Source organism: Danio rerio, chromosome 19, assembly GCF_052040795.2.
Source record: "Danio rerio strain M-AB ecotype USA chromosome 19, GRCz13ab, whole genome shotgun sequence".
In the NCBI taxonomy this organism is placed as follows: Eukaryota; Metazoa; Chordata; class Actinopteri; order Cypriniformes; family Danionidae; genus Danio; species Danio rerio.
In genome coordinates this window covers 7175893-7320071 of record NC_141039.2, presented here as the reverse complement: position 1 = coordinate 7320071, position 144179 = coordinate 7175893, and the positions used below count along the sequence as shown (strand labels likewise).

General features: G+C 34.9%; 2 protein-coding genes and 1 long non-coding RNA gene across 15 annotated transcripts in view; 2 read left to right on the top strand and 1 right to left on the bottom strand.

The window, feature by feature from the left end:
* Positions 1-15680, top strand: part of atp1a3a (ATPase Na+/K+ transporting subunit alpha 3a) — a 57415-nt gene extending 41735 nt beyond the window's left edge. Inside the window, 9 exon segments of one of the 2 annotated variants that reach the window (NM_131684.2) lie at positions 1606-1756; positions 1836-2004; positions 4780-4934; positions 5613-5736; positions 8503-8648; positions 10414-10544; positions 10944-11045; positions 11133-11224; positions 13667-15680. In NM_131684.2, the coding sequence (NP_571759.2) occupies positions 1606-1756; positions 1836-2004; positions 4780-4934; positions 5613-5736; positions 8503-8648; positions 10414-10544; positions 10944-11045; positions 11133-11224; positions 13667-13695 (1099 nt within the window). In that variant the 3' untranslated portion in view covers positions 13696-15680. 2 annotated transcript variants of the gene reach the window in all.
* Positions 15681-23764: 8084 nt separating this feature from the next.
* pou2f2a (POU class 2 homeobox 2a) lies at positions 23765-127939 on the top strand. Of its 12 annotated transcripts, none has more exons than XM_087295329.1 (17): positions 23765-23867; positions 27871-28104; positions 101134-101202; positions 101787-101821; positions 104879-104935; positions 106516-106629; positions 108567-108803; positions 110379-110490; positions 111879-111970; positions 113205-113372; positions 116685-116826; positions 116919-117067; positions 118946-119137; positions 120066-120114; positions 121648-121795; positions 124504-124577; positions 126393-127939. In XM_087295329.1, the coding sequence occupies exons 2-17, from the start codon at positions 27900-27902 to the stop codon at positions 126680-126682; spliced, it is 2133 nt and encodes a 710-aa protein (XP_087151455.1). In that variant the 5' UTR covers positions 23765-23867; positions 27871-27899; the 3' UTR covers positions 126683-127939. The 12 variants fall into 12 exon arrangements, with proteins under 12 accessions (XP_087151455.1, XP_087151454.1, XP_087151459.1 ...); XM_087295328.1 differs by having other exon boundaries at positions 113172-113372; XM_087295333.1 differs by lacking the exon at positions 124504-124577.
* LOC147832450 (uncharacterized) lies at positions 81455-83256 on the bottom strand. Its single transcript, XR_015516438.1, has 2 exons — positions 81708-83256; positions 81455-81585 (listed from the first exon to the last, which is right to left on the bottom strand). It is a non-coding gene; the product is annotated as an uncharacterized LOC147832450 (long non-coding RNA).
* Positions 127940-144179: the final 16240 nt, after the last annotated feature.

Sequence of the window (144179 nt, the reverse complement as noted above, 5' to 3'; positions counted from 1 at the left end):
AGATGCCTGAGCTCGACATTTGTGATATTCCCAAGGTCGTTTTCCTGGATTTACATGCTTTTTAGTCCTGAAACAACAACCCGATAAGCTGTCAGGATTATAGGTTTGGGATTATGCTTTAGCTACATCAGTTTCCACCAATCATTCGTTTTTGATGCAGGATAGGGTTGGGATTTTATCTATTATTGCTTGATAGGATTGTTGTTTCTAGAAATGACAAAGGTTGTTGATCCACGAACATGTCCTCTGACTCAATCGCTTTGGATGGATGGATGGATGGATGGATGGATGGATGGATGGATGGATGGATGGATGGATGGATGGATGGATAGATAGATAGATAGATAGATAGATAGATAGATAGATAGATAGATAGATAGATAGATAGATAGATAGATAGATAGATAGATAGATAGATAGATAGATAGATAGATAGATAGATAGATAGATAGATAGATAGATAGATGGATGGATGGATGGATGGATGGATGGATGGATGCAGTAGATAGATAGATAGACAGATAGACAGAGACAGACAGATGGATAGATAGATAGATAGATAGATAGATAGATAGATAGATAGATAGATAGATAGATAGATAGATAGATAGATAGATAGATAGATAGATGGATGGATGGATGGATGGATGGATGGATGGATGGATGGATGGATGGATGGATGGATGGATGGATGGATGGATGGATGGATGGATGGATGGATGGATGGATGGATGGATGGATGGAATAGATAGATAGATAGATAGATAGATAGATAGATAGATAGATAGATAGATAGATAGATAGATAGATAGATAGATAGATAGATAGATAGATAGATAGATAGATAGATAGATAGACAGATAGAAAGAGACAGACAGATGGATAGATAGATAGATAGTTAGATAGATAGATAGATAGATAGATAGATAGATAGATAGATAGATAGATAGATAGATAGATAGATAGATAGATAGATAGATAGATAGATAGATAGATAGATAGATGGATGGATGGATGGATGGATGGATGGATGGATGGATGGATGGATGGATGGATGCAGTAGATAGATAGATAGATAGATAGATAGATAGATAGATAGATAGATAGATAGATAGATAGATAGATAGATAGATAGATAGATAGATAGATAGATAGATAGATCGATGGATCGATGGATCGATACAATAGACAGATGAATGGGTGGATAGATATGTACAATAGATGGATGGATGTATGGATGGATGGATACAGTAGATAGGTAGACAGACAATCCAAAAGACAGATGATAGATAGATACACACACACATATAAATATAGACTTATATAATAATAATAATACCTTACTTAAGCTTTACATCTCTACTTTTTTATCCACAAAATTATAATAATAATATTTATTATTAATTTATTTTAGATTAATGAATAAATATTAATACAAAGAACCTGTGAAAGCTCTATTGTAATAAGATGTTAAAGTTATTCTGATTTGTCTGGTAATTCTTGCTCTGTTTCTCGTTCGCTCTCAGCAGCTGCACATTCAGTCTGATGATGATGCCGCTGGAGAGTGAGTGTGTTCATCAGTATTCTGGATGTGTGTGTTATCAGGGATGCTAAAGCCTGCGTGATCCACGGCACAGATCTGAAGGATCTCTCGCAGGACCAGATGGATGAAGTGCTGAAGAATCACACAGAGATCGTGTTCGCCAGGACGTCCCCCCAGCAGAAGCTCATCATCGTGGAGGGCTGCCAGAGACAGGTAACACTCGGCACGATTCAGCTCTTCATTAATAATCATTATGAGTTATGTTTTACACTCTCCCTGATTCTGTCTGTAGGGCGCTATCGTGGCCGTGACTGGTGATGGAGTGAATGATTCTCCCGCTCTGAAGAAAGCAGATATCGGCGTGGCCATGGGGATTTCTGGATCAGACGTCTCCAAACAGGCAGCAGACATGATCCTGCTGGATGACAACTTTGCATCCATTGTTACTGGAGTGGAGGAAGGTGAGAGAAAGAGAGAGAAAGGATTTGAGAAACAAACAAATGAGAGTGGTTCTGCTCCTATATTTTGCACTTTATTTTTAATAACTGATTCTGTACTTTATTAATTGGATGATTAGTGGATTCTACAAAGAAATTGCTAATGGCCGGTTGTTTGCTACGGTTCGATACGGTACGGGTCACCTTTATCAGGGTTGCGTTTCCACTGCCAAAAGGGTACCAATGGTCATGGTGTATGACAGAAGGTTTCAGTCGACATCATTCTCGCTCCAGGCGCACGTTATTATTATCAGCCTAAGAAGTTTGTTATTTCAAATATAGACGTGCACACAAACAATAGCAAGCTCTCCATAGAAAGTGAAACCGCTTGCGCTTTAGATGGCCTCGTAAAATAAGGCTTGTTTGTGCTCGGGTCGACCATGGCTCGTTATTATATGTATATATTATTACTGTGTAATGTCTCTGCTGTGTATTTAAAAATGGTGCTTCTTTTGTTTTCATTCTCCTGGCTCGTGCACGAGCCTAGCGACGTATCTCTGTAAACCAATAGCGTTCAGCTGTGCATCTGGCTCTGCCTTTTGGTACCCTTTTGTTGTGCTAGGTACCCTTCCGAAAGTGAAAATGTGGGACCGTACGGTTCTCTTTTTGGTACCTTTCGACAGTCGAAACGGTCATTAAAAGCATACAGAACCGAACCGTACCACTCCACAAGCGATCATTCAGAATGTAAAATAGGACAAATATGTTTGTTAAAAATTATAGCAAATCTCAATTGTTTAAAAAATTGCAGTCAACAAAAATATAAATAAATACTATAGCATTTCTAATAAATTGTACTTTACTATATTAGCATAATAAAGTTGATGTATATTATGAAAATGTATATTTAAAAACATGAAATTTTTATATTTAATAGACCAAATAATATAGACAACTGAGAATGTGTGTATGTAGTAACTAGCATAGTTTAAATTTATTTAAATGTATTAAAATTAAGCACTAAATATTAATGAAAAATAATTTTTTCTGTGTGTGTGTGTGTGTGTGTGTGTGTGCGTGTGTGTGTGTATATATATATATATATATATATATATATATATATATATATATATATATATATATATGTGTGTGTGTGTGTGTATGTGTATATATGTATATAGTTGAAGTCAGAATTATTAGCCCTCCTATGATTTTTCTTCTTTTTTATTTCCCTAATAATGTTCAACAGAGCAAAGACATTTTCACATTTTCACAGTATGTCTGATCATATTTTTTTCTTCTGGAGAAAGTCTGATTTGTTTTATTTTGGCTAGAATAAAAGCAGTTTTAAATTTATTATGAACCATTTTAGGGTCAAAATTGTTAGCCCCTTTAAGTTAACTTTGTTTTTTCGACTGTCTACAGAACAAACCATCATCATACAATAACTTGCCTAATTACCCTAACCTAGTTAACCTAATTAATCTAGTGAAGCCTTTAAATGTCACTTTAGGATGTATAGAAATGTCTTGAAAAATATCTAGTCAAATATTATTTACTGTCATCTTGGCAAAGATAAAATAAATCAGTTATTAGAGATGAGTTATTAAAACTATTATGTTTAGAAATGTGTAGAAAAAATCTGCTTTCCGTTAAAAGGAAATTGGGGAAAAAAATAAACAGTGGGTGGAATTTTTCAGAGGGGCTAATAATTCTGACTTTTTATTAACTATATATGGTCACCTTGGAATTATAAGGTTCTATCTGACATATTTGTCAAAATTAAGTTATTCACATATTCTTATTAAATGACAACTTATATACATTATGGCATATTTTTTATGACTTTTTATATAAAAAAAAAATTACACACACACTGTTTGTTGTGTTATTTTAAGTGTGATTTCAAGATTTAAAATATATGCGAAATATGGGAAAACATCTTTGTGAGATAAAGCAAAACATCTTAGCAAGGCAACGCAAAAAAACAAAAAACGACTTAAAACTCAACTGTTTAGTCTCCACTTACCTTACTAATCTGCAATTCCCTCTCTGACCCCTCCACTAACTACATTAATTATAAAATAAATAAATAAATAAAAATTACTACTGTTTTGCTTCTTACACTTTCTTTGCATCTTACACTTTCGTATTGCATACGAATAAGTGCCTATAGCACTTATTCATTGTTGCTCTTATAGTTGTGTAAACTGCTTCCTTGTCCTCATTTGTAAGTCGCTTTGGATAAAAGCGTCTGCTAATTGACTAAATATAAATGTAATGTAAATGCAAAAACTTAAAAATATATATATTTTCCTATCACTCAGTTTTTTTTTTCTCCCACCCAGTTTTTTCCCGACCATCACGTCCCTTCCGGGTCTTCATAAATTACAAATCTATAAAATCAACAAAATTGAATTAGACCCATTGAATAATGGAGCTACAGAATAAAACGTACAAAATTTATTGTAATGCAAGTGTGTATGGATGTTTCCCAGAACTGAGTTGCAGCTGGAAGGGCATCGGCTGTGTAAAACATTTGCTGGATAAGTTAGCGGTTCATTTCGCTGTGGCGCCTATGATGAATAAAGGGACTAAGCCTAAGAAAATGAATGAATGAATAAATGAATATTGTAAGGCTTACAAAAAGAAAAACACTGTAAACAAACGTTGTTCATATTTATACCAAACATTAAGCATAAATTAGAGATTCTCTAAAGCCAAACTGTCTCAGCTAATGTTGGAAGCACTTGTTGCCAGAACTGAAGTTTGCGCTTGTGTTTTTATTTTCTCTCCCAGGTCGCTTGATCTTTGATAACCTGAAGAAGTCCATCGCCTACACGCTGACCAGCAACATCCCTGAGATCACTCCATTCCTGTTCTTCATCCTGGTCAACATTCCTCTTCCTCTGGGCACCATCACCATCCTCTGCATTGACCTGGGCACTGACATGGTGAGACACAAACACACGTCTAATGGTTTTTGTTTACAATCATCCACTGCTATAATTAGGGATGCACAAGGTTGAAGCTAATGGGCGTCACAAGGTCACTGGTTCGAGTTCCAACTGGGCCAGTTGCCATTTCTGTGTGGAGTTTGCATGTTCTCCCCGTGTTCGTGTGGGTTTCCTCCGGGTGCTCCAGTTTTTCCCAAGGACATGCGCTATGAGTGAATTGAACTCACTAAATTGGTCGTAGTGTATGAATGTGAGAGAGTATGGGTGTTTTCCAGTACTAGGTTTATGGCTGAAAGGACATCCGCTATGTAAAAAACATATGCTAGAATAGTTGATGGTTCATTCCGCTGTGGCGACCCCAGATAAATAAAGAACTACGCTGAAGGAATGAATGAAATATACTCATGTACATGTGGACATGGCCTCAGACTGCTGTCCTGATCTTACCGATAGCACTCCTCCTGGTGGACAATAAAGTTATTGCAGATGCATAATCAACACATTAATCAGCAATTTACAACAGCATTATTATCCATTTCCAATTGTTTACATTTCAAGCCATCATCTACCGACTTACGAAGTGTTCCGATAAAATTTCCCATCCCTAGTTACAATTGCAGTGTCCCCACACTCACCTGTTTCCTCACATTAACCAATCAATGGCTGTCGTTGCAGGTCCCTGCGATCTCATTGGCTTATGAAGCAGCAGAGAGTGACATCATGAAGCGTCAGCCCCGTAACCCTCTCCGGGACAAGCTGGTGAACGAGCGTCTCATCAGCATTGCTTACGGACAGATCGGTCAGTGAGCTGATGCATTAGATACAAACACTAACACATAGCATTAACTAACGCTACTAGCATAATAAACTAATAATTAGCTGCTCATTAATAACTAGTAAGGTAAGTTGGGTTTGATAAGGGATGCAGAAAGAGATATACTTTATAACTAGATATACTTATATAGATAATATAGATATACTTTATAACTACTCATGAACAGTTAATATACTTATTGGGAATGTAATGGATCACGGTTGATTCGTACGGATCACAACCCACGGTTCGTAACACACGTGGCCCGCGGACTAATACATTTTTTTTTACTTGTAGATTAATCCTAAATTCGTAACGATCGCAGAAAGATCGCTTCCTGCATGATTCAAATCACATGTATGAAAGCATTTAGGCTTTCCTGTAAAATATAATGATGACGGAAGTAGTTGTGGTGGGTTTCTTAGTTTTTTTTTTTTTTTTAAGATTTATTTTTGGCCTTTTTGCCTTTATTATTAGATAGGACAGTATTGAGACAGGAAGCGAAGAGGGAGAGAGAGAGAGAGGGTAGGGTAATGTCGTCGAGCCGGGATTCGAACTCGCAACGTGCTATTGCATCATATGTCGTCGCGCTAACCACTAGGCTATTGCGCCGACAGGGTTTCATAGTTTATTACAGGTGTTTTCTGTCACTACTTGTTTAGCCTGCATTATTGCATTCAGTGTAAGCTGCACAATTTATCATTAAAAGTTTGGGATCTCAACACTTACACAACATGAATGATAAATGATGGGGATTTCAAGAAAGAGATTCAGTCTTGAGTCTTTTGAGTTGGTTATGAAGTTACAAACAGCCAAATAACACAGCAGCACTGGGAAACAGGTTATAGTTTAGATAAAACCACTGATGTTTATAGCAAAGATTAAAATCATCGTCATATGCATTTAATGATGCTTAAAACCAGGGCCGGAGTGGGACTCCTTTTCAGCCCTGGAGTTTCAAGCCTCAGACCGGCCCACCTCAGTTCACGACTGACTATATTGAAATAAGGTCATTTTCAATTCATTTTCTATTTAAACTATCATGTCTTTTTTGAGAAAACAGCTGCTTTAGAACTTCAAATGTTCAACAACCCTAACAGTATTTTATGTCTTAACAATAAAAATGAAAAAAAAAAACAATTACTCTGACGAGGATCAAAACCGGGTCGGTGGTGTCAAAACCTAACATGCTAACCACTCGACCACAACAGTTACATGATAATCACCCTGCAGGCTGCATGTTGATCACGAGGCTGCGAGAAAATAGCTAAAAAAGAGCAGAGCTGCGGTAAAATATTGAATAAGAAGACTGTGGTCAAGTAAATAAATGAATTAATTTAAAGTGACTACTGTAAGCCACAGATTCTGGAGCTAGGGACACCGGCCCTTGTGGCCAAAAAACGGACCGGCCCACCGTGAATTCTCCCGGTCCTCCTGATTAGCCAATCCGGGCCTGCTTAAAACTGAAAGTTGTAGGCAGCAATTACATTATTTAACTAATAGGAGGCAACCAGCCATCAGAAATATGCCACTGAATAATTCTTCAAAAAGTATCATCTAGCAATGAAACATGAAGCTTTATGAGTAATTAACTCAATCATTTATTAAAATTGAGACTAAAAATAAAAGTTGTACAAGTTATGTTAGTTTTCTACATTTAGCATTATCAGCAACGCTAACGTAGTAATAGTGAACTTTTCACAGTACTGAATATTTTACAATTTATTTTTATTCAATTGATTATTTCTTAATTTTTATATTTTAATAAAATGACAGGCTCTAAGTTCTGTTTGTTTAAACCAAAAGTGTCTCTATTACGCCCTAAGTCTAGGGGAAAACAACATGGGCATAATAAACGGAAAAAACTATTGTGTTGGGGCGGTGGATTTCCCAAACAAAAAAAAAACTTAATCCAAAAGATCCCCTTCAGTTGACAACTAAACTCGGAAACTCAGTTAAGAGTAATTTATTAGATCTATCTAGAAAAGTAGTCATTTTAAATGAGCATCTCTTCAGGTGGCCACAGGCCAAAATAACAAACAGAAGAATCTAAAAAATAAATTAACTAAATTACCTATAAATATTTAAAGAAAAATACAGGAAGCTTACCTTTCTCCCTAAACATAAACATAGTCAAAAGTAATCAAATAAATAGGCAGGCCACCCCTACAAGCTCAAACTCTCCAAAAGAAGTTGAACTTATGAACAATGGTAACAAGACTGAATGTTGGTCATCGGCCGGAGGGGTAAGGGAAATCCAGGAGCTCCACTCCTAGCAACTGTCACAGCACAAATGAGCTCCCCGAACCCTGTCAGAAGCTCCTTTTTATACAGGCCTCCCAGACCAGCAGCCAATCAGAGCATGGATCACGCCGAAATGGAAAGCTATGGGATAACAAAAAACAACAAGAAGGCAAGACACAGAAAAAGACGCATGCAATACGCAATAAAAAGTTAATAAATAAACTTTAGTCGGAACAGTCTCGCAGTACTGTTTTTGTAAAAAATGACCAAATGACATTTGTCTCCTTCCCTTTTTGGCTGATCTGAAAAATGGTTCAATCCGTGTCTATAAAAAGCATAATGTAATCCGAACCGTCAGATTTGTGATCCGTCACACCACTAATACTTATAATTGGCAGGTAATAAGTTAAACTAAAGTGTTAGCAAACAAACTGATGATGTAAAAGAAAAGCTGGTTTGTTGAGCTGAAATGAAGCCAATAAATGTGACTTTCCATTAAATATGCAGGTATGATTCAGGCGCTGGGAGGATTCTTCAGTTATTTCGTGATTCTGGCTGAGAATGGTTTTCTGCCCAGTGTGCTGGTGGGCATTCGGCTGAACTGGGACGATCGCTCCAACAATGACCTGGAGGACAGTTACGGACAGCAATGGGTAAACATTACATCACATTTCATCTTTGATAGACAAGGATATGCATTTGGCGTTGGTTTTTCAATAGCAGATCGCATTGCATTTAGTTTATATTTAAATGCATTCATTTAGCAGGTGCTTTTATTTAAAGTGACTTCGCTAACTGTGTACTGTGATATGAGCCAACAGTTTCATTTAATTTTCATTCGGCACAGGCACTAATGTTGGGTTACTTTGGAGAAAAACATTTAATTGGGATAATTTTTTATTTATTATTATTAGTATAGTAGATGTTATTAATTAATAATTAAGTAGTTTTATGTTTTTCCAGGATTTTGTGAGTTATGGAGATGTTAAAGGAAATATTGTATAAGATTTTTTTACTATAATATGAGCCAACAACATTTTCATTTAATTTTCATTTGAAACGCGCTAATGTTTGGTAACTTTGGAGAAACATTTCATTCTCTTATTTTTAATTATTATTATTATTAGTAGGAGTAGTGGTAGTAGTAGTAGTAATTATTAAATACTGAATTAGTAATTAAGTAGTTATTCGGCTTTTCCAGGATTTTGCTAGTTATTGAGATGAAAAAACACATATTGTACAATACAAGAGATAATGTTTGGTTACTTTGAAGAAACACATTTAATTGTCATTATTATTGATAATAATAATAATTATTATTATTAGTAGTAGTATTAATGTTATTATTATTATTAGTAGTAGTAGTTGTGATTATTTAATACTGAATTTGTAAATAGCTAGTTATTCAGTTTTTCCAGGATTTTGCGAGTTATTCGGATAAAAACAGAAATATTTTAGTTTTAATTTTATTTATTTTTTCTTATTTAAGATTTTTGTTTATTTTCACAACAATTGAAGCAAATCATTTCAGAAGTTTTTAGAGAACCTGTCACAAAATCATTTTAGGCCACAAATATAAAATAATGTCCCTGCAAAATCCTTTTTTTTATTATTTTTTAAATAATAATAATAATTATTATTATTATTATATAAATAATACAAATTAGGAAGTCACTGTAAAGCTAATGTACTGAAAATTGTAGTAATACAATTTATTATTATTATTATTATTATATAAATAAATAATACAAACTAGTTCATCACTGTAATGCTAATGAACTGGAAACTGTAATAATATCATTTTTTATTATCAATTATTTTTAATTACATTTTAAACACAAAATCAGTCATTTTAGACCGCATTTATAAAATATGCCTGCAAAATCCTGGAAAGACTGGTTGGTATTATTATTATTATTATATTGATAAGAAGAATTACTGTAATGCTAATAAACTGGAAACTGTAATAATATTATCTTTAAATTATACTTTATTTTTAATTACAATAATATTAAAAATGTCCCTGCAAAATCCTGGAGGAACTGGTTATTATTATTTTTATTATTATCATATTTTTTTAAATAATACAATTTTTAAAAATCGCTTTGAAGGTAACGGGATAGTAAATATAAACACATTATAAACACATAAATACAAACTAAATAATAGGCATGTTATTACGCATTTTACCGATTATAAAAAAAAATCCACATTTGGCAATTGGAGAGTGTAATTCTCTTGTGAATTTCCTCACAAATAAAACTGTAGAACAGAGCACATTTGAATATTTTACACAGTCAAAGCACAACTGCTCTTATAAATGCTTCTGCATTCGTTCAAAATGTACATTAGTTTACTAGTTTACACTGCTCAATGTGAATGTGCAGCATGTAGTAATCTACAATGTGTTTCTCTCAGACGTACGAGCAGAGGAAGATCGTGGAGTTCACCTGTCACACAGCTTTCTTCGTCAGTATTGTGGTCGTACAGTGGGCCGACGTCATCATCTGCAAGACTCGCCGCAACTCTGTGTTCCAGCAGGGCATGAAGTGAGTATCGCTCATCAAATCCCAATTAAACTAGTGCTGTCAATACATAAAAAGAATTATTCGATTATACACACATTTCGGTGAAATAAATCATGATTAATTGCAATTAACACCACCTAACATTAAAGTCTGCATGAAGTCAAAATTCACAAAGTTCATTTTGCTAGTGCACATTGTTAGTCTTAGGGGAACCTAGTTGTAAACATCTCAACTTTTCAGAATCCCGCCAGCGCACCCCAAGTCATGTGACTAGAACTAACCAATCAGCGTCATAGTTTGTATTGAATGTACACATTTCAGTAATAACAGTAGACTAATCACTTCAGACATATGCAGAGCACCCAAACACTCCAAACCACTGTAGCTGAGCTGATGATTGTTTCTGCTTGCTCTTGACAGGAATAAGATCCTGATCTTCGGGCTGTTTGAGGAGACGGCTCTAGCTGCATTCCTCTCCTACTGTCCCGGGATGGACGTGGCGCTCAGGATGTACCCTCTCAAGTGAGTGTGATGTACAAAAAGAAAATGACATCATCAAAAATGAACTGAATTAATACAAATTTTTCTTTTTTTTCTTTCTTTTCTCAGGCCCAGTTGGTGGTTCTGCGCGTTCCCTTACAGCTTCTTAATTTTTGTTTATGATGAGATCCGAAAACTTATCCTGCGCCGAAACCCAGGAGGTACAGAACCTGAATTACTCTCATACTGAGAGATAGAACTGAGTAATATTGATAGAAAAAAAAAAAAAAATATATATATATATATATATATATATATATATATATATATATATATATATATATATATATATATATAGTTGAAGTCAGAATTATTAACCCCCCTGAATTATTAGCCCCTTTGTTTATTTATTTATTTTTTCTGTTTATTGGAGAGCAGATTTGTTCAACACATTTCTTAACATAATAATTTTAATAGCTCATCTCTGATAACTGATTTATTTTATCTTTGCCATGATGATAGTAAATAATATTTGATTAGATATTTTTCAAGACACTTCTATACAGCTTAAAGTGACATTTAAAGGCTTAACTAGGTTAATCAGGTTAACTAGGCAGGTTAGGGTGTTAAGGCAAGTTATTGTATAACAATGGTTTGTTTTGTAGACTATCGAAAAAATATAGCTTAAAGGGGCTAATAATTTTGACCTTAAAATGGTTTTAAAAATATTTAAAACTGATTTGTTCCTGTCAAAATAAAACAAATAAGGCTTTCTCTAGAGGAAAAAATATTATCGGACATACTTTGAAAATTTCCTTGCTCTGTTGAACATTATTTAGGAAATACTTAAAAGGGGGTTTAAAAATTCTGATTTTAACTGTATATATATATATAAATAGGCTTTTGATAAAATGTTATATATATATATATTTCAGTATTTACAGTATGACATCATTTTGACCACATTAAAATACAGGAAAACATTAACATTATTTTAAAAATTGTATAAGCAAATGAATCAATGTATCTGAGATTTGAATCAATTCTTTAAAGCTGACAATTTCAACTAATTATAGAAATCAAATTCATATCAATCATATACACTTGAAGACACAATTATTATGTTAATTATAATATAAATAAATTGTATATTATTTTTATTCTAGCCAAAATGAAAGATAACAGATTTCTAAAGAAGATAAAATATAATAGGAAACACTGTGAAAAATTTCCACATCACTTAGTAAATGTTTGAAAAATAATTACAATTTTACATGAGGGCTAATAAATTCGTCTTCAACTGTAAGGCCCTGTTCACACTAATACATTTTAGCTTTAAAACGCATAAGTTCTGCTACGATTACGCCCACACTACTCCAGAGTTTTTGAGCCCTAAAACGGAGGATTTTGAAAACACTGTAGAGGCCGTTTTCATTTTCTGTCGATTGGGGAAAACAGAGACATCTTAAAACAGAGGCTTGGCTGCCGACATTTGTGCAGACTGATTGGGGCTTTTTCTCATTATCAAGTAGGCAACACAAAGTTCAGACTTACATCCTTTCCTTGTAAGATCGGACTTCGCAAGTCAAAAACGAACTCCCTTGGATGTGAGGACACGTCGGGTAAATCTTCAAAAGTAACTGCAGTGAAGTTTTATAATGTCATTTACATCACCCTGGCTACATTCACTTAACAATAAAATGAATACAAGACTTAAAGCAATGTCTTTTTTAATTTTCATATTAAATATACTTAAATTAAAAATAAACTAATAATAGACACCAAAAATGTTAAGGCATCATGTTCATATTTAAATGACCGTCATGTTCACTCTGCAAATTTATAACAAAATAATAACTGCCTCCTTGAAACATTAGACTCGCTGTGTGGTTTGGGCTTGTTGTCAGGCGATATGCACACTATAAAGATATAGAATAGCAAAACTTTTGCTGAATATAATAATCAGTAAACTATAATGTTAATAATCAATACTAATTATAAAAGAAAAAAGTACAATATTTTTATAATACAAGAAATAAAGGCAAACAATCGGTCAGATGTTGCGAAATCAGTGTACGTGGTAATATTAATAGGTATATTAACTTATCTTTCCGCTCAGCCAAAACATGTTACCTGAGATTAAGTAGGCTAATAGATTCAAAAGACTGACTCTTAAATATAGGTCTACCACACAAGATGAATTAAACATCGCATTTAACAACTACAGAAACATGAGGTCCAGCAGCAGATTCGGGATGGACTGGCCGATGTTGGGCTGTTATCAGTCGAGCAGGTGTGCTCAGAGCTCCTACTGACTGCCTTGAGCTTAGACGCAAGAATATGTTGAAGCAGCTTTTAGCGCATGCCAGAGTGCATGTATGGTCACGTGATGTATGTTTTCAGCAGTGTAGTGTGGACAGAGAGCTTTTCCCAAACGCTAGGTGAAACGCCAGTGTGCATGTAGATCGTTTTCTTTCTAAAACGCCATTTTATAACTAAAAGGTATTGGCCTAAGTGGTGCAAACAATAATATTCAAAATGCCGCTTATATGATTATTCTGTTAATATTTAATCCCCTTACAACAATCAAATGTTAATATTTACGTTGTTTTGCTATATTGTAATGATTTCCTCTCTTTGTCTTTCTCTCTGTTTCACCTCAGGTTGGGTTGAAAAGGAGACGTACTACTGAATTGTCAAATACTTCACTCATCGATTCTCCCTCACTCTCTCTTTCTCTCTCTCTTCTCTCTTTCTTATTCACGTTCTCCCCATTCCTACCGAAAACCAATACAGAAACAACCATGTTACAAATCCACCTCCTTCCTTCCCTCCCTTTACCCAATTAAAAAATAACGCAGACCAACAACAACAGACCAACACAACAAACCTCCTGTTATTGTTTTTTTTTTTTTTTTGTACGTGTGTGTATGTGTGTGTTTTTCTCCAGCTGAATCTGCCAGAAACACATCGGTAAGGTTTACCGATACTCTCAAAACACACTGTTAGGTTGTGCGAACGCACAGCTTTTGCTAATGGATGTCACGCATCGCGCAGAGACTCCTAAACAAACACTGCCACGCCAGATTACTGTTACACATCGCTCTCCAGACACAAAATACTAATCGTATAGAGGAAACAAACAGTGTTGTATTTATTAATCATTCATAATGATGTTCTTTTATGTTCGAAGTGTGTCTGAGAGCTGCTTGATTTCGTTTTTTGCTCAGACTTGACAAAAGCACACTGCCACCCTCTCTCGCTCGCTCGCTGTTATAAATGAAGTTGCTGCCTTACATTTTTAAGTTCCGTCAGTTAGTTTAACTTAACGCTACATTAAACTGACTTAAAACAGAAAGTTGAAGTCTGCATGAACCGAAAGTTCCACGGACTTTTATTTCAGTATGATTATGTGCTTCTTACTGAAACGGAATATTGAGTAGGGGGCGGAGCTTTAGCTTTGCGCATCATTCCATTGGGCAAACTAACAATAAGAGGCGTGTGGTCAAACTGACATCATCAGAGAAGAACTGCCATTCATAACACGGAAGCAAATGCTCAGAATTCGATTGAAGATTACCAAAACAAACTTCATGTGAATTAACATAAATAGAATAATTTTTCTTCTAAATGAATAAACAATAGGAGGGGCGTGGCCAAACTGACATCATCAGAGAAGAACCGCTATTCCAAACACGGAAGCAAATGCTTAGAATTTGATTGAAGATTACTAAAAACAAACTTTCTACTTCAAAAAATGAACATACGCAGATTAATTGCTCTCTTAAAGAATAACAATGTGTGCTGGGCGAATAAACAGTCAAATTTGATTTCATGCACACTTTAAATCTTAAAAAAATCAAGTTGAAGCAAATTTAACTGATTTTATTAAGTTCAAATGAGTATTTCAAAAGTTCTGGAGACTTTTATTATTGTATGTTGATGCAGTTCTAACTGAAACTGAATATTGAGTAGGGGCGAAGCTTTCATTTTGCGCATCATTCCTTCGTACATACAAACAATGAGAGGGGCGTGGACAAACTGACATCATCAGAAAAAAAACGCCACTCCAAACACAGAAGCAAATGCTCAGAATTTGATTGAAGATTACCAAAGCAAACTTTTTATTTCAATAAATGAACATACACGGATTAAGTATTGCGATGTGTTGTGGACAAATTAACAGTAAAATTTGATTTCACTCAGACTTTAAATCTTTAAAAAATTAAGTTGGCGCATATTGAACTCATTTTATTAAGTATTTGTAACATAATGATTGCTAAAGCTGATTTGATTCAACTTAAATTTTTCAGGCAGCAACTCATTTCTTACAGAGCTCTTCCTTACTCTTTCTCCTTCTATCTTTGTCTTCTATCTCTCGCTCTCCGTCCCCTTTTATCCTGCACTTCCCTCCTCTTTCTTCTGTCCGTCCGTCTGTCCGTCCCCGTCTGTTTGTCTGTTTGTGAACGATGTGAAGACACTCCTCCTCCCTCTTCTATCCGGACCCCGTTTCCCCTGTTACAACTACAAAAAAAGAAAAAAGAAAAGAAATTACAATCTTTCTGTGTCCTAGGAAAAAGAGATTTCACTCTGATTTCATTGTTTAAATAAGTGCAGAGAAAATCAAAACATGGAGTAAAAGCAATGTACCAATACGTGAAACAAACAGCAAAAAAATTCAATAAAAAAAGAAGGATCTCTCTTTTCTCAGCTTGGCGTCACTTTGTTTTTGTGTCTGCTTACTGCTTTGAAATCTGATAAAGTGTTATATTCATTTGAAGACACTTAAACTTTCATCAGGCTGGAAAATGAACACTTTTAATAATTTTATATTAATATATATATATATATATATATATATATATATATATATATATATATATATATATTTATGTATTCAACTGCTTGTTAACGCAAATTTCTAATCAGCCAATCACATAACAGCAACTCAAAGCATTTAGGCAAGTAAGGTGATTTAAGTGACTTTAAACATGACATGGTTGTCGGTGCCAGACGACCTGGTCTGAGTATTTCAGAAACTGCTGATCTACTGGGATTTTCACGCACAACCATCTCTAGGATTTACAGAGAATGGTCCGAAAAAGAAAAAAAATATCCAGTGAGTGGCAGTTCTGTGGGTGCAAATGCCTTGTTGATGCCAGAAGACAGAGGAGAATGGTCAGAATGGTTCCAGCTGATAGAAAGACAACAGTAACTCAAATAACCACTCACTACAACCGAGGTCTGCAGAAGAACAACTCTGAATGCACAACACGTCCAACCTTGAGGCGGATGGGCTACAGCAGCAGAAGATCACACCGGGTGCTACTCCTGTCAGCTAATAACAGGAAACTGAGGCAACAATTCACACAGGCTCACTAAAATTGGTCAATAGAAGATTGAAAAAACGTTGCCTGGTCTGATGAGTCTCGATTTCTCCTGTGACATTCAGATGGTCGGTTCAGAATTTGGCATCAACAACATGAAAGCATGGATACATCCTGCCTTGTATCAACGGTTCAGGCTGCTGGTGGTGGTGTAATGGTGTGGGGGATATTTTCTTGGCACACTTTGTGCCCATTAGTACCAATTGAGCATTGTGTCAATGCCACAGCCTACCTGAGTATTGTTGCTGACCATGTCCATCCCTTTATGACCACAGTCTACCATCTTATGATTTTTTTTTAACATGACAATGAGTTCACTGTACTTAAGTGGCCTCCACAGTCACCAGATCTCAATCCAATAGAGCACCTTCGTGATGTGGAACGTGAGATTTGCGTCATAGATGTGCAGCCGACAAATCTGCAGCAACTGTGTGATGCTAATATATCAATAAGGAGCAAAATCTGTGATGAATATTTCCAGTATCTTGTTAAATCTATGCCACAAAGGATTAAGGCAAAAGGGAGTTCAACCCGATACTAGTAAGGTGTACCTAATGAAGTGGCCGGTGAGTGTATATTATTACAGTGGAGTTGCATATCTTTCATAATGCATCCAATTGTCTTTTCAGTTCATAAATCAAATTATTTTTTACAATTTAAAAAAATGAAAACTATCAAGATTTACATAACTGTGGTCATGATATTTGTTAAAAATACCACAAATTTATATTTTTATGCAATATGCTAAGGTAAAATTATCAACAGCACGAAAATATTTATTTTGTTTCAATTTGATCCCAATTAAAAATTGAAAATTTGGCATGTTATTAACAGGCTTTGTGAACATGGGGCATGAAGTATTTTTATTCATTTTGACAATTACTATTGTTATAAAAGTTATTATATTATATTATTCTTGATGTTTTAACTATGTTTTATATTATTTTATTGGGTAAACATTTTAAACAAAAACAAATTTTTTCTGCTCAGTCGCTTTATTAATCTGAGGTCACCGCAGTGGAATGAACCACCAAATTATCCAGCATATGTTTTACACAGCGGATGCCCTTCCATCTGCAACCCATCACTGGGAAACTCCCATACACTCTCATTCACACACATACAGAGACATTTAGCTTACTCAATTCACCTGTACCACATGTATGTGGACAGTAAGTGAAAACAGAGCACCTGAGGAAACCCACGGCAACACTGGGAGAACACGCAAACTCCACACAGAAATGTCAACTGGCCCAGCCGAGGTTCAAACCAGCAACCTTTATGCCTTGATGGACAGTGCTACCTACTGCGCAATATATTGCATTTTTATAGTCCTGACGTGTTTTAACTACATTTTAGATTATTTTATAGGGTAAACATTTGACCCCAGGTTTTATTTTATTTTATTTTATTTTATTTTATTTTATTTTATTTTATTTTATTTTATTTTATTTTATTTTGATCCCAGGCATCTTCTTGACAGCCTTTCTGAATATATGGAGATGAAAAATTTGAATTTATTTGACACCAGATTTTATTTTATTTTATTTTATTTTATTTTATTTTATTTTATTTTATTTTATTTTATTTTATTTTATTTTGATCCCAGGCATCTTCTTGACAGCCTTTCTGAATATATGGAGATGAAAAATTTGAATTTATTTGACACCAGATTTTATTTTTATCTTATTTTCAATATAATTTTTAAAATTTTTATTATTATTATTTTTTTTTAGTTTTTTATTGTTTGAAAATTTGATGTCTTTGACAGACTTTGTGAATAAATGTAGATGAAAAAATATGAAATCATTTTGACAATTAATATTGCCATAAAGGGCGATGCAGTGGTGCAGCAGGTAGTGCTGTTGCCTCACAGCAAGAAGGTTGCTGGTTCAAGCCTCGGCTGGGTCAGTTGGTGTTTCTGTGTGGAGTTTGCATGTTCTCCCTGCGTTCGCGTGGGTTTCCTTCATGTTTCCCCCACAGTCCAAAGACATGCGGTATAGGTAAATTGGGTAGGCTAAATTGTCCGTAGTGTACGAGTGTGTGTGGATATTTTCCAGAGATGGGTTGCAGCTGGAAGGGCATCCGCTACGTAAAACATGTGTTGGATAAGTTGGTGGTTCATTCTGCTGTGGCGACCCCAGATTAATAAAGGGACTAAGCCGAAAAGAAAATGAGTGAATGAATGATGTTATATATTTTCTATTATTTTATGGGGTAAACATTTGACCCAGGTTTGATCTTGACAGTCTTGACAGTTAATTGTTGTCAGATCATAAAAACATCACAAGTGTCCACTGGATTACCATGAGCAGCGGAAGAACTTTTACCTCTGTAATGGTTTTTTCTCTGAACTCCGCCAGTCTGTTAATGGCTTCACTGTCATTAATTCACACTCGCAGCTTTATAACCTTCTTTCTCGCTGCTTTTACGAGTCCACCGCTCTGACATTTATAGAGGTGACATTCTCCCAAAATAATATCAGCAAGCATAATCATATGAAACATCCCACCTGAAATCACTCGCTAATATTTTAGCAGCATTCGTCATTCTGAGGAAGCCGTTTTTCAATATCGCTTCGAAACTGAAGCTGCTCGTAAATTACATTTGAGGGGGAAAGAACTAACTAAATAAATAAATAAAATAAAATTGCTTTTTTTTGCCAGATGTATTACCTAGAGGTGTGGGTCACCCCGATTAAAGAGTGTCTGCACACACAGATACAGAACAAGGGCCTTTATATTTATGCTATAAAAATTTTTTTGACGAGACCAAATATTGGATTTTTTTGATCAGATATGTGTTTGAGTAAAATCTAAAATGTTATTGTTTGCTTTATGTTAGTTAAACTCTGTTTTAATTGATAATTATTAGTAATAACTAGATGTTCAAATTTGAATTACATGCTAATTTATGTTAGAATTATGCTAACAACATGCTTTGAAGCATACTAGCAAAATGCTAATTCATGCTAGAATCATGATAATTTCGAGCTAATTCCTACTAGAATCATGCTAACAGGGTGGCGCGATGGCCTCACAGCAAAATGGTTGCTGGTTTGAGTCTCAACTAAGTTGCATTTCTGTGAGGAGTTTGCATGTTCTCCTCGTGTTGGCGTGGGATTCCTCCAGGTGCTCCCGTTTCCCCCACAAGTCCAAAGACATGCGCTATAGGTGAATTGGGTAAGCTAATTTGGCCAAAGTGTATGTGTGTGAATGAGAGTGTGTGGGTGTTTCCCAGTGATTGGTTGCAGCTGGAGGGGCATCCGCTGTGTAAAACATATGCTGGATAAGTTGGCGGTTTTTTGATGACCCCTGATAAATAAAGAGACTAAGCTTAAGGGAAATTAATGAATGAAAGTTCCCAAATATTTAGACATGCTAACACAACACAATACAAACATTTTACACTTTTACATACAGTAGAAGTCAGAATTATTAGCCCGCTTTGATTTATTTTTACTTTTTTAAATATTTCTCAAATGATGTTTAACAGAGCAAAGACATTTTCACAGTATGTCTGATAATATTTTTTCTTCTGGAGAAAGTCTTATTTGTTTAATTTCGGTTGGAATAAAAGCAGTTTTTATTTTTTTATAAACCATTTTAAGGTCAAATTTATTAACCCCTTTAAGCAAATTTATTTCTGATTGTCTGCAGAACAAACTATCGTTATGCAAATACTTGGCTAATTACCCTAACCGGCCTACCTAATTAACCTAGTTAAGTCTTTAAATGTCACTTTAAGCTGTATAGAAGTGTCCTGAAAAATATCTAGTACAATATTATTAACTATCATCATGGCAAAGATAAAAATAAATCAGTTATTAGGAATGAGTTATTAAAAATTATTCAGAGATAATTCCTTGGATTTACTAAAAATTTTCACGTGAAATGGCTGTAAACAATTTATTTGGGCTGAATTTAAACAAACAGATCAAGTTTAATTTTATTCAATTTTATTTGTTTGTTTAAATTCAACACAAATTATTTGTTTGCAACAGTTTCGCAGACATCATTTTTTTTTCAGTGTATTATGTACAGAAATTTGTTGAAAATAATCTTCTCTCTATTAAACAGAAATTGGGGGGGAAATAAACAGGGGGGCTAATAATTCTGACTTCAACTGCATGATAATATAACCCTGATTTCCAATCACAACAAATGAGACACTCTTTTAATCGATCAAATCTACCATTTTACTGAAACCCACTCCTAACAAATTCAGTGCAAACCGAGAATTGTCAAGCGCTCTCTTATTTTTTTCCATAGCTCTATCTATCTATCTATCTATCTATCTATCTATCTATCTATCTATCTATCTATCTATCTATCTATCTATCTATCTATCTATCTATCTATCTATCTATCTATATATATATATATATTAAAGTCAGAATCATTAGCCCCCCTTTGAATTTTTATTTCTTTTTTTAAATATTTCCAAAATGATGTTTAACAGAGCAAGGAAATTTCTAGTAAAATATTATTTTCTGTCATCATGGCAAAGATAAAATAAATCAGTTATTAGAAACATTAAACAGAAAATGGGAAACAAAAAATTAAAAGGGGAGCTAATATTTCAGGGGGCTAATAATTCTGACTTCAACTATATATATATATATATATATATATATATATATATATATATATATATATATATATACACACACACACACACACATACAGTTTTGGTTTTATATATGAAAGAGAAAGGAGGAGACGGGCTGCAGTAAAGTCTTTGATGAATTCCCTGGTTACATTCAGCCGCTGTTTCATTTTGATGATGAAGAGGCCTCACAAACACACACACGCGCATACACACACACTAAACCACACCTCTAAAAACAGAATTACAAACATGCCTTGAAGCCAACTCTCCAAAATAACAGAAATATGTCTGCTCATTATGAAACACACACACACACACACATACACACACACACACACACACATTGTCAGCTGTCCTGCCTGCTTTAATCTTTGTGCTCAATGCGGAGCTCGGTCTCTCTCTCTCCCTCTCTCTCTCTCGCTCCACTGTTCTGTGTGATAGAGTATCGATCGCCCGCCTCGTCTCGGCTGAAGGGGGAAGGGAGGGGGCAATGGTCAGATGTGCGCCAAGGTTGTCTCCTTGGCAACTGGCGGAGAGGTCGCAGGGGTCAGCGGGAGGAGGAGGGGTCAGTGGAGGAGGGGGAGGGGTCAGCGGCTGACCAGTGCTAATGTTTGGGTGATGAGTAATTGTGTGTTTGGGAGGGGGGGCGGGGGTTCTGCGGGTGCAGGTGTGGATGATGTGTTTGGGAGTCTGGATGTAGTGTTTGGTTGGGTAAAGATGTTTTGGGTGGTTTTTATTTAGTTATAGAGGTGACTTATGATTATGTATTTCATAAGATGGATTAGTTGGAATAGTTTAGTCTATATGAGGGGATCAAGTTGAAAATGTGAGTTTAAAGGTGAGAATGCAGCTGAGAGAATGTTGAGTGAGAATGGTGAGAATGTTTTTTTTTTCATGGATCTATACATTTTGAGATTTTTTTTGTCTATAAAGTTTTTTGAAGTATAATTAAAAGGAACAATACTTAAAAATACACTCTTAATTGTTTATTTATTAATTTAGGTATTAATTAAGCCGCTTTGTTCAGATTAGTTGTATTTCTCCTATGCTGAGACATAAATCTACACCTTAGCAGCATTTACTTACAACAAACTGCAGAGTTTTGTCCATATCTACATTTTAAAGGTTTTTATAGATGGATATGTTCATATCGTACAGTTTTCCTGTCTTTTCTGTACATTTTTATCCACAAATTTTCTAAATTGCAGTATAGAGTCATAAAAAGAGACTCTCAAATCCCCTTCTATAAAAGGTTCGACTCTAATATATCATAAGAATTAAACAAGGGTTTTGAAAGCAACTTCATCTGATGTTCTGATTTAGAAATGTGTGCAAATTAGCACATATATATTAAATAATTCAGTTTTAAAAAAATATTTTAACAAAACTTCTAATGCAAAAATAGCTTGTGATTCTAGATGTAATCCATCAACTGGGGGAGTATGATGGTTACTATTAGAACTTTTTTTTTTTTTTTACCCTTTTTTAGTGGCATCATCTTGTCTTAAAGCAAAAAATATAAAAATAAAATGATATCTAATAATGATGAAGACACGGAAATGTTTAAATCAGCTTTTGTTCTTCAAAGCTACAACATATTCAGTGTATACATAGAGACCATTTTGAGGGATGTAAACAAAAACAATGTTCCTAAAATATTTGCTGTTTTACATTTTTTATTTCTATAGCTTCTGAGAATCCAAAAAGAGCCACATATTGATAAATAAAGTTATAATAGCTGTTTTAACATTAAGTTATGATTGAATTACCTCTTGTTACAGTTATGAAATAGTTTGATAACAAGCAGGAAATGTTCATGGGCCAACGACATCCCCACATTAAAATTGTAATAGCAGTTTATATGTACTAAAGCAGTTAAATATAGTCGTTTTTAAGTTGTACTTTTAATGTAAGAATGTAAGTACTTTTTAATGCATATTTTGTATAGGGTTATGAACACTTTCAGAAGTTTACTAGCTTAAAAATGAGTTAAAAGCTCGTCCAAATACAATAAAGTGACCCAATACACAGTGCTCTTGCAACAATTGGGTACTATTCAGGTAAGACTAACAGGTGTTTAATAAACAAAACATGTTCGAAAATTATTACTGAATGCTGAGATAAGCTTCTGGTGTTTGTAAAATGTAGAGGATGAAGCTAAACATGTCCAAAACACATGTTTAGCTTCTACAACTTATATCTCTTCTACCATATTAGAGGTTAAACTCTTTATTCAAAAGTTTAGGTTTAAGCTAATGTTCTTTATAACCGCTTCAGAGAAGATAAATCAGGAATTAAGAACTAAACATGGCTAACGTTAAATAATGAAGTTATCGTGTACATTTTAACATTTTAAAGGTATACTTGTGCTTTTGGGAGCTTTTTAATTAGTACACACTCTATAACAAGTGACTCTGGTATGTATCATTAAAGCTTATATAGGTATAAACACTTATAAGCATACTTATATTTAAAAGTTCAACAATGACAGGGATACTCACGGAAAGATTTAGAGCCAGCGGCGAGCTGTTGCTATGGTGACTTCCTGAGGTGAACTGGACTTCCTATTCATGAACGTCTTGAAAGTTAACTTTGACGAAATTAATCAAAGTTTTGTAGCTATAACATACTTAAATACATTTAATATAAAAACCCATCGACCTTTTCTGCTTGAGTGAGTTTAAACGTTAATAACAAGCAACAATGGGTGAAACTGTTCATAAAATTCATCAATGTAAAGTGCAATTCACACCGCTAGATGGCGACCAAACTCGCCAAATCATGTGCTTTCTTGTTGAGTATCTGGACGCCGATTGACTTGACATTCAAGATTTGATTCTTCAGATTGAAGTTTATCTTCACTCAGGTGATGCAAACTACACATATTTAAGTACACTTACTACACAAGCGGGGTTATGAAATATTAAATCTTAATTCGAAATTATAAGTTTCTTGTTATCACATCAAAAGCGCATTACACAAGGTATTGTTTTGTTGATCGAAAATAAATTAATTTATTAGTTTCACTAACCGATTGTGTCTTGCCCTAATGGCGCTCTAGAAAAAATGCAGTTATGTCCATATTTACATTATAATTTGCGATTCATAAACCGTTTGTACATCATAATGTTAGCATACGTTTTCTCTTCAAAATGATTTGAGCTTAATTCAAGTCTCCAGTGCGAATAAATGTTTTGGCGGACAAAAAACAAGGCGATGATGTCTTATTTTAGAAGACGATCGCTACTTTTATGCAGGGGGTGGCTATTTACGAAAATTAACCATGATTTCATTACATTAAACGGTTACCATATAACCGACAGCCACAATTTTACAAATTTATCCAGCTAGCTGATTCCTGGTAGTTAAAATGTACATTAGATAAGCTCTAAATTCGCTGCCACGTTCAAAACAAGTCACCGTCTTGATAACGTTACTTTCCAGTTTAAGGCCTAAAGATTCAATAATAATTTACATTTGTAATTATGTTGTTTAGACTTATCTAATTCCAGTTCAGATACATTTTAAAGGAACAGTTGAGGAATAATTTCGCTTTTTTTTGCCATAGGGCCTATATTAAATCACTCATGTCTTCTTGTTGAGGTATCCCTGCTGAAAAATCCAGCCTAAGCTGGTTAGCTGGTCGACCAGCCTCGTTTTTAGATTTTGGCCATTTCCAGCCTGGTCTTTGCTGGTTGGGTTGGAAGATGACCTGCTAAAACCAGGCTGGGAGTCCAGCCAGCTATGTCCAGCTTAATCCAGGCTGATCAGCTGGTTTTAGTTGGTCATTTTTCAGCCTGACCAGCTAATACCAGGCTGTAAATAGCTGGAAACCAGCCTGGAAATGGCTAAAACCCCTCTAAAAACAGGCTGGTCGACCAGCTAAAACCAGCCAACCGGCCTTTAAGCAGTTTTTTTTTTCTGCAGAGATGACAAGGTATTTATCCACACATTTAAATAAATAGGGCTATATTATATAATAGTCTGCTTGATATTTGGAGTTTGTCAAAAAGTAGGAACCCAGGAAGTAGATGAAGAGGAAATTCTGGACTTGGAGGTGTAGGAACTTTTTGAGTTGAGGGGATTTGAGTGACCAGAAGTGGCTGTTAACACTGACCAGACTGAGGTGTACAAGTTTGATGAAGGATTTTAGGTAATGGTTCTACGGGCCATTGGCAGCTCTGCAGGCTAAGAACAGTGTCTTGGTTTTATTTCTTGCAGTCAGTGTAGAGAGCTGAGCACAGGCGGAAAATAAGAGAATTTCCAGAGGTTAAATACAAGTCGAGCGGCAGCATTTTGGATGCGCTCGAAGAACCGTGTAGGAGATACAGGAGGACCAAAGAGGGCTTGAGCTTCTGTGATTAAGAGCATGATTATAGTTGTTTGAGATATTCAGTTGCTTCACTGGGTTTCTAAACACTAAAAAATGTTAGCTTAACTGGCAGTGTATCTATAAAACCTGCTGTATCACATTTGATACACAAATATTTAAGGCCTCTAAACTTCTAAATATAAAGAGGCCTGGAAAAAACTAAAAGGGCTTTTAAAGGGATAGTTCACTCAAAAACTTGTCAACTTGTCATCAGTTGCTCATCCTTGTTTTAAGAGTTTCTTTGCTCTGTTGAACACAAAAGAAGATATTTTAAAGCTGGGAACGTGTAACCACTGAATTCAATTGTATTTGTTTTACCTACTCTGCAAGTCAAAGTTTAAAGGTTTTCAGCTTTTTATCAAAATATCATATTGTGTTCAACAGAAAGAAGAAAGAAACTCATGAAGGTTTTTAACTACTTGAGGCTAAATTAATTAGTGAGTAAATTTTTATTTGGGGTCAACTATTCCTTTAAAATAAATGTTTTTTTCCAAGAACCAATGTTTCGTAGAGGGAAGAATAATTTGATAATCCTTTTTTTTCAATTATTTTTTTTAAACTCTAAAACATTTTGTGGAATGAGAAGATGTATGTTAAAGGTTCTTCATGCAACAATAAATGCCAATAAAAAAATCTTTAAGTAAGTATGTGATCAAAACTTTGCTTTATAAAAGGTTTGATATATGACATGTCATCTGATTAAGAGTTTAAAATGTTTGTTTGTTTGTTTATAAACCAAAAGGGTTTTTTCTCTCTTTGAGAGGTTTCAGGTTGTGGTACATTCGACTTCTTTGTGCTGCTGAAGGTATATAAGATATAACTAACTCCTTAACTTAATATCCTGCTCTGTTAAAATAGTTGGGTTAAAAATACCCCAACATATAACCCAACTATAGGTTGTTATAGCACCTGCAGCAGGCTTCACTCAGTGTCCACTATTTACAATACATTTTAACCACATCCAAATGCTTCTAAAAGATGGTCCTGGAAGGTGAAACGGATATAAAAAACACAACACGGAGAGGTAATTTGATTTAAAAAATAGCAACAATAATATTGCGTTATAGCTTAAATAAACTTTGTAACGCAAAGACAACATTAAACACGCATAATACAGCTGTTTTGTGTCAGTTAAATCAGTTGACTTGTTAAATAAATAATCCAGTGAAGGTTAAAAATAACCAAATAAAGCACCAAACATTTACCTCAACTGGTTGAGTTATTAATAAATAACCTAACAAAGGTTAAAAATAACCCAACAAAGCACCAAATATGTTTAACTCAGCCATTGGGGTAAATAAATAACTCAACTTTTTTTAGAGTGTGTATATTTGACAACATCTAAAAATTATCACAGTACCTTCAAGATGCTAATTAAGCAAGAATTTTTAATAATTTTAAATATAATAAAATGTACTATAATCACTTTTTATTTTATATTTCTTTTAAGAAGTAATTCATTTGTTTAATTTTATATTAATAGATCTGTAACACTATATAAAAATAAAACACGATTTCTCTCATATTTTAATGCTTTTTTTCAAGTTATTTAAAACATCAAAATCAGAATGAGTTTTATTAGTCAAATAAAACACACAAGGAATCTTTTGTGGTTTTTCAGGTGCTCAGGATAAATAAATATATTCATATCAACACAAGAACACAGAAGTATGTTTTAAAAAAGTAGAAAATTAAGTAATTAATAAAAAATGTTGAAGTTATAAATATAGATATAGATGTTTTATGTGTAATATGCACATTGTTGGCTTAAAATAAATATTTAGTTGCATTAAGTATACTCTGTGGGCATCACGGTGGCGCAGTGGGTAGCACAATCGCTCCCGTAATCGTGGGGGTTTTCTAACAGTGCTCCTGTTTCCCCCACAGTCCAAAGACATGTGATATAGGTCAGTATTTCTCAGCCACGTTCCTGGAGGACCACCAGCTCTGCACATTTTCCATGTCTCCTTAACCAAACACCTGATTCAGATCATCAGCTAATTAGCAGAGACTTAAAGACCTGTAATGGGTTTGACAGACAAAGGAGACATCCAAAACATGCAGTGCTGGTGGTCCTCCAGGAACGTGGTTGAGAAACACTGGTGTAGGTGAATTGGGTAAGATAAAATTGTCTGTAGTGTATGTGTGTAAATGAGTGTGTACGGATGTTTCCAAGTGATGGGTTGCAGGTGGAGGGGCATCTGCTGCTGAATAAGTTGGCGGTTCATTGCATTGTGGCAGCCCCAGATTAATAAAGGGACTAAGCCGAAAAGAAATATGCTCTGTATAAATAATCACTTTTGTTTATTTCATTTGATGAGGACAAATTGTACAACGTTTTAAAGAAATACTTCATATTCAGCAGAGTGCAAGTTAAAGTTCATTAGCACAGACTTCATTATGAATGCATATTAATTGTAAAGACAGACATATTGATTAACATTGTGCAAGTTTCATCTGAGTAACCCTGCACTTTCATTTTTGTTTATGCATGCAGAATTATGAGCCTCATCAATTAAGTCACATATGATGGATCAAATGTGCCAATGTCCATCAAGTGGAGTCCCACCCCTCAACAACTCAGGCTCCCTCACAAATGTGGCCCTCTTCCCCATCAGTATCTACTCGGTCGTCATGGAAACAGCCAAGATGCTGGGCACAACAAGGGAAAGTGAGAGAAGGAGAGATGGAGGGGGGAAAAAAGTGTCTGAAGGTCGCGCACAGATTAAAGGTCGGTGATGACAACAGCACACATGCCTCATGGGTTCAAGTTTGAGTCCTCATTATATCATTTAATGCTAGTATTTTTACATAGTCCCACACAGACCCCCAAATATCTCGCACTTCCTCGGTTTCTCGCCATGTCACGCCCATTGATCTTCCACTTTCTCCTGATCTCTCTCTTTCTTTCGGGCTCACTCTTTCTCCCTGAAAGAGCCAGATGGGGTGAGCGTTTTTTATTCTCAGAGGCCCTCCTGCACGTGCCTCCTATTCAGAGCCTTAAAGCGTTTAATTCATGAGGGGTTTGATTCTACAGAGAAGGGGCCTCCGCATCCCTCCCTCCGCCCGCGTTCTTTCGGCCCTCTCTCTTTCTCTGATCCACTCTTACACCATCTTATTTCTTCTCACTTTTTTCCTCCCTCCCAGCTTCTTCATTCACTCACCTTCTCTTTTTGACTCATTCCTTCCTCTGTACTGTTAATATTGATTAAAGAAAGATATAAATCTGGAAAAAAAATGCTAAATTGGAAGGTGCAATAGTATTATTAGTTTGTGGTTGCATTTGATGAGATTTAATAAAGCTAAATTCAGCAAACGCACATGCAGTGTTTCTTTTTCCGTTTTATACAGATGCGCAAAGTACGTGCAAGATTGACCCTCCCGCTCTCTGATAATTACACATTGAGTTAGTGACCATTATCCTGTCAGGTGCCTGTTTGATAAAGCAGTGATAAACCTCTCTCCTGTCCTTGCTTTGCTCTCACACTGCCTTTCTCTGTTCCTGAATTTCCAGACCTGGTTGTCTCCGATAGCTTAAGATTCTGAGCTTCTTTTTTTTTTCCTTTGTAAAAAGAAAATTGAGAAATTTGGACCTCTTGAAATGCTCCCGCTGTTCACTTCGCTATGGCTAACCTACAACACTAGTCACAAGTGTAATATTTTTGATTAGCTCCAATAAGAATTTGGTTTATTTTTTAGACACAAACCTTTTATAAATTCAAAAGGTGCCTAATGTTGATGTCCACAAAAATGAAAGACATATCTCTGACATTAAGAGGACAGTGCTTCACACAGGTTAACAGATTATTATATTTTATATAACCTACTACATTTTCTGCTTATTCAAATTCATCTTCTTATTCTTAATATATTTAACAGCATCAATAACACATTTTAATAGGACATAATTGTTATTCTTTTTCTCAAAATGTTTAACATGGAGATATCTATGCATATTCATGTTTCCATATTCAAATATATTTGTGTGTACTTTATTAATAAAGGTATCTATTAAATGGAAAACAGATGAAGCATTACTTCAAGTAAGATACGTGTAGCTCAGCCCAGCTTTAAAAAATACACACTTTCCCTCCATTTTGACGACCTCTCCACCTGTCGAGGGGACCCCGGTGGCAAGAAACAGTGGGATTATTTAGTGCCGTTGGGCTTTAATTGATATTGAATGTGGTCAATATTTATTCGGCTTCAGTTAACGCGAAAATAATAAGGCCTCATGTTCGCGACCGGCGTGTTCCCGGATAAAGAGGCCGATGCGCCGTCGAGTGGAAATCGATGAACACACTGAGTTAATTATGAGAAATCAATTAAAAGGATGGAATTGTGACTTTTATAAAGAGCGAACTGCCATCGGGATATCGACAGGTCGAGAGGGGAGCGAGAGACACTTCTTCCCGGCGCGCGCGCGTTTGATGTGTCGAGCGCGGCTGGTATCTCTCTATCTAGAGAGACTGAGAGAGACAGACAGACAGAGGACGTACTGACACCAACTACAAAGATTCAGTGAACATCTTCCAGGTTTAAACTCCCTCTGTCTGTCTTCTGGAAGCTGTAATGGCCGCGTAAATGGCTTCACTTGGATGTCTTTAACTTATTTTATATATCTAAAAACGACGTAGTGCTGAAGGCCAAGGTATTAAAAAACATTGGAAACGTACGCATTTAATGTTTACATATTTAGTATTCTTTATTTGTCGAAAAATAGAGCATTTTATCTGATGTTACCCCATGTAAGCGTTCTCAAGACGAGCTGTGCCATTTAACTCACCTGACTCACCTTTTAGTCTCAATCAATTACTTTTAGGATATAATCTTAAACATAATCTAAATACTTAGTTTGAATTCTACAAATACGGTTTTTAGACTGTCTTGGCATTTTATTTTTGATAATCTGGCTTTTGGTTTGCCTTTTTATTGAATATGAAATTTAGCAACAAGGCGTTTATATTCCTATAAAACACGCTTGTATGCATATGTGTTTGTGTAGCTATATATTTTATGCGATAGATATGTTTGTATGCGTATATTTTTGTGGTTTATAATTTTGAAGCTTTATCGTTATTCAGCAATTGCAAGATGCAAACTTTTCTACTGTCCGCCAGCCTGTTTCAGAGCAGAATAAAAAGTAATCGCTTGTATATTTCTGTCACATAATAAACGCTCTTTGACTTTTCCTGTTTGCTTTATGTCTATTTTATTAATTCATCCTTGTTTGAACCACATTTACCGTTTCTTGGATTTAGTTAAGTCTTTCCGATTTGTGAACTGAATCATCGAATTTACAATTGATATTTAGTTTGCATTTAAAAAGTTAGTTTGCATTGGTCAGTATTCAGTATATACTGCTCTTAAATTTGTGGTGTATATTATAAACTATATATTTAGATGATTGTTAAATTGATTAAATTAATATGGAAGCATTTGCATGTAATGTTTAATTATGCATTAGTATTTTTGCATGTTTGCATATTTAAAATGCAAGCATAGGACTTTAATCCAACGAACATATTAAAATTTTGTATTTATTATTAACGCAAATTTATGTAAAATATTGAAAATTTTATTGTTATGCTTTCGACTTCAGTCGTCAAATTAAGATTAGCAACTTAAAGAATGATTGCTCTAGCTTGTTTTATTAACGAACTAAAAACGGTTATGTGTATTTGATTTTTTAAAATGCAAATATGTATTCATCAATTAGTTAAATCAAACATGCGTTAGCGAGTAAGAGTTTTATTAATGCATATACATGCAGTAATAATTTTATGAATATTTTTGTTCAATTTGCCTAATAATTATTTAGATTTATGATAATTATTTTAATGTAAATTCTGGCAGAATAGCTAAAGTGAAATCTTTTTTGACTCCTGCATTTTACAGGTGTTTGCAAAGACTCGAAACGGCAGATCAAAAATTCAGGGCAACGCAATAGTCAAGCATTTGATTTCTTCACACTCCCCTTTTCTTCCTGGTATTAGAACTGCAATATGATTTATATAATTAATTATTATGCAAGCATATACAAAACAAAATATTTTCATATTAATTATAATAATGAATTATTTTAAATGATTTAAAATCACTGACAAAAATTGCATAATAAAGCAGTAATATTTAGTTAGAGTAATATTCATGTTTCACTATATTTAGCGCATTAATCTGCGCATATATCTGTCGCATTTCAGGAGTAAACCAGGAGATAGATCGGTTTGACTTTCAATGCTTTTTTTGTCTTGAATAATTCGACACGTTCGTAATGTTTTCTGATATTCTTGAACATTTCGCGCACATCAGCAAAAAGCTGCAAAATAATATCAATCCTTCAACTTCAACAACGATCTCAACTCTAACTTGTAGTGCAAAAGGCTTTGTACGATTAAAATAAAAGAGAGAGAGGAAGAAACAACAACCCTGACGTTAACGTTAAAAAATACAATTTGTCCACACAATGTGCAAAGCTGTGCAAAGCCCATCAGCTCACGACCTCAATGTCAAAGGGCAGCTGGTCAGTCTCCAGACGCGCTGGCCGCGAGAGCGCGCATCCTTTTCTGGCGTTATTGCGCTATATATTTCATTAGTGAAAAAGCATATGTCCAGCATGCACGTCAAAACAAAATATATTAGAAGTCCAGTCATATAGATTTGATATTGTGCAGATATCAGTTGTCTGCATATTTATACTCAAAAAATAAATGTAGAAATTGTATCACTATACATAGGATACATGCAAATATTTGATATGTTCTTATGTGATTGTATATTAAATATAAATACCAGAAAGTATATTAAATGAAAGTAAATAACATGATAAATGCTCTGAATAATAAATAAAAATTCATTTTGCTGGATTGAAAACAGTGTGTTCTGCGCAGTGGATGTCATGTTTGGTCAGTGTTTAATCAATAGCTTTGATTCTCTTGAGCTGATCATCGACTTTTTGATGAGCCATCATAAGGAGAGTCAGTGAGGTATTGACCTCCAACACCGATGCTTTGCTTTGGCTTTCGCCGTCTTCATTGTGTGTGCTTATATTAGGGAGCAAATCAAGTGCGTGCATGCATGTAAGGCTTTGCTTTATTCCCGATGGATATATCTAAACAAATAGTATCCGAAAGGTTAATTTATGGACATGTTATTGTCACTGGCCATATATATTTAGCTTTGTAAAACATTTATGTAGACAATGAATAAAGTGATTTGATTGTTTTGTGACAAACACACATACACATGCACACACACGCACACTTCGTGAGCTCTGTGCTGGTTGGTTGTCCAGGTGGTTAAAATGCGGGCAAGCGATCAAGTTGAGGGGTCGAAGGGCAATTTCATCCCAGACGAATGACCTCATTCGCTGGAGGCTGACCCCGCTGGTCAAACTGGTAAGCGGAGGAAAGAGAGATAAATAGAGAGAAAGAAACCATTGGCGTTGAGGTTGGTCATCTTACAGTCATAGTGCCGTCGTCGTCGTGAGTTTTGGTGTGGTCAGATTCTGCTGTCTCTATAAATTAAGTAGATTTTCACTCTTTGTCTCTGTGTCGTTCCCTCTCAGTCACTTTCATGAATTAACACCCGACCTTGACCAGTGACACTGAACCTAACCTTCAGGAGTGCCTAAACCTCAACCCCCACGGCCACACACACACATTAAAGCAGAGAAACACACACAGATGTCCAGCTAGAAGCATGTGTGGGTAAATGTCACACCATGAATCTACGCTACTCTCCTCTCCTGAAATAAAAACAGAGATGCCAATGACAGATGATGTTTTTTTTTTTTCAGATTTAATATTTTGATGTATTTTTAGATGCATTAATAGTTCTAAATATATATATATATATATATATATATATATATATATATATATATATATATATATATATATATATATATATATATATATATATATATATATATATTGAAAAAAAGGTCTGCGATGCATTCTATCAGGAGCTGGAAGTGGTACATTTTTCACAACAACATTATATATTTACTCAGAGCAACAACTCTGTGCACACGTACACACATCATACTAACATTGGATTCAATATGGGCAAACCCAGCAGTTGGATTGCAAAATTTAAAATCTTTAAAGTCCTTTTAAAAATAAGCAAATGGTTGATTTTGTCTATATTTGACCCAAATCTGAGAACAAATGGTATATATTTAACATTTGTGTGTGTGTTTGTACATACAACAGTACACAAACACATACATATGTTGTTTCATTGCTGGCAGTGCTGTAAAGAAAGCGAAAAGTAGAGATATAATATAAATAAATAAGAAAGTATATAGAAACGACTGAATCCAATACTCTCAAAAAAAAAAAAAAAAAACGCTAACCATAGAGTTCTCCGGACTAAGTATTTACTGCCCTATAGGTTTTGTTACTTCTCCTCCCCCAAACACCCCTCTCTTTTTCTTTCTTTCTCTGTCTTCCTGCTTAATCCCTGCCTACTTCACCACATGTTTTCTAATCCCAAATATCAGAGGTATCCCCCCCTCGCCTTTGAGCCCCTAATGCTGTAACCTCCTTTGATACAACCTTCTTTGCTTCCTCTTCCCCTCTTCTCTCTCTCGTCTTATCACTCACTCACACTCTCTGTGCTTGTCCTCTTGTTCCTTGCACATTGTTTCCTTCGGTGCTTTCTGTTTATTTCCCCTTTTTATTTGTAAAGCTCATTTTAATTTAATTATTAACATTTTTGAACTACTAATGAATTCATTTAGATTCAAAGTCTTCATAGCAAATCTCGTTAAAATGACCTTAAAACAATGTCACGTAGTTTCTCGGTTACTCTGTTTCGAAGTTGTGGAGTGCGAGAAGATGAATCCACATGTGCATGTTTGTGCATGTTGCCAAGTGTGATATCAATAGGTTAATAGGCGTGGTGTCACATTCAGTAAGTCGCTGATTAGTTGGCACTTCACCAATCCATACACTAGTCAGGAGTCATAGACCCTTGCGCATTGATTTCCCCCTTGCCTTAAGAATGAGGTAGAGGTCGGCATGGGGTGCAGCTATTGATCGACCCCAAATCACAACCCACCCGCTCCGCGTCAACCTGTGCCACCATAGCAATCCTGCGCTTTGCTATGCTGCACCCGATTGGCTGGTGCCACTCGGTCAAGGTGCGTCTTTGGTAATTGGCCCTTGTTTTGATTGACAGCTAAATTTACATGCTCACCCATGGATGAGTGCTTTTGTGTTTGACCATCTGATGGGACCGTTGAACCAACTGCTCTGTTGGCGGATGAAAACATGGCTGTGGATATGCGCACTAACCTTTGACTCCCTAATTTGCTTAGTCACCATTTAAAGTTGTGTGATGGTCCATTTAGGTTGGCCGTCGTCCATAATTGAGTCCTTTCGCCTGCACTCGTTCATTATTTGTGTCAAATAATTCCTCCCATCCCCTCTCCCGTTGGATTTCTGTCTTTCCTTCTCTGCCGGATAATTGCGCGTCTGTTTTCATCCTCAATTTTTCTTCATCTCCACCCGTTTCATTGAGTCCATACATCCCCTTTTCCTCGCCCACTTCCTTCTATCAATGTTGAGCTTTTCAGCTCCTTTTCTCTGCACTTCCTGATTCCCCGCTGTAATCTCATCGCCGTTGCTCCCCTCGTTCTCCTTTTTCCCTCTCTCTCTTTCTCGTCTTCACTGTGTAAGCAAGAGAGTAGAGGTTGTTAAACATTTTTCTTCTCTCTTAATTGTTTTGACTTGTGCCATCGGCATCCCGATTAGGGCCCATTGATTTCCTAGTGCTAAGTGCATTGATTTCTACATTTCTTATTGATCTTGGTTCTAAATCTACCCACACACACAGTCTCAATGCACAAAGCGAGACGGAGAGAGAGAAAGAGAGAGGAGAGGAATCTGTTAAGTGTGTCATATTGTACGCCAAAAAAAGCAGTTCAATGGTTTTTACTATTATGATATCCTCAGTTGAGAAATGCTGAATTTGCATATCTTCGAATAGTGGAATCAACTAAATTAACATGCAACTTTTTAAAAGTTATATATTCAATAACATATTTTTACAGCATAGTCCCTTTATTAATCAGGGGTCTCCACAGTGGATAGTTATTATGCAGCAAATGCTCTTCCAGCCACAACCCAGGACTGGGAAGCATCTATATACTCTTGCATTCACACACATACACTATAGCCAATTTACTTAATTCAATTAACCTATAGCACTTGTCTTTGGACTGTGGGGGAAACACACTGTAAAAAAAAATCCAGGTTGCCTTAATTTTTTAAGTTGAATCAAATTAATTTATGAGTCCATTAAACTTATATTAAACTGACTTAAAACAGCTTGCATAACTTAAAAAATAAAGTTAGAGCATGATTAACTTAGTTTAATAAGTTACAATGACCTAAAAACATGTTGTCAGGACTAATTGATCATATAATTTCTTACAATACTGGAGCATCTGGAGGAAACCCACACCAGCACAGGGAGAACATGCAAATATTCATTTATATTTAAAAATATATTCATTATTATTATTATTATTATTATTATTATCATTATTATTATTATTATTATTATTATTATTATTATTATTATTAAATGCAATATGGTTAGTTGTATCTATTAAAAATATTATATTTAAATATTTGTTATAATTTATGTGTGATTAATATAGTGAAAGTAGTAGTTGATATTTTATAAAGATATTTTAAGGGCATTTTAGAGCACTAAACAATGTATTTATGCAATAATGATATGTAACCTTCTAGAAATTATGTATGAAATAAAAATGTTTTATTATTAATTAAAGATGAAACATTATAGTGCAAAAAAATCATATTATATCCAGTGCTCACCCCTCACAAATCTATCTTTAGATTCATATTTTTTAATAGTAAGCTATACAATATTATATTTGTGCATATACATTAGATCAGTCAGTACTGAAGCCAAATGTGGAGCTTATCTAATAAAATAACTTACAATAATGGTCCAAAAATTACCACATCTAAATTTATGTTATGGGAAAATATTAAATACACATTTTTTTTTAAAAAAAAGAGGAAAATTCAAGAGAAGCAAAAATATTGAAAAACTTTTGATAAATTTTTTTGCAGGTTTTAATTTTATTTTGCAGTATTTTGCTTGAATTTAATTGTATTATCTTTGAATTTCTGAATATGTTTGGTGAGTGAAATATTACTTTAATAATTACATCTGTTTATTAAATCTGTTTTGTTTAAATGCACCAAAATATGTTGCCTATATTCAATGAGAAATTAATAAAAATATTAATTTTCAAAATGGGGTGTACTCAATTACGCTGTACATATTTTTATAATTTAAACATATTTGAATGCATCATTTTCAATGCACATCTCACTTGACACCTAGAATATCACACACTTATTCCCCACTCCACACACACACACACACACACACACACACACACACTCACTCAGAATAACCTGCTTTACCTTTCGCCTCCACCACACACACACACACACACACACACACACACACTTGGCACCCCATAAAGATCACAGACGGGGTATTGGGGCTTTATCCTCTTCCGCTGTAACGGTGGATCACATATTCAGCAGGCCTCTGACAGGGCAAAATCAGCTCCCCCTCTCAAGCTAGTCTGTGCGCTACTGATAGCCCCTTCCATGTCATAGCATTAGGCCGCTGCAGGCCGCTGCGGGCGAGACACATCGCCAGCACTTTGGGGGTCGATGTCTTTTACCAGCACTGACTGCTGGATCTTCAGCCGCTGTCTCCCAAGTCTTTGATCGCGTTAAAACTAGCATAGCGTGGAATGATGGTAGAATCTGTATGAAATGGAAAATACTTATTGTGGCAGCTGCTGTAAAGAAAAAAAGAAGAAATAATAATAAAAAAAAAAAATCTTGTTTGTGAATTTTAGCCCCCTTAAGCAAATGTGTGAAATCGAAATATTGTAAGAGCGTTTGGCCGGCTATGCAAGAAAAGCTCAAACAGATGTAAGCAGCCGACTGCATACGAGATTACAACAGCCATTTGATGCAGTTATATAAAATTAACTGAATATACTTGAGTACATCCTAAAGGTGCGAAACAAATTCAATTCACCAATGATGTGTTGAACGAGAAAACTACAAATGCCAATATTGTATTGATGAGCCGACAGACTGTCAAGATCCGATGTCTATTGGTGATTAAAGGGAAGACAACATTAGCACCGTGCAATTATTGCCCACCTGCGTGTGTGTTAAAAGAGAGCTACGGCGCAGAGGATGGATTTGTATTAGAGGTATTGGCAGGCTTGAGCTGAGTATTGACAATATGTCAGCACTGATCATTAGATCAGCTGAAGAGAGAAAGTGTGCAAGTCCCTGCTCGAATCACTTCTACCTCCATCATTCAAGAATTGAACTGACAATGGCTGAAGTCAAGCAAAGGTTGCATGTTTTTTAGATTTTTGCTCGGTTTTTAAACTTGCATATGCTAAATTTAGATACAGTTGAAGTAGGAATTATTAGTCCCCTTTGATTTTTTTTTTCTTTTTTAAATATTTTTTAATATTTTCCAGAGCAAGGAAATTTTCACAGTATGTCTGATAATATTTTTTCTTCTAGAGAATTCTTATTTGTTTTATTTCGGCTAGAATAAAAGCAGTTTTTAATTTTTTAAAAACCATTTTAGGGTGAAAATTATTAGCTCTTATAAGCTAATTTTGTTTTTCGGTTGTCTACAGAACAGGCCATCGTTATAAAATAACTTGCCTAATTACCCTAACCTGCCTTAACCTAATTTACCTAGTTAAGCCTTTAAATGTCACTTTAAGCTGTATAGAAGTGTCTTAAAAATATATAGCAACATATTATTTACTGTCATCATGGCAAAGATAAAATAAATCATCTATTAGAAATGAGTTATTAAAACTATTATGTTTAGAAATGTGTTGAAAAAAATCTGCTCTCCGATAAACAGAAATTGGGGAAAAAATTAAACAGGGAGGCTCATTATTCTGACTTCAACGCTATATATATATATATAGATTAATGTTTTTTTATCTGAGCAAGAATGGTATTGTGTGGCGTTGCGTGTTACACCACAGTGGGAATGTGTCCTAGCCATGGTATTAGCTGCTTGTTACAGCAAGAGGGGGTGTTGATATAATTGTAAGCTGGTATTGATTGGGGCGCCTTGTTATTGATGAGAGAGAATTTAATTCAACCAACGCATTTGTCAACATGACATTGCCATTTAACGATGAACTCTTTCACTATCGCTGTCTGGTTCTCCCACCCAGACACACACAGGAGGAAGTTTCCTTTTATGTGTGCACTGGGTAATGATTATTTCTATTGATCGCCTAGTTGTTTATGTTTTTATCACAACAGAAGGAGCATAAATAATGATAATGATTCTAGAAATGTTATTAATTTCTGATTAAAGAAAATTAGGTGGACTTTATGTTTTTATGCCTGGTGCTTATAGTATTAACGAAGTTGAGTATGAAGAGTTTATTTATTTATTTTATTTATTATTATTCTTCTTTTTTTTTTAGAGCAGGCCAATCGCTATTGGTGCTCAGGTATATACTGTGAGCTGACCATTGAATGTAACCAAATGGAAATGTCATATTTGGAAACTGTGTTTCAGTCTGCACACCTTTCTTCCTTCTCTGTGCTATAGACGCGCAAAACACACTATATTCTACAAGAAATAATTGCTTTTGTCTGGAAGGAGTTTGGATGGGGGGGTTCGCAACGCGTGCCCTTTCAGGCGAGGGGGATTCGTGAAGGACAACTTGTCGCTTCTTTTTTTTTTCTTCCGTTCCCCCCCACTCTTGCTCGTTGGACACACGGATGTCATCTGTCAAATGGAGGGGGTGCTTGGGGACAATAAAGCTCAAGGAAGCATTGTAAGTCTGTTGTGTTGCAGGAAAATACGGTTTAAAAGAAATAATAAAGTAAAAGAAATATATAGATATGTGTGTGATTGAAATCAGTTAAGTAAATTTAGTTGTAGGATAAGTGTTATATTCTTGTGATACCCTGATCAATAACTGATCTATATCAAATCTCGCACTTCGGATAGAACAGATAGACAGAGAGAGAGAGAGAGGATTGGGGCGAATGTGAGTTTGGGGGTGGTGGGGGGGATCAAGCACCGCGCTTTCGATTTTTCCCGTATTGACTGCGATGTTTAGCGTATAGATTTTTCTATTTAAAAAAATCCATGTCGGCAATAATCTGGAGTGTAAGTGCGCGGCATGGATTGTAGCTTTATTACTGACAGCATTCAGTGTGTCGGAAAGAGGGAATGAAAGGTAGAATTGGAGAAAGAGAGACACCCTAGACTAGCAATAGAGCAAATGAAACTTTTGCGAGGTAGCCGTAATCCGTTTGTTAGTATAATCCCCCTCACGTTAAATAATCATAACGCATCAGTGTCTTCAGCTCCTTATATCGACGTCCGTTTTTCCTATATACCTGGATGTAGATGAGGAAATAATCACCTGCTGTAAGCCACTCGGCGAATGTGTGTAAGCTTATCGATCAGCGGCCCACCGCGATCATCAGAGTCATCATAATGAAGAGTAATCAAGCGATCAATACGCAGGATAGCTTGCCTTATATGGGATTAGTAAAAAAAGGGAAGGGGAGAGGGGGAGGTCTGGATGGAGGGAGAGAAAGGGGGGCGGGGGGAGTATAGCGGCTGCTCCTCTCGCTTCAGTGTTGCTTTCGTACCGGGAGGCGGACAGAGCTCGCAAGCTACCGGGGTTCCCAGATAACGGGACTATCGTAACGGACACACACGCACACACAGACGGATGGTGGTGGGACAGAGCCAAAGAGCTGAATTCCGCTCAACGGGTACCGTGTTGTTTTCTTTACGTTCAGTTCTAACATTTCGTGCCCGAGTAGTGTTGCTTATTAATTTATTTATCGATTGATTGCGTTTTAATTACCGGCTCGCGAGTGGAAAGGAAAGGGGGAGCGTTCAGAGTCGCTGCGTAGCCACAGTACGCGCTTATTTAAATGTATTATCTAATCGATTCTTTTATATTTTAAACAAAACAATTATATGCTGCTTGAAATGCATGCAATGTGCCAGAGGTAAACCACACAGCAGAAGAGCTACAAACCAAATAACCCTTGCAAACCGTTATAAAGCCAGCAAACCGCGACTTGATTGTAATGAACCAAATAGTTTTTGTACTCACGTCAACAAGATTTTGACAAGATTTGTATAAGAAGCGAAACCAAAGTGGAAGCAGATCGCGGCGCGCGCAAGGCCATTGTGACGTTTACCGGCCGCACACCTGGTCTCGCGCGGGATACGCAAAACCCAGGAAACGTTATGAGTTACGACAACAAGTGAGTTTGAATTTTAAAAAGGCACCGTTTGTTCCAACGGTTCGACATTCGCTAACGTCTTGCTTTTTCTCATTTGTAAGTTGATTAACGGATTTTCGGCCAAGCAGTTGTTAAACCGAGACACAAAACAAGCATCAAGTGATTAGTTTTCATGCATATTTAAAAGATATTGCTTGGAAGATCCCGACTATCCGTCTGTGTGTCAGTCCGAGATAGAGCATCCCTGAGGAAGCAGTAATGACTGAGAGGCACAATACCAAAAATGTAAAGCTAGCTTGAGCAATTTATTTACGTTATAGCTACATTTTAAACCAAATAATATTACCAAAAAGAAACAACCTCACAAAAACAGTCTACTTGACAAACAGCAACCAAAGAAACTCAAGACAAGCGCCAAAAACAAGAGACCATAGAAGCAAAGCCCAGACGACGACGGATCATGTTTGTTCCCTTGCCGGTGCCGTTGGTGTTTCAGAGAACCGCTCCTGATTTCAGCGCCTGGCGACTCAAGTCTCCGCTGCCTCTGCGCTCCGGTAACTCCGGTAAGAAATGCCTTTGCTTCCCTCTGGGTAACAGCTTTTCTTTCTTTTCTTCTTTCTTCTTTCTTTCCCCCTCATGACTAAAAAAAAAACTAAATGTAGAGCCAAAACACCTGTTCTGCCCTGACAACCATCTGAATCAAATATCCACTACCTATTCTTGTATTTCCTATAAAATCTGCTTTTAGTTCCGTTTGTGTTTGCATATACTATATATATACTAAATGTGCCACGACGAGTGTGTATTAATGAATGCTGGCTCAGTTGAAAAGAGGTCTGCACATAATTGCCCCCTGTTTGAATGGTTCGTCTCGGCCTCTTTTGGCTTCTTTCATCCTTCTGTCCTCCCCGTATCTGCTTCTCCATCTGCCGTCTGACTCTCTTCTCAGGACCGGTTCAGGGAATATTCATGGTAATTTATCGATTCCGCCGAGATCGATACACGCAGACAGCGGGGAAAAAAGGACGAAGCGAGTGTGTGCGAATTTAACGACAAGTTTGAGAATGATGAGAGAGAACGTCAAATTATTTGTTGATGTTTTTGTCGATTCCAAGTGCTTTCACTTTAGGGTTAAATTGCGTAATTAGTAGTTTAATTCAGTTATTTATTACACTCAAACTCCTGACTGTAATTTTATGAATAATATATTAAACTAAGGGTTTAGAATAGAATAAAAACTTTTAATTGTTAGTTAACACTTAACTGACTTTGCATTGTTGTATGCTATATAAGTTGTAGCAGCTTTACACGAGTAAGCCTTGAAGTAAAAAGGCTAGTAATTTTCTGATGTGTATAATTTAATGTCTAATTGAAATTTAAAATTAAACGATTAAAGGTAATATACAATGTTATGTTTTGATGAATCATGTTACATTACTCTGAAATATGAGGTAGGCCTAAGAATGCTTTTTGCAGTTTTTAGTAAAAAGGAAATTATATATTTTTAGGCTACTTGTATAAGGAGTGTTGGTTCTAAGTGCTGCATTAGTGAGGGGGCGGGGGCGCGCAATGTGTGCGCGCAACGTCTGGCATTCAACGAAGCGGAAATTTTCCAACCAGCAGATGGATTAAACGTATGCGCCACTTATAGATCACGTGACACCTAAACACGTCACACAGCAACACACAATGGCTAAAATGTTAATAGGAATATTAAAAACTCAGTTTCCTGTTAGCAAAACTCAGTTTTGAAGGAGCTTAATAGGCTAACTGACAGTAGTTACAATATATAGTGTGAGAGTGGACACCGAATTTTAGGCTAATCATGTTTCTTTTTTCTCAAAAATGTGTGCATACAGATACACACATATTTTTATAAACTCTCCTGTAAAAGTGTGTTTTTATTATTGTTCATTTTAAAGAAAATTTCATTGCAGAGGAAAATTAATTACAACCAATTAAACAGACTGTCTGGTTGCCAGCCACATATTCATCCACCAAAAGTAAAAATGGCGTCTGCCTGGAATAAGGTTTATACCTTAAGAATTGAGAGTGAGTGTCTTTAATTACTTACTGGCGCCTTGATGAGCAGAGAGCCAGACGTTAAGCTTTCTTCAGCTGCACCACATAATGGGCCCACATGGTGATGGGCTTTTTGAAATGCAGGTAGTGTTAAAATTGGATTGGCCCACTTGTTTGAGTCTGTTGGTTGGGATTTGTCCTCTAGGTCAGAAGTCTGGTGAACTGGAGAAGGCTGAGAGAGGATAAAATAAAGTTTTTGGCAAGAAAGAAAGATTCTTGAAATGCTGGAGACATTTATTTTTATGTACAGAAAAAAATATGGTGGAAAATTATAGTTAGTACATCAATTCTGTAATGAGTTACTTTGGACATGTTTTTTTTCATGCTTTTGCTGGTATCAGTGTACTTGAGTTCGATGTAATGTGGCTATTATGGTTATTCACGTTTCAAAGCAAGGAAACGGCATTATAGCTTGGTACGTCACATTTTATATAATCTGTTACTGACGGTTTTCCATGAAATTAAAAATAAGTGAGCTGAATGTATTTGGTGTTTTGTTGCCACTTGGTTTTAAGACTTTAACCTTTTTCAGCTTTTAAAATTATGCCAAAGGTTAAACCTTTCACTTTTTTTTTTGATAATATAAGACTCAAAATGGACACCAGGCGCCACAGCTGACATTAAATCCCGCAGAGGTCAAAATGACAAGCAGAGCAGCCAGTACAGATCTTTATGTTGGGTGAAGCAAAGTACATTTATGTTCATCCTTACTTACAGATGATAGACACTATCAAGGGCATTAGTTCAATGCTTTTTTTTCTAGGTTTTTTCTAAGGTGATGAGATATCTAACTTTTTTTTTTTACCCAGAGTGTTTACTGTAAAATCTTGGCGTCAGGGAGATTGGTATAGTCTGTACACTATATTTATAATGTCCTGTGAGTGCTTAGGCTGTTGGGAAGTGTCTATTTTCTATCTGACTTTACACGGGTACTGAGGCATCAGCATTTATTTGAGTAAATAGCAAAGAGGTTAAATTGCAAACATTATCTTTAAACTTCTAATTTAACAATCTGTAATTTTACTATTGATAGCTTTTCACACAGACCGCCAAAACATTGGTTCTATGAATATGATGTGTTAGGTGTAAGTAGCAGAACCAAAATCTTTACTAGGGTCTATTATCTGTATGTAGGGTTGTAATTAAATGTATTTTACATTAACTTAAAATTGTCTTTAATGACTGATCTACTTGTTGACACAATAAAAATGTGTGTTTTGTTTCAAACATATAAAATGACAAGTTTTAGAATTTCTGAAAGAAAAACACAAAGAAAATAATTATTTTTTTGCTATTTTTTTAAAAATAATAAATCAAAAATTTTGCCTATATTGGCTGAAGCTGGTGGAGGTAATGCAATCTGATACACTCTTTCTTTTAAATATGAGCTCTAATAACAATCATTAATTTAAAAATGTTGGCACTAGTGGTCAAAGACTTTTAGACACTTCAGGCCAGTAGCCAGCCGGGTGAAAGGATTTGTTTTTTTTCCCAAAAAGTGCCCCGTTTTGCAGTTAGTCACTTCATTTTCTATTTCATTATGAGCTTTAAATTCGGCATTTAAAGTGACATTTTAAGCACTATTTTGTTTGGTGGATTGTCTTGTCGAATGGTCATCTTAACCTCACTTTTTGATGTACCAAAAACATTGGCTGAATATTTGGAATATGAAAAAAAACAAAACTTAATTTTATATAAAAAATTTCTAATAAAATAAGTCATTAGAATATATATATATTCTAATGATTTATTTTATATATATATTTTTTAATTATTTATTTTATATATATATTATTTTTTTACTAGAAATCTCTTAAAGTTACAAACAAACTGGCCAGCACCTCAGTCACTTTCCTCAGCAGAATTTAGCCATTTTAATAATAAACAATTAGAACATGTATGTTGTATGTTTTCTTGCACAGCTGGATGTTGGTCTCATGAAAATTGTTTGCATTGGCCAAAACTGATTAGTCACGCCAAAGCGAAGGCCAATAGAGGATTCCGCTTAATCTTGAAGACCTCTTCGATGGGTTATTTTCATAATGGTGTAGTATTGGCTCATGTATGGGACCAATTCTGGACCTTTTTTCAGTGGGGGGTGGGTCTTTCCAACCATCTGAACCCCCCTGCCTAAGGGCCTGCACTTGTATGATCAGCTTGGAGTGAACGGTCAATAATGTTCATGAGAAGGTTTATCAGACCCACCACCATTTTTTAGGCCTTGACGTTGTTACACTGATACTGTATTGATACTGTAGTATTGTTACACTGATACTGTTATTATTTGTGTTGTTGCACATTTCTTAATAAAATAACTATTATTATACAGCTGGTGGAGGTAATGCAATCTGATACACAATTTTTTTATACATATACGCTCTAATAACAATCTTTAATTTAAAAAATTGCTGGCACCAGTGGTCACAGACTTGTATGATCAACTTGGATCAACGGTCAATAATGTTCAGTAGAAGGTTTATCAGAGCCACCACCATTTTTTAGGCCTTGACATCGTTACACTGATACTTTATTGACACTACAGTATTTTTACACTGATACTGTGATTAATCATGTTGTTGCACATTTCTTAATATAAAAAAAACACAATTTATTATGAGACATTAATAGTTTTCATGATACTTATATTTCCGCATCTCTTCACTTTGGCAAAGCTAGGAAATTGCTGTGTAAATGCAGAAAGAGCAACATAAGTAGCTGCTGTTTAGGAAAATTTAGGGGTCTGCTTGAGGTTAAAGGTCAAATTCGATCGGGTCACTCGATGGCTTTGCGTGTCTGTCTGCACAGGAGAGCTGTGTTTACACTGATACAAATTTACAGTTTGATGCGCCGCAAAGTGTTTTAACCTCAAACAGGTATTGATTAAGGAAGATCAGCCCTGCCGTCCGCAGCCAGAGCGCGCGAATGTGTGTGCGTGTGTGTATAGATCGGATTTGAGCGGGAACGTCGGCGAGTCCCAGTGCTAACGTGATTGCGAATGACAAAATGTCCACCCGGGTTTGTTAGGGACATAATGGGGAATCAATAGACACAACAGAGATGTCAATACAACATGCTTTATTGCATTAAACCACCTCTCTCTTCCCCATCCCGACACCTAGGCTCACCCTCCACGCCTCACACACACCACATCTACCAGTTTGCGTCTTTTTCCTCTCTCTTTTTTCCTGTTTTGATGTTGCACTTACAGTAAACTGAAATCATTTGAAGTACTGCACTCATTGCACTAAGTATCCCCGGACACATACACACACATGCATTAAGACAAACACACTCGCACACACGCGCCAGAGTTCCCTGCTGAGAGCCTACCTTTCCGATCGGAGCCATCTCTGTCCCTCCATCCATCTCTCTCTCCCTCTTGAGTATCCATGGAGACATTCATAGGCCATTAAGCAGATGGTAATAAAGGGATGTAGGTAAACACTCTCTCCCCAGCGCCGGCCCTCACCTCTGCGATGGAGACCACCATCAAGACCACTGCCGACTAAATGGACCTCATTCGGACTCCAATACCCCATATCTGACAGGGCCAAGTGCTTTTTTTTTCGTGCTCTAGTGTGTGTTTGCTTTACCTGGTGTGTAGGTGAGGACGTATGCGTAATGATTGCTGGAGGGACAGTGTGTTGGCCGATTTCTGATGGCTCTTAACACACTGAGCGCTATTATGGTCAGAGCGTCTGAAATGGAATCCGCTGGTCATATTGTGCAAGACATCACAATCTCTCTGTTTCTCGATTGACTTTTATCAGACTCATAAACCAAATTACACGCCACAGCCATGTTAATACAGCCTCGCTGGTCAACTGTGACCTGTATCTCTCATGTGGGAAAAGCAGTTTAGTTAGTTATTCTCGTTTGCCATTCCAACCTGTAACTTTATTTCTTGTACATAACACAAAAGGAAAAGATTTGAAAAGCATTCGGGCTGTTTATCGTGTACAATGAAAGTGGGATGGTGACCAAAGAATGCACAGCTCTAAACTGGGAAAAAAACAACGACAACATAAAAGCATCTTAGAAGCATTTGTTAGAAGCATAAAAGCATCTTAGAGTCCATGGGATTCATTTATGTTTCTGAATTCACATGATACGACCATGTGAGCAACAGAATCTTGCTTGAAAGTCATTGAGTATGTTTACATGGACACCAATAATCTGATTTTAATGTGATTAGGAATGATTAAGAGTCGGCCATGTAAACAACGATTTTTGACAACCCAGGCTCATTCTGAAAATGTAGTCCCGTGAACGTTTATTGAGGCCGCGAAATACGTTTCGCGAGGTACGTATTTGTGCAGTTTTTGTTTTCGCGAATTGGCGAGAGGCCGCTGTGTATGCGTTTTCGCATCTTGAACGTCTCTCGCGCACTTGTGAACCTACCAGAGGCCGCTGTCGAGTGACCGTCTGTCTGACTGACCGACCCACCCTCCTCCTCCTTCCCTAAACCCAACCGGTTTTACCGATTGACCCGCCAGCCCGCTTGCCTCCCTAAACCCAAGCAACAAAAGCCATCCAGAAAAAGAAAAGCTCTTGTCTGAATTTGACCACGTTTTCGGATTTCACCACATTCTCGTCCTGTTATGAACTCGTTCACTTTATTTTTTGGATTCTGTTTTTGTCCTGATTTCTGGAACCGCTCTTCCCCTGACTTGAACCCGGTCATCACCGTCATCAACGTCAGCTCCTCTCCGCGTCTCCACTCCGCCGCCGTAACTGGACAAACTGGTTGTGGCGGGAAAGCCCTCCTCACGGAGGTAAGCTGTCAGCCGGCGAGCGCGGAGAGGAACGGCATGACACCGCCCAGTATCGTTCGCTTAAAAAAAATGAAATGCAGCCATACGTACTAAATCATGAATTGTAAGATTAGTAACTTGAATTGCATCGAATCGTGAGTCAGGTTAATCGTTACATCCTTATTGTCAACACATTGCTTTAGTTGTCTTGTCCTCACTCTGAATTTTTACACGATTTCACAGTTTTATAAAATTCACTTGTTGTAATTTGCATAGAGACGATGTCTGTATCATTTTTAGAAACTTTAAATTAGATTTTCACCGATTTTCAAAAGTTGTCATTTTCAGACCTGTAAAATTAATGTCCCGAACCCATAAAAACCTTTTTATTTTGTGTAAATACTCCAAAGATAACGTGCTAAGAAAAATAAAATGGTTCTTTTTAGAATTGGTTATCAAAGTAAAGAAGGATTTATTTCTGTGGAAAAATGACTACCCTTTTTTTTGCAACTCTTTTTCATCCTAACCAGGCTCCACATGCTTTTAATGGATTGGTCATACATTTGATTCCGTAATTGTACTTAGTTTAAGTGATTTAAAGTGGTTTGTTGCTGGTCTGGGGTTGTCTACAAGCTCAAATAAGCAAGGCAGTTTACCCAGTTAAAAACCAGCCCTAGCTGGAATAAATAACTAGCTTGAACTGGTTATAAACTTCAAACCCTTCATATCTCACATGAGCCATTCTCTTTTATAAAGAAGATTGTTTGTACATTATGTACACAAAGATCTCACTCCTTTGACTTATTTACACACTGCAAATATCTGCCTTTGTCTTTCACTGGAAGCGGCATGTGAATAGCCGTAGGGCTCGCATTAAGGTCAGGGTCTCACTGCCTCTTAATTAAGCTCAAGAATTAGATTACACTTACACCAACACTTATCCATTTAAACCAGCGCACGATTCTTATTGTGGACGCCACAATGCAAGACATCTTGCTTTATTTCTCCGCCTTACTGCAATTCTCACTTTTTAAGCCCTAAAGAAAGGAAATTCCGCTCTTTTCAAGGAAAAGGGTCAGGGTTCACAATTTTATTTATTTGTATTTTTTGAAGAGAGAAAGAACCCGTGCGCCATTTAGAGCAAAAACTGAATGCGAGATGAAGATCAAGGGCCGATGGAGTGTAAAAACAATCAAATACACATTCGTATTGATTTTTAATTTTACCTTGCTTGAATTAATATTCGCTTTTAAACTTTTATCGACTGATCCGGCGCATGTTTCAGCAGAGTGTGTCTTTCACAAGTATCTCCATTCAACCAGCCGCACGCCACGTGCCCATTTAAGTAATAACCTGGGGTCTAACAACCAGATCTGCTTTGATTGAATTTGTTCCCCACCCCTGCATTTCATATCAGCTCCTGGACCAAGACTGTCCCCTTTTTTTTAGGGTGAGCTTTTCATCAGCCGGTTTAATTTGATGGACAAGCTGTATGAAAATGAGCACGTGCATGTATCCATGTGTGTGTGTTTGGACCTCGGGGACGTGCTGCCCTTCCCCATGGCTGTGTAGTAGTTACAGTCAGGTTCGAAGGGAGAAATTTAATATCCCTCCACAATGTATACACAATGAAGGGGGTATTGCAACAATGGTGCGGAATAAACGAGAGAGAGAGAGAGGCAGGCGTGAGCGGCAGCTTTTAATAAATCTGAGTGCTTTTGCGCTTCAATCTTCTCAAAGTAACCGCATCTTTACCCTACACCCCCCCTCCTTCGAGCACACACATTCACACACAATGCGAACATGCACTCGTTCACACTTTTGCCAGTGGATGTAGGCAATTTGTGAAGACATTCAAGTTTGCATATTCTTAGAAAGATCAACAACAAACTTTCAGAGATCTGTCGAAATACCTTTACTGACCAAATCTGTGTTTTTTTGCTTAAAGTGATTGAAAATTGATAATAGGCTCGCATCTTAAGGAATGTCAATACACACACACATTGTTAAGTCAAGGTACTCGTTTATGTTTTTGCACAAGGACAAGTGTCCGAGTTTAATGCTTTATTTTCTTGTTTTTGTGTCGGGCGTCCACTTAACATTCTTTTTTTTTTCCTTTTTTTTGCTGTTCCTTTCATTCCTTTTGATTCTGAAATGAAATCAGTCAACTGTCCACAACCTCCTTTTCTTCTGTTTGTCTTCCTTTAACTCTATTTAATTTGTTATTCTGCTTTTCTGTTATTGCTTTCCCTTTATTTGCTGAATTAAGGTCTTGCCGCTTCATATTGGGTGTGAATGTTTCTGTCAACCCTATACACACTCTAAAAAATGCCTGCTTATTTCAACTCAATTTGGGGTGTAATAGGGACTAACCCAACTGCTGGGTTAATTTTCATTCATTCATTCATTCATTCTTTTTCCTTTGGAACGAACCACCAACTTATCCAGCATGTTTTACGCAACGGATGCCCTTCTGTACTAGAAAACCTTAATACACACTCATTCTCACTCATACACTATGGCCAATTTTCATTCATTCATTCATTCATTCATTTTCTTTTCGGTTTAGTCCCTTTATTAATCTGGGGTCGCCACAGCGGAATGAACCCCCAACTTATCCAGCATGTGTTTTTTTTTTTTTTTTTGTCATGGAATTTTTATTCTTGCAAATAGCATTTTACATTTTATAACAATCCACAAAACAATCCCCAATTAAAACAATCAACATTTACAAATGAATAAATAAATAAATAAAATAATAATAAATAATAATAAATAAAATAAAATACAAATACAGAAAAATAAAATTATATAAAAAAAAAAAAAAATACAATTACAAGGCATATACATACATACACATGTACCTTCACTCAATCCAAATCTAAGGTTTTTAAGTGATTAAAGAATACAATAAATTGTTGCCATTTTTCAAAAAAATGTTCTCCCCTACCTCTGATATTGTATTTAATTTTCTCAAGTTTTAAAAAGAAGACCAAATCTTTGAGCCATAATGAAATAGAGGGGGGTTGTGGGGAGGTCCAAGACAAAAGTATTCTGCGCCTAGCGAGAAGAGATGATCCAGCATGTGTTTTACGCTGCAACCCATCACTGGAAAACATCCATGCACACTCATTCACACACCTACACATTGGACAATTTAGCCTACTCAGTTCACCTATTCCACATGTCTTTGGACTTGTGGGGGAAACCAGAGCACCCGGAGGATACCCACGCCAACAACATGCAAACTCCACACATAAACGCCAACTGACCGAGGCTCAAACCAGCGACCTTCTTCCTTTTTTTTTTATTTTTAAGATTTATTTTTAGCCTTTTTTCCTTTATTAGATAGGACAGTATTTAGATAGGAAGCGAAGTTGGAGAGAGAGAGGGGGTAGGGCAGGGAAATGTCCTCAAGCCGGGATTCGAACACGGGACGCCCTGACATGCCACTGCACCATATGTCGGCACGCTAACCATTAGGCTATTGCGCCGACAAACCAGTGACCTTCTTGCTGTGAAGCGAACGTGCTACCCACTGCGCTACAGTGCAGACCACTTTAGCCAATTTAGTTTATTCAATTCATCTATAGCGCATGTCTTGGACTGTGGGTCAAACCCACGCAAACATGCAAACTCCTCACAGAAAAGCCAACTGACCCAGTCGGGACTCACTGTCGTGAGGCGACAGTGCTAACCACTTAGCCACCATGCCGCCCTGGGTTAATGTTTTTTTTAATTCAATTAATCTGACCAAATGTAACCAAATGTTTGGGTTTGTCCATATTCTACCCATTTTGTGTTTAAATAACCCAGCATTTCTTAGAGTACATGCATAAACACTAGAAGCTGTGCATTCAGTATATAAAAGCTACTTTACTCTAATGCATACAAATACACAAAAATACTGGTAAACATTCTTGACAAGCTTAAAATCATTGTATGATGGTTTTTTAAAGGAATTGAGTTTCATGCACAAAATCAACACACACACACACACTCACAGATACAGATCAAACACATTCTCCCTCATTTCCAGATGCGCTAAGCTGACTTAACTAAAGGTTAGTCTGAAAACAGAAAACACAACGCCCATTCAGTTATCCAGTCAGTGTTATTTTAGGTTCACGCTTGAATATTTTTGGAAAGTGCGGGCATCACGGTGGCGCAGTGGGTAGCATGATTGCCTCACAGCAAGAAGGTCACTTGTTCGAGTCTCGGCTGGGTCAGTTTGCATTTCTGTGTGGAGTTTGCATGTTTTCGTGTGGGTTTCCTCCAGCTTATTCCCCCACAAGTCCAAAGACATACGGTACAGGTAAATTGGGTAAGCTAAATTGTCCGTAGTGTATGTGTATGCATGAAGGGTGTGTGGGTGTTTCTCAGTGATGGGTTGCAGCTGGAAGGACATCCGCTGTGTAAAACATATGCTGGATAAGTTGGCGGTTCATTCCGCTGTGGTGACCCCTGATAAATAAAGAGACTGAATTTTTGATATAGCAAAAAGTCCATCAGTTAAAAAAACATGCTTTTTGTCTAGTTTTTCTTGCTTATTATGCTTAATTATATTAATATGGGATTTTTTTATGATTTTACCTTGGGGTTTATACAGATATCTAATGAATCTGCATGTATAAACTAGCATTTCGAAATCTGGGCTTGATCATTTTTAGATTTTAAAGAATTATCTAATGGAGGTCTGCATTCATTTAAACACAATAATAAAAACAGCGATGCTAATCTAGAAATAAAATAGTTTATCCCTGTAACGGCAAAGCTGAATTGACACTAACTATTACCACATTATAGTTATTTGGTGCTCACGAAATAGTTCTCAGTATTATCTTATTTTTATATAATTATTTTTTAGGGTTTTTTCACCTTTTATATGATAGGATGGTAGAGATTTCAGAAAGGAAAGCATTAGGCGCAGAGAAATCCCTTAACCTTAAGGTAAGACCTTTAAGCCGAGAATAGAACTTGGGTCGCCGTGAGCACGCCGGTGCTATATGTCAGCACACAGTACCACTTAACTATTGCTGCCGACAGTTCTTATTATTATCAATGATAGAATATATTGTCAACTTAATATTTTTGCTCAAACTATGTGAAATTCCAACGCAATCTCACGGCAATTCATAACTTTTTGATTTAGTGGCTTATTTGTAAGAATTCGTACGATCTAACTCATACAATTTAGTAAGATTTGTTCATCACCCAATGACTGTTGGGGTTAGGGGTGGGGTTGGGTGCCACGCCTCCTTTTTAAAATCGTACATTTTCATACGACTGAACTCAAATTCGTACGAATTAGCCACTAAACTGACAAAAAGTAAAATACTTACGTCTCCTCGTGAGATCAGGCTGGAAATTTAGGGTTCTTAAAGTTTAAAATAAGAAATATTTGTCACATTATAGATACTTTTCACTCACTTTCATCACTTTAATGCATCCTTTCTGCTTAAAAGTGTTTATTTAATAAACACACCAAAGTTTTTTGAATGGCAATGTGCATACTGTTGACCAACAGTCAGAAATTGTGCAGATTTTTTACTTCAGATCAGAATCACTAACTCTACTCCCTCAAAATGTATTGCTGCAGACTATAGGACATTTTTAAACCATTGTTTGTGGACTTTTTCTGCAAATGTGAACATATTTGATTAATGCAGATCAGTCCATGTATTCGTATGAATGAAAATCAGAATGAAATCATGAATTAGAAAGTCACAATATATAGAAACAATGTTTCCAATCTCCTAATGCACTTGGCAGTTTACTCATGATGACACTTCTGATTTGTGCATGTATGAATAATATGTATTTGTATGTTGAGAATAACTAGGTCAGGTGACCCCCGCATCAATTCTGCTCCTCCTTATGTCTATCCATCTTCCACTGTTCCATATGCAGGATGAATATGGTGAGTATACATGCCGGTCAGCTGCATAATTTTATAAAGAAATCCCGCGCTGATTACCCAGGAGGCTAACCAAGGGAACGGTGCAGTTGGTGCGGGGTGTGGTTTACCTGACAGGCCGCCCAGCTAATCCAGCAGATAAGATAAATAGCTAGCGTAGCACAGAGCGTAAGTGGACTTGACCTCCGGCGGCATGACAGTGGTGCATGTTTTAAGATAATAAGGGAGTTAGACACACTCACACGCGTGTACTGTGTCTATATTTAGCTGGAGATTTGTTATCGTTTTCTTTGAGACCAAACGTACGGCAACAAAGGAAATCTCCAGTCGCATTAGCGTATTCAAAAGAGCCCGCGAGCATACGTGAACTTGCTGAGCGGCTCTTGAAAAGGAGACTCTTGTCAGGGCGCCAGTGTATTCAAATTTCTCTTTTTGGGGACCTTGAAAGGAATCTGAATGTCAGTTCAAACGGCCTCAAAAGGATGCGCCGTGAGCGTGAAAGACGCTCTTTTTTTGCGAGTGGCTAAAGAGACACCCCCGATTGGAGTGTGTTCACCAGTTGTCCATTGAGCCGTGCACTCTGACCCCTCTCGCCTCCCTTTGTCTGGCCGTCCGGGGCAGTGGGGGTTGACAAGTTGACCCCTGACCCTCGCCTCAGCCCTGCCCCTCCTCCGCCCCTCTCCTGTGCCCCCTTCCATTCACATGCAGCCACTCATCATCCCCCCTCTCCTCTTTTTCATCTCGTCCCGTCTTTCTGAAAGCACAGTTTTCTTATTGACTCGCCCGCCGTCTCAAGTTCAAGGCCTCGCGGGCCGTTTGCATTGAGCCGACACTGAGGAAACCTCTGCCTGGTGTCTTAATGCACCCTGTGCTTGAATTGCAAAGTACATTGTGGTGTGCATCAATAGTGCCTTTGGAGATACGTGGATGCATTTCGGAGATTGCATCCAGATTTATCTCTAAATACAAGTAAATCTTCTATGGGTGGGTTGATGAAAGTTCACATATGAGTTTTAAATATGAAACATTTTTGTAGTTCATGTATAGTTTGTGTGTTTTTGGTGACATCCAATGCAAATGTTTGTGTGACATTCCAAAATTAAGCATTTTAAACCAACACATTGGCATATATATATATATATATATATATATATATATATATATATATATATATATATATATATATATATATATATATATATATATATATATACATATATATATATATATATATGTGTATATATATATATATATATATATATATACATATATATATATATATATGTGTATATATATATATATATATATATATATATATATACATACATATATATATATATATATATATATATATATATATATATATATATATATATATATATACATACACACATACACACATACACACATATAAATACATATATATATATACACACACACACAGTTGAAGTCAGAATTATTAGCCCTCCTGAATTATTAGCACTCCCTGTTTATTTTTCCCCCAATTTCTGTTTAACAGAGAGCAGATTTGATCAACACATTTCTAAACATTATAGTTTCAATAACTCCTCTCTAATAACTGATTTATTTGATCTTTGCCATGATGACATTAAATAATATTTGACTAGCTATTTTTCAAGACACTTCTAAACAGCCTAAAGTGACATTTAAATGCTTAGCTAGGTTAACCAGGCAGGTTAGGGTGATTAGGCAAGTTATTTTTTGTATAACAATGGTTTGTTCTGGTTTTTCGAATAAAAAAATTGCTCAAAGGGGCTTATAATTTTGTCCTAAAAATGTTTACTAAAAATTCAAAACTGCTTTTATTCTAGCCGAAATAAAACAAATAAGACTTTCTCCAGAAGAAAAAATATTATCAGACATACTATGAAAATTTCCTTGCTCTGTTACAAATAATTTGGGAAATATTTTTAAAAGAAAAAAAATTCAAAGGGGGGCTAATAATTCTGACTTCAACTGTTTATAGCTGCCAACTTAATCAAGTAAATCAACTATAGATGGTTTGAATATTATAGCTTGTGTTGCTTGTTTTGAATGGATATTCACAGTCATGAACATTTGTACATTTGTTTTGGCCATTACAACATAGTTGTAATGTTTTGTAATTATTTGCGATGTTCTGATAACTTTTCTTGAATTTCATATTGATTTTTGTAAAGTTGTTTTGCTGTCAATTTCAAATGCTTTCGCACCAGATGCAGAAAGCTCTGTTGTTTGAAACTCATTCATTTCAATCGTTTGCACTTGTGCAAAGATGTTTGCAGTTGTTACACCTTGTGGTCAAAATTTGAAATAGCTCGATTTACCTTTCTGTGCATATTCCACTAATGTATCTGCATACTTATCCATGCATGAACTAACTTTTAAAAAAAAAAATTGCAAATCTAAAAAGCAGACTAAAGTCAGTTTAAGTAATTACCGTACATTTCCATGAAGTTCTTGTTCCTGCTGTTTGCAATACTGCTAATGTGCTGTCATAGCAACGCTAGTAAAATAATGTCTCTCAACCTCTTAATGTAATAACAAAGTCAATAAAATGTGGTTATAAATTTTTTTTTTAAGTCAGTGTAATTTAAGTTATTGAGTTAAATTTAAATAGTCTTAGAAAATTACTTTATTTAATAAAATAATAAAATAAATTATTGTTTAGCATAATTTTTCAAGACATTATAGCCATTCACCAATATTGATACCTTATGGCCATAAATCTCTGATTCAGTGATTCAGAAAAATGCCCAGGATGCTGGTTTTACTCTCCCTCCAACTGTAATCCCTGCGGTGTGTAGTGGCTTTCACACCAGATGCAGAAATCGCTGTTATATGAAACCCATTCATTTTGATGGTTTGCTTCAGGCAGTTGTTGTGCCCTGTAATCAGAATTTGTAATAGCTTTCTTTGTGGGTATTCCACTCATGTACCTGCATACTTATCTATGCATGAACTGCAAATGCTAAGAACCTGCAAACCTGAAAAAACAAACTAAAGTCGGTTTAAAAAAATTCACTTACAGGTCATTTATATGTAGTTCTTACTTCTGCTGCTTGCCATACTACTTTGCTGTCATAGCAATGCTAGTAAAATGACACTACCCAACCTCTAAATGTATTACACTCAAAAATATATATATATTTGTATTTTTTGCTCGTTTAAACTACTTATTTAAAATAAGCTGAAACAACGGACATCTTAAGATTTCACTGGGACAACTTATGTTCAATCCACATAAATTTGTTAAAAGTGTTACGTTAACTTAATTTGTGTTGGGACAGCATGAGTGAATCACAGTCAATAAAATAAAATGTGGTAATGTATTTTTTTTAAGTCAGTATAATTTAAGTTATTAAGTTAAATGTAAATAGTCTTACAAAATTACTTTATTTAAAATAATAATAAATAATTATTACTAAACATTTTCCATAAATTTTCAAGATGTTTGGATGCACCGATTTTGATATCTCATGGCCATGAATCTCTGATTCAGTGAAACCAGATGCAGATTCTTTCAGAGACGAAAATAATTCAAACGTAACTATTAGTTTTTCATCCAAAAGAGAAAAATGTCCAGGATGCTGGTTTCACTCATTCTCCAACCGTAGTCCCTGGAAAACGCGCTGTTATATGAAACCCATTCATTTCAATTGCTTGCATCACTTTTCACTACATCGCTACATCACTTTTTTTTTCAAAATTTGAAATAGCACAATATACATCTTTGTGGATATTTTGCTCATGTACCCGTATACTTATCCATGCATAAACAGCAAATAAAAAAAAAAAACTGCAAATCTGGAAAGGCAAACCAAGATCGGTTTAAATAATAATAAACTTCTGCTGCTTGCAATACATCTACTGTGCTGTTATAACAACGCTTGTAAAATGACGCCTCTCGATCTCTCAATATAGTCAATAAAATGTTGTTATATAGTTTTTAAAGTTAGAATAATTTTAATTATTGAGTTGTAAAAATGTAAAAAGTCTAACAAAATGACTTTCAAAATGAATTGAATAATGATACCACTAAGCATTTTTATTTTTTGGCCAAGTGCATTCAGAAATTTTAGATTCAGCCTAGTATTTTTATGTCAGTGCATTCCTAATTAGCAGTTTTATGTATAGTAGATTGCAGACTGATCTGTCTTTTACCTTTGTGTATGATTTCAACTTTTGTGAAGACAATCAAATCCCCGCTGAGGTACATTGGGAAAAACTCCAAAGACTTTTTTTTGCATAAAGCCAATCGTGAATTTGCTCTGTTTGTACTGTATTTTGTTTACTGGTGCATCTGTTCTGTCTTTAGATCCCTGCCTTAGGTAAAGTCCCATGTTCAGACTTTATATCGCGTTTTGAATGATCACAATATGACTACAATTCTATGTGCATGTCTAGAATCGCTCAGATTGTTGATTGCTCGTTTGGAGCAAAAGTTGCTCAGTCGACTGCTCAGTCAGTGTGTCTTTGACCTTAATTTGAAATCCGCGTAATATGTCCAACAGCTCGAGCAGTTTAAAAATGAATCAACGAGTTGAATATAATGACTCGTGTTTACTTAACCATAGTTAACTATGGAACTCTATTTGTCGATGCATCCATTGTTCGTATGATGTTCCGATTGAATTTCTTGACATGCGTTTGGAAAGTGTTTGACCTCAATTTCAAACGCTCCTTATAATCTGGCGTCTGTTGCTCGAATAACATCAAACCTGAATGAACCGCAAAATACTTGGCTGTTAGTAAATAGCGCACACACAACAAATGACCTTTCGCAAGTCACACACAAGCACAGACTGTAAAAACATGCGAAAAGAAACACGCCGTCTTGTACACAAGCGTCACTATTAGCTTCTCGGCAGACATGTATTCAGCTTTTTTCCTCTGGTTCAATACGAGAGGTGGAGGTGAATGATGTGTGAATTGTTGGAAAACAAAGACTCGCATGTAAAGAGTGGAAATGGATCAAAACATATTTAACTCAAAGAATGTTTTTTTTGTTGTTGTTGTTGTTGTGTAAAAGTCTTTTCTTTGGACGTCGTAATTGAATGATTATAAGAGTGACCTCAGAGCTGAGCATTGAAAAGAGGGGGAGAATTGAGATTGGGACTAAAAGAATAAGACGCACATTTGTCGGATTTCACATGAATGATTTCTTTAAGCCGGTATCAGAAATCGCTGAGCTGTAGAAAAGACAAATCTCAAGGACATGATGTATTTTTTTAGCACTGCTGAATGTCTTAACTGCCATTTAAAGGTGCCAATTTCTGTTTTTAACAAAGTTTTTGGTGGACTTAATTATTACATTTACAGACGTTCTTAAAATTAGCTTGATGGTGATTACGGCGAATGTTCTGACATGAATGATGATAATAGTTTATTGTGAAGCTTCCAAACGCATTACTCCGTACGTACAATCTGCAGATGCAGTTTTTAAGACCTCTCTTTCAACAGACACACACACCAGCTGCACTTTCTGTCCTAAAAGCCCCTTTTTACTCCCTCAATTTTGTCCATTTCTCGTCCATCCTCTCGGCTTTTATATTAGAAGGCGGTGAGAAACCACACACAGAAAATAACACAAAAAGATGTGCTTGTCAGAATTATGAACCTCACCACATGTGTCTTACCTTGAAGATTTTCCCCTCACCCCTTTATTGGTCTGTCGGAAATTATAAAGGTAACAATTATGTGTATTGAGGCACTTAATGGTTAAATGGCATATATAGGCCTATATCTATAGGAATGGTATGGTTTTTTTTGTGCGTCTTTTTTCACTTGCTGGAATTATTAAAGCATTTGTCACTCTGACGGAGTGCCTGGAGATGCTTCTATTAATCTATATTGCGCTTTAATGTTATTTCAGCAACAAACGTCAGGGCGATGACTCCCTAATGACACCTTATTGTTTAGCTAATGCTTCATATTAGAGCTTTATAGTCGAACAGTTGGTTAAAAAATAATGAAGTTAGTATATTGCGTTGTGTAAATTGTGTATGTGTGAAATGTACATAAATTTTATTCAGATGTTTTGAATTTTTAATATATTTTTAAAGAGGTGGCTTATTCTCACTAAGGCTAGAATTATTTGATCTGAAATACAGTAAACATATTCAATTGTTCAATTGTTTCTTCTTGTGTAATGTGGCATAGTTCACAACAACCGATACCATGTCTGTGATGCCTCACGACACCATCGTAGAAAGTCTAGCATGTTTGATTTCTGTAGCATAGCGGACTGGTTCTGGTTCTCCAGCGTGAGAGACGTTCTGAACAGTAGACAGGAACGTTACTGGCCTGATCGGGATTATTTGCTATGTCACTAAAGTCTTAAAATTGAGTTTGTGCTTTTAAGCCTTTAAATGCGACCTTCTCTGTGATGTCATAAACATCATATTGCTTTTCAGTTCCTCTTGTCTGATTTGATGTTATGAGCATGTTATTTTTTTCCATAACCTGATTACAATCAGTAACGCGAAGTGACTGCAACATGACGGCAACTTCAAATTATGAGGCTAAAAGAAAACGTTTGCCTCTAACGTCTGGGATGCAGACATTTAATTATATATAGTTATATAAGTAAATAAATTATATTAAGATGTTTTGAATTTAAAAAGTGTCTTATTCTCAACAAGGGTAGGCTTATTTGATCAGAAATAAAGTAAACATATTAAATTATTATTATTGTTATATTAAAGTTTTATTATCTATTTAAAATGTCATTTATTTTAACTGGTATTATATTTAAAGTATATATATATATATATATATATATATATATATATATATATATATATATATATATATATATATATATATAATTATAATTATTATTATTATTTTTTTAAGTTTTCTTATCGATTCTCCTTATCTGATTGAATGTTGTGAGCACGTTTTTTTTTTTGGTGACGGCAACATCAAATTTTGAGGCTCAAAGAAAACGTCTGTTTCTATCTTCTTGGAAGCAGACATTTACGTGGTTTCAACACGGTGAAAAAAAATCAAGTGATGTTTGGCAAAGTTTGCCATCAGTTTGGCAAATCAGCCTCCTAAAATACCTACACATTTTCTACACTGCTCTTTCTGTTTGCATAACATTTAGATTTTTGCTAATTTTACATTTATTAACATTTTATAATAATAAAATAAATATGAATTATTTATTTATTATTTTATTTATAAAATAAAAATAAATTATAGATTTACACACATTTTTTACTCATTATTTAATTAATTATTTTATTTATAAAATAAAAATAAATTATAGATTTACACACATTTTTTACACATTATTTAATTAATTATTTTACTTATAAAATAAAAATAAATTATAGATTTACTCACATTTTTGACACATTATTTAAAATATGTGGCTAAGAAATAGCTATTAACTTTTTTTTTTTTTTTTTTGGTGGGGCCAGTGAAAATGTTGGCAGGGCAAGTAAAAATCTGAACTACTGTAGAAAAAAGTCTTTGCATTAAACCTTGCTTTCTAATATTTAATATTTAAACACTTCTGTTTTTACTTTTTCGTTAAGTTTGACGTATTTTGTTGTTTGTTTTTCTCATTTTTGCTGGTATAAATTATGTAAAACTCTTTATAATCATTGTAATCCATAGTATTTTTGTGAAGTTTTATGAATTAATTTATTTTTTGATGACTAGAAAGTAAAAAAACAACAACAAATAGCATCACTCATTTAAAGCCAAAACCCTTCTTCACTTTGTTAATATGCATTCCTGCACAAAATCTGACCCCAAACTTGACAGTAGAAAAAAAGTAATATTTTTTCACCTTCAAAATGATCTTTGTATTTAACTTAGTTCACTTTCTTAAGCAAGCAAAACTCGTAATTAGCATCCATTTGCATAAATGATACCTGCTAACTTCCAAGCAGCTTTACAGTTTATGCAATGAAACCAGCACGAGACGGCATAAAGCCACAGACAGGTATTGATGAAGCTTGTTGCGTATGGCTTCAGCAATGAGAAGGCTAGTTAACAGAAAGGGGGGAGGTTGAGCGTCCAGGGTTCGGAAATGAGAAATGACCCAACGCCACACCAGCAACCCCTCCACCCTCTCTGTCCCATCCCCCTCTTCTTTATCCTTCCCTCAGGAAAGAGCGCAGGGATGGGTCACGAGAAGAAGGGGGGGGGGAAAGGTGGATGTTGGGGGGGTGTATAAGAGAGAGACAGAAAGCATTAAAATTCATGGCCTTTTTTATTTTCCCCACTGAAAATCAATACCGTCTACTATGGATGAGGTGAACAGTGGACAACAGTGGTTGCGGGAGGGGGGTGTTGGGGTGGATAGATGGATGATGGTGGGGGGGGATGGATAGGTTGTTGTTCATTAAGTGTAAGCTGCAGTGGTGGGGACCCTTAGTAGGGGCTATTGTCCAAGCGCCGGTAATATAAGGGAAAGGGGACGATGGGCCAAAGCAAGACCATTGAATACTGGCAGGTACACACACACTCATACGGTTGCACATGATTCCAAACTAGCCCTTGGATTTAGCACTGAGATATTGTGTATTTCCGTCATGGAAAGATTAGAGGTGAATCTGGGTTTGAAAACCTGGAAATAGAAGCAAAAACAGAAAACTCGGTCATCGTTTACTCACTTTTCACTTGTTTAAAACCTATTTAAGTTTCTTCTGTTCATCACAAAAGAAGATATTTAGAAAAATGGTGGCAGCTGGCACCCATTGAATTCAATAGTATATATTTAGCAACTATGGATATTGATGGGTGCCATTAACCAGCATTCTTCAAAATATCTTCTTTTGTGTTCAACATAAGAGAAAAAAACATAAATGTTGAGGTATTTTTAATTTTTTGATGAACTATCCCTTTTAATGAGCAGGAACATAATAAAGGAAGGATCACTCCAAAAAAAAAAAAAAATCATAATTATAATCTTTTCATTTTTAATCCTCCAATCCTCATGCTGTTGCAAAGATGGTTCAATTTCTTATATTATTTAAATATTTATTTAGATATATATTATTTAGATATTCAAAAAATTGTCCCATTGTTTTACTAATATTATATGGACAAAACACTTCAAAATAGTTATTCTTTGGGTTCCATAGATGTAAGAAAGTCATGCAAATTAATGATAACTTGACATTCACAGCAAATATATATATATATATATATATATATATATATATATATATATATATATATATATATATATGCTTTGATTTGATTCATTTTCATTCATTTTCAAGACAAGCTAAAAATATTGTCTTGTTTTAAGACATAATATGCCAAAACTAGGTGAGTCTTTCTTTAAAACAAGCAAAATAATCTGCCATATTTGGCTGAAATATATATTTTATAGTCCTGTTCTATTTTTAAGATTTTATTAAAAAATCAGTCTCCGTCAAACATATCGACAAATCACTTCAAATAGTAATCTGAATCTCATTCAAATTAATCCAAGTGTCAATTAAAGCACATAGTTGAACTGATGTTGAATCTTGAAGCTCAAGATCGAACATGAATCACTTCAACTGTGAATTAAATTCAGCAAATAGTTTAAAGGAATCACTATAACCTTCTCAAACATCAAAATAAACAACCAACACTTTGAACTCATTATTTAAAGCATATTTATAATCGAAGCTTTAAATCCAATTGAATCAACCCAAGTTAAACTTGAATCATTCAGGTGTTTTCAAGGTAACTTAATCACTGAAATCCAAGTGTCAATTTTTCTATTTAGTCTGCATGTTTAAAGCGCATGTTTGAACTGATGTTGAATCCTGAAGCTCAAGATCGAACATGAATCAATCAACTTTGAATCAAATTCATCAAAAAGTTTAAATGAATCACTACAACCTTCCCAAGTATCAAAAATGAACAACCAAAATTTTTCACTCGTTATTTAAAGCACATTTATACTCATGTGAAGCTTCGAATTCAATTGAATCAACCCAAATCAAACCTGAATCATCATTCTAATGTTCAAATTCACCAAATTACTGCAATCCAAGTGTCAATTTGTAATTTAATCTGCATATTTGAACTGATGTTGAATCCTGAAGCTCAAGATCGAACATGAACTTTGAATTACATTCAACAATAAGTCTAAATGAATCATGACAACTTTCCCAAGCTTACAAATGAACAGCCACAATATAAACTCATTATTTAAAGCACATGTATGCTCACGTGAAGCTTCAAATCCAATTTAATCAACCCAAATCAAACCTGAATCATCATTTTATTGTTCAAATTCACCAAATGCCCGACAACCTCACTAACAAATCTAAATCACATGACCAGATGAACCCCTTTGTGTAGACAATCAGATGTTCTTCCTTCAACAGAAGCACAAGATGCTCTTTGCGTCATTCACAGCTCACACCGGACAGCATGATGGCCAGGTTTTGTTCGTGTCAGCTCCAGTCCTCCAGTCATTACAGCAAAAGAGACGCGCCAGATATCCATGTATAGTTTTCGCTCGTTCCCATAACCTAGTTTGCATTGAAACACACAGGTGTTAAATTATACAAATGCAGATAGAAGAATAGCAGACTGTTGCACCCTGTTCTATATTTATATATAATGCCTTAGCATGCAGACTGTCATGCTCCTGTCAGATATGACAGCTTCTTGTCCCGGCTTGTTCACACTCAGCGGTAGTCTGGCTTCTCACTCCTTTCGCGGAGGCATGGAGAGACACTCACCTCTCACACTTCCTCCCCAGGACATCAGGAAGCCCATTACCATTGTGCATACATGTATGTCCAAACACACACACAGACACGTACATATATACTTGCGTATGTATGTGGTCTCTGTGCATATACAGGACTTGTGAGGTTGGTTACTATGGGGATAGGTGTGGAGGTGTAGGTCCATGCTTTTTTTTTCCTGACGTGGGTAAAAGAGTCATAAATAATGAAAAGGAAACTGCATTGAAATGCAAAGGCTGAGGCGTAGACATGTGGGCCGTATCGACATTTGTGAATTCTGGGATGCACACGGTGTGGAGTTTCTATCTCAGACCTGTAGCACTGTAGAAACAAAAAAGGGACTGAAATGTAGCGACATTTCTACTGATCTGGAGAAGTTGGCATCTGATATTTTGATGGCATCAGATTTTCTTCTGCTCCATAGAAATCATTCCTTTAGGAAGGTTTCGGGTTATGGCGTTTTGTTCTACATAATAGTTATTAATTAATGTTAACACTGCACATAATTGATTGAGCTGCTTATTTGTGTGTTTAACCGTTGTTCAAGAATGATTCTTTTCTAGCATGCATCTTTAATGATTTTGATTGATTCCGTTTAGTTTCTGTTTTTTAAATATTCATGATTTTTGTAAATTATTTATGCTTATGCTTAATTACAGAAAACATACATTCTGCATCCTGTTCTTTGCTTTTATTTTTTCCTCATAATATGCTTATAGAACGTATTGTGTGTGTTTGTGTGTGTGTGTGTGTGTGTGTGTGTGTGTGTGTCTAGTATTGCTCACATTGTGAGGAGCAATCGTCTCCACGAGTATAGCAGGAGCTATTATTCGGTCCCTATGAGGAAAACGGTTCATAAATCACACAGCATGACGTATTTTGAAAAATGTAAAAATGCAGATTTTTTCTGTGAGGGAGGATTCAAAACATAAAAGCTGTCTCTGTTAAACTGAAAAATCATTTCAAGCAATAATTTTAATCTCATTTCAATCAATGCAAGTGTCTATTTGTATTTTAATCTGCATATTTAAACAGCATGTTTGAACTCAAAATGTGAACATGAATCGATCCACTTTGAATCCAATTCAACAAAAAGTTTAAATGAATCACTATTATCTTTCCAAGCATCAAAATGAACAACCAAATCCAATCAAATCCAATTTAATGAACCCCAATCAAACCTCAATCATCATTCCGATGTTCAATTTTACTAAATCACTGCAATCCAAGTGTCAATTTGTAATTTAATCTGCATATTTAAACAGCATGTTTGAACTTATGTTAAATCTTAAAGATCAAGATTGAACATATATCATTCAACTTTGAATCAAATTCAACAAACAGTAGAAATGAATCACTATAACCTTCCCAAGCATAAAAAACACCAAAAATTGTTCAAATTGAAAATCATTTCAGCATTCAAACATCATTACATGTTCCAAAACAAATCTGAATCACTGCAACCTACTAATTTACTGTGAATCAGTGTCAACTTCAAGCTGTGAATCACTGCAACATTGGATGATATTTGAATCACTACAAGGTTTAAATTGAATTTAAATGAACACATTCTTCAAAGTGAATTTGTAAGACCGGAAGCTTCAAACTGAATTCAGTAACTTTGGATTAAATCTGTATCGCTACAAGCTCAAATTAAAATCTAGTCACTCCAACCTTTAAATTTACTTGGAAATATTATCAGGTTTGAACTGAATGTGAATCACTGCAGTGTGAATCAATATAGTGAATAGAATTTGAATCAATACAAGCATTTGAATTAAATTTAAATGAACACATTCTTCAAAGTGAATTTATATGACTGGAAGCTTTAATCTGAATTCAATAATTTTGAATCCAATCAGTATCTTTTTATGCTCAAGTTTAAACCAAATCTGAATCACTGCAACCATTAAATTTACTTGGAATTATTATCAAATTCAAAGTGAACATGAATCACTGCAGTGTGAATCACTGCAACATTGAATAGAATCTGTATAACTATAAGCTTTGAATTAAATTTAAATGAACACATTCTTCAAAGTGAATTTATATATCTGGAAGCTTCAAACTCAATTAAAGAACTTTGAATCAAATCTGTATTGCTTCGAGCTCAAATCAAATCTAAATCACTCCAACCTTTTACTTGGAACTATTATCAAATTCAAACTAAACAGGAATCACTGCAGTGTGAATCAATGCAACACTGAATGGAATTTGAATCACTATAAACTCTGAATTGAATTTAAATGACCGCATTCTTCAAAGTGAATTTATATGACTGGAAGCTCCAAACTGAATTCAATAACTTAGAATCAAATTTGTATTGCTTCAAGCTCAAACCAAATCTGAATCACTCCAAGCTTTTAAATTTATTCGGAATTATTATCAAATTTAGACTGAATGTGAAAAACTGCAGTGTGAATCACTAATGGAATTTGAGTCACTACAAGCTTTGATATCATTTTAAAATAATAAATAAATGCTTTAAAGTGACATTAGACAATAGATCTTAATAAAATACAATTAATGGGAAATTTAATAAATAATATAAATAATTCTCGTCAACTTCCGTCCGCAGCCGTATGTAATCTATAACATGTGGATGGATTATAAAAGCCTTCTAAACCTTCTAGTAGGTGCAGAAGGCCCCTACTGGCCCATATCTATCTGCTGATAACCACTCATAATGGCCATTCGATCGAGTGATAACATTCGAATCAGCTGAATCACTCCAACCTAAAAATTATTATCAAATTCGAACTGAACTTGAATCACTGCAGTATGTGAATCACTCCAACATTGAATGGAATTTGAGTCACTACAAGCTTTGAATCAAATTGAAATGAACGCATGCTTCAGTGAATTTACACAACTGGAAGCTGTTCATTAACTTTAAATTAAATATTGTATCACTACAAGTTCAAACCAAATCTAACTCACTCCCACATTTAAATTTACTTTTATTATAAAATTCAAACTAAACGTGAATCACTGCAGTATTTTAATCACTCCAACATTGAATGGAATTTGAATCACTACAAGCTTTGAATCAAATTTAAATGAATGCACGCTTCAAAGTGAATTTGTTCAACTGGAAGCTGTTCAGTAACTTTGAATCAAGTCTGTATCACTACAAGCTCCAACCAAATCTGAATCACTCCAACGTTTAAATTTAGTTGGAATTATTATCAAATTCAAACTGAACGTGAATCACTGAAGTGTGTGAATCACTGCAGCACCGAATGGAATTTGAATCCCTACAAGCTTTGAATCGAATTTAAATGAACACATGCTTCAAAGTGAATTTAAATGACCAGACACTTCAAACTGAATTCAATAGCTCTGAATCAAACCTGTATTGCTACAAGCTCCGACCATCAAATCTACTCTGAATTACTGCGAAGCTTCAAAAGCTAATTTGACACGCTCCAAATCACTGTTCAAACCTGAATCAGATCCAAGCTTTGAATAGCATTTGAATAACTAGACTTCAAACCCCCACAGGCCTTCTTCAAAACAAATCCGAATTCCCTTTCTCTCGATTACAATGGGAGTGTTTTAGTGTTTGTCGCCCGCTCGCAGTGTAGATGGGGTTTTATAGACTTTCAGATGACAGATAGAGGTTTGAATTGCACATTGAATCGCACTTTGAGTGGCCTTTTTTATATCTAAGATTACACATGGAGGTGGACATCACGGATATAGGCCTGAAGTACAGATAGAGGTTGGAGTGCATTTCATGCTCACAGGTGAGGATGTGTGTGTGCGCGTGTTTGTGTGTGTGTGTGTGTGTGTGTATGAACGCGGACCCTTTGAAGTGGAAAAGGCCTCTGGTTGGCAGTAGGCCAGTGCATCAATAAAGGCAACTGGAGTTTGAGAGCCAGTGAGAGGCATTTAAGTTCCATTTCTCCCAGGCCTTACAGCGCAGGAAAGACCCGCTGTCTCTCTCTCCATGTGTCTGTCTTTCAGTGAGTAATCAGGCCAGACTTGTGCACTACAGTGTTTGGAGTGTGTCGTAATTGAATATGTGTTGCCCAGCTGTTTATGTGTGTGTGATTGGTCGCTGATTTTGAAGTGGCTTGTTAGACACACTGGCACAGTAGGGTTGACTTTCAGGTTTAATCATGAAAGATGTATTTTTGGACGACGCACAATGCACACAACTACAACATACACTGGGCTCTCGGTGCGTTTTTGTCTGGTAACAAGGACTCACGTTGACACTAATAAGCGCAACGTGTAACCACACCTCTCACTTTGTCCATCTGGTGGAGGGTCGAGGATTATTGGTATTGTTATTGATATTAAGTGCGATTCAAAGGCTTACGATGTTTGGGGAACACGCTTTAGGCTGAAAGAATACTTGATGCAGGTATATAAATGTGTACGTTGCAAAGTACTTGCTTGTTTTTGTGGTCACCTGTAGGGATGCAAGAATTTTAGATTTTGGTTGTCTGAGGAATAGTCTGAGGGAATATTCATGATTATTATGCATTCATAAATTTCAAAACAGTGCTAGTTTAGAAAATCATGTGAAAACTTCTTATGTTTTAAAGTACTATTTATTGCTGTTTAGTAGCTAAATGATACCACACTGTAAAACCCAAAAAGTTAAGGTAACTCAAACCATTTGAAGAAACCGATTTCAACAAACCATTTAAGTTTAAATACTAATCCTAATGAGTACTGTGAACTTAATCTATTTGAGTAAACAAAGCAATTTTAGCGCAGTAAAACCCGATAAATGAAGAGAACTCAAACCAACTGATTACTGCAAAACCCAGTAAGTTAAGCCAACTCAAACCAGGAAAACCGATTGAGGAAACTTGGTTTCAAACTTGGTTTGATTGCTTCAAACCATGTGCGCTAAAAAACTGATCTATATGAGTACTGTGAACTTTTAACATTAAGTTGACGCAATGAGGTATTTAATTTGCCTTCAACAATGGGTTCAAAACTCTTTTCATATGAGCACAATTAACTTTCAGTAAATTTTGAGTTAACTACACTCATTTCATTTGATAAAGTTGGCTTCTGAGTTTTACAGTGTATAATAATACAATTATAATACAATAATAATCATAATAATATATAATAATACAGCAAAAATAACAATAAAAAACAAACAATAGTCTATTTCTCTTTGGACTAAAAAAAAAGTGAAAAAAAGATTATGGCATTTAAACATGAGTAATAATTTAACACTGAAAGTGAATGTCAGAACGGTGAATAAATAAATAAATAAAAATAAAAACAAATAAATAATATTTGTTTGATGTAAATTCAAGCAGCATATTAGTGAAGTATTTCCTTTTTAAGAGAACAAATGTAGTCAAAGGAGTAGAAAAGTAGTCAAAGGAGTCGAAATGTATGTAATGACTGGTTAGTTCTTGTCACGCGATGCATCGCGCCTTGTGCACATCACTCCCAATATGCACGCAAGAAAAGAAATATTGAACCTGCGCATGCAAAAGATGTGATATGTGTACAACCCTATAGCTATCCAGTGTGCGTGTGTATTAGCTTCGGTTAGCTCAGAACCTTAAACTAGCGCACAGTTGGCATAACTTTTAGTTGCCGCAGTTTTCTTCTGTGCAGAAACACAGGGTTCAGAAACCTTTATGATGAATGGTTCCATGAATTCAAGCGACTTAAAGTGTGGTTAATGGTGAAATAGTGAAAAAGTAATAAGTAAATAAGTAAAAAAAAATGTTCAGGGCAAAAATATATGATTATCAATGTTTTTACCAAGATAAAAACAACTGTTAAAAGGTTGTTCAGTGTAATGAAACATATATTACGAAAAATTATTATTAAATGACGTTATTTTAAATATTATTGCATTATTATTGCATATATGCAATAATATTGCATATTGCATTTATTTACTATCAAAACTGTATTTTTATCCACCTTTAGAGCACTGGCAACCTAAAGAGAAGCGTAAAACCAGCATGGAGGGAATTTTATAATTTAATGTTTAATAATAAACCTCAACATTCAAACTTTATGAAACAGAATGCAGCAGTAATGTAAATTTCATGTCATTTATTTAATATTTATGATAAATGGCAAAGATTAACACTCTTTGACATATATTATAGCTTTTATTATTATTTGTTTTACACTTAATATTCCTTCTTTTCTTTCAAGAATAAAAGTTTATAAAGCTCAGGTATGCTTTAAGAATGTTTTGTAATCTTGTACAACATTTTAGTTAAGTAGATGTGAAAATATGCTAATATTCTATGTATTTTCCTATTGTTTTGTTTTAGATTTACTATCCCAAAAGTTGAGTTTTGGTATCCTAAGGATTAATATTTAGACTCCTAAAGGCTATAAGTCAGTTTTTCTCAACCACGTTCCTGGAGGACCACCAACACTGCACGTTTTGGATGTCTCCTTTGTCTGTTACATCCATTACAGGCCTTTCAGTCTCTGCTAATCTGCTGATGATCCGTTTGGTTAAGGAAAATGTGCAGAGCTGGTGTTCCTTCAGAAGCGTGGTTGAGAAACACTGCTTTAGGTGACACCAAAATGATTCCCAGAATGAGCAAATCAACTTTTTAATAATTTTTCCTCAAGACTTCACCATCAGCAGCAAATAATAGCTTTGATTCAACATTTCATTTCTCTGTTGTACCCTCATTAACTTAACAAAATACTCTTTTCTTTGTCCATCACAGCGTTCGATGTCTTTCCTAGGCCCCGTTTGCTTTGTCCAACTGTTGCATCACTCAGCTTTTTTTTTTTCTGCCAACTCACAACCTATTTGCAGTAACTCCACAAAACACGCAGCCGTCCTCTCTCTCTCTCTCTCTGTCTCTCTCTGTGTCTCTCTCTCTCCCCTTCTCTCTATTGATCTAGTCATAGTTTTCTGTCTTCAGCCTGCTGGCTGGCTGGCTTTAATCAATACAGATAATTGTCTGCTTTCTCCCGATGCCAAACAGTCTGTGTTTTTTCTCAATGAATCCAGGTCTTCCCCCAACTTACACACACACACACTCAGGGCCCACCTACCCGGGATTCCCCCCCATTAATGACGGCAGATAACCTGCTTTCCTTACCGATTTTTTTCCTCCCCCCGCGCGGCTCCCCCTCTCATCGATTGCCGTGAGATATCGCCCCACGTGCCCCTCTCTCCCAGTGTAAACACGGCCAACACGTGGCGCCAGATCTACACACTCGCGCATAAACAAATACGCCACGCATGCATTAGCAAATACACCAAGCGCCGCGTTGAGGTCATGTTGACGTTTTCTCAATGTGATTACAAGAGGAAGCCATTCAAATCACATTCACAGCTTCCTTCAGTTTATTTTGACGTTGCAATCTGAATGCAAAAGACTTTAAGGTAAATTTGAATCACTTTTGAGGTCAACTTTACTTTTACGTTATGTTAGCATCTGACTATAAAAAGTCTCCAAACAGGTGTGAATCAACTTTTGCTATGACCTATAAAATTACATTTAGGTTATATTATAGATTTACACCGTCTGATTGTAAGAGGGGTCCACAAATTACAAAAAAAACAGCATTTTCTGGGCAAATACATTACTTTTAGGTTAAATGCACATTTGCTTCTTTCAATTACAGGTTCGAACTATAATGCTTTAAGGTAAAACTTGATTTTCAGTTACATTTACACTGCAAAAAACGGCTTTTTTACTTTCTTGTCTTCAATAAAAATGCTTGGTTCTACACAAACCCTTCATCTCATCTAAACGTAAACCAATTAAGTTGACCCTGTTATATTAATATTTGCTCTTCTGATAGCATTTTGAGGCACAACTCAAATTATAACTTGCATATCTTATCTTAACCTATATAATAACATATAACTTTCAGGTTATATTGATATTAGCTCCATCAAATTACAGAAAGCCTCAAAATAAACTCAGATCTTTGTGCGTTGAGGTCAAATTTTACGTTTAGGTTGTGATTATTTTTGATTGCGGGAGGTCTCGTTCTCCACACATTCCAAAAAAATATAGCATTTTTGGGCAAATACATTCCTTTTATGTTAAATGGACTTTTGCTTCATTCAATTACAGCTTTGAATACTATTCAACTATACTGCTTTAGGGTAAAACTAGATTTTTCGTTACAATTACACTGCAAAAAAATGATTTTTTACTTTCTTGTCTTCACTGTAAAAATACAGGGTTCCACACAAACCCTTCATCTCATCTAAACGCAAATCATTTAAGTTAACTAAATGTTTTTACAATTTTAAGGTGCCCTAACTCTAAACATAAAACAATTAAGTTGACCCTGTTATATTAATATTTGCTCTTCTGATGGCATGTTGAGGCACAACTCAAATTATAACTTGCATATCTTATCTTAACCTATATTATAACATATAACTTTCAGGTTATATTGATATTAGCTCCATTAAATTACAGAAAGCCTCAAAATAAACTCAGATCTTTGTGCGTTGGGGTAAAATTCTATGTTTAGGTTGTACTTATTTTTGATTGCAAGAGGTTTCATTCTCCACACATACCAAAAAATGTAGCATTTTTTGGGCAAATACATTCCTTTTAGGTTCAATAGACATTTGCTTCATTCAATTACAGCTTTGAATACTATCAAACTATAGTGCTTTAGGGTAAAACTTGATTTTCAGTTACATTTACACTGCAAAAAATGTCTTTCTTACTTTCTTGTCTTCACTGTAAAAATGCTGGGTTCCACACAAACCCTTCATCTCATCTAAACGCAAATCATCTAACTAAATGTTTTTTTTTGTTTTTTTTTTTACAATTTTAAGGTGCCCTAACCATAAAACAATTAAGTTGACCCTGTTATATTAATATTTGCTCCTTCTGATAGTATTTAAAGGCACAACTCAAATTATAACTTGCATATCTTATCTAAACCTATATAATAAAATAGAACTTTCAGGTTATATTGATATTAGCCCCAATTACAGAAAGCCTTAAAATAAACTCAGATCTTTGTGCGTTGAGGTAAAATTCTATGTTTAGGTTGTGATTATTTTTGATGAGAGGTCTCATTCTCCACACATACCAAAAATTGTAGACTTTTTGTCAAATACATTTCTTTTAGGCTAAATGGACATTTGCTTCATTCAATTACAGCTTTAAATACTATTCAACTACAGTGCTTTAGGGTAAAACTTACGCGGCAAAAATGTCTTTCTTCATTTCTCGTCTTCACTCTAAAAAATGCTTAGTTCAACAATCTCTTCATCTCATCTAAACGCAAATCCTTTAAGTTAACTTGATCGCTTATATAAATTTACATTGATTTAACATAAAACAATTAAGTTGTCCCTAAAAAATCGCATAACTGTGTTGTTTCAGCTCATTTTAAACAAGTGTTGTTTGTTTGAGTGCTGTTTTTAGTCCACATATCCACTTAAATCAAGAAGCATTTTCTAGACAAGCAAAAAAATACTGTATTATTCTTAGAAATAATATGTTAAAATTAAGTTTTTCCTTAAAACAGTCTAAATAATTTGCCAATGGGGTAAGTAAAATATTCTTGTTTTTTCTTTTGAAATAAGATTATTTTGCTTACTGCATTGGCAGATTATTTTTAGATATTTGGACTAGAAACAATATTATTTTGGATCCATTCAATCCCATTATGTCTCAAAACAAATTTCGTCTGATTGCTCTTGAAGCCAGGCAATATTTTGAGATCGAATTGCAACAAATTTCCTCCAAACAAAGTTACAAAACGTTACTTTTAGGTCAAAATGACATTTGCTTCATCCGATTGCATAACGTCACGAAGTAAATTCAAATCTCTGTGTGCTTTAGGGCAAAACTTTGTTTTAGGTTACATTTGCATTTGCTTCATTGAATTTCTAGTGGTCTCAGAATTAACTTGCATCTCCTTTAAAAAGCACTTTCAGGCAGAATGTTACTTTTGGTTATGTTAACGTTTGCTTGATCTTATTGCAAGAAGTCCCAACAAATGTAAAAAAAAAACTTTGCCGTTTGAGGTAGAAATGCTACTTTTTAATTAAATTGACATTTGCTCTGATTAAAGAAAGTCTCAAAACAAAACATAATCACCTTGTAGTGAGGTTAAATGATAATTTGATCCAAATAATTATTTTAAAAGTTTCAAAACAAGTTTAAATCATGCTATTATATTAATATTTGCTTCTTCTCAAATTATAACTTATAAAAACCTACATAATAAAATAGAACTTTCATTTTTTTATTGAAATTAGCTTCATCAGTTTACAAAAAGCATCAAAATAACTTCAAATCACCCTGTGTGTTTAGGTAAAATGCAACTTTTAGGTTGTGATTATTTCTGATTGGAAGAGGTCTCAAATTTGAGTCACCTTAAGTTTTTAAGTGAAACATTAAGGTTATGTTGACATTTGCTTTATCTGATGACATCGCAAAACATATTCAGAGGCTTTGGGGCAAGCTTTATATTTATTTGCATCTATGTTTCCACCATCTGAATGTAAGTTGAGGCAAAACGTTACAGCTATGTTATTAAAAAAGATCTCAAAATTAAATTACCTTTGGGTTTTGACCCAAAATGTTGCATTTAGGTTATGTTAAAGGAATAGTTCACCCAAAAATGAAAATATGTCATTATTTACTCACCCTTAATTTGTTCAAAACCTTTCTGAGTTTCTTTTTTCTATTGAACACAGTAGATAATATTCTGAAAAATGCTGGTTGATTGTACCCATTGACTTCCATGGTATTTTTTCCCCTATTGAAGTCAATGGGTCCCAGCTAACAGCATTCTTCAAAATATATTATTCATCAACAGAAGAAAGAAAACTCAAAAAGCTTTAAAACCACGAGGCAGAATAAATGATTCATCATTTTTGGGAGAACGATCCCTTTAACATTCCTCCGTCTGATTGAATTTCAGTTATATAATTGGTTTTATGTTTGTTAACTCAAATTTGTGAGGTATTTGGTCCAATACCACAAATTTCTCTCAGTCAATACTTTTAACTGATTTCATTGTCTTGATTCGGTTGACGACAAACATGTATTTAACACAATGCACAGTGTGTTGAATCTGGCATCGACCTTGACTAAACAACTTGTTTGTAGGTTATTGTGTGAGCTTCGCTTCTTCAAATACATCCGAGTCAATCTGATGTTTTCTTTTCTCTTCAGGATTTTCTTATAGAGGCATTTCAGACTCCATCCCCTCTCATTCAGATGTTCACCTTAAAGTCGTTGCTTAAAAATCCAGACAAACATTGCGGGTCACTCAAAGGCAAGGACGTCTTTTCCAATAGCCCCATATTGTCAGGCGAGATTTTGTAATTCTGCAAAAGCACTGGATGTATCTGCATAAGGAGCTGTTTTGCGTTCAAGGCCATCGCTTTGAACGCTGATAAAATTTGGAACTGGTCGGAATGGACGTTTTTTTGCTTGATCAAGCCTGTATTGCTATCATGAGACGTTAACTTAAAGGATGTCTTTGACCTCTCGGCATCATTGAGCATGCAGGGGAATCTGTTTCTTTGTCAGCTTAATGTTACGTGTAATAGCATTCATGTGTTAAAGACAACATGAAATCAATATTAACTCCATTTACTTTATTAATAAATGCCCTCTGGCCTTATGGCGCACAATTCATCAATGCATGTATTTCTAAAGAAGGGGGGAAAAAGTATGTTTTTAATAATCTGTCGTAGCTCTTAAAGCCGACTTGATTAACTTAATGGAACTTAATGTGTTTTAGGAAAAGAGAAATATCCAATAATATCACGGATATTTATCCACAACACAGGATTCCCTTCTTTTTTTGCTTCCATCTTTCCTTTTTATTTGAATTTTTATATGAAAAATTAAAGAGATTGTTCTAGCTTTCCCTTTTTCTTTTATATGAATAATTATTAACAAAAAAATAAAAAATTAAAGGCATAGTTCATTCCGAAATGAAAATGTACACACTATTCACTCCATCTATCTTTCCCTTTTCATATAAAATATTATGAACAGAAAACCAAAAATTAAAGGGATTGTTCACTCCAAAATTAAAATGTACACGCTATTTACTCCTCACTCCATCTATCTTTCCCTTTATTTTCCATTTTATATAACTTGTTTTTAACAAAAAACTAAATATTAAAGGGATTGTTCACTCCAAAATGAAAATGTACACGCTATTTACTCTTCACTCCATCTATCTTTCCCTTTTTTTCCATTTTATATGAATTATTTTGAACAGAAAACAAAATATTAAAGGGATTGTTCACTCTGAAATAAAATGTACACACTATTTACTCCTCACTCCATCTCTTTCCCTTTTCTCTGTTTATATGAATTATTATGAACAGAAAACAAAGATATTAACGGGATTGTTCACTCTGAAATGAAAATGTCCCTTTTTATATGAATTATTATGAACAGAAAACAAAAAATCAAAGGGATAGTTCACTCCAAAATGAAAATAGACACACTATTTACTTCTCACTCCATCTATCTTTCCCTTTTCTCTGTTTATATGAATTATTATGAACAGAGAACAAAAATTAAGGGATTGTTCTCTCCAAAATGAAAATGTACACACTATTTACTCATTACTCCATCTATCTTTCCCTTTTTTCCATTTTATATGAATTGTTTTTAACAGAAAACAAAATATTAAAGGGATTGTTCACTCCGAAATGAAAATGTAAACCCCATTTAATCCACACTCCATCTATTTTTCCCTTTTCTCTGTTTATATGAATTATTATGAACAGAAAACAAAATATTAAAGGGATTGTTCACTTCGAAATGAAAATGTCCCTTTTTATATGAATTATTATGAACAGAAAACAAAAAATCAAAAGGGTAGTTCACTCCAAAATGAAAATATACACTATTTACTCCTCACTCCATCTATTTTTCCCTTTTCTCTGTTTATATGAATTATTATAAACAGAGAACAAAAATGAAGGGATTGTTCTCTCCAAAATGAAAATGTACACACTATTTACTCATTACTCCATCTATCTTTCCCTTTGCCTTTTTATATGAATTATTATGATCAGAAAACCAAAAAAATAAGGAGATAGTTCACTCCAAAGTGAAAATGTATGCACTATTCATTCCATCTAGCTTTCCCTTTTCCTTTTTTTATGAATTATTATGAACAGCAAACAAAAAATCAAAGGGATAGTTCACTTCGAAATGAAAATGTACACACTATTTACTACTTATAAACCTTTATCAGTGTTTGAATACTAAATCAGATGTTTTGAAGTCTGCTAAAACTGTTAACTTCCATTGTAGGAAAACAAATATGATTACAGGTTTCTAACAATTTTCAAAATATTAGCTTTTTTTGTTCTACAGATGAAAGAAACAAACCTATAAGGGGTGAGTAGAATCATTTTTGGGTTACTATAGGTCTATCTAACTAATAAAAATGATCCTGATATGAAATATTCTTTCACAACATCAATGTTTACTGTATTTCACATCTAGGCATCGTGGTAAAGTCACTGCACTTCATGTGTTGCTTTAATATATTCATAATTGCTTTAACTATTAGCCAACTTCATAATTTCCTTACTATTGTTCACTTTGTGCTGCTGATTTTTCCCTCTGTCCATTACTCAGTGGTCCAGTATTGCGGTACTGGAGATTCAGCCATTTTGTTCGTCTGATTTTTTTTGCTGGTGCAATGAGAACACGGCCTGATCCAATTTGTGTTGGTCACCAGTGTGAAATGGCGGTCGGCCGGGGGACCGGCGCTCTCCAAAGCCTCTCAGCTCTCTTCCTCTCCTCATTTTTCTCTCTCTTTCAGTCTTTCTCTCAGCTGGTGATGTGCCACTCACCCAGCACCTCTGCACACTGGCACCCAGCACGACCACAGGCCGGCAATCAACACACATATACATGAGCAAACACACACATACATGCATACACACACACTCAGAGAAAGTGAAGAGTTTGAAATAATCACGTTTTCATACTTTCCATCAGTATTATCTGAGATCAAATTGATGTCTCTTTAAGGTAATTTAAATATTATTAATTCAATTATTTTGAATGCAATATATATTGTCGCATCAAATTCTTAATCAACAATATATTGCATGTTTTGTTTTAATATTTATTTAAACAGATTTTTAGTTAGTGTTTAAAATATCAGATATAAATATAAATAATATTTAATGTAATATAATTAATATAGTTAATTTATCAATCTAATAGATTTTTAACAAATTATAATATTATGTAACAATGTGTACTTTGTAAGTTAAACTGTAATATTATTTAGTTATATAATAACCTAATTTGAATATTTTTAAATATTTACATATTTTAAATATTTTTTAATTGTATATTTTTTATTAATAGTGACTTTTTTATATATAAAAATATGTTTTTAAGTTATATAGTTGATATAGAAAGATCTGCTATAATGATAAGTATTGTAAGACTTATATTTAAGACTTATTATTATTATTATTATTAAAGATTTCTTTACTTTTAAAGTAAGAATATATCAAAAGCATTTAGTTCTAGATTTGACATGTTAAAGCAACTTTTAAATGAGATGGTGTCCACAGCTTTATTTGACTTGATTTTATTTACATCCGTTATTTTTCACGTGAACAATAAGCTCTATTTCAGTACTGTCTGCACCTTTTGACAGAAAGTGCAGTTCCCTAACACACTACAAATCAAAAGGTGACTTCACAAAGTACTTTTAAGCCACATTGAGCACACGCGCACTCCCCTTTCAACATCTTTAACACAAAAACACATGTCTTGCCATTTCCCCTTCAAATACACACATTCACTGTGATTTTGGCAAAATTGCCATGCTTGACGACCATATAGTCGACGACGTAGCAACAAAGAGAGCAGGCGAGCGATGGATGGATGGGGGGAGATGGGGGTGTTTGTGTGTGTCATTTGGTGAGTGAACATAAGTGGCACTGAGGCGGTGGAAAGGTAGGCTGATGGAGAGGGCGAGGTAAAATTAGACAGCAGAGTGGCCACCTTTTTTTGCACAGACGGAGCTAAGGACGCCGTCCGAGCACGAATGTGGCCATGAGCCTCACAATTCAAAATGGAGTTTGTTTAAATAACCTGTGATAGCTTGGCAAGGAAGCGCAGGTGCCGTGGCCGAAATGGATGGAGGAAGAAGAAGAAGAGGTTGAACACACCCTAGGGAACCATGGGTGAAAAACCTTGCCCAAGGGCACGAGCGAAGGGTAGAGGGGGCCTTCATCCATCCAACTATCCCTCCCTCCGTTCTTCAGGGGAATTGTCAGTCAGTCCATTTCCACACAGCCATCCTAATGTTTTCAGACGCTGAGGTGCTGTTAGCATGGCGGCGCTAGCCGAGGACAACACACCTACCTTACAAAACAGTGCAGGAAACAGGCGCATCACATTCTGTTGATTCACCTCATTTCACGTGAACATCTGACGTTTGTTGAGGCGCAGCACTTGATAAAACAGACGGGGAACGAAGAAATTAGGCTGCGGGAGAGGGAATAGGAGATCTGTAAGTTTCTGTGTATTCATCCATGTTTGAATTGTGAGGCCCGCTGTTGATTCGACTCGCGCTCGGGTAAATACAAGCCAGTTCTCAAAGGCGTCTCCAAACTGTGATTTTTGAATCCCCAGGCCGCATAAACGACACAAGAAAGAGTGCGCGGGAGAAAGTGAAGCAAAACAAGAAAGAAATAGGAAGAAGAAATGAAAGGATTGGGGGAGGCAGCTGGCGCTGCAAAAGTGCCTCCAATATGTGCGGGTCTGAGCGCCCTCCGAGAGGGGCCCCGATCGATACCAACTCGGAGCAATAAAGCTTTCTCCCTGTCATCTCCACAGAATACAAAGCAGAATGGGGGAGAGAAGGGGAGGGAGGTGGTGGAGGGGGGATAGAGGGGTGAAAAGCTGTTCCGCTAGCCAGACCAATTTCCTAACCCTCCCTTCTCCTCTCCCTCCACCTTTTTTAGCCCTCCAACTACTACTACTACTATGTACGCTACCTTTTCTCTCCCTTTTCATGCACTTCTCCTCGTCCGCCTCGGCTTGAGGTGTTGTGTCTGCTTATATTATTAATAGTGTTTGAATAAATAAACTTAATAATTCATCTCCGCAGTTTTAACCGGATTGATAGCGGGTGAAAGATTCCGCAGGATCCAGACGAAATGAAAGAGGCATGCGGAGGGACCGGCCTCCGGGTTCGAGAGGGCTAGAACGGGGTTGAGGTCGTAGCCTTAGAGTGAAAGAGAGAGAGATGGATGTGCAGGTGAGGGAAGAAAAGCGAGAAAGACGTGCAGCGCAGGCGGCGAGGAAGAGGTCAAATAAGTGTTCTCTTTAATTGAGAGCCAATTTAAGTCCAGTGCAATCGATAAACCTATACACCGAGCAATCTGCCGTCGCCTATAACACATACATCATGCTGTTTAGTTGCTTAGTAGATTCTGTCACGGACGGACACCGTCCCCCAAATGGGATTCGTGGACATGTCGGATTGAACTTGGCGTGCGATTTAGATTTCGGTGAATTTTCGGCTTCTGAGGGTCATAATTATACGCTGCCTCTCTCTTTCTCTCCTCGTCTGATCCCTCCCTCTTATCCTTTATTAGGAGACAGCTGTGTAAATCTTCTGTCATTCCCTTCTTTTATTGTACGATCACAATGCACCTGCACTCACTTTTCTTCTCCTCTCTTTGTCTCTCGTCCTGCGTTTACTCATATCTTAATATGGTTCCTGCCACTTTTTTTTTTCTCTCTCCCATCGTCCACTCCATCCCTCCATCTCTGACACCTCCTGTCGGGGTGAAATAATAGAAGGACAGAGGGTCGGGGTGGACGGACAGAGGGATGGAGGAAGGGTGGAAGCGTCGGCCTCCCTCCCTGTTTTGTGCGTTCCCCCGGGGAGGGTGGTAATAATGGTAGCCATACAGGGGAGGGGGGCGAGAGGAGCGATTATTGTCTTGTAGGGAGTCAGAGGTATCGATCGGCCCAGAAATATGTGGTGCGCGAAAGAGGTACTGTATCGGATATAATATACACTCCTGAGACGGCAGGCGCAAAGGCGCACACACACAATAATACAAAACACCAAGCGAGAGACGCTCGCGTACACACACAAATACAAAATACCCACTGCCGGAGAGGCTTACACACTCTCCAGCACAAATATATTTAGGTAAATCCGCTTTTAGAAACGTGTGAGAGGCTAAGATGCACTCGAAACACACGACCACAGTGAGAGGCCAAGGAAATACTCGCATCCACACAATACCCTAACACAAATAAACCCCGGAAGACTCTAAAAATTGTGATTAAAAATGTATTTCTGTCCAAACAAACCAAAAAATAAGACATTAAATCTCTTGAATGCATTTTGTTAGTCAGCTGTTATCCACTGTGGCCTTCCAAAATTGAGGTATCAGTATTTGCATATGACCTGTAAGAGATGAACACAGGATGAAATCAACTTGTTACTTAAACACCAGAACATTCAGGATTTTAGTTTGATTATCACATACACACACACACACACACACACACACACACACACACACACACATGCAGGTCTTTCACTGCTGTTGCCTGGCAACGTGGCTAGGTGTCCTATTGGAGAGCTGTGCTGTCCAGTGATGTCATGACCGCAGCTGACCAACACTGCTGTAGCGAGAAACAGAGAGGGAAATATACTGAACGACAGAGGCTCAGAGTTACCCTAAAGTTTAGTTGTATATGATGTACATGACGCAACTGGATGCATTATTAAAACCTACCATGTCTGGCCGAAGTCAATCTTGAATACAAAAACCTGAGCAGGACGTGATGCAACTTTATTAGTATATTTCGGTTAGGGAGAGCGAGAGAGGTCTACTTTTAAACCTGTTCCCTCCATTGTTCTGCTCCATTGTCTTTAAATCAGGTCAACAGCCGATAAGATTTAACACCCTAACCTGCCTCTGCATCTCTCCTTGAGTCGAGGGGGAGTCGCCGCTGTGCTTGAAGTAAAGGAAGGTGTGTGTATGTGTGTGTTTGCACTGCATCTTTGGAGACCTGTGTTTTTGCTTTTGGTATTTCGTTTGTTTGGGTTAAAGGGATAAATCCGGATGAAGCACCACGAACTGACTGACATTCTCCTGATTTCCACCGAAATAGTTTTGATACACACTTTAATTTGTTGAAATGAGTGAATTGTGTGTTGGGCAGTTTTGTGTTTACAGTTTAAATCCCTTAATTGATTAGATCCACAGAATTACACTCATTTTAATCTCGAAACGTTTTCTGTGTTTTAATTATTTATCCTGGAAAACAAATGTTACGAGCCTATTTTTTTAAGAACACCATCTAAATGAATTGATTTTATTCAGTTAATATGTAAGATGTATGTTCTCATAAGTAATGTTAATTAATGAATGCATTATAATATATTTAAAGAAACTAAATAGATTGTGTAAATTAAAAACTGAAGTGGTGGCAGGTAAATGAACTGAGTTTACTCGAAACAAAAATATTATTTATAGTTTTAAAATTGGTAGTTATTAATTATATAATGCATATGTAACCATGGACCCAAAAAAAGTATTATGTTGCATGTGTGTACTTTAGCAATAGCCAAAAAATACATTGTAATGCGTCAAAAATCATTAAAATATTAAGTAAAGATTGTATTGCATTCGTGATTATTATTATTTTGTAAATTTCCTACTGTAAATATATCAAAGCTTAATTTTGGATTGGTAAAATCCATTGTTAAGCACTTTATTTAGATAGCTTTAACCCTTTAACTGCCCGACTAACACAACAAATTGGATTGTAACTCCTAATGTCACTAGTTAACACACTCAATACATTTTTTTCAGCACATCCTATAATTTCTAAAATATCCACCATTTGGATGAGGTTGATATGTCAGTTTATGGTAAAAGTACTGGAATTAATACATATACAATGAAAACATAATCAAAATAAAACATGTTTGAATACTAAATTATCTTTATTTTTTTGAAGTATGCCATGAAATATTTTTGATTCTCATTTAACATGTTTTCTTGTTTTTTTTGTGTGTGTGTGTGTGTGTGTGTGTGTGTGTGTGTGTGTGTGTGTGTGTGTGTGTATATAAAAGGATTATGTTTGCTTAATGTTTTTTTTTTTTTTTTTTGTAAACCAACAATGCTGTGTAGTGTAAATCATTATTTAATACAGTCAAAACATGGTCAACCATTTGGTAGAGCAGGCACTTTCTGTTTTTGACTCTCAGATTCTAGATTTTCATCTTTATCTCAGCCAAGTATTGTCCTATCCTAACATACTGTACATCCATCAATGGAAAGCTTATTTATTCAGCATTCTGTCAACAACGATAAAAAAAGACACTTATGACTGGATTTGTGGTCCAGGGTAACATAAAATACTATAACAACCTATTGGGTAACACTAATAAACGGATATGTATCGAAGGATTGTCAATGATGAGCCCTAGTGACTTCCATTCTAACTTCATTTTCATGCACGTGTGATTAGCCATGGGCCGGTATAGGATTCTGACGGTATGATCACGGTTTCACAGTATTGTGTTTACTGCTCTAAAATATATTGTTTTTAAAAGTCTGGGTAAGAATACAACAACTTTTTTCCCCTTTGAATACAATATATTTTATGTTGAGAAACATGTATATTATTTTGGAGCAGTATACATGTCAGGCTAAACAATTCAAATGAGTCACTGACTTCTGCTTTCTTCATTAGTTTAAAAACACAATTTCTTTACAATTCAAAATGGCATCTTTGAATATTTTTTTTGCTTGAGATATTGTTGTCCTAAAAACGTAAAAGAAAAAAATGCAAATGAAAAATCTTACACATACCTTTATGGATTGGTATAGGCAAAAATTTTGGTGGTATTAAAACCTTGACTTTTTCAAACCGTGGTATACCTTGAAATAGGTTATCGTCCCATGCCTACTTGTGATAACATCTCTTTTATTAAATTATGGTAGCAAAATAAACAATAATGAACTAAAAAAATTATTGTTACATGATAAAATACTGTTATTTATGCACTTGTGATTAGGCATTGACTGGTGTAGAATTCTGACAGTATGATAACCTTGGATAAAAATATCACGGTTTGACGGTTATTCCATTACTGCTCTAATATATGTTCTTTTTAAATGTCTGGGTACAAAACTAAAGCTTTTTCCCATTTGAACACAATATATTTAATTTTTAGAAACATTTAAAATATTTTGGAGCAGTAAACATGTCAGGCTAAATGATTCAAATGAGTCATTGACTTCTGCTGCCTTCATTAGTTTCTAAAACAGATTTCTTTACAATTAAAAAGGGCGTCTTTGGATATATTTTCTGCTAAAAAATAAAAAATCTTAAACATACTGTAGGAACGGTATCGCAGAAAATGTTGGCGGTGTTAAAACCTTGACTTTTCCAAACCGCGGTATACCTTGAATTAAATTAAATTCAGCTATATTTGTATAGCGCTTTTACAGTGTAGATTGTGTTAAATCAGCTTTACATAAATGGTCATAGTAACTGGATCAGGGTAGGTCAGTATTCAGTGATTAAGTTCAGTTCAGTTTAGCTCAGTTTAGTGTTGTTTAAAATCATTACTGAGAATCCAAACACTGAAGAGCAAATTCATCGATGCGCAGCTCTACCGATCCTGAAATCACCTACTTGTGATAACATCTCTTTTATTAATTTATGGTAACAAAATAAATAATAATGAACTAAAAAAAAAAAAAAGAATTGTTAGATGATAAATTTGCATTGGGTGACAAAAATAATTTAATGTAAAGATTAAATCAGGTATAAATAAATAAAAATGCTCCAACTGCAGGTTACCACTTTACTACAGTAACACATGCTGAGGTACAAATTAAAATTCTGTTTTTAATGTATAAATAGTACATTAATATAGTAAACAAGCATATTTATCTGAAAGTAACCTGCAAGAAACAAACAAAAGCGATTGGTTGAATCAGAAATATTTGTAATATATACCGCCAGACAACAAACAAGCCCTTATCTTTATGTCTAGAGTGCTTTATACAATGTAGATTGTGTCAAGGCAGCTTTACATAGACGAAGAACATGAAAAAGCCATTGGAGTGGCCACATATTCAGCGTATCAGGCAGGTAGCAGAGTAGTGGTTTATCTGGATGAAAAAAAAATGTGCAAGTGCATTGGCTTGAGGGTGTGCGATGGCTAAGAATGATGTTGTCTACCTCCTGCATGTTTTAACGTTTACAATGACACTGAAGAACAATATTAGTGCATACACACGTCCACATTCTCATCTTATAGTACCTAATTACATGGAAACTAATTGGCGCGGTGCAACTAGTCCATGATCAGCGGGCCACGGTTATTTATAGAGCTGTCCCTGAGAGAGACCCCGAGGCAGACGAACCCCTCACTGGCCTCCCCAAAGGTCAAGGGGGGCAGGATCAGGGGGAGGGGGGGCTCAGCGGAGTGACCCCTGACCCCAACACACGCCACCCAGCATCCCTCTTTCAGCCCCTCGCGCGGACACACACACACACCCACGCGCCGTCTGTCACGGCCCTGACAGGCGTTACTGAGGAGCTTGGGGGTACATAAAAGGGGGCCCAAAAACTTGCTAAACCCCTGACCGTGACCCTGAGCATTACACACACACATATTCAGAAGACAGATCCATTATGAGCGCTGGGGTAAAAGGCTTAAACTGGAGGACGCATCAACTGTCCTGTGGGTGAATTAGTGTGTGTGAAGGGTTGGTGTTTGTGGACAGAGTGTGAAAGCGTGTGTGTATATGTTTTCAAAACACATGTAGGCAGGTGATGGATGGCTGTATAGCCTGGATATTGCACGGTTAAATTGTTAGTGTAACACACAAAACATTCACACTTATTCTACAGTGCCTAGTAATACAGTAAATCTGGTATTTCATGTAATGATAACAGGTCTAAAAATGTTTTGGATCAGAAATCTTAGCTGATAATTAATAATATCAAGTATTAAGTTGTCATATAGGCTATAATGCAATATGATATATGTTATATACTTAAAGATGTGGTATTTGGTATATCAGGGGAATGTTAGACATTGTATTTCGTGACTGAGAAAGTCTTAAGTTCTGATAGATGTTATTAATTATTTGGAACAATACCGAAATGTATAAACAGTTACACTTATTCTACAGTGATTAGTAAAAAAGTCAGTCGTAGTAGTGTTTTATGTAATGATATTAGGTCTAAAATGTTTTGGATCAGAAATCTTGGCTAATAATGCATAATATCAAGTATTAGGTTTTAATATATGGGCTATAATGTATAATATATGTCATATAATTATATATATGGTATTTGTCATATCAAGGAAACATTAGATGTCGTATTTTTGTGACTGAGAAAGTCGGTAAGTTTTGATTGGTGTCATTTATTTGGAACGATATTGAAATGTATGAATGTTCACACTTATTCTACAGTGTAAAGTAAATCTGTGGTCTAAGTAGTGTTATGTAATGATAACAGGTCTAAAAAGTTTTGGATCAGAAATATTGGCTAATAAAACATAATATCAAGTATTAAATGGTAATATAGGCTATAATGTGATATGTTATATGGTATTTGTCATATCAGGAAAACATTAGACATTGTGTTTTGTGACTGAGAAAGTCTTACGTTCTAATAGGTGTTTTTATTTATTTGGAACAATATCGAAATATATAAATATTCACACTTATTCTACAGTGACTAGTAAAGAAGAAAATCTTAGTAGTGTTTTATGTAATGATAACAGGTCTAAAAATGTTTTGGATCAGAAATCTTAGCTGATAATAAATAATATCAAGTATTAAGTTGTCATATAGGCTATAATGCAATATGATATATGTTATATACTTAAAGATGTGGTATTTGGTATATCAGGGGAATGTTAGACATTGTATTTCGTGACTGAGAAAGTCTTAAGTTCTGATAGATGTTATTAATTATTTGGAACAATACCGAAATGTATAAACAGTTACACTTATTCTACAGTGATTAGTAAAAAAGTCAGTCGTAGTAGTGTTTTATGTAATGATATTAGGTCTAAAATGTTTTGGATCAGAAATCTTGGCTAATAATGCATAATATCAAGTATTAGGTTTTAATATATGGGCTATAATGTATAATATATGTCATATAATTATATATATGGTATTTGTCATATCAAGGAAACATTAGATGTCGTATTTTTGTGACTGAGAAAGTCGGTAAGTTTTGATTGGTGTCATTTATTTGGAACGATATTGAAATGTATGAATGTTCACACTTATTCTACAGTGTAAAGTAAATCTGTGGTCTAAGTAGTGTTATGTAATGATAACAGGTCTAAAAAGTTTTGGATCAGAAATATTGGCTAATAAAACATAATATCAAGTATTAAATGGTAATATAGGCTATAATGTGATATGTTATATGGTATTTGTCATATCAGGAAAACATTAGACATTGTGTTTTGTGACTGAGAAAGTCTTACGTTCTAATAGGTGTTTTTATTTATTTGGAACAATATCGAAATATATAAATATTCACACTTATTCTACAGTGACTAGTAAAGAAGAAAATCTTAGTAGTGTTTTATGTAATGATAACAGGTCTAAAAATGTTTTGGATCAGAAATCTTAGCTGATAATAAATAATATCAAGTATTAAGTTGTCATATAGGCTATAATGCAATATGATATATGTTATATACTTAAAGATGTGGTATTTGATATATCAGGGGAATGTTAGACATTGTATTTCGTGACTGAGAAAGTCTTAAGTTCTGATAGATGTTATTAATTATTTGGAACAATACCGAAATGTATAAACAGTTACACTTATTCTACAGTGACTAGTAAAAAAGTCAGTCGTAGCAGTGTTTTATGTAATTATATTACGTCTAAAATGTTTTGGATCAGAAATCTTGGCTAATAATGCATAATATCAAGTATTAGGTTTTAATATATGGGCTATAATGTATAATATATGTCATATAATTATATATATGGTATTTGTCATATCAAGGAAACATTAGATGTTGTATTTTGTGACTGAGAAAGTCGGTAAGTTTTGATTGGTGTCATTTATTTGGAACGATATTGAAATGTATAAATGTTCACACTTATTCTGCAGTGTTCTAACAGGTCTAAAATGTTTTGGATCAGAAATATTGGTTATAAAACATAATATCAAGTATTAAGTGGTAATATAGGCTATAATGTGATATGTTATATGGTATTTGTCATATCAGGAAAACATTAGACATTGTATTTCGTGACTGAGAAAGTCTTTAAGTTCTGATAGGTGTTTTTATTTATTTTGGAACAATATCGAAATATATAAATATTCACACTTATTCTACAGTGACTAGTAAAGAAGTAAATCTTAGTAGTGTTTTATGTAATGATAACAGGTCTAAAATGTTTTGGATCAGAAATCTTAGCTAATAATAAATAATATCAAGTATTAAGTTGTCATATAGGCTATAATGCAATATGATATATGTTATATACTTAAAGATGTGGTATTTGGTATATCAGGGAAATGTTAGACATTGTATTTCGTGACTGAGAAAGTCTTAAGTTCTGATAGATGTTATTATTTATTTGGAACAATACCGAAATGTATAAACATTTACACTTATTCTACAGTGATTAGTAAAAAAGTCAGTCGTAGTAGTGTTTTATGTAATGATATTAGGTCTAAAATGTTTTGGATCAGAAATCTTGGCTAATAATGCATAATATCAAGTATTAGGTTTTAATATATGGGCTATAATGTATGATATATGTTATATAATTATATATATGGTATTTGTCATATCAAGGAAACATTAGATGTCGTATTTTGTGACTGAGAAAGTCGGTAAGTTTTGATTGGTGTCATTTATTTGGAACGATATTGAAATGTATAAATGTTCACACTTATTCTACAGTGTAAAGTAAATCTGTGGTCTAAGTAGTGTTATGTAATGATAACAGGTCTAAAAAGTTTTGGATCAGAAATATTGGCTTATAAAACATAATATCAAGTATTAAATGGTAATATAGGCTATAATGTGATATGTTATATGGTATTTGTCATATCAGGAAAACATTAGACATTGTATTTTGTGACTGAGAAAGTCTTTAAGTTCTGATAGGTGTTTTTATTTATTTGGAACAATATCGAAATATATAAATATTCACACTTATTCTACAGTGACTAGTAAAGAAGTAAATCTTAGTAGTGTTTTATGTAATGATAACAGGTCTAAAATGTTTTGGATCAGAAATCCTAACTAATTATAAATGAGACCAAGTATTAGGCTATAATGTAATATGATATATGGTATTTGTCATATCAGGGAAACGTTAGCTATCGTATTTCGTGACTGAGAAAGTTAAGTTCTGATAGGTGTTATTTATTTGGAACAATACCAAACATTCACACTTATTCTACAGTGACTAGTAAAGAAGTAAATCTTAGTAGTGTTTCATGTAATGATATCAGGTCTAAAAATATTTTGGATCAGAAATCTTGGCTTATAATAAACAATATCAAGTATTAATATGAAACATGTTACATAACTATAAATATGGTATTTGTCATCAGGGAAACGTTAGACATTGTATTTCGGGACGGAGAAAGTCTTAAGTTTTGATAGGTGTTATTATTTGTTTGAAACATTATCGAAATGTATAAACATTCACATTTATTCTACAGTGACTAGTAAAGAAGTAAATCTTAGTAGTGATTTATGTAATGATATTAGGTATAAAAATACTTTTGGATCAGAAATCATGGCTAATAATAAATAAAATCAACTATTAATTAGTAATATAGGCTATAATGCAATATATGTTATATAATTATAATTATGTTATTTGTCATGTCAGGGAAACGTTAGACATTGTATTTTATGACTGAGAAAGTCTTAAAATGTATAAACATTTACACTTATTCTACAGTCTCTAGTAAAAAAAGTGCATCTTAGTAGTGTTTTATGTAATGATATTAGGTCTTAACAATATTTTGGATCAGAAATCTAGGCTAATAATGAATAATATCAAGTATTAGGATGTAATATAGGCTTTATGTGATGTGATATATGTTATATAATTATAAATGTGGTATTTGTAACATGAGGGAAAAGTTAGACGTACTTCGTGACTGAGAGAGTCTAAGTTCTGGGTGTTATTATTTATTTGGAGCAATATCGAAAATATGTCTTACCTGAGTATTTCTAGATGACAAAAAACATATGAAAGAGGTGTCATAAAGACGTATATCCTCAAGACACTACAACATATTGAACGGATTATAGGCCTACGTCTGTCCCTCAGAGCCTCGTTTTTATAAATGAAGTTTATCCCGAATAGGATTTGTCATTGCTAACATTTAAAGCGCATCATGGGCAAAACTATTAATGTAAGTTTATGTTGTATTGATAATATATTGGGATGTCTTTTAAAACACAGAAGTCAGCATCGAAATAATTGACGACGATAAAAATGACTTGCCTTTCAAAGATTGGACAGTACAGAACGTAATATTAATATGTTCATGGATAAAGATTATACAAACACGTTTCTATTGATAGGCAAAGCTGCTCAGTTTAGACTCTCTTTCAATTCACAGATAATGTTTATCCTGTTAACATTTATAAATAACACAATAATAGAAAAGGGAAAGGGTAGGGAAAATACCAGAGAAGCATCCGTTCGTCTGTGAGGACTCGTAGGTGTTTAATATTAGTTTCGTTTTTAAGCTAATCTCATTCACATATAACAAAAGCTATGTTAATTAGACTTCTAACCTTAAAATAAGTCAAATTAAACCTAAGAAACTTAAAGTTAAAGTCGAAAACTTACAAGAAATCGCTCGTTTGATCTGCAAAGCTGCTCGTGAAGCCGGTTTGATGGTATTTAAAGCCGCTGCTGCCCTCTTGCGGTGCATTTGCGCCATTTCGGTTTCATTTCATTTTGAAATGTGTTAATTTTAGCGCATTGAGAGAACGAGCAGTGGAAAATAGAGGCGTGTGAAGAACTAAAATCAGATCTGCTTGTGTTTTCGTCGTCGTGATGAGCACTTTCCAGCCACCCCAGCACTTTCTTATGCTGACTTGAGCTCTGAGTGCTTCCCTCTGTGTCTTTCAGCCTCCTCCTTTCTTAACATTAATCTCCACCACTTCAAACCAGCCCTGATGACTGCCCACAACAAAGAATAACCACATATTTTACCTGGTTTGTGCCTCAAGATAATAACTTTTTCCTTTTTCGTGCGTGTGTTCACTCGTACCTGCGTTCAGAGGAAGTGTAGGGGTAAAACACATCGATGGTTGAAGGCGGAGAGTGAGAAAATGTAGGGGGGAAGTGAGGAGAGAGTGACTGTATGAGCCTTCATTCATTCTTTCTACCATATAACTATTAATTCTAGTTCAACTTGAGCTCTTTTTAAGTACGACTTTTTGAGTATTCTAACAATATTATGAATATTCACTCAGCAATTAGCATGAATTTTTGACAGAGAGCCAGGATTGGTCAGCTTATTAGGGCACGGTGAGGTGAATTGAAGTCTCACACTTGTAAACCTGAGAGACTCAAGCAGACTGAAGGCTGTGGTTTATTTATAAAATGGCGGCTATGGCGAAATGTCTGAATTCCAGGTAAGTCAGTGTCTTTCTTTCTCTCTCCCTCTCTCTCTTTTCCTCGCTTTCCTTCCCTCTAATGATCTCTCGAGAGGGGGCCGCAAGGTTAATTAGCTTCGCCTTCACTAACAGACTCTGCTAATGAGAGGACATCAAAACTAACTGGACTGAGGCCAAAAGTAATGAAATGTCAGGAGCAACTCTCTGGAGGAATGCAAGAGGCTTGAATATCAGCGTGTGTGTTTGTATATGAGGTGTAATATAGTGCTGGTGTATGCAATCGGGGTGTAGTTGGTCTCAGTGCTTTTCTTGTGGATAGAATAAAATAAATGTTGGGTGTTTAAAGCCAAATTTGGATTAAGTATTAACAAACCCAATAGGTTGGGCTTAAAGTGTAATAAAAACCATTTGTTTGCCCATATTTTACGCAAATCCAGGGTAAAGCAATCCATTTTTTAAGTGATAAGTAATTATATGCAATTATTTTATTGTGTAGAGTATCAGTGAAGTGTCTGTGTGTGTGTGTAAATACACTAACACAAATTGGGTTATTTCAACCCAATTTTGAATCAAAATATGGTCAAAACTAACTGAAGGGTTAATTTTATGAAGCATATTGGTCTCACTTCATTTTAAGGTACAATTCTCGATATTAACAACCCATTAAGTAAGATTTTTAGCTTAATAAATAACTAATTGGCTGCTTATTAATTGTTATTAAGGTTGTAGTTGGGTTTAGTTATTGGGTAGGATTAGGTATGTAGAATAAGATCATGCAGAATATGTACTTAAATAATAAATGATAATAAAAATTATAATAAACAGCCTAAACCTTAATAATAAGCATGCTAATAAGCAAATTGGTTACTATACTAAAGCATTACCAATAAATTTATAGGCCCAAATTTATGCCAACATTTGGATTTGTCCATGTTTTATAGTACTCAAAGTCACTGATCGAACATAGACCGTCACATTAGATTACAAATGAGTAAACTACAACACAATATGATAAAATAAGCAGCTGCAGAAGCCAGATATTGTGCGAAAGGATGAGCTTTTAGTTTAAGGACGAGATATTGAGTGTGTTAGTTTTGTTTTGTGCTGGATACAATGGTGAGATGTTCACACGAGGATTTATGGGAGTAAATTAAGTTGTAATGAGGCCAGTGTATCAGTTTTGCTCTGCTGAGTCTGCATTTGCGCTAGTGCATTACTTTGTTATAGAAGCAAAAAATAACAAAGGAAAACAAATCTTTATCTGTATCAGAGTGTTTACATCAATACCCAATCAGCATGTTATCACCATCGTACAGGAGTTTATATACCAAGAAAATATTGTCAGACATGTTTAGAATAAATTAATGACATAATAAAATACTGTGTTATAAAGATCAAAATGAAGCCTCGTTTTACCCGTTAGTTGTACCATTTATACTTTGCCACTCTCTTTTAAACCACAAAGTTTTACCCATTTTTCAGCAAGGATTTATTTAATCATTAAAAATGTATTTAAATTTAGCAAGGTCGTTAAGTTTAAAATGTATTTTAATAAACATAGATTAGAAAAAAGTTTTTTATTATTTAATAAAAATAATCGATTATGATGAATGATGGTGGAACATTGTTACGCATATTTTAACATTTTAATTATTTAATTTGAAATGATGTCTTGGAAATTACTTGTGTAAATCAAATTTTAATATACTTACCAAAATGGATTATCTTGCAAAATAAAAGTGCTAACCAGCCTAATAGCATAATCATATGTCTCTAATATAATACTGAAATAAATATATCTTAAAAAATGTTCAACTCTGTATACATTTTTGTGCAGAATAATTGACATTATTGGAAATTTTAAATCTAAAATTTCAAATCTAGCTAATTAATGTAATTTTATTTGTTATTATCATATTTGCATTAATATTTATTTAAATTTGCATTTTTGTAAATTTGGTAAATATAACATTTAGGATAGGCACAGTTTAAAATGCTTTCCAATACACATTTTTATAAATATAACAGTCTAGGAACATGACTAGTGAATTTGTTTCCTCCAGTCAGCCTTATGCCCTTTAAAAGATGTGACTGATGCTGATTGATCGAGTTTTTCCAAGAATATCTGACATTACTCGTCGCACGTGTATGCATGTATGTGTGTGTGTGTGTGTGTGTGTGTGTGTGTGTGTGTGTGTGTGTGATGACAGTGAGTGGAAGGCCGCACATTTAGACAGGAAATGGAGGTGACACTAGACTGACTCACAGCACAGAGGTTTGTGGGTAATACTGACACAGAATCAATTGCATGAGAATCAACCTTCACGTTTGTATACCATCACAGTAGTATCATCGGAATATGATATTTCCAATCGGGTGGGTTTGTGTCAATTAGTCATGTTTATTGTGTCCTTCGAGTAAAAAGGTCAGTCTTTATTTGAAATGGAACTCCGTAAAGAATCAAAGCTATTGTAAAAAGATTTTATAATTATCTATAAACTGTAGTCTTTCTATTGGTCAAATCTTGGAAATATTACACTGCGCCAAATGAGCTTTTATGAATAAATCTAAAATACTATCATCTTTAAATATATGTTTAATTTTTGTTATGAAGAAGTTTTAATAATTAGATGCACACTCTAATTACACTGATTGATTGAAACTGTTGAAATAAAAGCAATTTGTTGACTTTTCCTCAAAAAGTGGTTGAATCAGTTAAAATAAAAGTGATTTGTTGACTTTACTTTAAAAAAAGTGATCGAATTAGTTGATATAAAAACGATTTGTTGACTTTACTTAAAAAGTGATGAAATCAGTTGAAATAAAAGTGATTAGCTGACTTTTTCTTTATAAAAGTGATTAAATCAGTTGAAATAAAAGCGATTAGTTGACTTTACTAAAAAAAAAAAACCTGTTGAACCAGTTGAAATAAAAGCGATTAGTTGAGTATACTTAAAGTGGTTGCGCCAGTTGAAATAAAAGCAATTAGTTGACTTTACTTAACGTAATTGAATCACTTGAAATAAAAGCAATTTGTTCGTAAAAAAACACTTGAATCAGTTCAAATAAAAGTGATTAGTTGACTTTACTTTAAAAACCAATGGAATCAGTTGAAATAAAGGTGAGGTCAGTTCATATTTTTTTGTTTGTTTGTTTCTTTTTTCCATAAACCTGCATTCGTTTTGTGAACTTTTCTTTTTGTTATAAAACACAATTTAATGCATCATTTTAAATATGTAAATTGCTTTTAATAATAATAAAGAATAAGTAATAAGCATAAAAGACAGTTGCATTAAAAGCAATTAGTTCACTGTAATTTAAAATAGTGAGTAAATCCTTTGCCTTTATTTTTTATGTAAATAAACTGTACATAATTAGAAAAATTAAGTTAAGTCAACTTAACAGTTGCGAATTACAACAGGTTAATACACTTTTTTTTCTTGAAGTAAAGTCAACTTAAAATAAACAATAATTATTTTGAATTCATTAAATTTGTTTATTTGTTCATTTTCGTACATGAAGCTAGGCATCAATTATGTGAACGTTTACTTTTTTTATAGGACACAATGTAATGCATAATTTTAAATATGTAAATCGCCTCTAACAATATTAAGGAATAAGTTAAATGTATTAAATGCTAAATTACTTTATTAATACATAAAAATAAAAAGAATAAATGTCATATGAAAAGTATTTGGTATTTTTTTTTGATCATTCGTAATTTATTTTCCTAAATCGTTTTTTGGTTTATTAGCGATTATTTCGTTTTTACACTGTATTATAGATTTTTATAATCAGTATTTTGCATTGTGGAGTTTTGTTCACTCAAAAATTGAGTTAGCTGTTTGTTCAAACTACATAATTAAAATGAGCTGAAACAACACAATTCTTGATGATTTTGGGGGACATCTTGAATATTGTATGTTTAATTTACTTAAATTAGTAAAAACTGATAAATTACCTTAATTCCTTCATGTTGTCCCAACACAAATTAATTGTGTGGAACCCAGCATTTTTTACAGTGTTGAAATGAAACCAAGAATGAGAGCTTCTTTGTGGATCCTGGTAGCTTCATTTTCAAAAACCGAAGGGTCTTGAGACACACAAGAAGGAAGTGCCAGACAGTTTTATGCAACCCGCGCGTCATGTTCACCTCTCTAGGCCTTTCGTGGCTTTACATCATGAAAAAAACAAGCCGATGGCCCACTGACTGTGATTTACACTGTGCTTACGATCGCAATCTCTCCTTCACCTCAGTAGCGCGAGTGTCTGGACGCCAGGTGATCAATCTTTTCTTTCATTTCCACTCATTTGACTATCAATTTCAGTGAGTAATTCATCCTCATTTAGCCTCAGTCGAATGCGGTGGGTGGCGGAGGATGGAGGTTTCGTTTGCCTCGTTTGGAAAGTGACTTTAATTCGACTCTGCCTTTTATGACTAAAGCAAGTGAAATTTGTGAAACAAAAAAAGTGTCGATGGTGATGATAATGGCTTATAATACGGTGAAGGAGATTTTCTCACAGGACAGAGAGAGTTCTGGTGAGTCACAAACACACCGACCTGCAAAACCAGTAAGAATGTATTCATTTTACTGAAATGACTGAATCTAATAGAGTTTTATGGTTATATTTTGTGTATTAATTAAGACAGACATGGTTTTGTTTTGTTTTTGGCCTCCCATAACGGATTGAATATGAAGTAAAATACATTGATTTGAATCATCAAAACATTTTCATCAAATATTTGTACATTTTTTTGATTTAAAAAAAAAAGTACATGTAATATGATGACTATAATCAATATTGTAATATGCTTGAAAATGAGTGTTTTAACAACATAAGCTGGCCAATGTTCACTAAAATGGAGTACTAATAATATTAAACATTGCTTGACGTTTTGAGGGTGTAGAATGAACTTTTCCTTTTGTGCAATAGTACACTGATTGTGAAATCAGACTTAAATTAGGCATTAGTATGTATTTTGACTTATTGGATTATTGAGTGATGAGGTAAGTAAAAAATCATACTAATGTCTTATTATCTGAGATTACATGTCTTATTAAAATGTTTACTTTAGATTTAAGTTGCTTAATTTAAAGATTTTATTTTATTTTGACAAATTATTTCTGACATTCAGCTAAACCATATAAATAAATATATTTTAATTGAATTAATATAACAGGGTATCAACGGGGTCTTACAAAGTCTTAAAAGCTAAATTCTAGACCTAAAAAAGTCCCAAATCTACTGAAATGTTGTGTTGTAGGTCTTAAATTCTTTTAAAAGGTCTTAATTTTCTTTTGTTCACGTTGTAAAAAATATTTAATCAAGTAGTTCTAACAGCATATCTCTTTAGCTTCTGTTCTTGGTAAGGGTTATAGGGTTTATGAATGGATATTTTTGAAAATTTAAAAAAAATTTAATTAAAATTATTATTGTTGTATTATTAAATTTGAATCATTTTTTGATAAGGCAAGCAAAAATCTTTTTTAACTAAAAAAAAGCATTTAGCCCTGTAGAAGTCTAAAATTTCATTCTTAATGATCTTAAAATTGTCTTAATTTTTTTAATTGAACTTGAAACCTGCAGAAACCCTCTACAAGTATAAGAACTATTATTTATTTGCAGATACTATAATGTGTAATAATCTCAATGTATATTTGCTTATATTTTCTGAAATGCGTACTAATTTTAGTTACGTTATATTGTTTTAATTTGCTTTCCTCGCTACACTGATTTTTGGAATTTGAACATATATATATATATATATATATATATATATATATATATATACATATATACATATATACATATATACATATATATATATATATATATATATATATATATATATATATATATATATATATATATATTATTTGTATTTGATTAAATATAAAATATTTCATATATATATATATATATATATATATATATATATATATATATATATAAAATATTTTATATTTAATCAAATATAAATATAAATTATTAATATAATTATGTTTTAAATGGAAAATAAACTAGTAAATGTGAAGTCATAAAAAGTCATTTCAATAACTTTAATTTATTAAAATTAAGTTTAACTTAATATTTTTAGGCATGTTAATGCAAGTTGTTGGTTCAACTTAAAATATTTAAGTCAGCAACTCATTTATTCTGCTTTCTATCTCCAAATTTCTCTGTGTTTCTATTTGTTTTTAATTAATTCAGCTTTTCCTGAAAATTGGTTTATGCTATTTGTGTGTGATTGTTGTGACTGCTTCCATAAAAAGCAGTCTTTCTAATAGATCTTCAGCTCATTCCAGCCATGTAATTTCGACTAATTTAACAATAACTAAGCCGGACGGGGAAATCAATTTGCCGGTGGAAATGGCGGTGTGTAGCGCCTCTGATGTGGCCATCAATTTGAGCCGTGAGTAAGAGAGAGAAAAGCTGTTATGGTCGTGTGAAGTGCAACATGTGCTCTGGCGGGATCAAATCAGCTGTTGCGTGTGTGTTGGTATGAATGATGGCGCGCGGGACGGGACCTGGGAGGCGCAGGTGCTGTATTAGGATGAAGAGAGTGTCAAACTGCACCGAAACACAATCAGATAGAAAAGTAAAGGACAAAGGGAAAGACGGATAGAACCATTGTGCTTCCTCTGATGGAAATTGACTTTTTGACGCCGAGCTGTTTGGTTTAGTAATTTGAGATCTAATATAGTTATCAACAGCTTGGATTAAGCTTATTATATTATATTATATTATATTATATTATATTATATTATATTATATTATATTATATTATATTATATTATATTATATTATATTATATTATATTATATTGTGGTTTTTAATTATGAATTTAATAGTTTAGGACCTTATATTATATTATATTGTATTATATTGTATTATATTATATTATATTATATTATATTATATTATATTATATTATATTATATTATATTATATTATATTATATTATATTGTATTATATTATGTTATATTATATTGTGGTTTTGTAATTAAAGATCTAATAGTTTTGGAGCTTATGTTATATTAAATTATTTTGTATTATATTTTACTATATTATATTAAATTTATTATGTTACGTAAGCTTTATTATTTTAAGCTTAGTTTTATTGTGAGTTACAAATAATTAAGCTTCATTTTGTTGTTATTACAATAGTAAATGCATTAAATTTGTACTGACACATTAAAATAAATGTTATATTATGATAATTTTATATTATATTTACCTTTTATTATGTTATTTAAGCTTATTTTTATTATGAGTTACACATAATTAGGCATAGTTTTGTTGTTATTACTAAAATAAATGCATCAAATTTGTACTCACACACTGTAAAATAAATGTTACATTATGATTATATAATGTTGTTTTATGATTATATTTATCTTTATTATGTTATGTAAGCTTAGTTTTATTGTAAGTTACATTTAATTATGCATATTTCATTTGGTATTACTATAATAAATGCATCCAGTTTGTACCGACACTGTCAGATAAATGCTATGTTGTATTATGATTACATTATATTGTTCTCTTATGTAAGCTTAGTTTTATTGTGAGTTACATATAATTATGCACATTTTTTTTGTTATTACTATAATAAATGCATCACATTTGTACGGACACTCAAATAAGTGGCTGTGTTATATTTAAATTCAGGTTAAAACAAAATAAATTTATAGATTTCATTATTTACTTAGTAATTAGTATATTAAAATAATTATTTGTTCAGATGATTCTGTCAGAAAATAGCTGCCTATTTAAAATATTATAGTTGTGTTTTAACTATTTAATAACATGCTTATTTAATGATCATATATATATATATATATATATATATATATATATATATATATATATATATATATATATATATATATATATATATATATATATATATATAGTCATGTTTAAGTATATTTTTAAAGTTAAATAAATATTTTGGATGATTTATTTGACGTACTGTACTTGATTGATTTGAAGAATTGATTTAATTGTATTATAGATGCATTTTTAAAACAATTGTATGTATATTTATATTATGCTAGCTTAATAGTTATCAATATAAACAATTATTCATATTATTAGGTATTATCATGCACTGGATAGGACCATGGACTAAAATGTTAAGACAAATCTTGTGATAAAGTGCCTTTGCTATAAATATTTATTTTATTTTATGTAATTGTTTTATATTATGTCAGAAAATCAGGCTATTTGAATATTATAGTTGCATTTTAACTATTTAATAGCATGCTTATTTAAAAATAATACATGTACTTATTTGTTAGTATATTTAAAAAAGTTAAATCAATAGTTTAGATGATTTTTTAAAATATTGTGACATTATTTCCTTGATTGATTTAAGGAATTGATTTAATTGTTTAATTGATGCATTTGCGTTAATAATATCACGATCTATATTATGCTAGCTTAATAATTATTAATATAAACAGTTACTCATGTTAGGATGTATTATAATAAACTGGATAGAACCATGGACTTAAATGTTAAGACAAATTCTGTGATAGTGTCTTTGCTGTAACTTTTTCTTGTTAAATAATGGATTTTACAGTTCTGCACAGTTATTTTTTACATTTAAAAAATATATACTTTACATTTTACATCCATTTTTTTAATAGTTTTCAGTGATGTCCCGATGATTCTGTAAGAAAAGATCAGACTATTTGCAATATTACTTGCTTGTTATAGTTGTGTTTTGGTCTTTTAAATGTAATATATTTGCTTATTTACTACTAATATATTTAATAATGTGGCATAATATGTTAATTTAATATAAAAATATTTATAATATTATAATATATTTTTTAAAATAATAATAATCTCAAATTTAAAATTAATATGAGTACCCTAAATAGTTTAAGTGAATTGTTAAAAGGCAAACAGGTAAAAAAAAAAATGTATCCCTCTTTTTGTTGTTGGATCCTTCATTTAAATTATAATCGATATTAAAACTTCATGAATTTGTATTTCTTTTTCCTTTTAACTGGTCTCAAAGTGTGCTAATAGTTGCACAAAATGTTTAAACGCTTAATTCAGATACCAAAAACAGTGTTATGTTTGTAGTGTATAATTTTTTTTGACCGAAAATGGGTCGAGAAATGACAACACCAGAATGAAAAACAAAGGTTTCAGCAGCTACTATACACCTTCACATATAAACCGTGAATCTTGAGGATGGAAACAGAGTATCTGTCAGCTTCTCTTTCATGTGGTTGATGATACAAACGTGATTAATTAAAAAAATCCAAACATAAGATGTGTTTTCAGTCAGTTTTTTCTCTCTGTTTCAGTCGATATCAGGATGTCTAAAGCTATGGAGGATGACAAGATGGGAACTGAACTTCCAGTGGACAGTACAGGTAAAAATAACTATTCTTTTAATTACACTTAGAGCTTTTACATTCAATAAATACACAGTCAATCAAATTATAATGTGCATTGCCTACACAATCAATGGTATGCAATGTTACAATCAATATTTAGAGGTTTACTTGAATGCATTGGGTGTTATTGTAAATCTATGATTCATGAATATTCCTAGATGTGCATTTGTGTGTGTGTGTGTGTGTGTGTGTGTGTGTGTGTGTGTGTGTGTGTGTGTGTGGAATTGTGATAAGATTGTGTATTGTAGTAATTCTCACATTTTCCACTCGGTCTGAATCACACACACAGAACATTTTAGTCAGCTGTGGCCCCAATCTGATCCACATACACACACACACACACACACACACAGCATACAGTAACCCAGGTTAAACGCTCCATGGTATTCCAATAATGCAATGCCTCTGGCTAACCAGACCATGCTTTTGTTGATGTGAGGGCTGCAGCCTGAGGCACTATTCTGACCCGATGTGTCCTTGTGTGTGTGTGTGTGTGTGTGTGTGTGTGTGTGTGTGTGTGTGTGTGTGTGTGTGTGTGTGTGTGTGTGTGTGTTTCACAGACTCTGAGAGGAACAGTCCAGAGGCCAGCGATCAGGTGAGTGAACAGCTTTCTGCGCAAACTTTGTGTTAGCGCTTCGGTGTCGATGACTGAGTTGTACAGTAAAAATAATCTACAGAAAAAAAAGAGGCTCGGAAAAACGTGGACTTGAGGTTCGATTTTGAGGGAAAACAAATATTACAGATATTTGTCCCACTGTATAATAGATGCCCTTGAATAATAACCACCAATGTTCAATATACTGTACTTTACATGTGTACAATATACATATATAGTCGAAGTCAGAATTATTTGCCCCCCTGTTAATTTTTTCCCTCAATTTCTGTTTAACGGAGGGAAGATTTTTTTTTCAACACATTTCTAATCATAATAGTTTTAATAACTCATCTTTAATAACTAGTTTATTTTATCTTTGCCATGATGACAGTAAATTATATTTGACTAGATATTTTTCAAGACATTTCTATACATCCTAAAGAGACATTTAAAGGCTGAACTAGGTTAATTATAGCTTATAATAACTTTATACGAAGTGTCTTTAAATCCATTTTTAAAAACGCACTAAACGTACTAAAGTGGATCCTAAATAGTTAGTATATTTGCCTGAACGCTAAAACCAATTATGTACGCAGCTAATAAAATATTCAATTCTTTTTGCCGCATACATAACCAGAATAGTGCAACTCTTTCTTTGAAACAACGATTAACCGCTTTATTTGTCATTTGCAAATGTCGTCCCGGGTGGATTTAGGGGCAGTCCCGGGGCTAACATGTTCATTGTTCCTCTTTGATGCCTGCTGCTTGCTGCAGTAACAGAATGGATAGATGCAGAGATAGATGAAGAGGTGAAAAGTTGAAGCTACACTATTGTTAGCTACATTAAGTCTCTGTTGATTAAATGTTGAACATGGTGCATTAACATAATTTAGTTTTTGGGAATAAAAAAAAAAGAAATTTACTTATGCATCATAAGAACCATATTTGGTTCTTTGAGAACATTTCAGTCAACATTTCCACAAAAAAACCCAATAATAATAATAAAAAAAAAACAATATGGGTACATTATGGATTATTCATTCATGCATTCTTTTTCCTTCGGCTTAGTCCCTTTATATTTATCAGGGGTCACCAGAGCAGAATGAACCGCCAACTTATCCAGCATATGTTTTACACAGCGGATACCCTTCCAGCTGCAACCCAGTACTGGGAAACACCTACACACACGGATTTACACTCATACTCTACGACCAATTTAGTTAATTCAATTCACATAAAGCGCATGTGTTTGGACTGTTGGGGGAAACCAGAGCACCTGGAGGAAGCCCACGCCAACACGGGGAGAACATGCAAACTCCACACAGAAATGCCAACTGGCCCAGCTGGGACTCGAAACACTGACATTCTTGCTGTGGGGCGACAGTGCTAACCACTAAGCTGTCGTGTTGCTCTCATTATAGATTATTTTCATACAAATAAAATAAATAATAAAAAAATGTAAATAATCAACAATGAAATCAGAAAACTTTTGTCTAATAAAAGGCTTCCATGACTATTATAGGTTCTACATGGTTACAAATAAAGAATGTTTTTGTTTTTTTTTTTGCTTTTTTGTTTTTGTTAAAGTGTATTTATTACATCAGGTTTTTTAGTTCATCTTAATAGTGCGAATATTATAAAAACTATTTTCAGTTGAGGACAAAGTTATTAGCCCTCCTGGGAATTTTCTGTACGCTATTCCCTTAAGTAAAAATTTTCACAGTATTCCTTATATGTTTATCATGCTTGGAATAAAATATATATTTTCTAAAAGTTTATTTAAAAAAATTTTTTTTTAAAGATTTTTTTTTTCGATTGGCTACAGAGCAAACCATTATTATCCAATGACTTGCCTAGTTACCCTAACTTGCCTAATTAACCTAGTTAAGCCTTTAAGGGTTTACTCGTACTAGGCTATCCAAACCGTACCCCCATTTCCCTGTTCGTTTGACAAGTGTGAGTGCTCCGAATCAGGCGCAGACGTGATTCAGTTGGGCAGCCCTGGACTGGTTGAAAGAGGTGTGCCAGAGCACAGTTTGGTTGGGATTTTAGCACGGTACGCTTGTAGCATGAGTGCAAAGTGCACCTGAGTGCGAAACTGAAGATGCCACGTCACTTTTAAGGGACTGTTTCATATGGATTTATTTATCATTCTTACTTTTCAATGAACGCAAACTCTTATAGTTTATCAAAGATACAAACCCTTCAGCAGACCTCCTAATAAATGAAGCACGAGGACTTTTATGAACATTTATGAGCATCAAAAGTGATGAATCTGTTCAACAAAAGATTTGTGACTGTGAGTGTGTCACTGTCTATCAAATGCTTTAACATAACCCAATATTACTAAAGCAATCTCCTCGGGTCTCTCTCGGGACAGCATTCCAAACAAGTATTAATCGTGAGCTAAGTGTGAATTCTTGAAAAGAGAATTTAAATATTCACAGGAGGGATAATAATGTTGTCTTCAACTGTAAGCTACAAGTCCTATGAACAGAATCTGCAGATTTCCACAGATTTTTTAGCCCATTAAGTCTATTTTATTATTATTATTAATTATTATTTATATTATTATTATTATTTGTGTAAATATATGTAAATATATTTATTCAGTTTTTCAATTAATTTCAGTAATATGATTGACTAATATAAAGATGTTCACAAGAAGTTCACAAGTTTTTATAATAGTTTTTAAAGTAATTATTTCTCTCTTTTAGTAGAGATATTATATGAGAGACTTGCTTTGTTTACCAATAAAGTGAATCTAATGGGATTTGCATTGTAATCATTAAATAAAAGTAAAAAAGTATTATTTTTTATTTCATATATTATGTTTTTTGTTACGATACTCCCAAAATCATTCCGCATAAATCCGCAGATTTTTACAAAATTCTGCGCAGAAATAGCAAAAAATGTCCGCAGATTCTGTCTGGCCCTAACAATGACCTGCAGCTGAACATGTTTAATCTTTAAGGACTTTTAATTGCTTAAAAATAACCAATCACCATTTTAAACCATAATATAAAGTGACATCTTATTCTCTTTCATTTCTTTCAGACCCAGCCAATGAAAACAAGTCCTTTCTGCCTTTCCCCTGCACCCAGCAACACAAAGGTATGTGTGTGGATGCCTTCTGTGCGTGTGTGCAGATGCCTAATCCTTTTATAACGCGGATACCTTCAGGCAGTTCTATGTTAACAGTACAATATGCAAATAAGCATTCTTTGGTCCATTTCTTCTGCATTCCTTACAAGATGCCACTGTAGATGCAAGAGAGAGAGAGAAAGAGTGAAAGTATTAAAAGAGACAGAGAGATCAGAAGTGAGGTCAGAAAAGAAGGATTGAGGGATCGGATGACGCAGTTAGTAGATGGATTATTATTAAAATGATGAAGCCAGATTAATTGCTGCACTTCTGCTGAATCCGTGAGTAATTACATGAATGAGTGTGTTTGTGTGTGTGTGTTTGCTTTTGGACAGGTTTGTTTGTTTGCAAACTGGTAATGAAGCTAAGATACTATTGATTTAATACAGCATTAATTATTTGTAGTATTTAACACATTTTTAATGGGAATGATTGTATAAACATTGAATATGCAAAATATTATGATTATAATTAAGATGGGCATTTCTTATATGTAGCTTAATGCATTAATGTGTGGGTTTAATGTTGTCAGGGATACTATATGCTGAATTATATGGTATAGGAATAGTTTTAACTTTATCGTTTGTACATTTTACAAAAAAAAAAAGGTAAAGAAACCGCACTTAACACAAATAATTAAACATAAAATGTAGATTCCTCTCGCTATCAGCTATTTGATATCCCACCGTGTCCAATTATTGGTTTATTTGGGGTTCTTCTGCCCGACCACACTTTACCCTCTCATTTTGTAGACTTTGTAGCCGTCTTAACCCTTCTGGCTAGGCGATTAATTCTTGTGATCTGGAAGAGCCCTCACCCCCCTTCTCACACTTGTTGGACAAGAAATGTTCTTTATTTTATGAAATTAGAAAAAATTAGGTACTTTCTTCACCAACCTAGCACTATTTTTATTAAATTGTGGGAACCCCTTCGCAAACATGTCCAAGATTAGACTTGTTTTTTCTGTATATATGATTGCACTAGTGTTGTTTTTTTATTATTATTATTGTTTAATAAAATGTATTTATTTATTTATTTTATCTTATTATTTATTTATTATTATTTTTTGCTCAAAATACTCTTCAGTGTATTTGCTTATATTTATGTTTTTGTATATTTTTGTAATTTTTCACAATGTATAAATAAAACATAAAAAACAACAAAACATTTTGAAAATTAAACATTAAATAGTATTTATTTACATATAATATCTCTGTTCTTTGTTTTATTTACTCATTTATAATGTATTGTTTCATACTGTAGTCCACTAAAGCTAAATAGATTTTTAAAATAAAAACATAAATAGTTGTCAAGAAAATGTGTGTCTAAATCATAAATAATAATATTAATCAAAATTAATATTTCACAAATAAATACTTAGGGTAATATTTAAATGAAACTGTAAAAGAATGTTCAGACTTCTAATAAAAACTACTGTGTGTTTGTTTGTATGTGAGTAGAGCACAATGTACAACTACTACACAAAAAGTACGATATGATATTATGATTGTATATGTGTTCTTCTTATGTGTGTGTTTGTGTGTCTGTAGGTGAAAGGAGAGGAAGCCGCTGAGATGACCAGTGTTCACGCTCCTCCACCTCCTCCAGCTCAGCCGGCTCTGCCACACACACAGCTCATGCTGGCAGGCAGTCAACTCGCTGGGGTAAGAACACACACAAACACACTTATGAGCTCTCTCTCACACACACCTATGAGCTCTCTCTCTCTCACACACACAGGTATGAGTGGCCACATACATACCAGTACATTTATGTATGAGCACAAGAATGCACACACACAGGATTACATGTGAAGACAGACAAAAAAAATGAAAACCGTAATAAGCATTTTGGAAAACAGGATTAGATTAACTTAAAATACTGATTATTAAATTATTCTTGATCAAATGTAAAATTCATTAACAGTGTATGAGTAAATATGATTTCAGTTTTTTGTGTATGGCATACATTATTGACTTTTGCAGTAATGAAGGCCTTTAAAATAATTTCATTTTTTACAAATAAATAATAATTGATTTTATTATTTTTAAATCAATAATACATTTATTACAAATCACAAATTAATCACATATCAAAGGAAGTGCACAAAGGTCTCTCTCACACACATACACACTATACTGTAATGTAATGTGTATTTATAAAGCGCAAAACAACAGTTACCATTTCGAGCTCCTTTACGGGACTCGACACTTGTAAACACTCACCCCAACGGGCTCGCGACTCTCAGCACCACCAACACTCGTCAAAGATACCAAGCCGACCAATCACAAAGCTTGTGCTACGCGATGCTGCGCCGTGTAGTTTCATTTTTTGAGAGGTGCATGTTGATGTCAGCCACGTGAGGGCTGTGTGACCATGTGAATGCTACACCGGACCATACACTTGTGCTTGATGCAGAAGTATAAACCAGCCTCAACCCATCCAAGCGCACACAAACACTCAGATCAGTGTAATTTAATGGATGCCAATGGGTCAAAAACAATCACCGACATAACAAAGGGGGAGTCAATTTTAGTGTATTGTTGAGTTGAAAAATGTTGATTTCAACAAAAAATGTTTGTTGAAAAATTTCAAGATAAGATTTGTCACCAAAAAAGGAACAGAAAAAGTTATGGCCAAATTAAGACTCAAAATCACCACAGTAGATGAGAGTAGATGAGAACATCCTAACAGCACATAATGGGTTTAAAACATTACTGTGAATATAGATCTAAATCTATTTTTGGTCACATGTTTGCAAATGCTATATATATATTAGAGAAGTAGAGACAATTAGAGAATGACAATCAGTTTTAAATCACTTTTATGTTAAATTTGTTTTGGTTTAACATCACTACTTTTTTTTCTTTTTTTTAGTTCAGCTCTCAGACTAAACTGTTTCAGGAATTTCAATACAAAAGGAAAAAATGGCTTTTATTTAGGTTTTGTTACATTAATATTTTATTAATATTTCTTTGCAGCCATATCCTGTACAGTTTGGGGGTCGTTTCGAACTAAAATGGTCCTGTGGTCCACTACAGTGGATATGCTAATTAAAAACAAAAACGACAACAAAAATGTAAAAACTTTAAATTGTAGAATCTTTTTTTGACCCAAAGGATGTAGAAAATAACAGAAACAAAAAAATAATAATTTTTTTGGGGTTTTCAGGAGGATATACAGTACTGTGCAAAAGTCTTAGTCCACTAGTATTTTCACCCCCAAAAAAGGTTTAAAGTTAATTATTATTAATAAATAATTAATATTAATAAATAAATATTATTGTAGAATGTCAATATAGAACTAACCAAATTTAAACCTTTTTTTTTTGTGAAGACTATACACATTTTATTTTATATTTGATACAATTATTTATATGAAGGACAATAAATACAGATATTAATCTCTTTGGCTTTCTTTCTCTTTCGCTTCACGTTTCTGTTAACCAAATCCACCTGCCTGCTTCTGGTTGATTGTAAACATAACCATGCTAATCTCAGATCCTGCTTGCTTAGGCAAGGGTCTGCTGTGCTGCTTTTGGTGACTGTTCTTCTTTCCTTCTTTTTTCTTCACCCATTGCTCCCGTCTGCGCTGCTTTCAGCTGGCCGCTCTCCTCCCGGCGCAGCAGCAGTTGTTGTTGCAGCAGGCTCAAGCGCAGCTCTTAGCCGCAGCCGTGCAGCAGTCCAACGCTGCGCATGCCGCCCACGCAGCCGCCGCAGCCAATCAGCAGCAGTCGCAGCAGCAGGCCAATCAGGCTGCAGCACAAGCCCAGTCTCAAGCCAAAGCTGAGCAAGCACCGCCTCCGCTGCTGTCACAGCCCATCCAGCTCACTGCCCAGGTATCCGAAAAAGAGTCCTTCATATCAACTCAAGCAGCATTTCTGGTCAGATGTGACGTCGCATGCAGTTGGTTATGAACAGAAAATGATTGCAATTTGCTGTTCTTCCATTATTGTGAATTTAAATTCAAGTTATTAGCCCACCTGGGATTTTTTTCTGTTTTATAGTGCTGTTTTATAGAGAGATTCTTTTTTTTTTCAAAGCAGTTTTAATTAGTGTTGGGCAATGATTAACTACATCCAAAATAAAAGTTTGTTTTGACATAATAAACAGTTAAAGTCAGAATTATTAGCCCCCTGTCTATTTTTTCCCCGTTTTCTGCAGATTTTCTCAACACATTTCTAAACATAATAGTTTTAATAACTCATCTCTAATAACTGATTTATTTTATCTTTGTCATGACGACAGTAAACAATATTTGACTAGATATTTTTCAAGACACTTTTATACAGCTTAAAGTGACATTTAAAGGCTTAACTAGGTTAATTGGGTTAACTAAGCAGGTTAGGGTACTAATAATATTGACCTAAAAATAGTTTTTAAAACAATAAAAAACTGCTTTTAATCCAGCCGAAATAAAACAAATAAGACTAAAAATATTATCAGACATACTGTGAACATTTCCTTGCTCTGTTCAAAAATCAAAGGGGGACTAATAATTCTGACTTTAACTGTACGTAAGTACACACACATATATTATGTCAAAACTAACTGCTGGTTGTGATTAATCACGATTAATTATTTATCAGCACTAGTTTAATAACTAATTTGTTTTGTCTTTGCCATGATGACAGTACATATTACAAAAAAAAAGATTCTAGTTATTTTTAGAACCCATAAGGGGGCTAATAATATTGACCTTAAATTTGTTTATTTATTTTTTTATTTAAGCAGGTGTACTGTAATAGACAGGATAATATATTAACAGAATTAATGGTGTTCAATTTTAAATTCTGCACTAAAGCAGCTCTAAATTCTCATTCAGTAAATTATTTGATTCGTTAATATAAAATAAGATATTTCTAAAAAAATGTGTGTGTATGTATGTATGTATGTATGAATGTATATATATATATATATATATATATATATATATATATATATATATATGTGTGTGTGTGTGTGTGTGTGTGTGTGTGTGTGTGTGTGTGTTTGGTGTGTGTGTGTGTGTGTATAGATGTATAAATTATTCTAGAGTTTTATTTTATGTAAATTTATTTAACAATGTTATTTTAGTGTTTGATATTATTTTGTAATTTATTTACTACATTAATTTTTAATACATTTTTTATTATAATTTAAGTCTTAATTATTTAGCTATTTTTATCATTATTTTTTTTTTATTGAACTACTTACTGAAAATGTGAAATATTTTTACTAAACCACTAACTAGCTTAAGCTGACCACGGCTTTGGAAAATTATTTGTAAAAGTCATTCATGTGCACAGTGTAAAATGAGCCTAGGAGTTAAGGTTCAATTAACCCAGTATAAACACCAAGAGTACAATGCAAACACAACTTGACTGTGATATTTTTCATGCTAATGCTGTGTGTGTGTGTGTGTGTCTATGAAGGACATTCAGCAGTTGTTGCAGTTGCAGCAGTTGGTCCTGATGCCTGGTCATCCTCTGCAGTCTCCGGCTCAGTTCCTGCTGCCTCAAGCCCAGGCACAGCAGGGTCAGCAAGGTACACCTTCATACTGTTCGCATACTGTTTAAATCTGCTATTGAGACCTGCTTCGCTTATTCTGATATCAAGCAGACGCTTAAACTTGGTGATTTGATCCTCTTTTAACCTCTGCAAATTCCCTCAGTAAACAGAGAGTTCGTCTGCAAAGGCTATCTGATCTCAATTGACCACATGAGTGTTTATTTACACTGTGAAAGTAATCTGATCTGAAGCATTTTCAACTACTTCTGGAGGCTCAAAATATTATTATTTCTATAACATAGCAAGTACATATTGGGCCACAAAGAATGTAGAGATTAAATGTACCTCCCAAAAAACACTCTCTCTCTCTCTCTGGAGCATGCGCTCTTTTTGTTGGGAGCGCTATATTGTTAGACCGCCTGCTCCCGTTCAAATTACACCAGTTACCAACCGATATTGCGTTTTAGTTGAAAATTTATTCCCTCGCCGCAAGAAAACTGGTCGGGTCCCGTGGCTCACACTGTACAGCCGCGGAAATGCAGACCTCAAATTTGAAGCAAGCAACTCATTGATTTGTAGAGCAATGCAAAAGTAAACATATATTATCCTATTGAGTGTTTAAAGCACAAAGTTTCTATTGCGTGTTTGAAGAAAGTGACTACTGTACATACCCAGCAGGCCCAGGACGTAAGCAGGGGACTTGAGTTTTAGGTGGAAATGAAATTTGGATGACGTCAGAACCCAACGTCGGACAGATGTTAGATTTTGGTCACTTTCAACACAACCTAAAAACAACCAAATGTCAACGTCTAATGATGTTACAGTTGTGTGAATGTTACCACTATGACGTCTATCAGACGTTGGATTTTGGTTGCCATACCTGTCAAATAAATGTCAGTACTTAACGTCAATATGACGTTGGTTTAAGATGTTGGCTCAATGTTGGATTTTGGTCACTTTCCAACACAACCTAAAATCAACGTAAAATCAACATCATTTGATGTCAAATTACGGACATCAAAACTGGACGTCTGAATAATGTTGTCCTTAAAACGTAAAATCAACATCATTTGATGTCAAATTACGGACATCAAAACTGGACGTCTGAATAACCTGACATCCCAACCTAAATCTACTCATATATTAACGTCTTATGTCCTGCTGGATATAGTGGGATAAGTATGTTACTACAGGTGATTTGTACAGTCCACTCACTATGTAGCACACTCAGAATTGCGATTGTTATCAGAATGACAAAAATGTTGTAATTTCAGGTTTAAATGGGCATTATTTTATCAGTGGTTCTGTATGCTCTGTTCCTGTGCATTTATTGCATTTATTTCAATTTAGCATGATATTAGCGTCACATTGCATTGGTGTGTGCTGATTTCTTTCATAAATAATTGCAGTTCATGCTTTCTCAGGTTTGCTCTCGACACCAAATTTGATTCCTCTACCTCAGCAAAGCCCAGGGAGTCTCCTGACCACTCCACCTAGACTGGGCCTTCAAGCACAGGTATGCCACAAGATAACTGTAAAGGGCTTATTTAAAGGGAAAGTTCACCCAAGAATGAAAACTGGTCATTCCAATCATGTTTTGAAGAAAGATAACAAAGCAGTTTACTTGGAAAAAATTACCCCAGGAAGGCAAAATACCAAGATTTCTTAAAAAAAATTTTGTTGTTGTAAGGTTTGGAACTTGATTCAATGAAGGATACAATAATAAATTTTCATTTTCGGCTGAACTTACCTTGTGTTTAGCAAATGGTGTGAAATACAAGGAGTTTTATAATTCAGAAATTAGAAATGACATGTTTTGCATTGCATTATGGGATGCAGTAATTGATGTGTTTATTAAAAGCATTCCGTTGAAAAGTTGTATCTTGTGTTTAACTGTAGGGATATCATTTCTGCCATTTGAAATTTATTAATATTTAGTTAGTAATATTATGAAATATTATTACAATGAAATATACACTTTCTGTTATGTTTGGTACAACATGATTTATATGTGAAGAATAAACTGGGGAAAGAAAATAGTAATAAAATAATTTTTCTATTTTTAAAAGTTTGATGCAAACTGAATTTTAATCATCAATATTCCAGTTTTTCAGAAATAATTCTCATATGCTGTATTCAGATTTGAGTGCATTTAAATCGCATCATTATTCAGTTTGAAATCAAACATTTTGTGTTGAGGAATATATGTGATATATTTTACTAATTTGAAAGATTCTTTCTAACTTTACTATCACTTTTGATCAATGTAATGCATCCTTGCTAAAAAAAAGTTTAGCTGATTGATAATTATCTAATTATATGCATTAAAAATGCTTGCATATTTTATGCATTTTTTTTTTGTGTTTGTATGCAAACATTTGTCATTTCTATAATTTTTTTTTACCAGTTTAAAGCAGCAAGGAAACAAACTTACTATTATTACGTAAGTGTGTGATCATTTTAAAAGCCCGTCATATTAAATGAATGCAAAAATTCTTCTTTCACATACAGGAGTACTGTAACAGTACTTATCACATACTTAAAGTTGTATGTTGGCATGCTATATAAACCTACATTTGTTTCCTTGCTTTTTTTTTAACTGTTAAAAACACAATTTATGCAAACATCTTCATGCATATAATCAGGTAATTGTTTTGCAGTATGTTTGCAAGTGCCGTGTTTGAGACAGTAGTGTGTTTCCCCAATCTGTGCTGTAGCATCATCTTGACGACAGGCTGTGGTCATTGCAGAGGGAGAAGAGTGTGGAGAGTGTGGTCAGCTCCGCCCCTTCCTCAGCCCCGCCCATGAGCTCCGCCCCCACAGTGACGCCACACCCAGAGGAGCCCAGTGACTTGGAGGAACTCGAGCAGTTCGCCAGAACATTCAAACAGAGGAGAATTAAACTCGGCTTCACACAGGTGTGTGTGTGTGTGTGTGTGTGCACTGTAAAAAATCCTAGCTGTCTAAATATTTTTTATTTGAATCAACGGAACATTTATAGTCATCTCAACTTACATCAACCACACTAGCTAAAATTATTACGTTAAACTTTGCATAATTATTTTTATTTTTGTTGAAACCTGATCAACTGATTAATATTAGTTAAAGTAACAAAACATTTGTTTTCATTACTTTTTGTTATATATATTTTCAATGTGTGTGTAAAGTACATAAATTTGTATAATAACATGGGTATGAACTAGTTGAACTCGGTTTTAAAATGGTTATAAGGACATGTCTTGTGTTCTCGTAATTCATACTTAACAGGGTCTTTCGTAGTTTATGTAAAATAAAAATGTAAAAAATACATTATACCTATAGAGAGTCCTCGTAAACCACCAATACAAACATCTGAGTGTGTGTATGTGTGTGATGCGAGTGTGTGTAGATGTGTGCTGACATCTGTTTAATGTTGCAGATCTTAATCTAGCAATGTAAATAAAAAACTAAACTAAAAACAACTTTTAAGACATTCACTGAAATAACATCAAGTTTAATGAGGTCTGCCCTGACAATAACTATTTATTAATTAAAAATGCTTAATTATTTGTCATTTGTTTTATATATGGTCGTTTTGGAAGCATTAGTTACTAATGGTCATAACTTTTCATCTACCTTTTTATATATTTGTATTAAAGCATTTTACAACTTACAAAACACATATACAACTTCAAAACATTCTTAAATGCGTATTTTGCAATATTTAAAATATGCAGCTATCATATAGATTAAACAATTCTAATTCGTCAAATATCAGGGTTCCTGCAGATCTCACCAAGTTAAATTTAAGACTTTTTAAGACCACTATGAATGAAATGTTAGGCAAGGCAAGGCAAGTTTATTTATATAGCACATTTCATACACAGTGGCAATTCAAAGTGCTTTACATATACAGGAATAAAAAAGACAAGTTTAGGAACATAAAATGCAGACAATAAAAATTATTAAAAACAGATAAAAACAAATTAAAATGAGTTAAAATAGGTTATAAAAGAATGAAAAAGAAAACGAAAAACATAATAGTGCGATCTGTTGGACGCAGCACAGTGCTCATTCAGTAAAGGCACAGCTAAACAGATGTGTTTTCAGTCTTGATTTGAATGTGCCTAATGTTGGAGCACATCTAATCATTTCTGGAAGATGATTCCAGCAGTGAGGAGCATAGTGGCTGAAGGCAGATTCACCCTGCTTTGACTGAACTCTTGGAACTTCTTCCAAGATGTTAGACTTATACAAGGGGGCGAGGCAATGGCGCAGTAGGTAGTGCGGTCGCCTCACAGCAAGAAGGTCGCTGGTTCGAACCTCGGCTCAGTTGGCGTTTCTGTGTGGAGTGTGCTTGTTCTCCCTGCCTTCGCGTGGGTTTCCTCCAGGTGCTCCGGTTTCCCCCACAGGCCAAAGACATGCGGTACAGGTGAATTGGGTAGGCTAAATTGTCCGTAGTGTATGAGTGTATGAGTGTGTGTGTGTGTGTGTGAATGTGTGTGTGTGTGGATGTTTCCCAGAGATGGGTTGCGGCTAGAAGGGCATCCGCTGCGTAAAAACTTGCTGGATAAATTGGCGGTTCATTCCACTGTGGCGACCCCGGATTATTATGGGACTAAGCCGACAAGAAAATTAATGAACTTATACAAGGGTAAACCATAAGGATTTTTTTTTTTCAAATATCCCATTTGGAAAAAAATGATATAATAAATGAAAACTTACAATAACAATAATAATTTAATAATAAAAATATAGGTCTGCTCAGTATACTCAGCTGTAAATATATGGAGAAGGAAACTAATTAAACCATTAAGGTAAATAGAGTTGAAAATTAAATTAGTTTTAATAAAAAGCTTTATTAAGATGAATTGTCTGTGATTGTATGGGTGTTATTGTCCAGATTGGGTAGCTATTCATCAATTAAGGAAAATAAATATTCATTAAAAAAGATTTAAGACCTACAACACAGAATTTAAATAGATTTGAAACTTTTTAAGGCCTAAAATTTTGTTTTTAAGATTTAAGACATTGTAAGACTCGGCGGAGACTTAGAATGAGTGTATATTATGAGTCATTATTAAGCTAATATATTTTTGTGTGTTTGAATTGAAATAATACAGTATATGATTAAAAAAAAACTATGTTTATGTGCATAATTCAGTGAGCCGTTTATTAAATTGTCATGTGTTATTTATTTATATAATTTTTTTTTGTGAACAATTGTTTTTATTATTTCAGTTTGTTTTTGTTTAATATAAAGAGCATACAGCATATGACCATATCATAACACAACCCCGAATCCCGCCCCCCACCCAGGTAGACTTGTTCTATAATGACAAAAGTTAAAAGCTTGCTGTGTTATATAAACAATAAATAAATAATAAATAAATAAATAAACTGATGTAAAGCCAAATACAGAGTAGAAGTTAGGTAAGGTCAAATAAATAACTATTACATCATGAGATACATAAAGACCATATCAACAGAAAAACTGTACATTAGAAGGAAGAAACAAAGGATTTGAAAATATCAAAAAATTCCAGCACTTAACAGTTTTTGACTGCGCTCCATACAAATAATGTCCTGCAAAGATAGGCCCCTTTGACGTCTACTCATAACATGAGGAGGGATCCAGCGGCAGACCAACATTTTCTTAGCAGCTGTAAAGGCAGCTAAGAGTAAGTTGTTTTGTTGCATTAAGAGTAACATTTTAGAAAAATCATTTAGGAAAAATCATACTGGAGTCAGTTCTACATCTTTTCCTAACAAAAATGATTTATTTATATAATTGATTTTAATGCCATAAATGTTAATATATTTTATGAATTAACTAATTACTTTTAAAATTAACTAATGAGTTAATTTACTAAATTAACATTAAAATCAATATTTAACTGGATTATTTGGGATCAGACATTTTATTCTATTAATTATTTAATTTATTTTTAAATCGCAAGGCCCAAAAGATTAGCTTTAGTCAATGTTATTAAAGTAAGTTTAGCATCAAGAACATTCTGCATGCCATATTTTTACTAGATTTCTCTGTGGATTTTTATTGCAAATTTTGTATTCATTCATTTATTTATTTATATGTTGAAGTTGTGTTATCAAAATCACATAGTATGCCTGTAAAATGCAAACTTGCAATGTAAACTTGCCCTCAAGCTAAACTAGTCCTCTCTGCATAGGCCTAAAATGCTGCAATGAGATTTTTCTGTGTGTGTGTGTGTGTATGTGTATTTCTGCAGGGTGATGTGGGTATGGCCATGGGTAAACTGTACGGCAATGACTTCAGTCAGACCACCATCTCCCGCTTCGAGGCTCTCAATCTCAGCTTCAAGAACATGTGCAAACTCAAGCCCCTGCTGGAGAAATGGCTGAGCGATGCAGGTGTGTGTGTGTGTGTGTTTTTCTCCATTTCCAGCCGCCTTTTCATGTCGGCATCCTTTTTGACTCATGTTGTGTGTGTTTGTGTCTGCCAGAAACCATGGCTATAGACAACATGCTGCCCAGCCCCAGCTCTCTTTCCTCTCCTCTGCTGGGTTTTGAAGGTTTGCCTGGACGCCGCCGCAAGAAACGCACCAGCATCGAGACCAACGTCCGCATCGCCCTCGAGCGCAACTTCATCTCGGTCAGACACACATCGATACACACACACAGACAAACACTGCAACATTTTCTTTTCCCACTACAGAAGTCATGTTTCCTTCATTTGACTTGATCATTTCACCTCAGCTTTAGAAATGACCTGCTTTTTGCTGTCTCATGACAAAATATATATTAGATTTCTGTTTGAAAATGCTGATGCCCTTTTTTGTGTCTCTGGAGAAACAGAAAGTCTAGAAGCAAACTAATTCATTGCAATATACAGTGGAAGAATGATGTCACCACATTTAACCCAGTTAAAGGGTTAATTAGAAAAAATATATAGCATGTTTACACATGCAATATTATAGACTAGGTTGTTTTTGAAAAAACATACATATAACCATTTATACCATGCCATGTAATGATACTTTTTTATTATTTTTATAAAATATAATCTAAAATAATTCGTTTTTTAGCTATTTTAATAATAAAACATAATTTATAATATAAAAAATGTGTATCTTATTATAAATGATCGGCAATATTTTTCATTTGTTAGTCAATTTGGATAAAATTAATTAAATATAAGTAATGTATAATAATAATGAATATATAATTGATATTATATTATATTTAGTTATATTATATTATATTTAATTATATTATATTATATTTAGTTATATTATATTATATTTTATTTTATTATATTATATTAAATTATATTGTATTAAATTATATTTAATCATATTATATTATATTATATTTTATCAGATTATATTATATTATATTTTATTATATTATATTAAATTATATTGTATTAAATTATATTTAATCATATTATATTATATTATATTTTATCAGATTATATTATATTATATTATATTATATTATATTATATTATATTATATTATATTATATTATATTCATTCATTCATTTTCTTTCGGCTTAGTCCCTTAATTAATCCAGGGTCGCCACAGCGGGATGAACTGCCAACTTGTTCAGCATGTTTTACGCAGCGGATGCCCTTACAGCCACAACCCATCTCTGGGAAATATATTATATATTATATTAGATTTGGGAGCATATAGAATAATAAACATAATCGAATAGAGCATAATTGTAAATGTTTATTAACAAATGCAATTAAATATGCAAACAAATGAAATTAAACACCGATGTATAGAGTTTGTGATAATATAATATAAAATAATTCATTCATTTTCATTTGATTAATATTAATTGAATATATCCTACATATAATGTAATATGACATTTCGTCATAAATATAATAATAAGCTTTTTTGTATAATCCAATTAAAGACAAAACCCATTCTCAGTGGTTTATAACTCATTTCAGTGCTTCATACCATACTATCCATATTTCCTCATCCGCCAAGAGACAGTTTAGCTTTACGGTTAGTCGCATTAGTCACAAAACCTCAGTAGTCACATATTTTCTCTTGTAGTAACCCAACCCAAGTTGGTAGCATATTTTAAAAACAGACTCTGATCAAATCAAGGCAAACAGCCAGATCTGCTTGAGGCGCCGCACACTGTTTCTTTCCACTTTTTAATTACTCATTCTACCAGTTGACAAAACGCTGGCAGAAGCCTTAATTACAAAAACCAAACCAGTTCCATTTTAGAAAAAAGCACTTCACCATCAGATCAATGACAAGTCCCTTATCCTGACAATTGATCTGGAATTGAAATGAAAGCAAATCAGTTACTAAACAGCTTCTCAACATTTACATGCATTTTTTAGGTATCAGTCCCTTATCTTCTCGCCTGAGATCTGCTGTATGCGTTTATCAGATGTTTGTCTTTGATTTAATGCATGCATTGATCAAATGTGTCGTGCATTAACATGAAAGTATTCAACATGCCAGGTTTCACATAGTGTCTTGTTTTGCCCTTCAGAACCAGAAGCCTACCTCTGAAGAAATCCTGCTGATGGCCGAGCAGCTCAACATGGAGAAAGAGGTCATCCGCGTCTGGTTCTGCAACCGGCGGCAGAAAGAGAAGCGTATAAACCCCTCCAGTGCCACCCCTCCACTGCCCACTCAGCCTACAGCACCGACGCACAAAGCTCCTTGCTACAGCCCGCACATGGTGAACACACACACACATTCTGAATGAGTGATCAAGCCCAAAGCCATTTCGGCTGTATGGTTCATGAGAATGTTGCACGAAGGAAGCATGTCTGGTCATGATAATGTTCCAGCGTACAATGAAAATCAAGTCAAATATTGAAGACGGTCATTATTACTGGCTCACACAAGCTTATTCTCAAAACGTAGCCCTATATGCACGTCTAGACATCTTGAATTATGTAGCCAGTAGCAAACGAGACGCCACGAGGCGGTAAGACTCTGTTGCTTTTCGCACTTACCAGCTGACAGCTTACCTTCGTATGGGCGGCTTTCTTGCTGTTGCCAGTTTGTCTCGCCACATACGATGGCGGACTTGAGACGCGGAGAAGTGTTGACTGCGATAATAGGGTTCGAGTCCTGTGAAGAACGATTCCAGAAAGCAGATAAGACAAAAACAAGCCAAAAAATAAAACAAACAAGTAAATAACAGGGTGAGAATGAGGTCAAATCTGAAAATGTGGTAAAACTCAGGCTGCCGCGAGGGCTTTGCTTTTTCTGGATTGCTTTTGAAACACTGTTGGTTGGGTTTAGGGGTGGGCGCTGGTCAGTACTATTGAAATACAGCCGGTCGGTACTATTGAAAACACTATTGGTTGGGTTGAAATAAGGAGGGTGGGTCAGTGGATCAGTCAGTCAGTCAACCTCCGGTGGATTTACGCGAGAACAGCTGGCGCGAATTGCACTCGCGAGAGAAATGTGAGATCTCAAAAAGTGTACACAGCGCCCTCTGGTGGATTAGCGAAAACAAAAACTGCAAAAACACTTGGCTCCTGGGACGTATTTGGCGCTCTCCTGAAATGTACATAGGGGTACGCTTTAATAATGAGCCTGGGCTGTTTTTAGGGATGTGTGCTGCGTAATTATAGCCTCTTTGTTTTCTCCTGTAGATGTCCAGTCAGGCACTGGCTCAGGTTGCGACCAGTCTCAGCACAACAGGTAAGACGAACAGAGAAAAGGAATAAACTACACAAACATTTTTTCCCCTCGTATTTGCAATACTAAACTTTAAAAACAACAGTCTTACACACCAAGTCCATATTTATTAATACACTGCGAATTGTTTTTGCAAAAATAATGTAATCTTCAAGCAGCAAGGATGATTTTGTCGTCCACTCTTTTCTAAAAGAGAAAATGAAAGGAATTTTTAGGTCCGTCTAGTTCTGGGCGAGGAAAGATAGTGGTGAAGTCTAGACAGGATACAGCTACACATTCTCGCATCAATATAGCATAATTGTTGTAAAACTATACATTTTTTTATTAATGTGAGGGTTGGAGTAGGGGTCGACGTTAATAAAAATCAATTAAATGGGTAATTTAATAAATAATGTGAATAATACTCTGCGTAATTGATGTTTTTTTACATTACTGTGATGGTTGGGTTTAGGGTTGGGGTAGAGGTTGATGTTAATAAAATACATTAAATTGATCATTTAATTGATTAAATAATATCAATAATTCTTATTAACTTTTGGCTGCAGCTGTATCCCTTTAAGCAACAACCAGGCCACGGATAGTTTCATCTCTTTATCAAATTTAGGGTTATGCAGGGCTATTCAAAGTGTACTTCAGGATGTCGATGGCTCGATTTGATGCTTTCTTAGCAACTTTGGAGCCACGTGTTCATTAAAAAAACTAAATCTATCTGAATATTGGATGTCTTTTAGATCTACACTTTGTTTTTCATAAAGTGCTTTGAGGCATGAGAAGAAGTGGAGCAAATCAGACCCCAATCAAGCTCTGGAAATTCTAAGACCTCTCATGATGATTGGAAGTGAAATGAAGAATGCAGAAAACTGAACTACATCTTGATTTAGTTCTTTATAACCAACAGGAGTAGGTGGTGTATTCAATTTAGGTGTGTTAAAAAAGTGTGAAGACGGGAACAAAAAGAAGTCAACTGTCATTCCGTCAAATTTCTTTAATTTTGCAAACAACATGGTTTATGAGACAAATGACAGCTAGTCCTTTAACTTGGTGTGTCCCAGGCTTTAAATGTCCCGTGAAGTGCTTTAAAATGTGCATATTTTATTCAGGGTTTGCCAAAATCTCAACTGAAAAGTGAAGAGAGGGTGGGGCATAGAGTAGCTCCTCCCCTTTTAAAAAACAGCCAATAGCATTTTGTTTTTATCACAGCTCGGCCAGTGAAAGTGGTTGAAAAGCAAATATGAAAGGTCTTGAAGGGGGCGTGGCATGTCAGATACATGTCAGATACTAGAGAACATTTGATTGGTCAAGATTTGATGAGAAACTGAAGTATGAGGTGACGTGAAAAAAAATCGTTGATCCACATCCAAGAATTTTTATACATGTTTATACATGTCAATTTTGTCACTGTTTTGGACCACACTAGATTATACATATCCTGAAAGACTGAAACTAATATTGATTATTTCAATATTTACAAGAGCTTTAAAGTGGTTTGTTTTTGTGAGGACAAACTCTGACTCTGTCTCTCTTCCCTGTGCCCAGCGGTCAGTCCCACCCCTTCTGTGGCTTGTCCTCTCACCAGCAGTGGACACGCTGCCATGAGCTCCGCCCCTTCCTCCGTGACTCCGCCTCCTCTCAGCACAGTCAGCCCCACCCCGCCCAGCCTCAGCAGCCCTGGCCTCAACACAGGGTAAGAGCATGTGCTTCTGTTGTGGGTGAAAAGATGCTCAAATCATTTAAATAATAAAGTAAAAAACACTAACTACTTTAGTTCATTCAAATTCTGATGAATAAATGTAAATAACACATGATCTAAAACAATTTACAATAATGATGTGTTACTAACATGAACTAACAATAAACAATACATTTATTACAGTATTTATTCATCTTTGTTAATGTTAGTTAATTTAAATAAAGTTATTTATTTCACATATTGTTAACTCCAGTGTTGGTGAAAGTTACTTTTGAAAGTAATGCATTACAATATTGAGTTACTCTCCTAAAAAGTAACCCGTTGCAATACTTATTTACTTTTTGTGGTACTGTAAGTAATGCGTTACGTTTCTTACCAGGCTGAGGCTTGATCTTCTTCTTTTTTTTTTTTTAAATAGCAAAGCTCTGCAATTAACAGACTGCATATAACTTACACCTTTATTTACCCTCACCTTCACCACATAGAGTAATAATAATGTAGGATAATGTTATCTTCTTGATGCTCTACATGCCGTATATACAGATTAATGGAAGTTTACAGCAATGTGTTGCTGCCTTTGTACTTTTTGTATTAATAGTGAAGTACAAACCATTTTCAAGAACAATTCAAAATTTGTGTTCAAAATAAGAAATGCATTCTCTAATCTCAATTTCAATGCAGCAATTAATTTTTATTTTTATTTTTATAAAAGCTAGTTAATTAAACCAAAAAGTAACTTTCATTACATTTTTCAAAAGGTAACTCAAGCCTGGACAAAAAAAAATATTTTTTTGTATTATTTGTAAAATAATTTTGTATTTTATGTCTTTTTTTTTGTTTGTTTTGTTCATTTTACTTAATTTATTATTATTTTATTATATATTCATGTGGGGGTCAGGATTAAAATGACCTGAATTGTGTATATTATTCAATGTAAATTTCTGACAAGTTTTTGCACTAAAAACGTTCAATAAAAATATATTTGAAAAGGGAAAAAAGTTACTCAAATATATTTTTTTAAGGTAATGCCTTACTTTACTCGTTACTTAGAAAAGTAATATTATTACGTAACTCACATTACTTGTAATGCATTACCCCCAACACTGGTTAGTTCTTGTTAACATACAAAGCATTAACTAATGTTATCAAGTATTAATTTGGAGTAAATCATGACTGTGATCATGGAATTATGAATAATAAACGTTGTACACATTTTGTTCATTATAAGTTCATGTTAGTAAATACATAAACTAACATTAACTAATGAAACCGTACTGTAGAGTGACCTAAATTATTAATAAAATGGTGGTACTTTTATTTATAATAATAATGAAATATGAATTAATCTAATAAATATTTAGTTTACTTGTTGATATGATAAAATGTTCAGTGCTAAAATCATGTTTCAAGTGTAATTGTAAAGTGCTTTTCACAATAATTATTGTTTTAAAGCAGCTTTATAATGAATTAATAATGTTATAATAATAATTATTATGTCAATAATGTTATTATTAAGTTTTAAAATATTATTTTTATTATACTGAATGTATAATTTGTTAAAATATTATTTGTAATTGTTCATTAATTATTAGTATTATTTATAATAGAATAATATATTTGAATGACTCTAATAAATAGGTAAAGTGCTTTTCTCAATAATTACTGTTTTAAAACAGCTTTATAATGGGTTAATTATGTTAATGAAATAATAATAGTACTAATTATGTTATTATCGTTAATAATAATTTTATCATATTATAGAGAATATAAAATTTGTAAAAGACTGTAATTGTTCATTAATTCTTGTTTATAATATGATAATAATATGATAAATATGATTTATTTTAATAAATTATTTGTTTAATTTTAAGATTAAATATTTAATGTAAAATTCATGTTTCAAGTTTATTGGTATTGTGCTTTTCTCAATAATTATCATTGCAAAGCAGCTTTTTAATGGGTTACTAATGTTAATGATGTAATAATAATTGTTATTATGCTATTATTAAGTGTTAATAATAATACTTTTATACCCAATAAGAAAATATTATTTGAAATATATTATATAATTTGTGATTGTTCATTAATCATATTTTATAACACCTCTATTGTTTAACACTGTAAAAATGCCGGGGTAACCTCAATTGATTTGTGTTGGGACAACATGAAGTAAATAAGTTAGCTCATTAATTAAGTCGATTGAACATAAAACAATTAAGTTGTCCAAAAGAAAACTCAACAATTGTGCTGTTTTAGCTCATTTTAAATAAGTAGTATGAACAAACAGCAGTTCAGTAATGAAAAATGCTTAAATTCAGGATCCAGCGTTTTACATTACCACAAATGTAGAGATCATAAATCTAGAGAACCTGATTGTGTTTCTGTCAGCAGCCTTCATTATGACTAAGCCTTCTGAACTGAAATAATTACAGCTTTCCTCCACTATTATCATACATGTTTTCCCGATTAAATCTTCACCCTCTAGTCTCAGTTTTGTTGAAACCTGCCGCTTTGGAAGCGCTTGCTGATTTCGCTGTTATTTCTCCAGTTCTCTCTTCTTTCTTGTTGTATTTCTTTCCAGCATGTGGAATGAACACAATTTGCACGATGGACACATTTGCTCTTGAAATGTGATTCTAAAATGCTTGCTTCTCTCTGCATGTATGAATGGCGTGCGTTTGTGCAATTCGCACACGTTACAGGAACACAATGATGGGTGTAAGCACAGGAATGAACCAGGCCCTCATCAGCAGCAACCCACTGGCCACAATGCAAGGTTTGTCTTAGTCAGACGACCAGAAACAGTGCCGGATAGAGGCACAAAATCATTTCACCATCCATTAAGAGAAACACATCTGAGATTTAGAGAAAGGAGGCATAGAAATATAGAAAGACAGCTTCATGAAAATGTTTGATGGAAAGATAAACCGCACTTAAATGGATAGTTCACCCAAAAATGAACATTTACTCTTGATTTACAAACCTTTATGAGCTTCCTCCTCCTGTTGAACACAAAAGAAGATATTTTGAGAAATGCTGGAAACCTGTAACCGTGGACTTGCATAGTAGGAAAAGAAATATATGGAAGTCAATAGTTACAGGTTTTCAGCATTCTTCGAAATATCTTATTTTGTGTTTAACTGAAGGAACTCATAAAGGTTTAAAACAAGAAACGTCTGAGTAACTAATGACAGAATTTAAATTTGAGTGAACTCGCTTTTTAAATGAGGCTGGAAACAATTATTCAAATGTCATGACATAATTAACAGATTAGAGATATTATGAATGGAGTATTAAAGTAAAGAAAAGCCATTATTCATCATCAAAGGGTGTTTTGTAGCCGGTAAGTGATGCATTTGATAAAGAATGAAGTACTGCAGGGACATCCCATCTTCATCCCCACTACATGAGTGTTTGTTTGTTTGTGTCTCTCTCTCTTTTTATGTGTGTATGTGTGTGTAAGAGAGGCTGTGTTTCTGCATCTTGTTTCAAATGTATCTGTCATTTCTTTGCTTTTATATTTGTTCATGAAGTCATCTTCATCCTCATCTCTTAAACCCTTTTCCACCGGTATGTTCTAAAGCTGAGGTACAGCCTGTCACATCTGTACTGAATGTTTACCTTAAAGAAAAGACCAAACACCCTGGTGTCTTTTTTGTAATTTTTATATTTGTTGAACTATTAAAATAATAATATGGGTATATATATTGGTGCATTTGAACAAAACAGATTTATTAAACAGATATATTTATTAAAGTAATATTTTAGCCACAGAACATCTTTAGAAATGGAAAGATAATACATTTAAATTCATGCAAAATATATAAAAAAATTGCAACTTACATTTTAACAAAATTGTATATATTTTTTGTTTCTCTTAAATTTAGCTATTTTTGAATTTTTATTTAATATTTTTCTTTAACTTATAAATTTGGGCTACTAATTTTTGGACCATTATCGTGAGTTATTTTCTTAGATAAACTTCAGATTTGGCTTCAGTACCAACTAAACTAATGTATCCGCTTCATACATTAGTATGAGCGGCTTCCGGGTCCAATCGCTCTATTCAACTGAATGGGGAGATTCATGAAATGGTAATAATAAAAGTTTACAAAGTGATTTAATACTTTCGAAAGTCACAATGGCAGTATATATGTCCATGCCTAATATCCGATGGTCAGAAAGTGATTATTATTTTTTTTAAATTGTTAAAATGTTGGTATTTGTTATGCAGCAAGCCCAGAGATTGCTGTGTACACTATGACTTTATGTAAAATTAACTTTAATGTGTGATAGGAATAAAAAGTGATCATAAACGAATGATTTCTTCACTCAAGTGAATGGCGGCTTGGACCCGGAAACAGTATTACATACTTATTACATGTTATAATATGCTCTAAATTCAAGTAATATTAGTCAGTTACTGTGTTGGTATGTTAGCAGGTCATGAAGTAATGTTCTTAAGCACCAGCAATGCTTTGGTGGAAAAGGGTCATCAGTCAACCCATATAGTCATTTTATAGGAAAATCTATGAAGAGTATGCTCTAATTAGCTTTCTTTTATTTTTCTCTTCTGTCACCTGAATCACAGCTCTGGCTGCCAGTGGTGGCCAGATGTCCATTTCCGCTCTTGATGGCAGCGGTCAGATGTTCCTGGGTGGAGCTGGAGGTCCTGGAGCTGGACTTCGCCAGTCTCTCTTCCTGAACCGGCCCACTTTACTGCCCCTGGCGAGGGGCGCGGGCATGGGTCTGATGGGCCACAGGGCCTCCCCTCCTCCTGGCCCAGACTCCTGCTCCATCTCCCCCTGCTCAAGCCCCGCCTCCTTCTGCTCATTAGGTGAAGCGTCACCGCCCCATCTGGGCGGAGCTATGGCAGAGTGACGCCCACAACGACCTGCTGCACTCGAGGGGAGTCAGAGGGGCGGAAGAAAGAAGACAAACACGACTCGCCTTTTCAACCAAAGCCATCTCTCACTCCCTCCATTTCTCTCTTGTGCTCTCTCTCTTTCATAATGTCTTTTAATGCCAAAAATACAGAGAAATGAGCAGAAGAGAACAGGGATGAGGAGAGAACTGGATAAAGGGGGACTGTTTAAACCAAAAAATTGATCTATATGGAGAGGTGGCTTCAACGGAGCTACTTTAAGAATGTACATTTATTCCTTTCTGAGTGGGACAAACCTACACGAATAGATGAATTTGAGGGCAGGGTTGAGAGCCAAAAAAAAAAAAACTTTATGAATGAATAACAACAAAAAAAGAAAACGGGTGGCAGCGAATGGAACAAAGGAAGGACATCTGACAAGTGTCACTGGACGGTAGAAAGAGAAACCAAAAATAAACACATGGAAGAAGAACGGAGAGACTCACAAAGACAAAAAATGCCAAAACCAAAATACCAAAAACCAAAACCAAAAATCGGAGAGAAAAGCTTTACCTAAGACTTTGAACCCTGACTTGTCCAGGATCAGATTAACTCTACACAACACCAAAAACCTTTTTTCCTCATCGTTTGAATGATTTCTTCATGCACCCTTATAATTTTTTTCTTTTCGACTTTTTGTAAATGTATTCCTCAATCTACCTCTGCTATCAACTATTTCGATTTCCTCATTCTTTTTCATTCGCATTTTCGTTTTCTCACGAAATCACAACAACAGATGAATTCAAAAGGGATTTCTCCCACACCTTAGACAGTATTACACACAAACACACACATATACACTGAAACTTACTGTGATATGCATCCATGATTCCCACCATTGATCATCAGCTGGAAAAGCATCCATGCCTCAAACTTTGACACACTTTTCTTGGATACCAAAGCATTCATCTGGCCTTTTGCGTCAGCTGAAAAGTGCTCAGACGATAAGACCTCAGACATACGCAATGAAAATTTTATCATAAACCCCCTGAGCCCCCAAACCCCTGCCCTCCATCCTCTCTGGACCCCTCTCCTGTGCCTCGGTTAAATCGTGCGATGAAAAGAGCCAAACGACAGGCAAGAGGAGCAGCGACTGAAGAGGATCCGAGGGAAATGTGCAGGGGGAAACCCAACAAACAAGAAGCGGAGGGAAGACATGTGATGTCACCATCTTTTCTTATTTTATTTTTCCAACACACGGATTAAACCAAAAATGAAACCAAAACCAAAACCAATGGACTAAAACTGAACTTTGCTCTATGGAATGAAACCAAAAACCAGGAGTGGACCACAGGAGGTGCACGAGGAGGATGTTTTTAGAGTAGCAAGACTCAATGACGTAAAAAGACTCGACGTGGCTTTTGATCATTCCTTCACCTCCTCCCTCCTTTCCGTTAAGTCGATGTTTTCGCTCTCCTTCCTGGACGGGAGAATATTTATTAACCTCATCGAACTGAACTTCAGAATATATATATATACATATATATTTTGTTTTATTGCTTTAGTTTTTTCCTCTTGGTCTGTCTGTTTATGCCGTATGACTCGTCTCATTGCTTTATATTTTTGGGATAATGGGGTGACGTATTGCCTATTTTCATATTTCGTGTGTTTCGTCATTTTGATCGTGCCGTGGGGGGGGAGGTTTCCCTCATCAGGCGGTTTGAAACAATACTGTGAACATGTAGCTTCCAAGTTTTGCTTCGATTGCGAATGTTGTGAAACAATAAGCCAAAACTGAAGAAATACCAAATCGAAAACCTTTTTTTTTTTCGTTCTTGTCGTTGTTGTTGACACCAAATAGCAACTTAACCAATGCACAACGCATGGAGAAGGAGCATATTGGTGCTAGGTCTCATCGAGGAGAGATTGTGTGTGAGACGTATGTGTTTGTGAGAACATGGAAGCTCATCTCCAGCATGGAAACCAAACCGAAACACGACCGCTAAGCCAATGTAACTTTCACTCGGCGGAACGTTTTTGATTATGTGACCTTAGATGCATTCAAAAACGCAGACAAACGAGAAATGTAGAGGATGGGGCGGGGTGGGGCGGGGGTTTCAAATCAACTGGAGATCCAGTTGACCTTACACTTCTAGAGGGAATGTACCTGTTAGTGCTTTGATAGATTTTGTAGGAAAAAAAAATCTATGTTCAACTGCTTACTATTGCTAATGTAAAAAAAAAGGCTGTGATAAAATAGTCCTTATGAAATGTTGATGATAATGACTTGATTTTAGACCAAAAGCTTTAAACCGTCTCTCTTTGATTTTTTTTCCCTCGAAAATTTGTATTTATTGTGTGAGGGGAGGGTGTATCGATGATTTATATGTTTCCAACTCTTCATCTTATTTATTGGCTTATTTATGTATTTATAGCGATTTAATTTATCGATTTTTGTTAAGTCTTCGTAAAACAAAACTGGGCAACTGTGGGGTAGCTTCGAAAAACTAGAAAAAACTAAAGACACGTTGGTGTTTTTAAAACCAAAACTGACTGTTGTTTCAATGGGCACCTTTCAAAAAGGACGTGTCCGCCACTTTTGACGAGAGATCGAAAAAACTGGGCTAATTTTATGCATAACTCTTGTTCCAAATTTTCGTTTCGTTTAGAATTTACTCCATTTTTTTTAGATGCGTTTGATGAGGGAAAACGAGTGAGAGAGATACGCTTCTGCATATACCTCATGTTTAATTAGAAATGCCAAATAGATGGAAAAAAAGCTTTAAGAATTTGACAAGGGGAGCAGAGGAGATGTTGCTCAGGAGAGGGTCTTTTTAGCGTCTTTTTCGCGTGAGTATAAGGGTTCACAGACTTTCCCCAGATTGTCCGGTTCAGACGTCCGGCCCACGACAGAACAGTTTATGGCAGGTTTTTTGTTTTTTACATTGGTTTTCTATGTGTACGTTGCTCATGTGATTATTGGTTTTTGTATATATCTCTTCTATGTGTGCGTTGGTGTGTGTGGACGGCTCTGCAGTAGAGGGCCCCGAATGATACCAAAGTTAAACCTCTACCGCGGGACCACGCACATGCCAGACGCGCTCAAATGCATGGACGTTCTTGTAGACATGCACACGCAAAACTGTTCATCAACCATATACAGCAGGAATGTCCATGACTGCATCGTTGTCATTGTGCAGTATATGTTCTGTTGTTTTGCATTGCCAAATAGAGGTCAATCTCACTTTTAAATAGAAATATCTGAATTTTCTACCTTAGCTACATTTTAATTAGAACGTAGAACACTTATTTTGACAGTTTAAAATGAATATCAAATGCAACATTTAGTTTTGTTTTCTCTTCAACTACTACAGCTTCAGTCCAAAGGTAACTGATTAGGTCAACAAAGGGAGATTCTCTTCCTCAAACCTCAAGAGTTGAAACCAAAGAGTTCTGCCGTAACATGTTCATCAGGAAACATGCGAATGCTTTTTCTTTTGTCCTCAGAACACAAACCCGCTTCACTTTTTGACATTTGATGTTGACGATGACGATGCCAACTACACGACTGTGGTCACTTTCGACTCTGTATCTGCGTTTTTTTGCGAAGATCCTTTTTCCTCTCTGTCGGTGTGTGTCTCGCTCTTACCTCAGAAGCTCTTCATGGAATTTGAATCTGGATTTTTCGTTCAGAACTGTTGAACTGTCTGTTACTCATCGCTCTCTGTGTGCCTGTTGTATGGGGTGGGAACGGGGTGGGCAAAGATGGGAAGGGGGCAAACAGCCAATAAGTGTTAGGATTAAAGTGCAACTTTAGACCAAAAAAATGTGTCCATGTCTCGTTCTGTTTTCCTCCATTAGGTCACTGTGAAATTTCGAAATAAATCTAGATTTCAAACTAACCCAGCAGGCACATGATGTCAGCATGACGTCAAATTGACGTTGTACCCCAACATTGTGGGATGTTGGTAAATGAAAATCGGGTTGACATCAGAACCCAACATCAGGCCAATGTCACACTTTGGTCACTTTCCAATGCAACCTAAAAACAATAAAATATCAACGTCTAATGATGTTACAACTTGACAATGTGTGGACGTTACCAATATGGCATCTATCATACCATCAGTTGGATTTTGATTGCCATACCTGACGAATAAATGTCAGTATTTGACGTCAATATGGTGCTGGTTTATGATGGTGGCTCGACATTAGATTTTAGTCACTTTCCAACACAACATAATGTTACAGCTTGACGTTGTGTGGACATTCCCACTAAGACGTTGGATTTTGGTTGCCATACCTGACAAATAAATGTCAGTGTTTGACGTCAATATGACGTTGGTTTAAGATGTTGGCTTGACGTTGGATTTTTGCTCACTTTCCAACAAAACCTAAAATCAACCATATATCAATCATTTCACGTCGTTATTGGATGTCGAAATAACATTGTCTTTAGACGATGCCAACCTAAATCAAACCTAATATTAATGTCTTATGACGTTGTTTGTCTGCTGGGAGGTTTGTTTAGATTTTAAAGGCAGAAACACACAAAGTGTGTTTAATATCTGCATTATATTTTATATAAAATAGCCTGTTATTGTTGGTATAAGTTTCAGAAGGGTTTCAGAACATTTGGATGTTCATTAACAGTATATCACTATTCAGGCATATTGAGCTTTTACACCTAAACGAAGAGTGAAAGAACACTTTGCTTTGAGTGTAACATGGCCTATACCCTTTAAAAAGCTTGGAGGTGTGGAGAAAATTCCACTGTCAACTTTAGGTTAATGTCATTTTAACCCTGGGTTAAGTAACATTTGACACCACTGTTAACCCTGGGTAATAAGGCACTTTTACAGTTCCAAAGGTGTGTTTAGTTAAAGTGCTGTGATGGACGAGTTTTGTTAAACTGATCAGTTTCATTAATGAACTCATTCATACATTTTCCTTCGGCTTAGTGCCTTTATTTATCAGGGGTCACCACAGCAGAATGAACCAACAACTTGTCCAACATATGTTTTAAACAGTGGATGCTCTTCCAGCCACAACTCATACACTTACATTCCCCCTCATACACTATGGCCAATTTACTGTTGAAGTCATAATTATTAGCCCCCTGAATTATCAGACATTTTGCTTATTTTTTCCCTAATTTCTGCTTGACAGAGAAGATTTTCAACACATTTCTAAACATAATAGTTTTAATAACTCATTTCTAATAACTGATTTATTTTGTCTTTGCCATGATGACAGTGAATAATATTTTACTAGATATTTTAAAGACACTTCTATACATCTTAAAGTGACATTTAAAGGCTTAACTAGGTTAATTAGGTTAACTAGGCAGGTTAGGGTGATTAGGGAACTTATTGTATAACGATGGTTTGTTCCCTAGACTATCGAGAAAAAAAATAGCTCAAAGGGGCTAACAATTTTGTCCTTAAAATTGTGTTTAAAAAATTAAAAACTGCTTTTATTCTAGCCGAAATAAAACAAATAAGACTTTCTCCAGAAGTAAAAAATATTATCAGACATACTGTAAAAATTTCCTCGCTCTGTTAAACATCATTTGGGAAATATTTAAAAAAAACAAGGACAAAATTCAAGGGGGGCTAATAGTTCTAATAGCTAATAAGCTAATAGCTTACCCAGTTCACCTATAGCACATGTCTTTGGACTGTGGGGGAAACCAGAACACCTGGAGAAAACCCACCTGAACAAAGGAAGAACATGCAAACTCCACACAGAAACAACAACTGGCCCAGCCGGGGTTTGAACCAGCAACCTTCTTGCTGTAAGGCGACAGTCCTGACCACTGAGCCAACGTGCCACCTCATTGGTGAATTGTCTAATTAAAAGAAGATTCAAGATTCATTCCACGCCTTGCAGTTTGTCTAATAGGTTTAATTTTATAAATATGTAAATAGGAACCGTAATTCAGGGTTTACATCAAATTTACAGTGAACCTGCAAAACCTTGTCTACATGAAATTTACTATTAATCATTGGCCTTACATACAATAATAGGATCAATAAACGTGGGACTAGATGATTATTTAATGAGTTTAGTACAAATAACAGCATTAGTGGCATGATTATTGCAAAAAAAAAAAAAAAAAACTTCAGTTAAGTTTACATTCAAATATATCAAGCTGATCATTTAAGTATTTTCATTTCATGGTTCTGTTAAAACCGTCTGTTTAAGCTGTGCTGCTGTTAACGTCATTATTTTTCCAGTCACTTTATCGTTTTATGGTTTCTGTTGCCAAGGCAACTCGGTAGTAAATTGTGTCCACATTATATTTACTTACATTATAGCAGGCGCAGACATTAGTGAGTTTTTAATGTGTCACTCCTTCAATACATGTCTTCTAAAATGACAGGTAACTGAGTAGGCTATCGCTCAAATGGTTTGTTATGAACGAAAACATTTATGTAATATCTGGCCAACAGTCACGCAATGGAAATCCAGGTCTTTAGGAAAATAACCAGGAAAAACATTAGGTATGGGAATGTAAGGCATTCCCAAACACTTTCAAGTTTTAACACTAACAAGCTGATGAGTACTCGGGCTGGGGTCTCTAAAAACCACTCTCTTAAAAGCTAGTTATGATGTGTTTTGAGAAGTCAGTCAGGCACCACTTTTTAACATCCACCGCAGTTCTTGACCTCTTTTGCTGTGACGTTATTGTGCTGTCACTTCTACATATTACATATAAATATTTGGATGGTTTGGTAGTCCAACAGTCTATTTACCACATACTCGTCTAAATTTTAAAAAGCATCATTTGGCTAATCTTAAAAAGTAGCCTAGCATACATCAGTAACACAACAAATGGTAAGTCTGTATGAATATAGGGTAACTGCAGTATTAAAGTAGCCTATTTGTGCTAGGCTACATTGTAGCCTACTTTGTCTAAATTTACATTTAAATGTGTTATAAATACATTTAAATGTAATTGTTTTGCTATTTATGATATGGTTACTAAGTTTACTGTAATAAAACTATCACAAGAAAATTGTTTATATAATCGGCTAAAGCTGGCAACTCAAACAATTTCGACTGTAGGCTTCAGATAAATATAACTGCCAGTTTGTTGCAAGTTTACCGGCTTAAACCAGCTAGAAACGAGCAAGACAACATGTTCAAATACACAACGACAGGTTTAAACTAAATTGTTTTGTTAATGTTATATAAAGCGTGAGGAAAACACGACCTCAAAATCACCTCACCTTTCCCGCCAATGTGCTCTGACTGGATAGAATGTTTTAGCAACGATATGCAGTGCAAATGTTAACCACTAGATGGACACCACACTCCATCTGTTTTCACACGGAAAATCATTCTAGATAGGATTTTACTAGATTACGGGATGATTTCCACTTGCAAAACCGACTAAATGACTGCGGTGGGAACTCATGTAAATAACCTCTTGACTGTTAACTTCCCATTTCGTGAGAGAACCCAGTGATGGGTGAGTTGTTTTGAATACATATTTGAATGTTAGCTGTGGATCTGAACAACTGCAAATGCAGTTTCACGTGAGGCAAACTTATTTTTGAACATTTAGTTTAATTTAAAGCCCTTTTTTTAACAATTTACATATTGTTTGTTTAGTGCGTTTGATTATACAAACGTGGTCACATAAATGTATTAGCTAAATATATGTTTACTACGTTATTGGGCTATAGCGGGAAAAAGCTCTAAAACAAATGTTACATTTTTAAGCATTTTGTTATGATAGGACCATTTACAGCTTTACAGTTACCATTTACAACTGTGTTTAGCTAGTAGGGGTAGGTCACAACAATTACTAGCTAATCATAAAAGCAGAAAACACATATAATCAAGGTAAATCTAACCCAGAACCAGACTAGTTATTGATGGTGTCCATTTTTGAATGGTTATTGACTAGTTTGCTATACACATACTATTAATATTTCTACTGCACAAATCTAGCAATCAGGGGTGTAGCGGACATTTTAAAAGTGAGGAGGGACAGCTATATGAGATCCAAAAGTTTAAGTTCAAATAATTATTAATCACCTGTTCCTAAATGGTCTGTCTCTAAATGTGAGGGGGACGTATCCCCCCGGTTGCTACGTCCTTGCTAGCAACAATGTTGGGCCTCAGTATTGGGTGCAATGGGCTATCTGCACAGCTGGTGTTTTCAGCCAATGATGAACTTCTGATGAAAGGTTTATGTGATTAATTTAAATTTTAAAAGGTTCCTTTTACAGCATCAATGCTGTAATGTAATTCAAATATAATCAGTTAAATAGACTTAATTATTCATTTGGTTGTTAAAGAGATGAAAGGCCGTTTAAACGCAAGCGCCGTTATTAGCAGCAGGCTAGCACAAAAACTAGTACTGTAAAAATATGCTCTGTATGAATCAGTTCAGAGAAACAGATCATTCTAATTTTTATACAAATGTTTTTTGCTGAATAATTAGATTTATGTACCAAAAAGGTTACATTTGTCCAACAATTTATTAAGAAACAATAATTAATTAATGATAATTTATGGCATATAAAATTTTTTTTTACTTGTGTTAATGTGAGTAAATTTATATTCCGTTTTTAAATGAATTATAGTATAATTATTGACTAATATAAAAGTGTTTGTTTAATTTATTTACAATACAGTTTGTAAAGTCATATTTTCTGTCTTTTAGTAGAGATATTATATGAGAGACTTTCTTTGTTTACCAAATAAGTGGATCTAGTAACGGTACTCCCAAAACAATTGCGCAAAAAATCTGCAGTTTTTTTACAAAATTCTCCACAGAAATAGCAAATGTCTGCAAATTCTGTCTGACCCTTTCTCATAGGGTAGTTTTTAATAGTCCCGACTCTAGCAATTCAATCACTTATTGAGTATTTGGAAAGTAATTTAATTACAATTTTAATTACGTAAATATTATTATTATTACTTTTTTAAGTAACTTACCCACCACTGGTAGGTCTGTAGCTACTTGATGTACCTGAAATCATAGCATTGAGCTCTTGTCATTGATGAAATCTTTCACATCAATGATGCAATTCACATCATCGTATTGCAGCGTGCCATGGCGGGCCTTCGTAATCTCTCGATGAGCATATAATGTTGAACATGATCATTTGTATATGCCACAAAAGCAAGACATGGTAAGATAACTCAGCCTCTCTCATTTACTCATCCATGTCCTCTGCATTGAAACACAAAGCCAACACTTCCAACAAATCAGGTCCTTCATAGTCAAGGCCTTATGCTTTACATCAGCCGGGAAAACGTGTAGGCTGGAGTACTTGCAGAAGCAAAAATATATTAATATAAATGTGGAAGACATTGACATGCCGGCTTACCATTTAAAATGTAAACCACAATCCACATTGAGCATTTCCTTTCACTGGAAAATCTTCTGAAATCCAATCCTGTTTTTATCTTATTTCTTCTGCAGAGCACAAAAGAAGATGTTTTGAAGAAGGTTTCAACACATGCTTCAGATTTATCACGTTAAGTTGATCCATTTGACTAAATATCAGTACTTGAAGGGCGATTTATAGCATGCTCAACAAAAAAAGTTTCAATCTACACCAATCATCATAGCAACCACGTAGAGAACAGCCTAACAACTACTCTGAGCACCTTTTAGTAGCATTTAGTTTTGTATATGAAAGCAAAACTAGCTTTTCTTGCTTTTCATCAGTTGTCTGGATCTCTCTTAGGGAATATTCATACATTTATTTTAATTTCTAAAAAAAACTTTAGAAGATCCCAAGGCGTTCCCAGGCCAGCAAAGAGACATAGTCTCTCCAGCGTGTCCTGGGTCTTCCCCGGGGCCTACTCCTGGTGGGACATGCCTGGAACACCTCCCCAGGTAGACGTCCAGGAGGCATCCGAAACAGATGCCCAAGCCAAATCAGACTTCTCTCGATGTGGAGTAGCAGCGGCTCTACTTCGACTATTTCCTTCTCCAAAACATACATTCAATCATTTTCCTTCAGCTAAGTCCCTTATTCATCAGGTTTTACCACAGTGGAATGAACCACTAACTTTTCCGGCATATGTTTTACACAGCAGATGCCCTTTCAGCCACAACTCAGCACTGGGAAACACCCATACACACATGCACTCGTTTAGTTTATCCAATTCACCTATAGCGCATGTCTTTGGACTGTGGGGGAAACTGGAGGAAACCCACGCCAACAAGGGAACTCCACACAGAAATGCCAACTGGCCTAGCTGGGACTCGAATCAGCGACCTTCTTACTGTGAGGCGACAGTGCTAACCACTGAGCCACCATGCTGCCTTCTCAAAAATATTGAAGAAGATATTTCACTCTGTCTATATAACGAAACAGTGGACAACAATGACCTTCAATAATAGTGACCTAAAAACCTGCACTTACTTTTCGAAATCCCTTCACTGGTGTTCGGTAAGTATAAGAGAATGATGATGAGTGCTTTTTTATTAGAGAAAATCTGATTACGTAGATGCATTTAGCTAAATTTCAGTTTCTAGAAGGTCACGTTGCGATTATAGTGCTCATCAAAAAGAATAAAAAGGCCTGAGCCCAGCTCAAATATAGTTACTTGAGTCCTTTGTTCGGCGTGCCAACCTGCGACGTAGACGTTCCCGGTGGCTTGTCATTATAACTGCATTTAATGATTATGTATTATTATCTTGGCTTATATCTACGTGCGGTTGGAGACTAATGGCCATAGCAACAGACACAGCGAGGTGTTTCTCGACACCCGACAAACGTGATTGAGGTTGGAGCGTTGGCAAGCTGTCGGCACACCACAGTCATCCTGGCACTGGGTACACAAACAGATATTCTCACCCGCTTTCTTTATTTCTCTCCCCCTCACAAACCGACACTGTGTTCCTCTCGCTGCAATACACACAAACACACACACATTTCCTCTGTGTTAAAAGGCAGGGCTGAGACTTCACTGCCAGTGAGGTAATGAGGCCTCCGTTGCCACACAGTCTGCTTCAGTTCGACAGACTCACCCCGGGCAGCGTTTCACTCTTTCCAAACCGTCTCGCGTTTACTTTATACCCCATATATCCCAATATTACCCCATCATTTCAATCCCCTCTCCATTTTTTTCCTCTCATCCCACTGTCCTTTTTTTCTTAAACATAACTCTTGGCTTTGTTGCTCTAATATGAAGCAAATTTTCGCTAGACTTTGAGGACGTCTCCAACCAAAACAAAAAGTAGATGGCGGTTTGAAATCTTTCACTCTGTGACTATTTCGGGCCTAAAGGAAGATGGAAAGAGAGCGCGCGCTTTGGAGAAAGGTGGAAAATATAGACTAGGAAGTCACGAATAGGAGTAGGAAGAGAGAGTTCCTAGCTGAGATACAGGAGCCACTGTCAACACACACACATACACATGCCGGGACTGATATAGACTGACACCGTTTGTACATACCAGCAGCGCTCGGAGGCGCTTACAAACATGCGTACGCTCTCGTAGCAATTCGGTGTCCTCTAACACTTAACCTCGCTCATGTTTCTTGCGGCTGGTGCCCCGTGTCTCTGCTCCACAATTTACTTCTGTTCTCACTTTTAATTCCTCACCCTCATTCCAGCGCACTCTCGCTCGCTCTCATAGGCTTGGCACAGCGTTTGGCATAGTGCCTGAAATGGGTCAAATATAACTCTCGCATTCCTCTCCTTCAGTCTCTTTTCCTCGCTGGCTTATGAGGCCTTACACACACATACACACACACACACATACAAATACAGTCTCCCTCTCAGGGATTACAGTCGACTTTATTTACACCTAATCAAGTGGTCACAGGGCACCTGGTTTTACCGCTTTTGAAATATTTACTTTAAATAGCTGGAGGGTGCCCGTGTGTGCTCTGACTGAAAGTGTGTGTGTATGCGTGAGCTATATTAACACTGTTTTCTCTCTGCATTTGTTTACAGGAGGGAACTAGTCAGCGTCACTAACCTGGTATTCACCTGGTGTTTAAAACAAATAGGTTTCACCTAGAAGCATTTCAGCTCTGTTTTCATCACTTTCTCGCTCTATTTAATTTCTATTGCTCATACTTGGTGGTAACCCTGAGTATTGGATGTCAGCTCTCACAGCGGAGATTTCCATTGAGGGAGGGATGTGAGCCATATCTAGGCACTAGAATATTATTTTTCACAGTATCGTTTTGTTTTTTGCTTTGCAAGTCATGAATTTATGTGGAACAATTTGAATATTAGCAAAACAGTTGTCAAATAAACCTGTGTCAGTCACTGGTCATGAATGAAATGAAATTATGACAAAAAAAATCAGACACAAACATACAGGTCAAGTCAGAATTATTAGCCCCCCTTTGATTTTTTCTTCTTCTTTTTAAATATTTCCCAAATTATGTTTAACAGAGCAAGGACATTTTCACAGTATGTCTTATAAAGTTTTTCTTCTGGAGAAAGTCTAATTTGTTTTATTTCGACTAAAATAAAAGCAGCTTTTATATTTTTAGACACCACTTTAAGGACAAAATTATTAGCCCCTTTAAGCTTTTTTTTTTTTTGATAGTCTACAGAACAAACCATCATTATACAATAACTAGCCTAATTACCCTAACCTGCCTAGTTAACCTAATTAACCTAATTAAGCCTTTAAATGTCACTTTAAGCTGTATAGAAGTGTCTTTAAAAATATCTAGTCAAATATTATTTACTGTCATCATGTAAAGATAAAATAAATCAGTTATTAGAAATTAGTTTTTAAAACTATTATGTTTAGAAATGTGTTGAAAAAAATCTTCTCTCAGTTAAACAGAAATTGGGGGGAAAAAATAAACGGGGGGCAAATAATTCTGACTTCAACTGTATATGCACATTTTATTGCCTGTTTAGGTTTTGGTATTTTAGGCCATGCTTTTTTGACCTTGCTTTTTGTTAGGTCAGCTAGCAACTATTCAGAATGCTTTAGCAACCGCCTTCAGGGTCTAACTATGTTCTTAAAGACCAAAAGCATTATAGTAATCATATTAACACACAGAAACCACCTTTAAAATCTAACCACAAAGGCTAAAAAACTGTACTATCTACATATCAATATCCTGAAAACCACCTTCAAGGATTAACAATGTCCTAAAGGCCAAAAACACTTTACTAACTACATAGCAACACCCTGACAACCTTTAAGGCATAACGATGTCCTAAAGGCCAAACACACTAAAGTCCTTTTAAGACAAGTTATTTCACTCTGCGTCCATCTTTGAAACTCCTCTCGGGCATTATATTTGATTGGGGAAACAACAAATTCTCCAAAACTACTTGCCAAGCTTAAGTTTACATTACATTTTACGAATAACCAATAAAAGTAAACAACAAATGTCTATTTAGTTTCATTTCTAAATGTCTGTATCACACAAAATCTGCAGAAACTCACATCTAGTATGAACCCCTTCCCCTAGAGAACTGTCATTATATAGCAATCACTCATTGGCTCCTGTACTAGAGGGCGGGCTTTATTCACAATATAGCGATCGCTGTTTGGCTCCTGTACTAAAAGGCAGGACTTCATTTACCATATTGACTGTTACACTTTTCCCCATTCAAAAGCATACGAGTGACATGTCTTGTGTATGCTATAGTCCTTGACCATGGTAAACCACATAGTGACACCTTGGCAACCTCCTTCAGGTCCTAGTAATGTCCGTACAGACCAAAAACATCATAGTAATCACATAGCAACACCCTGGCAACCAGCTTTAAGGCCTAACCATTTCCTAAGAACCAAAAACATCATAGTAACTCAACTTATCAACACCCTGACAACCACCTTTATGGCCTTACAATGTCCCAAAACACCATAGTAACCACATAGCAACACACTGACAACCACCTTCCAGGACTAATAATGTCCTCAAAGACTCAAAACATTATAATAATGACATGGAAACACACTGAAACCACCTTTAAAGCCCAACCATTTCTTAAGAAAGAAAAAAACATCATAGTAACTCCCTCATCAACACCCCGATAACCACCCTCAAGGCCTAACAATGTCCTAAACCACCATATAATCACATGGTAGCACATCGACAAACAACCACCTTCAAGGCCTAACAAAGTCCTTAAATACCTATAACATTTTAGTAATCACATGGCAACACCCTGCAACCACCTTTAATGTCCTAAAACACCATAGTAACCAGATAGCAACACATTGACAAACAACCATCTTCTAGGCCTAAAAATGTCCTAAAACCCAAAAGCATCCTAGTAGCCAGCAACATAGTGACACCTTCAGGCCCTAATATTATCATTGAAGACCAAAAAAAGCAACACCTTTAATGCCTAACAGTGTCCTTAAAGGCCTTAACATTATAGTAATCACATAGCAACACCCTGAATCCATTTTTAAAGCCTAACCATTTCCTAATAAAGAAAAAACATACTAACTTCTTACCAACACCTCAATAACCACCTTTAAGGCCAAACAATATTCTAAAACACCATTATAACCACATAACAACACCTTGACAAACAGTCAAATGGGCCCTCTTTGTGGCTTCAGTCATTGTTGGGGCACTTGTTTAAATCTGGAAGCATTAACAACTTATATCGAGATATATATTGTTATCGTTAAAATATGGAAAGTAATTATTGAGATCGCATTTTTGCCATATCGCCCAGACCTACTAACCCGCTGCATAGTGACATTTTGACAACCACCATCCATACTTCAACAATGGGATGTGAAAATAAGTAATACTTTTATGCTCATTTAAGACAAAATTTGTTGTGTTTAAAAGAAAACCAACCAAGACCTACATGTTTATATATATTAATATTGTTATTATCTGATTCAAAACGCATGTAAAGAATCCGTTTGGAAAACAGCATCTATTTAACAATATGGAGCGGGTCTGACAGTCAGGCACCGCTACATGAACAGACTGTTTTGAGGGTTGCATAGGAGGGGAAACACAGACATCCTAAGTTGGGAACAGTCATTTCCAGGGAGACAGAGCTGATTTGCGGGAGGTTGCAGGAGTTGCGACGTATTTGAAGAGCAGGGGAGTGGGGAGGTTGCTCGACGTATCTGAAGAGCGGGGAGGGATGCGGTGAAGAGGGGTGCATGACATATTTGTGGACCAGGCGGGAGATGCGCGATTTCTGGGAGATTATTATTCACTTGCGGGGCATCCGGAAGTCTCTATGCACTTGCGAGAGACTCCCAAAACTTCGGGGAGACTTGAGATGTCTGGGCAACAGTGGCTTTAACGGAAATTAAGAGAATCCTGCCATTTTTATATTTATTTCAAGGTGTTTTCATGCCTAATTAAAAAGAAAGTATAGGACAGATTCACATTTAAGATCAAGGGGCGTCCCCTGGTGGTTTGGCAGTATGGGTTGAGTATAGGGAGGATCGAATCTTCGACGTTTATTGCCACCCTTCATAGAAAGATTAAAACATATAGGAGAAATATGGGGAAATACCTTTACGGGATAATAGTGGGATAGAATTGTAAAATACAGGAGAATCCCGGAAAAATCGGGAGGGTTGACAGGTACACCACCATCAAGACCTAAAGTGCTAAAACACAAAAACATTATAGTAGCAAGTCACATGGCACACATTGGCAGCCATCTTCAGGGCCTAATAATGTCCTTAAAGACCTAAAACATTATAGTAATCACATAGCAACATCCTGCAACCACTTTTAAGGCCTAACCATTTCCTAAGAACCAAAAACATAGTAACTCCCTTATCAACATCCTGATAACTAACTTTAAGGCTTAACAATGTCCTAAAACACCATAGTAACAACACAGCAACTCACTGACAACCACCTTCAAGGCCTAACATTATCCATAAAGACTTGAAACATTATAGTAATTACATAGCAACACCCTGCAACCACCTAACCATTTCCCAAGAAAGAAAAAATATAGTAAGTCCCTGATCAAAACCCCAGCAACCACCTTTAAGCCCCATCTATGACCTAAAACCCAAAACGATAGTAACTACATAGCAACACCTGGGTAACCACCCTGAACAACCTAGTAATAACCTAACAACAAATATAGTTCCCTCTCTTCCACATTTACCCCCATAAATTGCTTGTTTCTTTCACCTCATCATCCCTGGTACACATCTATCTGCTCGTCCCCAAAGTGAAAGTGTGGTAATCCTATTAGAAATGTGTGAATACCAGCTGGGACAAAGAGAAGCGGGGAGCGAGGGGACACGGAACAGAAAGAGAGGGAGAGTTTACGTGTACTTGAAAGAGGAAACACGAACGTTAATTTGCATGGTTCTCATCAAGAATGCCTTTGAGATATAGATGTGCGTTTGAGCGGGGGGATATTGTCTTTGGGGTTGCAGCGCTGTAAAGTCTGTCTCTGCAGTTGCGTGTAAAGTCAAAGGTGTGTGTTATGAGGTTAGTGTGGCAGACAGCATAGAGACAGGTCAAATGTGTTTCCTGAAGAGTTCAAGCGGCAAGAAAATAAACAAGTCTTTTGATCACAAAGAGTCTATTCACACGCTCCTTTACACGCACACACACAGAGATGTATACATAAACTCTCTCTTTCTTTCCCCTGCTGCCCTTCCCCCTCCACTTTTGGGCTGCTGCTTTTACCCCTTGCACTTTTAGCATTTTAGCCCCACCCCTTCCTTTCTCTCTCTCCCTGACACTCTTTCCTAATCCCTGATTCCCTTGAGAATTCCTCCCCATTGGTCCCACAAAACTTCCATATCTCTCTCGGCCTCTATTTCTCTCTCTCAGCTCGGAAGATGTAACCTCGGATGCCGTAGTTCATCGGTATTTTAGAAAACCTGGTGAAAAAAATAGAAAGGTATGTCATGCTAGTGACCTTGACACCTTTAAGCAACTCCATAGCACCAATTACGCACACACACGAACCTTCCATCATTGGTGCACAAAGCTCCCTTTGTGTGTTTGAGTGTGTGTGTGTGTGTGTTTGGATTCTGCATGCATGCATATGTGGATGTGTATATTGGGCCCCCTTCACGGGGTCAATGGGGGCCATTTAGTTCATTCCAGAACTATAGTCAAGTTTGGGAGGACGCCTTTGCCTGCTGGACCCCGATCACATTATCATTCGATTTCCTTCATCAGAGCCCACTTTAAATTGCAGAAACACCCCCCTCCGCCCCATTTTGCGTGTCTCAACAGGCTTCTATTTGTTGCTCTGTAAACCTGGCCACAACATACATTCGTCGTAGCTTTGATCAGTCCTTCATGAAGTTTTAATGACCGCTCATTAATCAGTCTCTTTAGGTGCCAGTGATTAATCTTCCTCACTCATTCTGAATCCTCGGTCGAGTGATCATTGGCCTCAAATGTGTGGGAGATGGGAAGCTAATTGCAGCGATTGTGCTGTTTTGTGTAGACTTGTCAGCGGGTGAGAAGTTAAAATCGAGGACAAAAGGCTGAAGGAACACTTTGATTTGTTATGACAGCTATCTTAGACAAGGAAATAAATACAACATGACTACAATTAGGCATGTGCAATGATGATGTAGTC

What these genes read in the sequence shown, in the direction of transcription:
- pou2f2a (XM_087295328.1), top strand. Translation starts at nt 27,900, where the DNA reads ATGATGGATCAAATGTGCCAATGTCCATCAAGTGGAGTCCCACCCCTC. An exon ending in GGCACAGCAGGGTCAGCAAG is followed by an intron (nt 110,491 to 111,878) that starts GTACACCTTCAT and finishes ATGCTTTCTCAG; the next exon opens with GTTTGCTCTCGACACCAAAT. An exon ending in GACTGGGCCTTCAAGCACAG is followed by an intron (nt 111,971 to 113,171) that starts GTATGCCACAAG and finishes TCTGTGCTGTAG; the next exon opens with CATCATCTTGACGACAGGCT.